This window comes from Pteronotus mesoamericanus, unplaced genomic scaffold (genome assembly GCF_021234165.1).
Source record: "Pteronotus mesoamericanus isolate MK-2021 breed Mesoamerican mustached bat unplaced genomic scaffold, CSHL_Meso_final contig_263, whole genome shotgun sequence".
Classification (NCBI taxonomy): Eukaryota; Metazoa; Chordata; class Mammalia; order Chiroptera; family Mormoopidae; genus Pteronotus; species Pteronotus mesoamericanus.
Genome location: NW_026555112.1, coordinates 826270 through 968880, shown reverse-complemented (window position 1 = coordinate 968880; position 142611 = coordinate 826270). Strand labels below are relative to the sequence as shown.

Below are 142611 nucleotides of genomic sequence, written 5' to 3'. Positions count from 1 at the left end.
GCGCCTTGTTCTGGTTATCTATTGCGTGTAACACATCCCTCCAAAATTTGGCAACTTAAAACAACAACAGTCCTTTTTTTATTATCTCGGTTTCTGTGGGTCAGGAATTTGGGAAGGGCGTGGCTGGGTCATTCTGTCTGTGGGTCTCTCCCCGCATTGACATTTGTAGCTGGATGTGGATGGAGCTGGAGCAGCTGGAGGCTGGCTAGACGCCCCCCCTTCTCTCTCTCTCTGTTTCCCTCTGTCCATTTTGTCTTAGGGCCTCTCTCATGGAGAGATTGGGCTTCCTCACAACATGGTGACCTCAGGGCAGACAGACTACTGATGTAGGAGCTGAAGACTTCCAGAGCAAGTAGGCAGGCTAAGAAGCCGGAAGCTGCATGGCCTTCTACCGTCTGGCCTCAGAAGGTACGCACGTCACTCCTACCCCTCCGGTTGGTTACCGGCAAGTCTCGAGCTGGCCGAGAGTTCAGGCACATGCTCTAGAAGAGCATGCGGAGGGGGAGATGCGGGTGGCCACCTGAGGGGCACTGAATCTGACACAGAGGTCCACTGGCCTTTTCTAGGAGTTAGTTGTCTGCAAATGTGTGACTGAAGAGTTAGGAGCAATCAAACGCCAGAGTTTCTGAGGAAGTCTGGTTGGCAGGAGGCCTGGAATGAGATTGTGCTTTACTGAGGGAAACAGGATCAGAAGGGATGGAGGCGTGAATGGAAATGGAGAAAGGGGACAGTCCCAGAGCCAGAAGCTGGCATTGTCCAGGGAGCTGGTTCTTGGCTGCACTGGCCCGAGCGTCATTCCCATTTCCTGAGCAAGCTCTTCCCTCAAGCCGCCTCTGCTGTGGAATGCCGCTTCAGACGCGCGCTGTTCCTGGTCCTGACTCCCTCCGGCCCTGGCGCCCTGTGGGAGCCCCGTGGGAACACGAATCGGCAGGGAGCTTTCGCTGCAGGGAATTCTGTGCTGGTCAGGCTGACAGAAATGCCCCATCCGGCTGGCAGTTGTATTTCTTGTGCTCTCCTTTAATAAATGGACCTTCTGTTTGTGTGGTTGCCTCACGAGCTTGGTTAAAGAGCGTCTGCCCCTGCCTTGTGTGCAGAGAAACCTCAAACTGTGATGGACCCACCAAGGTCTCCCTCTGGGGACCCCTCCCTGTGGCCAGCACCCCTTCCAGGGCAGCAACCTGCATCTCCTCGAGGCTTCTAAGAACCACCATAGGGATTACACCCTGTTTTATAGATGAGAAAACAGAGGCACAGTGGGCAGGAATGCCATCTTCTTCTTCTTTTTTAAATTTTATCTATTTATTTTTAGATGGAGGGGAAGGGAGGGAGAAAGAGAGGGAGAGAAACAGCAATGTGTGGTTGACTCTCGCACGCCCCCCCCCGCCCCCGCCCCCGCCCCCGCCCCCGCCACTGGGGACCTGGCCTGCAGCCTAGGCATGTGCTCTAACTGGGAATCGAACCGACAACCCTTTGGTTTACAGGCAGGTGCTCAATCCACAGGGCTACACCAACCAGGGTAGGAATGTCTTCTTCAAGGTCAGCCAGCTGGTAAAGGTGCAGTTGGAGTGGAAACCCCGTGCCTGGCACTCACACACAATTCTAAGATTTGATGGCAAACCTGATGTGAATTGAAAGTGAGGTTATTTATAGTCTTTATTTTACCCCACTTAGTGGGACAGTTTATACATTTTGTTGTGGAAGAGTTAACAGGTGTAGGCAGTACTGCCCCAGAGCTCAGTGGGCACATTGCTTCCTGTATGGCAGAACTACCATAAAACCCTCTGAAATCCAAGGTTACCAAACACACTGAGCCCCAAGGTTTCAGGTGAGGAATGGTGGGTGTGTAACAAACTTTTCCTTCTCAGCAATGTGGAGGTCACTGCCCCCATTTTATAGATGAGAAAGACTGAGGGTGGCAGGCGTGGCGCCCCAGGCAGACTGCGGAACCGCAGTCACCCTGTTGGAGGTGTGTCAGTAGGCAGGGAAGCCTTTGAGTCACCGGCCCATCATGGCTCCCCAAGAGCCTTGTCGCCCCAGTAAATTTTTAAAAATAGCAAACCTTTAAGGATTAAAGCCCCAAAGGATGCTTCAGGTGCCCGGAAGAAAGGGAGGCTTGCTGTATATTCCAATGGTCGGCATCCAGATTTATTTTTTATCTCAGCTGGATGTACACTCACCCATCACAGGATTAGTTCTCAGAATAGAGAGGTACCTGTTGAATCATCCACCCCACATCCTGCCTCGTGCGGGCACCTCTCCAAGTGCTGAGCCACCCGCTTCTCCCTGTGGCCTGAGATATATCAGGCTTTGCAGGCCTGGTGACAGGAGACCAAATAGGCTCCCACTTCCTTTGGAACAATTTAGCTAGTTCACAGAGTGCTTGGCTTTTCAATGGGATGAGCAATACCCAGGCCTCTCCTTGGCTTTTTCTTTCTGCTCTCTGCATTTTCTTCTCTTGGAAGGTGGGGTTTAGTGTCCTGGGGGCAGAGGTCAACATGGATTTTGGCTTGATCTGGCAAGGTAGCCATGGCCTGGTGGATGCCCCTCCCCGAACCTCAGGTCCACTTTCTGCAGCATAGATGTTGTTCTCCTCTGTTTGCACCACATGCCCTGGCTCCTGCCGTCTTTAGGGTTGTAAACCATGCCTGGCAGGTGCCTGGAGGTCCTGGTAGGGGCTAAGTGACTGCAGGTGATGTGTAAGGGCATATCTGGGGGAAGAATGACGTTCCAGCAATAAAGCAGACATCTGTGGAGACAGACTGCCTGAGTGAATCCTCAGGCAAGTCATGTGGCTGACTGTGCATTGGCTTCCTTACCTGTCAAATGAGTGAGATCATAGTAGGTATGTAGTGAGAATTAAGTCAGTAATATATAAAGTGCTTAAAGCAGTAAACCTTTAATGAATGCCAGTTGGATTAGAATAGCCATCAGAAGTCTGTGGGGGCTTTGACAGGGACAAGATCTGCAACATTTCAAAAGCAATCACTGGTCCCTTATGGGGATCAAGGCCCTGAGCTGGTCACTGCGGGTTCAGAGAGACCTAGCAACGTGCTCAAGTAGCCTGACATCTAGTGGGAAAGTGGGTGTGGCTAATCCAGGGGCTGCGGTATCTGTGAAGTAAATAGTGAGATATATATTGCTTGTATTTAAAAAGCAGATCTAGCAATGCTGGGCTGGCTTCACTGCACGATGATGAGAAGCCGGAGCTGAATAGGGGCTGCCCCCGAGGCCAGGGGCTCTCTGCTTGCCATAGTCCCCGCTACTCTCAACCGCATCACATCTGACCTTCATGCTCACATGTGTTTGCTGCCTGGCCCTCTGGGAGTCTGCACACAAATTACAATGCGATGCCAGGAGTGCTGTGGGAGCACAATGCGGGGTAGATAATAACTCAGCCTTGGGCAGTCAGGAAAAGCTTCCCAAGGGAGGCAGACTCACAGCTGCTTCTCTGTAAAGCCCATGGATGCTGCTGAACACCCTGGTCTTTATGGCTGAAGGACATGAATAGAGGACAGAGTCAGAGCTGGCAGGGATCTCTTGACATAAAGCAACCAAGGCTCGGTGGCCTGTCTGAGGCCACACAGCCAGCTGCTGGCGCAGCTGGGTCTAGAAGCAGCACTCTCAACCAGGGACAGGCGGGGGCCCTGGGGGTCAGAGACTTTGTACTCTGGAACTTGGAACTTGAGTTCCATCGCTGCCACTTACTGGCACGTGACCTTGGATAAGTTATTTAATCTTCCTGAATCACAGTTTCCTTATCCGTGAAGTAGGGCTAAGGATTCTGCTCTCAAAGGAATAATGAGAAAATGGATAGGGGGACACTCAGAAGCTCAGGAAGACTCTAGACATACTTGAGTCATTATGATTGTTGAAAAATGGCCACCTGCTCCTACCAGATTTCAGTACCATCTGTTCGACAGAGGCCTTGATGGGGTCCTGACCCCCTATCTGGCTTTGCCAGTGCCTTGTGGGAACATGCACGACCCTTTCCAGGTTTGGACCCTGGAAGGGAATGTTTTGGGATTCTCTGACTGTGGCTGTGAGCAGGACCCTGGCTGCAGAGCCCAGAAGCTCCTCTGTTCTAGGAGGATCCAAGGTCAAAGGAGCTGCTGAGAGAGAGATGGGAAGGAAGCATAACTTCCCGAGATAAAGAGGAGAGATGTCAATATGTCTTTTCTTTCTTCCTGATACCTGCCGCTGTGTATCAGGGGCCACCTTTAAATCCCTGTTGGGGGGCTGGAGCTATCGAGAAAGTACAGCAGTGTTGACTGTCCCAGTTTGGGTCCCTCTGTCCTGAGTTCAAAGCTTGGCTTTCTTCCTTATTGGGGGAGTGTCTTTGGGCAAAATCTCACATTTCTCTAGACCTCAAAGTCCACATTTGTGAAATGGGCTTCCTAAAAAGTACTTATTTTATATAGCTTTTGGGGGCTCCAATAAGATTAGATGGTACAGGGTTTAGCACTGTGAGCTCAATAAATGCCAGTTATTACTACTGGAAATACTGTACTAATAACCATTTCTCATGTTTGTACAGCATTTTACCATTTTTGAACTACTTGTGCTTTTCTTATCCCATTTGACCTTCACTACAATTCTTTGAGGTGGCCAATGCAGGGAGTGTAACCTCATTGCGCAAATGAGAAAACTGGAGTCCAGAGAGGGCAGTGGTCTGCTCAATGCCACACAGCTGGTGAGCGGGTGAAGTTCAAGTCTTCAGAGGTGAAGGATGAGCAGCTGCATCCACGTCCACAGGGCCGGGCCATACCACCCGAGCACACAGCGGTTCTGCTCCTTGGGCACTCCCGTTCTCCCGAAGACCTCTGTGTGGAGAAATAATCTGGAGTGCTGCTTCCAACCCTTGTTGAACGTGTTTGTACTCTGAGCCTATACCACCTCTGGGGGTGAAGAAATTTCTCCTCGTTCTGTTGTGTCAAACTGACTTTTCCTGCATTTGTCTTGAAAAGATCTCTAGGGGGTTCCCAGTAGCCTCTTGGCCAGGCCTGGTCGCCATTTACCAGAAGGTCCATGTGTTCTGAACTCTGACCACAGGATGGCGCTGTTCCCCAACTCATGAAAAGTCACGACCAGCATCTGGACTGGATTTCAATGCGTCAGATGTCAATTAAACACCTACTATGTGCAAATCGCTGTGGCAGCTGAGGGGAGGCCTTCAGTTATCCATTATTGCTGTATTAAGATACATAAATAACAACAACAATAACATTGGTACAGATTTTCATAGTTGAGCAAGTTACAGATTATCTGGTTCCTTTTGCCAAACAATCTTGATTTGCGGAGGAGGTGGGTATTTCCACCCCCGTTTGAGGAGGAAGCTGAGGCACAGAGCAGTGGCAGGACTTGTGTAAAGGCACAGAGGAGACTGGCACACCGGCGGGCACTCGGTGCAGGTAGACACTCAGTGAATTGTAGATGGTGGATTGAATGGGGTAGACCAGACATCTGTCTTGCCCGCCCTCGACACCCTGCCTGCCATTCTTTATCCACGAGGGCAGAGATGGTACTATTTGCCCTCCTCTTCCCACTCCTAGCACAGCCCCTGGTTGAGGGCTTCAGCAGACCTCTGCAGCAGGGGGAAGGGAGGCAGGGGGCTCCCTGCAGGCCGCTCCGCCTCCCCGAAGCTGCAGTGCTGAACAGTGCGCCAGATGCAGCTTCCAGGCCGGCCGGGAAGGCTCTGTGTGCACTCAGGCTGAGAGACGCAGCCTCCGGGGTGGTGCTGGTGGAAGAGACTGCAAGGAGAGGTCACTGCTTTCACCATGAGGCTGGGCAGGGCAGGAGTGACTCACCATAATTTGACTCCAAAAGCTGCCAGGTGGCTAAGTGGTCAAGAGTAATTTATTCGTTCCTTCATTCATTTATTCATTTTACAAACATTTCCTAAGTACCTGCTGCATGCTAAAGGCTAGGGATACAGAGTTGAAAAGCACAGCCCCTGTCCCTCTGGGGCATTCAGAGAAGAGGGGGAGACAGAGGGTAATTACTGAACAACACAGGCCTTGCTCAGAAGCCTGTGCTAAGTGCCAGGTGGTGATGGGGTCTACGGGGGCAGGGGACAGGCCACACAGAGAGGGAACTCCTCAGGCTCCTGAAGGATAAGACAAGTTTGCAGATTTCAGGCAAAAAAAGTCGTGTGAAGGTGGAGGGAAGGAGAGTCGGGGGCAGTGGTGTGTGCGTACAGCAGGAGCTGTCAAAGGCCCTTGTGCATTTGAAGACAGGCAAAAGGTACAGCCGGAAGAACAGTGGGGCAGCCAGAGAGGGTGAAAGCCATCCTGAGTCCTGTGAAGTATGTCCCTTAGACGTCAGGGGACATTTCAGGACTTTGGAACTCTGGGATTCAAAGTTGAACGCTGTGGTTCTTGCCCTCAGGGAGTCCAGATTTTCATGGTGAAGACAGACAAAGAGAAGACCACGACCCACATTTACTGAGCCCTGACTACCCGCCATGCGTGGTACAAAGTGCCTCCTGAGCACTGGCTTGCCTCCCTTACAAGGCAGGTACCATTAACGCTCCCATTTTATTGCTGAATACACTGAGGCTTTGTGTGCTTAAGCAAGCTGTCCGAGGTCATAGAAGTAGCAATGTGGAGTAAGGACTTTTTCTTTTTGTTGTTGAATAATAACCTTTACGAAAGCAAATTCAATAATTTCATATAGATTTTTTTCATGCAAATGCTGCAAAACTCAAAAGGTAGCCAGTGAAGATGCTCGTGACATCCCTGCTTTCAGCCCTTCCACCCCAGGCTTGACCATTCTTACTAGTTTCTCATGTTTTCTTCTAGAGATCTGCCATCCAGACTCAAGCACAAAGGTACGAAAAGGCAAGTGCATGCGAATCTCCAGCGTGGGCTTCGGGAACAGCTGGCAGGGGACTGAATCCTGACTTTTTTGTGTGTGAGCTTGAAGAATGTCGCCGCTAAATTATAGTTTGAGCAACGGGCAGAAGGGTTTGGCGGGTGGGAGAGGGGTGCGTGTGTGTGTGAGTGAGAGATGGTGTCGGGCTGGACACAGGGTGGGGTGGTGTCGGGGTGGAGAGGAGGGGCTGGGGACCAGCAGGGCCTGGAGAGGGACAGAGTGGGGCTGAGGAGGGGGAGGGAGGCTGCGGAGTGGTCGCCATGGCAGGCTGGCGTCTGGCAGGGTGGTCGTGCACTAAGAGGGACAGAGGTGGCCCATGGGGCTGGGACAGTCCCAGGCTGAGGCCTCACGCAGGCCCCTGGAGCCCTTCCAGTCCAGCGGGCTGCACACTGGAACCGGGCTGCTGGCACTGGGCTGACAGGGAGGCCATAGACTCAGGAGTTCAGGAGGTGTGGCCGGAGTCGGGGATTCTGGGAAAGTCACTTCTCTCTCCAGGCTGTAGTGCCAGTCAGCGCTCACAGAGGTTCGTTCCCCCAGCTATTCCTGTGGAGGGCAAGGCAGGTGGTGGGGAGTGGGTGGCTTGGGGAGGCCCAGGCAGGAGGTGCCCAGGCTGCTGCATCTGAGTGAGCGTCTGCCGCAGAGCTCGCTGGGCAGGGCGGGGAGCCGATATGGGGCTGTGATATTCCGTGCTCTATCTAACCTATGTATAACATGTGTAATAATATGTAGTATATATTATTTTGTTTGACTGTCACCTCCCCCTGTTTTGAAACCCATTTTCAAAATAATGAGTGGGTCCCCTGGCATCCTTCCATTCTTTCTGATGGTGCCCAGGCGGCTTCCTCTCCAGGCTGTGGGAGCTTCTTTGAGTCGGACTCTGGGCCTTGTGACCTGGCCCTTGTAGTCTTTGGTAACTCCCTGGGTTTCTGAAAGAACATGATGTTCCAGATCCATCTTGTACTTTCCCTTCCCAAGTCCTGGAATCAGCTATTTCTTCAAGGAGCCCTGGTTCACTTCCATGAGAAATGCAATGTGGAGACCACAGTCCTTGGGTTGGGGAGACAGAGCGAAGCAGCAACCTCTGGAGGAAGAGTCCCCGATCTGGGCAGCCCCTTAGCTCTTGTGACCTTGAGCAAGTCTCTCCACTTCCTCTGGGGGTTGAGGATTAGAGGACCAGGGAAGCCCTTTCCAGACTCATCTGAGGCCAAGAACAGGACGTAGGAAATACTCATGCTGTGTGCCCTGGCTGCAGTGGCCTAGTGGGAGCCCACGGACCTGGATCCCAGCCGTAGCTCTGCCACTGAGTGTCTGAGTGACTCTTGGCGATTTACTTAACCTCGCTGAGCCTCAGGGTCCTCATCTGTGAGATGGGGATAATAACACCTGCCTCACAGGACATTCGCAAGGATTGTATGAGATGAGACAATACATGTAGGTATCTGATGTAGCTCACCTCGAGCAGGTGTTCAATGGATGCAAATTCCCTTCTTCTCCCACCTCAGTCATGTGACTTCAGCATCTGAGAAGGCAAGGACTGGATTACTGGTTGGTTTGGGAGAGGGGAAGCAAGGTGGCTAGGAAATAGGGGAGATGATTGAAAAAATTTTTAAAAAGGTTTTATTTATTTACTTTTAGAGAGAGGGGAAGGGAGGGAGAAAGAGAGAGAGAAACATCGATGTGCGAGAGATACATGGACCTGTTGTCTATTGCATGCCCCCAACTGGGGACCTGGCTTGAAACCCAGTCATGTGCCCTGACTGGGAATTGAACTGGCGACCTTTTGTTTTGTAGGTCGACGCTCAATCCACTGAGCCACACCAGCCAGGGCTAAAAATTTTTTAAATTTAAATATTGCTGGTATACAGTATTATATTAGTCTCAGGTGTACAATATAGTGATTTGACACTTGTATATCTTACAATGGGACCACTACACTGTGTCTAGTTTTTATCTGTCACAGTGTAAACTTATTGCAAATTTAATGACTATATTCCCCTTCACCTTTTTCATCCATGCCCCCAAACCCTCCCTTCTGACGACCATCAGTTTGATCTCCATTTCTATGAGTTTATTTCTGTTGTTTTGTCTTTTAGGTTTTACATATAAGTGAAACCAAATGGTATTTGTTTTTCTCTGTCTGACTTATTTCACCTGTCACAATGGGAAGAAAATTTTAATCATCAGATCAAGGAAGGCCCTGTTTGCTTGGGGGAGATGGAGAGCCTCCTGTCGCTGGAGGTATGCAAATGGGGGCTCAGGGACCATATGCCACGGAGGTATTCTTGTGAGGATCCCTGCATGGGCCAGGAGGTTGATGGGTTTGCTCGGCAAAGTTTTGGAGAGGGTTGTCCTCGCCAGGCCCTGTGGTGGGACAGGGGATGCCACGGTGAATGGGATGCCATTCCTGGCCCAAAGAGCTCCCTGTCCGGCGCATGAACTGATCTCTAAGGTCCCTTCTACTCTGCGGTTCTGCGCTTGAACGCGTCCAAGCCTTGGAGGGACTTGGCTGAAGATTTCCAGTGTGCGCCTCTTGGTATTGATCCACTGGAGCTGGAGCTGCCTGGGGAGCGGCGGGAGGAGGACGCCGCAGTGTTATTAGTGCGGAGGACACGCTGTAATCTGTCAGTGTCACCCTGGTCGCAGCTGGCCTGGGAGACATCCTGCAGTTAACTCCTCCCTTCCCAGCAGCCGCCACGCTCACCACTTGCACGGTGCCCTCCCCGGCACCTCCGTCCTAGAGGAGGGCGAATGTGGGTGCTTCCTCTCCATCTCTCCCTGGCGTGAGCCCTCTACCCCAGTCACAGTGACATACGCTGCGTTTCTTTAACACACCTTGGTCATTCCTACTTCTGTGCTTTCAGTTACCAGGCTTTCCTACTAACTAGGTTACCAAATCTATGCCCATCCCTCATCCATCCATGCGTCCATCATCTTAGCATCTAAAAATCCATTCATATTTCCATTTTTCAACCACCTACCCACCTATCCATCCATGTAATCATCTATCCATCCTTTCACCCTCCATCTGTTCAACTTTGCGATTCAGTTCAGTACAGTTCAATTCAACTCAACTCAGTGGAATTCAATTCACTTCACCTTTATTCAATTCATAAGATTATTAGGCCTTGCTGGGTGCCAAGCAAGTGATAAGTGAATGTCTCTGCTGTCAGGAGCCCATGGGAAGGACTCTCCTCCTCCTTTACGGCTGGCCGGCCTCGAGCCTCACTCACTTCTGTTAACCCTTTAGGGCTCCTGGAGGAAAGTTCCGTGTGGTTTTCACACGCTCTACACACAGAGCTAAGACAAGAAAAGGGGCCAAGTGCGGGAAGGAGGTGAGAGTGGGGTGAGCCAAAAGGACAGGAATTTTGGCTCCAAGCGGGGAGGAGCTCCCATTCAGCAGGGAGCACTCAGGGTGGGAGGGTGTGTCCTGGGGGATGGAGGTAAAGAGAAAGGGACAGGAGAACACGGACAGAGAGGTGGGTCAGCGTGGGGCGAGGATGTGAGCTCTGAGCCAGTAGGCTGCCTGGCTGACTGGCCCAGCTCCACCACATTCTTGCCATGTGACCTTGAACATGTATCTTAATCTCCCTGAGCCTCATACCCTCACTTGTAAAACGGGGGTAACAGTAGGATCTTTTCCATCATGTTGCTGTTAGCATTCAAAGATAAAATGTTTAATTAATGCCTGGCACAAGACGAAGCCAATGGACCCTAGCTGTGAGCATCACTGTTCTGCGTTGAGTGCCAGCTCCGAGGAGGCGCTGTGCTGGGAGCTTTCACACCGCCTGTCTCCTCAGCATCCCAGCCGCTACCCCTGTGCAGGGATCATCGAACACGCACTGCAAATGAGGAAACGAGGAAACGCAGGCTCAGGGGGGCGCCCTCCTTCTCATGTTACACGGCTGGTGAAGGGTGAAGCTGGGCCTCAGCTACAGGCCTTTCTAACTCGACCACACGCTCCCGCCTGCCTTGTCCTGCTGCCGCCTTCCAAAGGGCGAGTGCTCTGAGGGGCGAGGATTCTAAGACTTTCATCTCAGTTTCTGTCTGGGGTGCCCTTTTGGCCTTCTCTACGTTTAGCTTTGAGTTGTTCATTATTGTTCCTTGTGTGTTTTCTTTCTTCTCCAGAGAGCATGAGAGCAAGGAAAAATTTTTCTTCTCTCCAGCAACTGAAGTGTCGGCTTTGACAATGCAAGCGGCAGGATTTATGATGTTTCCCTTTATGCCTTGCTTGCCAGGAAGCTTGTATTTTTTGTCATATTACTTCTTCCTTTCCATGGCTGTGGTTTTCTACCTTTAATATTCTTTTTTATTTATGTGTCTTTTACTGTAAGCTGTTCCACTCATAGAAGGAGCTGCATAAATAGAGGTTCACTGAATGGAAAAGGGCAAATTGCAAATCACAAGTAAATAATTCAAATAAAACCATGAGCTTCAGGGAAGAGGCTGCCTTACTTACTTACACCTGTCCTCCCACAGAGCCTAGCCCTGGCGCTGGCCTAGTGGATTTTGCTTGGAAAGCTCAGGGGTGATTTTCCCCATCATTTCTGGGTCAGGGGGCTCTCCTTGCACTTCGAATAAAATGCAAAGGCCTGCCCCATGAGGACCCAGCCCTGCCCACCTTTCCTTCTCATCCTGTGCCATTTGTTCTTTGATGACCAGGGTCATCGTTTAGAGGTACTGAGGCCAGTTTCTTTCCTGCCCCAGGAAGAGAGGCTTTGCACATGCTATTTCCTCTGCCTGGAGCCTTGCCTTCCCTTCCATCTGGTTTTTGTCTGGCTCACCCTCTTTACCCTTCAAATTTTAGCCGGAAGTCCGCACCTCTGCGGGGCCTCCGCTGACCGCTCTATCGCCCTGCCTAAGGGGTTGTGGTGGCCGGCCTGTGAAGATGTCCCCCTGGCATTTCCTCATTTCTCGCACGTGTGCTGCTACTCCCACCTGGGGGTTTCCTCTCTCGGAACTGGCCTTGGGGCTTGCTTTGACCAGCAGGGTATGGTGGAGGTGACCTGCTGAAACTCCCAAGGCCAGGCCTTCCGATGACTGGCAGCTTTCAGTTTGTGCTACTTGGAGCCCCGCTGCCATGCCGTGAGAGGCCTAGACACAGAGAAAGGCCACAGGGGCAGAAATGAAGAGCGCGGGCCAGCAGCCCTCGCGGAGCTCCCAGCCAACAGTGAGCCCCGGCTGCAGCGTCCGAGTGAGCCAGCTTGGTTGCTGCAGCCCGGTCAGGCCCCCGGATGACTGCACCCTCCGTCGTTGCCACATGCAGCGGGAGTGCCCAGCGGAGCAGATAGCAAAATGCTTACTGTTGTTTTAAGCCGCTAAGTTTTCGATAACCAAAGGAGAGGTCAAGTCCTGTTACTTAAAAAAATCAATCCACTTTTTACTTTTTCAAATGAATTTACTTCGTAGCAATCATGACAACTTGTGACAATCATTGGGTTCTTAACTTGCTAATTTCCCCCTTCCCTCTGGAACGTGATGCAGAGGAGGCTGGCGCCGTGTCTGCCTTGATAGCTGCTACCCCAGCACTGAGCACAGAGCGGTAATAGGAGCTAAACAGATGGATGGATGAGTGAATGAGTGAGTGAATGAATGAAAGGCATCAGCGCGGCCCTGGTTCCCGGGAACCAGGCTGGGGCAGCCCCAGGAAGGAGGCCGGTACAGCCTGAGCCTCAGCCCTCAAGGGCTTTTACAACCCAGAAGTATGAAGCCTCTCCTGGCTGCCTTTGCACCCCAAACGACCCAGCCCCTGCCAAGGAGGATTTCCCCTCCCTTCTCCTTGCCCCTGTGTGCCCCGTACAGCCTCCACTGATGCCCTGGTGACCCTGTGTACAGTCATGCAGGTAGAGGACAAAGGCAGGACAGCGTGGAGGGTATGGATGAGGACTCTGGACACAGCTCGGCCACATTTGGAGTGTGTCGTGGTGCCATGGCACATTCTTGAGTGTTCACTTACATAGCAGGTGCTGTGAGCTGTTGTTACATATCAGGCGTAATGCTTTCGTATCATTCACAAACTCCACACAACAACATTTTACGGATGAGGAAGTGGAGGCGTAGTAAGAGGCCAGAGCCAGGGTCAAGCCCTGGCACCGGGACTCCAGAGCCCACTCTTCTAACCCCCATGCCCTTCTGCCTCTCTGAGCCTCAGTTTCCTTGTCCGGAAAGGGGGAAATAATGTCTGTTTAACGGGGGCTGCAGCAGTATATGGTTTGACAGTGTCTGGCGCGTTGTGGGCTCTCAGTAAATCCCAGTTTGCCGTGGTGAGAGACAGCCAGGGCCCCAGCGAGGGGGAGCAGTGAAGACCACGCTGTGAGGCCGCTGGGGAGCCATGGGCAGTGTGAGTGAGAGAACTAGTGCTTCCGCTCAAGTCCCACCCTGTCCCTCCCCTGGCCACCCTCTCCCCGCCTGGAGTCACCCTCTGACAGCCGGCTGCATCCTGCCTGACGTCAGTGTCCGAGCTTCACATCCCACAAGATTTGAATGGTTTAAGGGCCATGACAGGTCACTCCAGACTCCCTGACTTGATGGATGGGAAAGGGTGTTCTCCTCCTCCCCCTCGTGCCAGGCGGTCTCGCTCGGGGGCGCCTCATCGCCGAGGGCTGCCTCAGGGAGTCCTTCATGGCTCTCCGTCCTTCCCTGACTGAGTGCTAGTGGCTGAGAGGTGCCTGGTCTGGTCTCACCGTTTACTTGTTATTCCCCCCAGAATCCTTTGCGTCACAGTGTGGATGAGGTGAGACCAGGACTGGTAACAGGATGGGAGGTGGAGGAGGGAGAGAAAGCAGGGGAGAAAGATGGGAGAAGGAGAGCCAGAGTAAGAGAGGGAGAGGGAGAGGGGGAGACAGAGAGAGGGGGAGGAGAGAGAGAGAGAAAGAGAGAGAGAGAGAGAGAGAGAGAGAGGGAAAGACAGGCAGACAGACACTAGTTTCATTGCTTTAAGCTAAGTATGTCTGGCAACAAAAACGGGCCATCTGCCCTAGCATAGTGTTCCTTTGTTCAGACTAATGTTTCGGGCATATATAGGCACACACATATATGCACACACATGCACATATGGTACATGTGTCCACACAGGTGCATCTGTGACATAATAAACATGCCTGGGTGCTCACCTGTGCATGCAAGAGCACTGATGAGTCCACGAGTGAGTGCGGATTGATTGTGTAGAGAAGTGTGCGTGGCAGGCGTGCCTGCCCTCGCGCAGCCCCGTCCCCTCTGCGTGCCTGGCCTGCGTAGTGCACGCTCCTCCCCGCGCCTTTGTACAGCTTAACCACCTCCCTCAGCAACCTTGTCTCCCTGGCCACAGCTCCATCTCTACTCAGAGCTTCCCAAAGGAAAGTCCATGTGTTCATCGTGTGTGCGCCCTTGGGACCGAGATCAAGGCCTGGTGGAGGGGATGCATGCGGTCAGTAAATGCCGACTGGCTGGATGAAGAGGTTTGTGTCAGTGGGTTGGATTCCAGAGGAGTGTGTGTGTGTGCACATAAGAATGTGTACATGGATGTACACACGTGCACCGTGCTGTAGGGGCTGTGGACGTGTCTTGAAGGTGTGCGTACGTGAACCTACATCACACTCCATATCTACAGATTTATGCGACAGGTGCTGATAAATGTTTGACAATTGGCTCTTCATTTAAAAAAAAAGTCCTGATTTGTAGCATTTGCCCATTTCTATGGCGTAGACACTCCCACTGCGGCCAATTTCAGGGTGCCGGCGTGGCCTCCCTGCACGTGGAGCTTCGAGGAGACCAGGAGACGCTCGGAGCAGGGAACCCCCACGTGCCGCTGGGTTTGCGCCGGTGCTGGCCCGTGGCGGGGCGAGCAGGCGGGGCAGAGCTCTTCCAGCCTGTGAGAAGCCTGCAGGCGGGCTCCGCAACATTTCTTTTCAGAGCCTGGGCCCCCCAGGGGGGTAGGTCGTAGATGGCTACCAGCCAGCTTCCTCAGCCATCGCCGTGGAAGCCAGTCCAAAATGATGCTCCTTGTTAGGCAGGTCTAGACACTTGGGGAGACAGCGCCCTCCTCATCACCCACAGATGCTCTTAGAGCTTTGGAGTTTGGTGAGGTCAGTGTTACTGCAAGGGGAGACTCTTAGCCTGGAATGTGAATGGAGGATGGGGAAGGAAGGCTGCAAACCCCCATCAGAAGGGGTGGCCAGGGACAGTGGAGGGGTCAGGAGGCTGCGGCCTGGACCTGCCAATTCACAGGGCAATTCTGGACACACTTCTTGTCCTCTTTGGGCTCCAATCATGCCTTTTCTGCCCCCACCCCGCCAAAGGTATAGGTCTTCTGAGCTCTGTGGCCCCTTACTTGGCCCTCTGGGAGTCAAGGCCCTTGGGCTGGGCCCTGAGTGTTGAAATCTGCAATCAGAAGCCAGAGAGAGGCTGTGCTGTGGCATGTACTGCAGGAGGGGCCCCTGCCTTGGGCCCTGGGCTTTAGGGACACTTGCTGTGGCCCTCATCTGACGGAGCTCCTCCTCATGGGGGAGAGAGCCCATATGCCAATAGGGCATGGCCACCCCCCTTCTAGACCTGTGTTTTGAATCTCTGTCCGAAGGGACCTGAAGCAGATTCCAGGGCAAGTTACCATCTGTCTTGAGGTTGGACTGGCCTGAGAGGGTGGCCAGGGAGTGGCTGTTTTGGGTAGCTATAGCTGGAACTTGGGTGTGCAGGCTGGGATGGGCACCCTGGGATGGGCACCCCCTTTGTGGGAGAGGCCTGCGCATGCCGAGTGTAGCTAGCGGTGGGAAGGGGAGGCGGGGCTGGGCCGTGTGCCAGGTGCCAGGGTCAAGGGCCCGGGACGGGCTTGCTTCACACTGCCACTTTGGGTACAGGAATCAGGGAAGGTTGCGATTTCTAAATTCAAACCATCAAGACAGAAGGATAGAGCATTATTTTAAAGTTTGATTTTTGATTGTTAAAAATATTTAGATATAGGGTATGGGGGCCTTCATTTGTAGTCATATCCTGGGATTGTAAATGTCAGGGGCCAGCCTGGAAGGTGAGATGCTGGCTGGCCCCTGAGGACTTGAGCAGAATCGAGTGAGAGCCCTGAATATCAGCCTACTCTAGAGCAAGGTTCTCCAGGGTCCCCTAGCACAGGGCTGGCTTTCTTGCAGGCCTGTGTGGTTCAGTACATGCCTTCGCCTCTCTCTCGAACCCCAGGGAGAGCTGCGCAGTGACTAAGCTTCCTTCCCCGCATCTCAGACAGCGTCTGCCCTTCCCGAGACCCCGCCCCCAGAGAGCATGAGGAAGCCCTGGCCTGTGTCAGGGCGTGGGTTGTGATTTTTGGGACTCTCCCCTGTGCCCCTTGCTGTGTGTCTTTATGGCTGTTTCGAAGGTGTCTGGATGGGGTCCATAGATCACCTTCAGTCTCTCCAAATGAAAATATTAAAATACCTAGGCCTTGTGACTCCCAGCCACTGTTGTAAATGAGGCCGCCATGCTATTATTTATGTCTGTGATGAGAGATGTCAGCAGAAGAAAAGGAAGCTTTTTTTCTCTTTTCAGAGCAATGTATCATAATATTTTCATTTTAAACATGCTTCGGTCAGCTCTTCTTTTTTTCCTGCTTGTCATGGCACTGATTGTGGGTTTATACCTGCTCTCTGAGTCAGGGATAGTTCCGTCGGGGTGGTGACAGAAACGTGTGACCCTGGAGGGGGTAGGAAGAGGAGGAGAAACATTTTACCATTTGTCAATAGGTGGGTGCTTTTCTGTTTGCTTTTTAAATCTTAATTTGATTTTGAAGTGCTTTCCTCCCATCCCATCTGGCATGACAGGTTTTTTTTAAAAGTTATAATTAACTAAATTAAATGCATTAACTGTATTTAATGCATTTTTGGAGGCATGCACAACCCTCCTTCAAATAGCTGACCCTGGTAGTTTGTCCAGACACGGGCTGGCCTTTGGGGAGCTAACTCATTAGCTGCCCTGAAATGGGGCTTTTCTTCACTGTCAAGGGTCAGATCCTATTAGCACCCTGTTATAGGCCAAATTTTTGTGTTCCCCCTAAAATACATATGTTGAAGCTCTAACTCCCAGTGTGGTGTTCGGAGGTGGGATCTTTGGGAGGCAGAGCTAAATGACATTGTAAGGGCAGGACTCCCGTGACAGGATTACTGTTCTTCTAAGAAGAGGAAGAACGACCAGAACTCCTTCTCTCCCAGAGAGAAGGCACGCTCTGCAGGCCAGCAAGAGTTCTCACCAGAAACCTGTCTCCTGGCCCCTTGATCTTGGACTTCCCAGCCCCCAGAGCTGCAGAAATAAATGTCTGTTGTCTAAGCCATCCATTCTGTGGTATTTTGTTAAAGCAGCCTGAGATGACTAGGACACATCCCGTCTTGCCTTTGCCATCTCTTCAAGTCAGGAGAGTCCCGGGGCCCCTTTCTGGATCCTCCTCATTCGTCTCCTGATCCACGGTCCCCTCCAAGGAGCAGCCCTGTGCTGGGAGCCCTCTGAGTACCATGTGCATCCCAGGCTGCACGCTTTCCTGGGGAAAACTGAAACCCTGGCCTGCCATGTTGTTGCATGGGGCTGGCTTACTTTAAGGCAGAAAAGGCAAGGACGTCCTGCTCATGAGCTTCTGAGGAACTGCTGAAAAGGGAAGGGGTTCACTCAGTGTTGCTGGATCCAAAGGAAGGGTGGGTTGAAATTCACTGTGCAGAGGAGGCTTCCACCAGTATGGGCTGGGGTGAGGCCTCTGTCACTGGAGGACTGAAGTGTCAGCAGGGAACACTCATGAGAAGACCCATGACCTGACACTCCCGTGGGACGCTGCTGCGTGGCTTCTAAGCCTCCCCGCCCTCAACTCGGAGAAACTGTCGCCTTGAGATTGTTTTAAATGGGACGCCAGGAGTTGGGAAAGCAATTAAAGAAATCCATGGAAGTGAGGACCAAGCTATAAAAAAAATCTTTATTTCATGTACCAGGATTTTTTTTCGTTTTTTCTTTTTTTAGTTTTCTGCTTTTTAAAATTTTTTTCTGTTAACAGTCTGAAAAAAAAAAAAAAGGACCCACCAAGAAAATAAAATGGAAGTTGGTTTCTTGAACTGGTTTGAGCTGGACATGAGCAATCGTCCGCCCTGGCAAGCAGTGCCCTGGCCGCCCCGATCCCAGCTTCTTCCTTCCTGGCCCCCAGCCCTTTCTCAGCCAAGCTGGTTTCTCCCACATCTGATCGCCTTCTTCAAGAGGACCCAGGACCCAGGCCTCGCAGCCTGGAAAGAAGCAGATTTCCATCCCAAACTCTCTGCTGGAACTCAGCGAACTGGGGCTGCTTTTCCTCTTTGGACAGTACCTGCTTGTTTGTTGCTTTCGCGGGGCCTCACCATTCTGCCTAATCCTGGATCCTTTCAGGTTTGGAGTCTGGGGTGGCGGAGGGCCAGGTTGAAGACGGGGAGGGAGAGGAACACTGGGTTGCTACCACACCTGGCGTTAGGCTCCATTGCTCTGCCCTGGGGACCTGTGGCCTCCTGTGAGCGTCCTGGCTGGGCTGCCAGATGCTCGGCCTTGCAGTTCAGGCTGAATTTAGGGTTCCAGCTGCTGCTGACCTGAGAACAGAGCTTTCCTTTCCCAGACAAAAGACGGGAAGGGCAGCTGGGAGTGTGTGAACCCCCAAAACCTTGCAAGCCACTCCCCCTAATTCCCCAGAGCTAAAGAAACTTCAGGCCAGGGCAGTGTCAAGAAGGAGGCGAACCAAGACGTGCAGATGAGGCAGCAAGGGCCCCCTACCTGCAGCAGAGTGACTGGCAGGCTGGGCTGCAGTTCATGCTTTGGAAAGCTGTTGGGTTTCTCTCAGTCTGAGCTGGCCCTTATCCCTCCGGGGAGAAAGGGGAGCAACATGGGATGCCCCAGACCTTAGTCTGTGGAGTAAGTTTACCTTTTGAGGTTCGTCCTCACCCTGGCACCACACTTTGTAAGGCTCTCCTCTCCATCCCCTGGCCTTAGCCACTCCCAGCAAGCCTCGGAGGCTCCTCTTTTTCTCTGACCTCCAAAGACAGTGGGGGAAGTGTGGTGGCTGATCTCTTCTCTCAAGGAAGCCCCCTTTCTTCTTTGTGACTGGGCTATGGCATTTAAGAAAGGGGACACAAAATGCAGAGTGGCTTTGGGGACCACCGGTGCCTTTTCCCTCTGTCTGAACGGCAGGATACGTTTGCTCACATGTGTGTAGTTTTTGCTTTGACGTTGGATGTAGGGGCAGGGGTTTGGGAGCACAGTGAGGAGGCATATGGTGTGTGTGTGTGTGTGTGTGTGTGTGTGTGTGTGTGTCTGAACAGCTGACCAATAATTTGAAAATATTCTCAATGTCTGGGGGCTGGATGGCAGCCATTTTGGTTGTCTCTGGCATCTTTCTCTGGGCAGGTGGCATATCTTAAAAGTCACTGGCATCGAAAATAAGAATGGGCCTTTGGAGCTCTTCTGGGTCAATCCACATGCTTACTCAGGGGGAAACTGAGGCCCAGAGAGGCCACAGCAAGGGATTCCAGAATTCAAAGCTGGATTCTAGACTGGTGCCCTTCCCACGCATGCAAATGGTGAGCGTGTGTGTGGCGGGAGGGCACACATGAGCAGAAAAGCCGGCATGGAGCTGTTGTCGCCCATGGCTTTGTATGAGGATGGAAGTGTTCAGGTGGCACGTGTATCCCCATGAGTGATTCTAGCGCTGGGCTCCGAGGACTCTGTGTGTGTGTGCACACGCGATCTCCTTCACAAAGACCGGATTCTCCACCGTGACTCTCTTTCTCCCCAACGTTAGCAGCACCTTCCTGGTATAAGGAAGAGATCTTTCGCCATAGGAACTCCCTGCAGCTCCCTAGGGCCTTTCATCTCTCCCTCCTGCCTTAAACCCAGCTCTAATCTCTTACAACAGTATTTTAAAAAAATGGATTTGTATATTTGTTTTCTGTTTTCTCTTTACAAGTTCCCTGCTAAATTTTAAGTCCCCCACCCCACCCCATTTTTTGTTTTCACAGTTTAAAGCTGGAAAAGAATTAAAAGAAAAATACTATCTGATTTTCTTGCGAGTAAATCCACTTATTATATATTTACATTTATTTATAGTCTGTGGTTTTTTTTTATTAAAAAAAAATCACCACTTTTTTTCCTTTTTCTTTTGTAAAAAGAAACCTTTTTGCAATGTCATTGTTGGACCCACTGAACCCCGAGGGGGCTTCAATGAGTCCAAGGACCCCCAAAGGGTCAGTGAGCCCCCTTCCCAGGGGGCGGGGGGCCTATGAGTCTGGGGGTCCACCATCGCCTCAGGGTCATCGAGTGGCCCCGAGGTGAGGGGTGAGGAGGGAGAGCTGCTTGATATCCCCCGGGGGGTGGGATCTCCTGCCCCCAAGGACAGGAGCTTGGGGTGGCAACCCCAAGAGGCTCACCCTGAGGATTCCGGGGTTTCTGGGCATCTCGGCAAGCCACAGGCAGCCGTCCCCTCTCCTTCCTTTCCCTCAAGGCCTAGGAAGTCATCACAGTGGGTTAAGGACCATTAAGGACTGGGAACCTGGGGGCTGGGCAAGCCCCAAGCGCACCCCCCTCCAGGCACCTTTCGGACAGGAGGGACCAAGGACTCTTGGGTCACCTGGAGGCCTATAATTGCCCCGTTGATGCTGGGTGGAGCGGGCTTGCAAGCCGGGAGCTGGCCCAGCATTCCTGGGGCACCCATCCAGAGGCTCCAGGGACCTGGCAGTGACCAAGAGGCTCGCCTGGCCCCCGGGGCCTCTGAGTCTCCACCCCCCACTCCCCCAGGGAGGCAGAGCCTGCGTGGGGTTAAAGGGAACAGAAAAGTAACTCTCCCGAGTTTAAAAAAACAAACAAGTAACATAAAGCCCTGATTAAATGCAAAGAACATTCCCCTTCCTTTCTGTTCCTTCTCATTTTTTTGCTTTAATGTTATCTTGGTTCCCTTTTATTTTTTCATTTAAATTGGTTTTTATTAAATGTTAAAATAATGGTACATGGGAAATCATGCATTTTCTTTTAGATTTATTTTCTATTTTTAATTTTTATCCTCTCTTGCTTTTTTTTTTTTAAAGTTTGTTTTTCCTTTCCTCGTTTATGTGTTTGTCACATTTTCTGTTGTTTGGCTTCTTTGTTCCTCTTATATTTTGTTCTTTTTTTTTAAATTTACTTATGTTTTTCTCTTTTTTTGTTTTTTTGCTTTTGGAAGTTTTTCCCCGCGGATGGTTTGGTTTCCCCCACCCTCCCCCCACCCCCCGGCCCACCCCGGGGGCCGCACCCCCACTCCGGGCTCTGCCTGGGACGCGGCAGGCGCAGGCGGCACTGGCGAGGCCCCCGTGGCTTCATACGGGGGTGGTCCGGCGGTTGGCTGTGTTGGAGTGGAGAGAGTCTTTGTTCTCCTTCTGGATACAGTTGTGAACTTGGAGGAAGCTGTTATCCCTGTCGGAGTTGTAGGTGGCGGTGGGCGTGGTGGCGGCCTTCAGGGGGTCCCTGCTGAGGGTGTACATGGAGATCTCCGTGGACGGCAGGGTGTTGAAGCCCTTGAGGCCCACGGGGGAGGCGTCCCTGGAGTGTGAGGGCTCGGTGGAGCGGGAGCTGGAGCGGCTGCGGCGCTGGTAGCGGTAGCGGTAGCTGGGGATGCGGGTGATGGCGGAGGCCTGGAGGTAGTCCGTGGCGCGGGCTGTGGCCCGCAGCTGTTTGTGCCGGTCGATAAACATGTGCACGGCCAGCACACCGACCATCTCGGCAATGATGAAGGACAGGGCCCCGAAGTAGAAGGACCAGCCGTACGAGTAACTATTCTTTTTGGAGTCGCTCTTGGAGGGGTCTCCGGCATTGGCAGATATGTACACTATGATGCCAATGATGTTACTCAGACCTGTGGGGCACAGGACAGGCACAGGGGCAGGGGGTGGGCAGAATCAGAGAGAAGGATGTTAATTTCCCAGCAGAATGCCAGGCACTGGGCAGGGTTAAAGGACGGGGCAGTCGGATGGGCCGCTGTTTCCACAATGCATGGCCAGGTGAGTATAGAGGGATGTTGGTAAGCATCACCTTAATACTCTATCTTTCCATTTGGAGAGAGCCACAAAGGGAAGAACTAATGGAATCAGATATGGAAGAGGGGAGAGAAGAGAGAGGCATTCTACCGCTATTGAGTGACAATAATATTAAAAAATAAGTTGTTTATTGAGCATTTACCACCTGCCTTCACTGCTAAGTGCTTTTCAAGGGGTTTGCAAATGAGGAAATGGACCACAGAGAGGTTAAGCAACTTGCTCAAGGCTGCACAGCGATTTGAAGCCGGTGTAGCAGGGGATTAGGACTGGTTCCTGGAGCCAGACGGCCTGGATTCATGGCCTCTGGCAAGGTAACCTCAGCCTGAGCTTCCAGAGCTGCGGAATGCGGGTAACGGCAGGACTTGCCGCTGTGGGGCCACGGAGCGGACTAAGCTAGTCAACGCATGTGAAAGCCATTGGGGTCTGGGGTTTGGTAAGCACCGCCTGACGTTCGTTAGTCATTCTTATTCAATGGCTCATGCTGTAGCCCATGTTCTTTTTCTGGATTTGGAAGCAAATGTGACATGTCATGTAACTGGGCTGAGAAAGTGGTTTTGGGTAGGGTAGTGAGGGGAGAGGGCCCGGAACACTGAGAGGGCCCTGGGATTTGGGCCCTTTTCTAAGAGGTGGGAGGAAGATAGGCCACTGGGCTAAGGGACAGGGTCTGGGATGTTCCCGGAACAGTGGGTGGACGAGGGCGCTCAGGCGCGAGATGTAGTACAATCTGCCTTCCCCTCAATACAGCCTGTTGCAAGGCCCGAAGGGTCCTCTCCTCCCTTCTCTCCTCTCTCTGCCAGGCCCTCCCAGCCAGTGAGCACCCAAACCTCAGCCTTCTCCCCGTCGGCAGAGCCGGGCTCTGGCCTCCTGGCTTAGTGGCCATTACCTGCAGACACGAAGAAGATGCCGGCACTCAGGATGATGTTGTGTCGAGTCTTGTAGAACTCGCTGGCTGCGATGCAGAGTCCACCCATGAAAAGCAGAATCACGCTCAGGATCGGGAAAATGCTGGAGGCCCTCACGGCCCCTGTGGAACATGGAGGGTCAGGGAGAGAAAGGACATGGCTGTGAGGCTGGGGCGAGCAGGAGGCGGGAAAGGGCAGCACACAGGTTTTATGGACCCAGGACCAGAGTGGAAGTTGCTTAGCAACACCAGGGAGTACGGGGAGGGAGCGAGCCGTTCCCCAGCTCACAGCCCTTCAGGGGCCCATCCCTGCCCGCAGGCCTGAACACCAGTGTCTTGTGAGGCCTACAGGGCCCTGCGTGGCTTGGCTTCCGCAGCTCCAGCCTCATGCCTACATTCCCTCTTGTCCAGCCGCAGCAACCTTCCCCTATCATGTCATCGCACACTTCTGACTTTGACATACTGAGCTTTTTCACTAAAATGCTTTTCCTGCTCTTTTTCACTCAGAAAACTTATATTCGTCCATCAAAACCCCACTCAAAGTTCCCTTGTCCATGAAGGGAACTTCACTGACATCCTTAGACAAAGTTTTTAGCTCCTTCCCCTGCTCTTTGTGGAACTTTAGGAACATTGAGAGGCAGCGTATTATAGAGGTGAGGGAATTACATGGCCTGGATTTGGGGTTTGAATGTGGCTTTAGCATTTATTAGCGCTGTAAGTTTGGGTATATGATCTTAATTCTCTGTGCCTCAATTTCCTCATTTGTAAAATGGGGATGGTAACAGTGCCTGCCTCCTAAGGTTGTCAGGAGGCTTACCTGAGTTGATTCTGACAGTATAGCTCTACAAGTCTTTAAGGGCATACAGTGAGCATTTGATGAATGATAGCATCCAGGTGGGCACGTGTGGGGTGCGCCCTAGCTGGGTGAGAGGAGGAGGGTACGGGGCGGGGTGAGCTGAGCTACTCTGCGTCCCTAGCACTCCTTCGCCTCCAGGCAAGGACGGTGGTGCCTCCTCCCCAACCCGAGTGGATGTTCGCTCCCTGCCAGCCATTGCCAAGATGAGGTGCGGTATCCCCAATCTGCTCCCTTTGCCCCCACACCTGCATACACACACACGCATGCCTGGGTATGCGCACTCAAACCTGTCCGCGTTCCCATCCTTGTAAGCACGCAGTGGTGGTGAGAACTTACCGAAGACCGAGGAGAGAGAGAATGTTTGTTACGCACCCACTCCGTGTCAGGCATTGAGTGGGTACCTAACAAACATTATGTAATTTAATCCTCATAAGAGCCCTTCAGGGTGTGTGTGTGTGTGTGTTTTTTTTTAGCTCCAATTGACAGATGAGAAAACTGAAGTCCAGAGAGGTGAAGGAACTTGCCCAAGGCCATCCAGCTAGTGAGTCATAATGGGGATTTTGCAGTTAGACTCACTTGAGTACAAGTCCTGGCTTTGTCACTTACCATCTATCGGACCTTGGGCAAGAGTCTTGACCTCTCTGGATCTCAGTAAAGTGGGAGGAGCAGTAATACTATCCAGCTCACAGGAACGTTGGGAGGTCCTGCCGCACAAAGGGCAGCCTGAGCACCAGCAGCGCCAGTATCGCGGGGGAGTTGGGTGGAAATGCAGATTCTCAGGCCCCGCCCTGGACCGGCCGACTGAGTCGGAATGTACATGTTAACAAGATCCTCATGATAAGGTTTGTTTGTGCACGAAAGTTTGTAAGGATTCAACTGGATAACATCAGCATTGTTTCTACAAGGAGTCCAGTAAAAGATACAATTTTTATTATTTCTGACGTTCCCCCCCCTTCAGTGCAGACGCAATTTTCCCACCACTTGTCCTGGCTTCCCACTGAGACTGGTGTGGTCTTAGTGCTGAAATCTCTCACAAGAAGCAGAAAATATCTGATTTGTCTCATGAATAATTAATCATTGACCCATGCGTGAGCATGTGGAACTACACAACACCTACTAGCACTCACGGAGCTCTTCCCATGTGCCAGGCCCTCTTCTAAGTGCCTTCCATGGGTTGACCCATTTAACCCTCATACCAGCCCCGTGAAATCATGGGCCTTGGCTTCCGTGAGCTTACACATACCTAAAGCAGGTGTCGGCAAGCCTTTTCTATACAGGGACAGGCAGAAAGTATGTCTGGCCATATGGTCTCAGTTGCAACTACTCAGTTTCACCATGGTAGCGTGACAACAGCCATAGACAATGTGTAAACAAATGAGCATGGCTGTATTCTAATAAAACTTTATTTGTGAAAACAGTTGGTGGGCCAGATTTGGCCTGCTGGCTGCAGTTTGGCCACCCCTGGCTGACAGCATGATACACTGTACTGGGGAAAGGCCACATGGTCTGCAGCAGGGAGGCACATTGCTCCTGATGACTGGGAGTCCAGTGAAGAAACACAGGCTGAGTGCCAACCGCGGTGCCAGCTTGCAGGCTGGGCATGGAAGACAGAAGGAATGCCGAGGCGGGCCTGGTCCATGTCTGTATAAAGTCTCCGTTCTCATGAGGAAGATACATGTCATCAGATAGTAACACAGATAAATAATTGGCAACCAGGAGAGTGTTATGAAAGAAAGATACCCATGTGGCACCATGAAGGAAGGCGTGCGACAGGCTAATGTTCATCGAGTGCTTAGTGTACGCTGGGACTCTTCTAAGCACTGTCCATTATTAGTACTCATTACAACCCTAGGAAGTCCTTTAATTACCACTATTACACGTGGGCTAAAACTGGGGCACACAAAGGTCCAGGCATTTGTCCCTGGCCACCCAGCGAAGAATCGGAGGGGCTCAGATGGTGAACCCAGGCAGTCTGACTCTACGCTCTGTGCGCCTAGCATGTTGCTTCATGTCTCTCAGAAGCTCTTCTGAGCTCTGGGGGCATCAGGGAGGGCTTCCCTGAGGCAGTGCTGCTGGAGCCGACCTCTGATGGACAAGGAGAAGCAAACTGGGCAGAACAGAGGCAGGGTGTGGAGAGTTCCAGGGAGGGGAAGCAGCAGGAGCAAAGGCTGGAGGCGGTAGGGCTTGCTCAGGGGACTGAACGGAGCTGGGTCTCGGGGAGCTGGCGGAGGGGCTGGGGGAATGTGGAGGGAGGTGAGGCAGGCTGTGGCCAGGCCGCGCAGGGGCTGGGGTCACCGAGGACTTGTGGGCCATGCTCCAAGCCTTGTCTTCATCCCCAGAGCAGTGGGAAGCACTAGGGGCTTAAAGAAGGCAGGCAGTCACAATGTGACCTGCATCTTTAAAAGCACATGGGTTAAGAGGGGGCCATGGACGGCTATAGGGAACCAGAGAGAGGCTGGGGATGGTGCTTGCACCGGGGCGGGGGCGTCCAGTGGGTAAGATCAGAGGCAGCTGTGTTTGAGGGATGCTGGGGAGGTGAATGAAGACTTGGTGATGGGCGGATAGGGGCGGAGACGAGGGTGGCTTTGAGGATAACTTCTAGGTCTCAGATGTGCTCGCTGCTTGGATAAAACCACTTGGGAGAAGGAGAGGATCAAGCCTCAGGAGTGAGGGGAGGGAAATCAAGGTCTGGTCTGGGACACGCTGAGTTTGAGGAGCTTTGGGAGTGCGCCTGTGAGGTGGGGAGCAGAGTTGGGTGTGCGGGTTCGGGGCACGGGGGTGGTCTGGGCTGAAGCTGTGAATGGGGAGTCGTGGAGCTGAGCACAGAGGGGCGTCTCCATGGAAGAACAATGTTTACTGACTCGGGAAGGCCTTGGGCAAATCTTGTGGTGTCCCTGGGCCTCTACTTCCTTGCCCATAAAATAGGGATGAAAACTCAGACTCGGTCTGTCTTCCAGGGTTACAGTGATTCAATAGGAAGAAGAACATTGGAAGCTTTTGAAAATGCAGAATGTTGGTAAATTGTAAACAGCCTATTATTTTCTATGCTGGTGACAGAAATGAAAAGTGTTATATGGACCCAGGAGAGAATGACATCTCACCTTCTAGACAGGGTGGCCTAAGCTATAAATTCCATGCTAATTCTCTTTGGCTGAATTCCCCACACCAATCGCTTCACCATCTAGTGCCCCTGTGGGCCCTGGCACCTGTGACCATCCGGCCGCGAAATCCCCCTTCATGGTGGCCACAGCTGGAGGACGGGCCAGATGCCTGACCGTGAAGGTCTGGCGGTTTCCTCACTCAGTCAAGCAGTGGACGAGGGGGTGCGCTGTGGGGGTGGGGTGGTGGGAGGTCAATAGACCCTGACCTGCCTGACTCTCCACAGGACCCGAGCATGTGCTTTCCCTTCTGCGGGTCCAGGTCTGCACTCTGGCGGAGTCAGACTACGTGATCTTCAAGATCCCGTGTCCCCCACTCAGCCAGGCCAGGCTACCGTCATACCTGTTTCCCTGGGCCAGTTGTGGCCTTCACTCAAAATCATCATCATAGGGTTAGGGAGGGCGGGCTCCTGATTTTCAGGGCACGGTGGTAAGCTCTTTATGCCTTTTATTCCATCTGGGATTTGATCCATTCAAAGGGGATGAATCGGAGGCGCACTTGCCTGGGAGGAGCTTCCAGGCTCTGGGGCATCTCTCCCTCTCTCCTCCTTCCATGCTGTGCCCCGCGCAGTGGTAGCCAGTGACTGTGGAGTGGGAGGGGCTGCAGCAAATGCACGCGTGAGTGCACAGCTGTGAGAGCGGGCGCGATTGCGCGAGTGCGGGAGACAGTGTGTGAGAATGTGCGTGTGGCTGAGTGAGCGGGTACGTGAGAGTCTGTGGGAGAGACGAGCCAGAGGGAGAGAGACAAGAAGGGAGAAGGAGAGGAGGGGGGAGGGAGAGAGAGAGGGTGTGGTTGGAGGGGAGAGGAAGACCTTTGAGAGAGCGGAAGAGGGAAAAGAAGGTGGTAGGTGCAGGATGGAGGGAGGAGAGAGAAGTCGAGAGTGGCGGCTGGGCTCCCATCCTGGCCCTCCCGCTGTCTTCGTGGCCTCTGTGCCTCCCCTTTCTCGTCTGTGCCATGGGGACACCAACAGCACCTTTCTCTCAGGGGTTGTGCAGACGGATGGAGATGATGTATAAAGGTGTCAGGCTCGGCACAGACACAGCCGGGTGTCTAGCGAACGTTTGCTACATGTGATGACATAGGAAAGGACCGTGGCGGCCCAGTGAGCATCCTCCGGGAGCACCATCTGTGCAGGTCTTGGGTGCGTTCCCAGGTCCTGTGTCTCTGGGGCTGGGGATCCGCTGCTGGGGCCCAGGAGAGAGGCTGCCTGGCGCACCCCACTCGCTGAGCCACCTGTCCCCAGAGCCTCAGTTTCCTCCGGTGCTGGTGCCTCAGCGAGAGGGTCAGACGCCCAGCCCGGAGGGCTGCTGCGAGGAGTCACGAGTGGACACACTTCAAGCAATTAGAACAGCTCCTGGTACCCGAGAGCACTGGGAAATGTTGCTTCTCCCCACAGCAGAGCACCTTATTGCTGTTTCGCCTGCGGTTACCTGGGTTGGTGCGGGTTAAAGTGTAGGCTGCAACTCATGATCAGCCTGTGAAGTCAGCATGGTGGCTGCAGCCAGCACTCACATGAGTGGGCAAGGACAGGATAGACACTGCCGGCGTGTGCGGAGCTGGTGCACGGTGGGCGCCGTTTTGTGAACGACGGCTCCGCTTGCATGGATGTGAGGGGGCACCAGTCACAGCTCAGGAGGCTCCCTACCCGCGAGGCTTGGCCACGGTGGTTTCAGCCACGCTGACTGCCATGACTTCTGGCGGGACTGTCTCTTAAAACAACTTTGCTAGAAGGGGCTGCAGGGCTGGGACAGTGGACAGGAGCACTCAGCCCTGCATAATGTTCCGGGAGGCAGGTGGCCTCCCAGGAAGTGTCAGGGGCGGGGGTAAGTCATTGTGCCTCTCTGGGCCTCGGGGTTTTCTCACCGGTACAAGGAGAGGGTGGGGCCGTGTGTGTGGAGCGCCAGCATTTCAGGAGCTGGGAGGATGTCCCGCTGCGCTTCTGAGCTCTCACATGAAGGAGGGCGGTAACGGACATCTCATGCGTCCCCTGGAGCAGGTGGGGAGCCCTAACAAAGCACCACCCTAGCCCTGTTGCATGGCATCCTTAGAGTCATCCAGGCTCAGAGAGGTGGTGTAACTTGCCCAAGGCCACAGAACAGACCTCACCTTGAATTCTGGTCTTTTCACTGTAAATCCCAAGCTCAGGCCTTGACACCTGGTGTTCCCCATGCCTCCCACGTTTGGTACCTAGGAAACCCCTCAGTGCCTGGTGGGAATGGCAGAAGGGGGTGAAGAAGGGGGAATAGGGAGGGGGGTGTCCTCTGAGGCTGGGAAGCGTGGCTTTGGCTCAGCTTGCGACCCCGCACCCACCTCTGTCCTCATTCTGGGAAGAGGGTGAATGTGCCAGGGGGCTCTAGGGAGGGTGGGTCCTCGCTTATTCATTCAGCAAACATCTCCTAGGCCTGACCTGGGACAGGCCTTCTGCTGGGTTGGTTGAAGGGTGGGGAGAGCTCTCTGTCTGTGGCCACTCAGAGGATAGCTGGTCAGGGTCCAGGGGAAAGGGAGAAGAGTCCATGACAGAGGTCATGACGCGCAAGTTGGAAAACACAGCGGCCACCCCCCTGCTGCCCGCCCCCTGCAGCGTTCCCGGCCCCGGAGAGGGTCAGCCCTGCTCACTGCCTCCCAGCCGGGGCTCTCAGATGCCTGGAGTCCTCCCTGCTCCCACCTCTTCCCACCCAGGCTGTTAGCAAACACTCTGCCTTCAAATACGTCCAGGATCAGACCCCTTCTCAGCCCTCTCCCCTGCTCCCGCCCTGGTCCCCCCACGTGCATCTCTAGCCTGGACTATGGTCATCATCTCCTTCTGGCTTCCCTGCTCCTGCTCAGCCGCCATGTCAGTCCTCCCGCAGAGCAGAGTGACGCTGACAACACGGATATTAGTCCTCCCCTCCCTTCTGCTCAGAACCTTCCTGAGGTCCCGTGTCCGAGCAAAGCTGAGGCCTGCAAATCCTGGCCTCCCACCTGCCTGCTTACACCTCCTGCCTAACTGCGCGGCCTCCTGGCTGTTTCTGAGCACGCCAGCGTCAGACACTGTACGGCTGTTCCCTCTGCAGGGGATGTTCTTCCCCGGATACCTGCAGGACCAGGCACGCTCCCTCCCCCGCTCACGTCCCCTTCCTCGTGAGGACCTTCCGAACAGCCCACTGAAAGCTGAAGCCCTCTTCTTGGTGCTCTCTCCCTTCCCTGCTCAGGCTAAATCCTTTGTACTTTTCACTGTGTAATATGTGCCATAATAATGGCTAATGCCTACTGAGGGCTCATGTCTACTATGATCCAGGCTGGTGTGAAGTTTTCTTACATTGACTCGCTTATGACTCATCACAACCCTAGGAAGGTACCAATGACCATTGTCCCCATGGCGAGAAGTCTGAGGCCCACGGAGGTTAACCAAGAAGTGGCAAAGGCAGATTTGAACGCAGGCAGTGTGTGCGGAAGCCTGCTGCTATGTTCCCCTGCCTCCTGTGGTAGCTGTGTCCAGTAAATTTACCCTCCAAATAACCCTGGCCCAGTGCTCCCTGCCTGGGCTGCGTTCTGCCTCCCCTTCCCTGCAGGCATCGGTCCTGGTCTAAAGCGGCCCCAGGGACTTTTCTCCGGCTCGGATGGCCAATGACTTGGGTGGTCAGTGAATCTCTGGGAAGGTGCCAACTCCTAGTTCACATGTGATCAAATGAGACCTCTCTTGGTGGGGAGGGAGGGCTCTGGGCAGGGACATCTCCCCTGGTGGGGAGGGACAGGCCCTGCCTGGAACCCTCTCTCTCCTCCCCTTCTGTTCACTTCTGGCTCTGGAAAAAGAGTAAACTCTGTTGTGTGTGTGCACATGTGACCTCTGGGTGTCAGCCCCTCCACTCCCCCTGGACGTGTGTATCAGGGGCAGCAGCTGACCCTCGGCCCATCACCTTGAGTCCCAGGTTCTCCCCCTGTGGAGAGCCCGGCCCCACCCTGCAGTCCTGGGCTCCAATGTGGCTGCAATACAGTGGGTTTTGGGGTCTAGCATACAGTAGCTGCTCAGTACATGACTGGAAGGGAACTCACTTTCTCTGATCTTGTCTCCCTGCTTTAAATCACATTGGGACAGCTGGGATACCCCACTCCCACTTCCTGGACACAACATACATTCGCACAAACACAAACATTTACCACGCAGGGACCCACATGCACACAAGCATATATGTGCAAACACAGAGGCACTTACATATTCAGACAGACAGACACTCAGACTCACGGACATGCAGACACCGGAAGACACAGAACACAGCACAGCTCTTGCCCTCATGCATGGAGACAGACACGCAGACCCATCAACAGTCATAGGAAGTCACACCCCGGTCACTACCGCCTCCGTTCTTCACCACACTCCTCAAGCTTTGGTAAGGAGGGAGGAGGATAGGGAGGCGCCACAGCAGACACATCTGATGGCCCCACAGAGCTGGTTGGGAAAAATAGTTCTGGTCACCATTGGTTCCTGGGTAAGCGGGCAGTTCTGAGGGCCACGCTAGTCACAGCTTTTCAGGCCCAGATGTTGGGAGGCCCAGGGTGGTAACCAGGGGCTGTGAGGGCGGTTCCTCCCTGTCACCAGGGGGCCCGTGGACTCGATGTCCAGGAGAAGCTGTGGAGCTCCTCAAATATTTATGGGGATTGGGGAATAAGAGCATTCATTCATTCATCCACTCATCCATCCCATCACATGCTAAGTGGGCACCTTCCTTCTGCCAGGCCCTTCAAGAGGAGCTGAACAATGCTCGAAGCTCAGCCTGCTGGCTTGAGAGCAAGTGAGCCGTGCCTTCTTTGCTACCCGGGAGGTGAGCCCTGTTCTCTTGCCCAGCCAGGCCCCGCCAGCGTTCTCTCTCCTTCCCCTCCAGAGCCTCACTCCAGCGGCTGGGTCAAGGAGTCTCCAGGCACCCCCTCCTTAGCCTCCTTTCCTGGGGCCTCCTCATCTTCCTGGCCCCTAAACCGCCAAATCCTTTCACCTGAGCACATATTTGGTCTGTTTTGTTCACTCTTTAATCTTTATACCTAGAACAGTGCCTGGCACATAGCATGGACCAATAAATGTGCGTTGAATGAATGAATGAATCAATGCATGTGAATCTCCAGGGAGATAGATGTGTGTGTGTGTGTGTGCGCGTGTGTGTGAGTGTATAGAAATGTGCTTCTAAGTGGTCTTTCAAACTTGATATCATACACAAAAGTAGGGGAGGAGGGGAGGCCTGGGGCAGGAGCAAGGAAAGGTATGTATTTCAGACCCTTGACCAACTGTACCTCCTTTGTTCTCATAATGCTACGATTTGGGAGGTGATTTCCAATTTTTACAAATGGGGAGATGAAGTCCTTGCAGGTGAAAGCGCAAGGCAGAGCCGGGGCTGAGCTGTCGCTGGAGCTCAGGTCTGTTGGGGGCCACGGGGGAGCCTCACCCCTGGGCAGCTAAGGAAAACCACTCAGAGGGCTCCGCCTGGCGAGGGCTGCAGCCCCACGGTTAGCACACACTCAGGCCGCCGTCTGTTTCAGAAGCCCCCTGTGCCGGGCACTGAGGAGTCGGGGAGGGTTCAGAACAGAGCCTGCCCTCAAGGCGAGCAGAGTCCGGTGGACTGCGCTCCCTGACCTTGGTCACAGCAGGAGCTCCGGCCTCCTGTCTTGGAGCCGCTTGGCCTGAGCCCCGCCCCCGCGAGTCTGAGGCAGGCTCAGTGTGAACAGTCGGAGCCAGAGATACCGGTCTGGGCACACAGAGCTCTGGCGTCGCTCTTTGCTGAGGTCCTTTTCACCTCCCTGGATCCCCCGCCCCTGAGACCCCTGTCCCTCCTCACAGTCCTCTGTTGTCCTCTGGAAACCTAGCAGTGTCCTGTCCCACTGGCCCCCTCAATCACGTGGCCACCCCTAATCCTGTCAGCTCTGCCTCGCAAACAGCGTCTTACTACCGCCGCCACAGCCACAGCTGGCCCATCTGCCATGGCCCCCACCGGGGTGACTGCCACAGCCCCCAACGGGCCTCCCGGCCTTCACTGTTGTCCCTTTATGATCCCCCGCCTCCGCTACAGCAGCCAGAACTGACCTTCCAAATTAGTGCCTCTGCTCGTGGTTCCCATCACGGTTGGAGTGGAATCTACTTTCTTTCTTTCTTTCTTTTTTTTTTAGCACGACATCACCCCATCGATTGAAATCTACTTTCTTTCCAAGGGGACTGGGCTCCTTTGCGCGTGGACACCCTCCATTCATGACCTGGGCTCTGATCTGCAAACATACTGCCGTGTTCCTGCCTCCATAAGGCCTTTGCTCTTGCCATTCCCTCCTCACGTCTCTGCTTCCCCAAATTCCTCTTAGCTCCTTCTTCATTTAGAGAAGCCGCCCTAACCACCCACCTGGGTAACACTCTTCCCTGCCGTTTGCCCAGCGCCTTGCTCTCCACTCTTCACCCATCCCTTCGCAGCACTCTGCAACCACACAGGGGGTGTTCGTGCACTTGATCATTGCTTGTTTCTTCCACTGAAATGCAACCTTTACGAAGGCCCCGATCTTCTTTGGATTCCCCACACTGACAGCAGTGCCCTGAACATAGTGAGTGCTTGGTGAATGGGTCATGAGTGAATGAATGGCTGAATGAATCCTTCCAGAGTCCAAGCCTCAGCTTTGGCGCCACCCGCTCTAGGGACCCCTTCTGGAATGACTGCCTCCGGTCTGGGTGAAGAGCCCCGCTCCCTTGCACCCCACCCTTCCTGCTGGCCTACGTCATGGCATGCACCTTATATTCAGGGGCCTGTCTGCAGACAGTGAGCCCCCAGGGACAGGGGCGCTTCCCTGTCTCTCACAGCCTGCCCGGTGACAGAAGCGTCCTGCAGACCGCTGACGCAGGCTCCACCCGCGCTGGTGCAGCCCTGCCCACCTCAGGAGAAGCCTGCAGACTCCCCTGGGCCCCAGCTCTGCTCGCCTTGTGGGGCAGAGCATCCTTCAGGAATGAGCCTTGCCTTCAAGCTTCTCTAGCCAACCAGGTTAGAGCTGACAGAGAACGATAGGAACTCACATCTTTCAGCTTTAAAAAATTACTTTCATTGTCAGTCCAAGATTAGCATATTCTAGACTGGGGTCAGCAAACTAAGCTAAACGCGGCCTGCTGCCTGTTGTTGTGCATGTAGTTAAGTTTCGTTGGAGCACAGCCACACTAATTGGCTTTTGTATTGTCTGTGCCGCTTTTGTATTACAGGGTTAGCTGGGACACACTGTTCAGCTTGCAAAACCTAAAATATTTACTATTTGTCCTTTTACAGAACGAGTGTGCTGACCTCCTATTATAGATGGTAAAAAATATTGTTGGATTAAGTGAACTCAGACCGTTGGATCCTCCCGCACTGCCAATATGTGTTCATGCCTTTTGTCCAGGGATACCAAAATGAACCAAACACTCTAAGCTCCTCTCTTTTTAAGAATAAGTAAATGGAGGTATAAAATAGCAGGAATAGTCACCGAAGAAGCCTATATGTTTTCTTTATTTAACAATAGCATCAATCAAACGTCTCCTGTATTCCAGGAGCGGTTCTAGGCACAGCAAAGAATGAGGCAGTTCCTGCCACAAGGACCTGGCACCTGACCGACACCGTGTTAACACCGTTGCTGTGCTTGGCCAGTGTGGCCCTGGGCATGGGGCTCGGCTCTGCTCCCCTTCCGCCTCTATGTGCAGGCTGCGCCTCTGCCCTGTGGGCCTCCCAGTCCAGCTGTTTCTCTGAGGGTCCGCCCCACCAGGCTCTGCACCTCAGGGTCTCCCTAGGGCCACAGACTGTGTCTCATTCATCCGTCTCTATCTCAGCCCTGAGCACAGGGTCTAGCGTTCAGAAGGCACTCAATCCGCCTTCACACCCTTGCCAAACTCCTTCGGGAGCCCTAGACGTGGTAACAGGGAACACAACCAAACAGCCTTTTAGGAAGCCCATTTAAGAGCAGCGTATTGCAAGAATTGATTTAAAAAAAAAAAAAAAAGATGAGCATTGTAAGATATTTTCTCCCCTTTAAAAAGAAATCTATAAATTACTTTGTGCTCCCTTCCTTTCTCTTCCCAGTTGCCTGGCTGACCTCATGTTTTATAGGCTTTTCAGGCTGACCTGAAATTGGCTTTGATGTGAAGAGTAATTATTGAAAGAGACGGGTGATCCATATAATAAAATGCCTCCTACATTTTTCATAAAAGTGATCTGAGGGTAATGCTAACCACGCTGCCGTGGCGGGGGGAGAGCAGGTCTCCAGAAAAGCCGGCCTGAGAGCCTTGCGCGGAACCTGCGGCCACTTCTGCTGGGGCGGCTGTGTGGTCCCAGGTGTCAAGGACCCTCAGCCCCTCTCTTGGAAATCCTTTTCTCGGGGAGCAGTTCATTGTGTTAGTTTTTGCCAGTTCTTGAGAAATTTTCTTTGGGACTCACATGTTTTCTTTTGATAATATGTCTCCAGTGGGTTGAAGATCACAGCTATTATCTCAGGATTTATCTTTGACTGGGAGGGGCGGGGAAGGAAAATAATTTCATTTGTTGTTTCAGTGGAAGTTCTAATTTGGCACTGCCTGATGAGTTTCTTCATTCAGTTATTCAAGAAATAGTTGCTGAGGGCACGGAGCTGAAAATACAAGGTGACTAAGACAGGAAGAGCCCTTGGCCTGGAGCGTTGGCAGGACTGTGAGGGAAACAAGAATCCCAGAGCACAGTGAAAGTGCTGTGCTCTGGGAATCTGTTCAGGGGCAAGGAGGACTTCCTGGAAGAGGTGATGTTTTGGCTGAGACCTGGAGGATGAGCAGGAGTTTGCCAGACAAAGAAGGGAGGGAAAGGTGTTGCAAGCAGAGCACACAGGACGCATGAAGGTTTGGCCCCCGGATGGGAGGAGAGGACGGAGGCTCGGCTTTTGCCTGCCCTCTGCTGAGACAGGGGGTCTCTGGGCAGCCCTGGTGTTTGGCGCTCTGAGGGTTGGGGGGGCAGGACCATCACCAGGAAGGGGATAAGAAACTGCGTGCACTCACGGAGGAAGTATTCTGCTGTGTCAGCTTCGTAATCTGCATCCTCTGGGAAGTGATCGATCTGCTTGCAGAGACCTTTGAAGTTCCCTGGAAAACAAGGGGAGAAAGGATACATGAGACACCCTCTTTTCTGGGCTTCAGTGCCCGCTGGCCTCTTCCTGAATTCTCACCCTTCTGAGGCTGGCTCAGTCCCCTCCTTCACCCTAGAAGGAAGGTCTCGGCTGTGTCTGTTTGCACATCCTCCTGGTGAATGGAAACACGCCCCCTTGCCCTCAGTGCTGCAGAGATGTCAAAACGCAACCCTTCTCCCCTGCAGGGAGGCTTCTGAGTTGGGGGCTGGCACCACGGCTAGGCTGAGGCCCGAGGCTGATGAACTGTGAACCTGGGGCGTTTGGCCATCTCTGTGCCTCAGCTCAGCGGGGAGCCACTCTGCGATTTGCACACGAGAAAGCAGATAGCTTGCCAAAGAAGGCAGACCCTAGATTGATGCTGACAAACATTCCCGCTGCACTTCAGACAAGCTCGCAAAGCACCATCCCCGTCTGGGGCGGCATGGAATCCACGGCACTCAGCCCCCAACAGCTCTGACATCGGGGGCGGGGGCGCGAGCCCCCACTGGGGCGGGGCCCTCTGCCAGGCTCTTGGACTAGATGCATCCTGACTCAACCACAGGCCTGTGAAGAGGTATCACCTCCATTTTACAAGTGAAGAAACTGAGACTCAGGGAGGCTAAATGACTGAATAAGTACTCATGCCAGGCAATGATGGAATCAGAGCTTTTGGCTCTAAGTATTTGCTCAACGAGAAGGCAAGAGCTGGCGCAGCCCAGGGCCACAGCAGGGCCCCGCCACGGCCACCAAGTGCAGGAGTGAACTGTGCAATGCAACCTCCATAAACAGGTGCGCAGGACAGAAGACATGAGAGCCATGTCTGCATGACAGCAGGGCCTTTTGTGTCCCCAGCACCAACATAGGTACAACAAACGTCGGCTGACTTTCCCAGAACGAAGGAATAATTGGGCCCGTGCTGGGTGGCACGGGGCAGGGGATGACAGGCAGGCTGGAGAGCTGCAGGGCCTCGCGGAGGTGCCTCAGTGCCCTCACCTGAGCGGGGCGGTCGTAGGGATCCTGCTTCGGCAGATTGTCACGGGGGTTAAATGAGTGGAGGTGTATAAAGTGCTCAGAGCAGTGCCGGGTACATGAGCGAACGTGCTGGAGGGCATTGCTGTGGGAGGGAAATGGACTGACTATATTCAGCCACTGACGTTTGGGATTTTTCAGTGACAGTAGCTAATATAACCTAATTAATACCGTCCTCAGTACATGTTAGCAATTTATTTTCCTGTAGAATTCTGAGCCACGTAGCCCATAAAGAAGGTTTTATTATGTACTGTAGAAATTATTTAGGAATTTTAAAGCATTATAACACAAACCTGTGTATATTATATATACCTGCATGCATAGGACACAGGTATGCTTACATGAAGATAACTATTTTAGGTATTTGTAGCTATTATTAAATGCTACATGTTACAGAAAAGATCGTTGATGCCCCTCTCTACCTCCCATTCATGGTCTCTATACCAGATTCATCTTCTTTCCCAGCTTCTGCCAGAAAAATAATTCCCAAGAGCATTTGGTGACTTCTGGGGACTTCATGAAAGCTTTGTAGGGTCCCAAGAGAACAGCGCTTTGCCCAAGATGCTCGCATAGGGTGGGTCTCTTCTCTGAGTATCTGGGCAAGCCCTCCTCTCGCTCCTCACTCCCCGACACTGTCGTCTCCCCACTTCTCTGGCGTCCCGAGCACGTCTCCCCGCTGCCCTCGTTGCATCCAAGTCCATTCACAGGAGGCTACAACCTCCCCCCAGTAACGTCACCCCTTCTCCAGCCACACCCCCCCCTCCTGAGAAGTGTCTTCATACCGGCTGCTAAGAGGATACAATAGCCTCCCTATTGCTAAAATTACAAATTAGTGTGTTTGAAAGCGCTTTGCAAAGCACTTTCATTTTCTCTCTATTCAGTCTGACAAATATTTGGTCAGTGCCAACTGTATACCAGGCATCTTTACAAGGAAGCCCGCAGGTGGGGAGGCGTGGAGAGCAGCCCTGACGTGCCCTAAGTCTCCTGACAAGTCAGCGAAGTGCTCAACCCCACACCAAGGGCTTGCAGGTGGAGCCTCCGCCTCCCTCTCTAAGCGCTGCCCGCGGGGCCTGCCCTCCACAAGGCCTGGCTGCCCCTCTGCACGAGCCTGTGCTTCAGCCATCCTTGGGCTGACCGTTGGCTCCCAGTACGGTGGCTGGCACAGAAGGGCAAAGGGATGCTTGTTGAGAGGCTGTGCAAAATAATCAGCCGCCCAGACCTCTCTCGTGAGGTCTAGGCCTGGGTGTTCACCTGCCTATTTGACATCTCACAGTGGCTATCTTAAAGGCACCACGCACCCAGCAGGCCCACACCCGAACTCATGATCTTTCCCTCAAGACCAGTCTTCTGGAGGCACCACCCAGCTCAGCGAATGCCTCTCCATGGCTTCCCTGTGTGAATCTGGGCCCAGTCATCACCGCCCACATCTGCTCCTCACCGCAGGTCCCACCCCTCACGGCACCCCACTGTATTAGCTTCTCAGTGCCCCTCGAACCCATCGATTTCTTTCCACCGGCAGCTTCACGCGCTGCCAGGCCGCTGGCCTTGCCTCCCTGGAAAACGGCAATAGCTTCCCCACTGGTCATTCTGTACCCGCTCACCCCTCTCTGCAGATTTATCATAGTAGTCCTTTGAAAATGCCAATCTAATTAAGCCATCTCCACCGTAAAATACTCAACAGCTTCCCAGTGCTCTTAGGGAAAAGTTCAACATCTTAGGAGGGCCTGACCCAACATCTGCCTGGCCCATCTCCCGCCCACCTCCCTCGTTATACACATGCCATCGGGACCTCCTTCCTACCACAGGATCTTTGCACATGCTGGTCTGGCTGGCTGAGCCGCTGCCACATCCTGGGTTGTCTCCTTCCTTCTACCTCCCTCTGCCCCCCTGCATTGTGCTAGCCGGATGTCTGCCACCCCGCTGGCTACTCTGTGGTGGCAGGGGAGGCATTAAGGCATGAGTGATGCTGGTGGCATGTTCCAGTAGAGGGGAAATGGACCCAGAGAAAGGAGGGCGCAATGCGGGAGCAGTGTGAGGGGGTGAGGTCCAGGACACAAGTGTGATGGGGTGGGTGATGGTATGTTCACTGCACCGGGCAGGCAGGGGACCCTTGTGGGTCGACATGGCAGGACCTTGTGACACTGCTTTTCTGCTTTTTCTATTTTCTTGATGAAAAGGGAAGCAGAGCCATCAATGGAGAATGAGGAGTGGGAGGCAGGGTTGGATATTCGAGGAAGGAGGAAGGGAGTCAAATTTTTCTCGACAGAGGGAGAGAGAATGGATCAGGCTCAAGACAAGAAGTGTGCGTGTTGGTGGCTTCAAGGTCCCTCTTGAGATTCTCGGTTTTCTCAGGGCACATTTGGTGGGTCGCTGCAGTGTATCGAGCTGGAGGGTTGCCTTTGACCTGGACGGGGGTCTGAGATGAGGGCGAGAAGGCGAGGGAGTGGTTATGAAAACTGACAGACTCCCAGTTGGGGGAAGAGGTCAGTGAAAAGAGGGAGCGTCAGTGCACGAGGAGCCAGGTGGGGGTCAGGGAATTGTCTGAGTCGCGGGTGCACAGGAGCGAGCTGACCGGGTGGGGCACGGGGGCGCCAGAGTGGGTGCAGAAGACAGATTGCGGAGTGTGGTTACTGGTGGTCTCAGGGTCAAGGGTGAGCCCACGAACTGGGTGGAGCAGGTTGCAAGGAGGTGGGGATGGCATTCGAAGTATTTTGCAACTGGAAAGGTCATCCAAATTAATATATAAGACAAAACAAACGTTCGTTTTTATTTTCTATGTACACCAAGTTTGTATTACGAAACTGCTTACTAAGTTGAAAGTTGAAGTGCAAATGATTCATCAAATTATTCTAATAACCCCCAAATTATTGGTTGGTTTTTAGAAATTAGTGGTGTGGTCGTTCAATGATGAGGCTCTTACAAGCTAAATGATGGCCCTGTCTGGGTCACGATTTGACGCAGGGAGCCCCGCCGGCCGCTTCCGGCCCTTCCCTGCTGCAGTACGAGCCATTCCGTCTCCTTGAGCACTGAGTTTTAGTACTGAATTTTCTCCTCATCTGGTTAGTGGGGGACGTCCCTTTGAAAAGGGCCCTCTGTCCTCAACAACCCAGGAGGCGGGGCTTGGCGGTGAAGGGAGCGCTGAGGAAGCCTCTGAGCAGTGCTCCCGGGCCCTGGTAAGAGCACAGGCGGGGCCTGCCCTCAGGGCTGCCAGAAGGATTTGTTCTTCTCAGGCCCTAGAGCCCTGCCCGTAGATGTGCTTGGGCTGAGCCCCAGGCTGGGTGTAGCTGCAGGGCCTGAGGCGCAGCGCTCACCTCTCACCCATCCTTGGGGTGGAGGGAGAGGAGGGGGGCCTCCATCCCAGCCCCTCCCACCTCTGCCTGTCAAACCCGAGGGCCCCCTTCCCTGGACTTACTGGGGGCGATTTGTGTGAGAGGCAGGCAGAGTTTCAGTCTGTAACCACCGTCCAGAGACTGACCACTGAGGTGGGGGTGGGGGGCGGCGCGAGAGGCAGGGCAGTGCTAACTCCTCAAAGAACGAGGCATGCCCGGGAATGAATGGCAGGCAGCTTAGGGTGTGGGGTAGAGGAAAGAAGAATGATTTTCTCAGAGGCAGGGGGTTTGGAGAAGAGACTGAGGAATGGTCTAGAAAAAGCAATGAGGAGCAAGGAGGGTCCCCTCACCTCTCGGGAGTGTGTGGGCCACAAACACCCCCCCGTAAGAGATTGCAGGGAGGAGAGCCGGGCTCCCGTCAGAGTAAGAGGAGAAGTTGAGAATATGGGGGTTTTGCTGACATTGGGTTAAGATTCCAGGGAGCCCAGGGCAAGGACTTGGGGGGCCAGGGGAGACTGGAGACTGGGTCAGATCAGGGGAGGCACGGAGCTCTGAGGGACAGACTGACCGTGAGGAAGGCCCGAGGTAACCGGGGCCCCAGGCCATCACGGGGTCGGTCCCAGCAGTCTCTGAGGCTGGCGGTGGTAGAGTCTCCGTGTCAACAGACACCGCTGCAGCCAGTGAAGAGCGGCACCCTCTCATCCTGGCTGGGGACTCACTTGGTTAGAGCATTGTCCCCATATGCCAGGCTTGTAGGTTCATTCCCGGGCAGGGCACATACAAGATTCAACCAATGAAGGCATCAATAAGCAGAACAACAAAAAATTGATGCCTCTCTCGCTCTCAAAAAATAAAAAAAGAGTATTGTTCTCTTGTTTTCCTGATGCCAGCCTGGAGTCACCCCTGCCCTTCAGGGATACGTGGTCTAGGGGGAAAGACAGAAAGCACAGAACAAAATGTAATTTTCTAGGATGTAATGTCTCGCACACTGTAACTGAGGGATGTATAAGCCTTATGGGAGCAGAGCTGTTCAGCTAGCATTTATGGAGTGCCGACTGTGTGCTCTGCTCTCTGTGCAACCTGCTGAGGGCAGGAAAAAAAATATACTTTCGGTCCCCCACAGAGGCTGCAGGCTCTGTGGGGGACAGAAAGCGGAAGCCGTGGTGCAGCAGGATGTGTGTTGTGACAGAGCAGAGCCTGTCTGGTGCACACAGTAGGTGCACATCGGGGTGTCTGAGTGTGTGAGTGCTGGCACAGGCCTCCTGCGCAGTGCTCCAGAAGGTGGAGGAGGAGTTAGCCAGGCGTTGTGTGTGTGTGTGTGCGCGCGCGTGTGCGCGCGCGCGCGCGCTGGGGTGTGAGGAGGAGGTGGTGGAAGGTGAGAAGGGATTCTAGGAAGAGGGACCCTCAGGAGGCAAGTCAGGGAAGCGCTGGGCATACAGGAGGAGCAGACTGTCCCCAGGGGTCAGAGCAAGCTCCCCAGGTCAGAGCTGGGGGTAACGAAGAAGCCTGAAGGTAGTAGAATGCTGGAGCTGGCTGGCACCAGCTCCTGGGAGCCGGCCGTTAGTGTCTGTCCCTAACTTTCATTGGAAGCTTGAAGTCAGCCACAGTGGGAGTGTTTATCTGCACCACAGAAATTGGCAACTTATACAACTCAAGGTTCCCTTTGCTGCCCAGGGAGCCAGCTGCTACACATTGACCAGCACGTCACTGGATGAAGGCCATCCCACGTGAGGGGTCGGCTGGTGTAAAAACATGACATCCTGGTGGGGCTGGAGATTTGCCAAAATGTTGGTTCTACTTAGAGTACAGGATGGGCGAGGACGAAGGCAGGGGATGGCTGGAGAGGGAGGGGGCGGATCCGGCAGGGGCCTGTGGTCCAGGTTAAGCTGCCCACTCCCCCTGCAGGCTCGAGCTTCGAGCCTTTGGAGGACTAAGAGAGAGTGTAGGGGAGACTCTCTCGCCACGACTGTAAGCGATTATTCTGCCAAGGAGCCCAACCACCACAAAAATCTCTGCTGAGCCCTCGCCCCAGAAAGGCAGTGGTGCCGCAGCAGCCCCCGGGGCCGAGGGACTGCAGGCCAAGTGCCGGCGGAGGGGCCGGGGGCTGCGCCTGAGGCTGCCGCAGCTCTGCCTCCTGGAATTCACCGGCTCAGACTGGAAATTTCAGCTTGCAGGTATTAAGTAGTTTAAGAGGAGGTTTCATCAGCTTTGTAAAAAGCACATTGCTATCTCATAACACCAACTGCTGTCTCCTGTCTTTGAGATACAATAAGTTCTTCATAAACCTGGTCATTAGGGGCTGCACAGACATGCTGTTTTATTTTCCACTTTTCACAAGGAGTCGCAGGAGCAGCGCGGCAGCTGGGAGGGCGCGGACGGAGGGGCTGAGGCACAGGGGGGAGGCTGGCTCCGTGGTTTTTTTTAAGTGAAGCAAATGAACGGTTTGGTGGGAGCTGCTTCCTCTATGTTTTAAACCTTTTCTGCTCCTGGCTCCTTGCTTTGTGGGCAGGGCCCTCCCCAAAGGCAGGGATTCCGGGGCCCCTGATTGGGCGAGCGGTGCTTGGTCCATCTCTCCTGGAACACCAGGGCCTCCCCCACCTCGCCTGCGCCCCCCCAACAGCGCTAGCGCCTGCTGGTGCTGGAGGGTTTGAAATAACAGCCTCTGTGGTTCACTCATTTGCCTGTTCATTTGTTCATTCACTGGATTGTTTTGAATGCCTACAGTGTGCTAGGTCCTGCGCAAGCACCGGGTGGGGCTAGATTGGGGTAAGAGGTCTGTTGTGGCTCCTGTTTTCTCCTCCCTCTTTCCGCCCTCCCACCCCCCACCCCACCGTCTGCCCTTTCTGTTTGCAGTGAGCCCTCCCCGCCCAGAAGCCCTGACCACACAGCGAGCATGTGCCCAAACAATCTCCAGTAGTGTCCTGTCCTCATTCTTGCCATTTTTGCCTTCGCAGCTACTTCTTTAGTTCCTTCCATGGAATGTGGGGGAAGAGACTATACTCCAGACTTAGAAAGATCTGGCTTCTAAGCCTGGCTCCATTAGCTACTAGCTGTGTGTCTGTGAGCAGCTCATGTGACCTGTCTGTGCCTCAGTTTCCTTAGTTGTAAAAAAGAGATATTAATCTCTTTCCTGTGAGGCGTTTCTGAGGACTCAATGAAATGACAGAAGTGAAGGCCTCTAGTGAATTCCTAACCCAGAGGAGGCATTCATTCAATGATTGTCTTTCTTCCTTCTCTTTCTTCTTCAGATGACACCTCTTCCAGGAGGCCTTTCTCGATTGCCCATAGCTGGAAAGACTTTTTCCCTCCCGCAGCTCCCATGTGGTGCTTCTCGATTTTAATGAGCACGGCAATCAGCTGGGAGGCCCGTGAAGCCAGATTCCGACTCGGTGGGTGTGGGGTGGGGCCCGAGGTTCTGCATTTCCCATAGGCCCCCAGGCAGAGCTGACACTGCGGGGTCCCTGATGGGCCATACTTTGGGGTGGGCTGTGAGGTTTTGAAGCACTTTGTGTTTGTTTTGATCGTGTCCTGCGACCTGGCGTAATTGTTTAGGAACAAAGGGCTGCAAGTCTGAAAGCTCCTTAAGGGCAGACTGTCCTCTAGAGAGTTCCCTGAACCTACCACCTTTCCCTTGATACTAAGATGTTCACATGCACATTTTGATGGTTCTAAAGTTGGGATGTGTCTTAAAATTGATGGGTTCATTTACCGTGGCGTGTCTCTTTTCTCCTGAAAAATCGTTACATTGATGGCATGTCTTAAAATTAGTGATAATGGCTACAGGACAGATGTTTATTGAACAAGTGGGCAAATGAATGGATTCGGTATGTACATGCGTGCACACATGCGCACACATGTGTGGACGGGGAGTGCAGTACACATTCTATTCTCCTAAACAGGCGACCATTATGCCAACTATTAATCCCCAGGGCACCAGGAGATTGTTGTGCCTCTGTTATTAAAAGCCCACTTGACAATATCAAAATATGTGTGTACCCCACAATCTAGCAATTTCCTTGGAGGAGATTTGCCTTGGAGGAACCCTCGCACATGTGCACAAGGAGATGAGTACGGGCTGTAACCGACAGGCCCTGGGGACAGCCTGCATTTCTCTTGTCAGAAGAAGGACCGCACCTGGGAGCGCGTTCCCACAGTGGGGTCGGCAGTACCAGTGAAGGGGTCACAGCTGCCCGTGTCAGCATAGGTGAGTCCCACAAACACAGTGTCGAACATGAAAAACCAGGCCACCGAAGACACACGTGGCGTGGCTCCCTTTCACTAAGTTAAAAACTTACACAGCTAGACCACAGATGCTTAGAAATACGTACATTTGTGGCGAAACTCTAAAGTCAAGCACCGTGATGATACGCACAGGATTCAGGAGGGTGTTGGCGCGCCCTGGGGGGCGGGGCTTGTGGCAGGGAGGGTTTCATGCGCTGGGGATGCTCCCTTCCGCAGCAGCTGGATGGCGAAGGCACTGGCGCTCATTTTAGTGTTACTCTCTAGGCCTCGCTATGGCAGAGCCCGCTGGCTCTGTCCTTGTACCCTGTCTTCTCTGTCTTCCCACATTTTGCCTGGACATATGGTCTCCTACAATGTAGACTTTATGTCCCAGGCTCTTTTGAAGTCAGAGGTGGCTCTGTGACTGAGTTCTGACCCGTGGGATGTAGTGGAAGTGGTGGGAGCAACTTCTGAGAAATGTCCTTCATGGGATGTGCCCTTCTCAGCTCTTTCTTCTTGGCACGTGGGCGAGGGAGGCCCGAGGGTGCCATCTTGGGCCACAGCACAGCCTTGAGAGTGGAGAGCTGCGTATGGGAGAGTCTGGCACAGGTCCCTGGGCCACGCCACCGGGGAGCCACACCGGCCCTGGGCGTCTTATCTCTAGAGTTGTGTGATGACAGAGGAACAAAGCATCTTTTTTATTTCAGTTTAAGGAAATCTGGTAGCTGAACCTAATCCTAATGAACACAATCATGCATGTTAAAATAGTTTTTTATATGTATTAAATATCAAACATATTTTTAAGAAGGCAATTTAGTGAGCCCTCAGTGCCGGCATATAGAGGTGCTCATTAAATGTCTATAGACCAACTGAATGAATGAATGAATGAATGAATGAAAAAGTGCTCCTCACAACCTCTTTGTTCAGGATCAACTTTTCTACTGTTCATGCCAGCGGTGGCCGTGAACATGGAAAGACGGAGGTGAGGGCATTGCTGAGAATGAGCATGCAACAGGGTTCCTCAGCCTTGATCCAAGGGGGCGGGGACGCGGGGTAAGATGATGGGTTTCACCCCAGGACAGGAAGGATGTAATAGATCTTAAAGACAACAAACAAGCGCACTACAAATGTTGATTGCCAGTGCTTAGAGATTGTGGAGGAGGCCCCTAGGCGGTGGCTAGGGCCCACTCTGGGGCCTCTGGGCGTCACGGGGCGGGGTGAGCTCACGGGCTGGTGGATTGATATGGGCCTGACCTCACCAAGACCGCGAGGGTGGAAGGATCTGGGTTCTGGACTTCAAGGCACCTTCATCACGGCCCTGAGCGCTGTCCCCTGCTCCCCATCCCACATAGCGCTGGCCCTGGAGCAGGCCCCCTGGGACAGGAAAAGCCCGCTGCACTTCACACCGCAGTGTGATTGAAAGCCTGCTCCCAGGAGGTTAAGGCACAGATAACGCGCTAACCTAATACATACGCCATGAAGTAGGCCATGAAGAAACCTTCCCAAAATACAGATCCATTAACTCAACCCCTCCGACTAGAGGGCAGCGGCCAGCCTCTGAGTCTGGAGGGGGGCCGCCTGGAGTCATGTCCCAGTTATACCACCAAACTGCTCTGACCCTCAGTCTTCTTGTCTGTGAAATGGGAGACAGAAAGACCTATCTCACAGGGTTGTGAGCACTGCATAAAGCACCACATTGAGAGGGCTCAGAGCAGTTCCTGGCCCCTAGTAGGGGCTCGATAAGTGGTAGGTGCTAGTTTCCACTGCTGGACCCCGTGCTGGGGGCCACCGATGGCTCACGAACACAGTCCCTGCCCTCAGGAAGCTCACAGACTAGTCAGAGAATGGTGATTACATTCCAATACGTCAAGAGAGCTCCCTGGTGGAGACATGCCCAGGGAGTACGGGAACCTGATACATTTGGATCCTACAGAACAGGACTCTTCAAATGACTGTGTCAACCCCAGAGCCCCAGGAGCAGGCAGATAATGAATAAATACTGTCATCTGCCAACAGCTCCACATCCATCTTGAGAAGCCTGTGGTAGAGTGGAAAGATGGCCGTGCCACTTCGTGAGAGAGCTCGCCTCTGAGTCCTCCTCCTGCCTTTTATGAGCCGTGTAATCTTGACTCATTCAGTGTTTCAGCTAGTTCTCAAATTCACTGCGTTCCTACTACGTACGGTGGTTGAGCTAGGTGCCACCATGGGGCGGGGATCAATGCAGCAGGGTTCCCTGTCCCCAAGAACTATGAGTTTAGGAGACTCCTGGACAAATAATGAACTTCAATGACCCAGAGTGAAAACAACAGCAAGGGTGGGGTTGGTAACAACTGGCCCCTCGGAGAAGCTGCCTCAAGCCAGGCTCCAGGCCAGGCACTTTTCATCCTCAAAAACCTTTTATTATCTTCTACAAGTTAAAGATGTGGAAATGGAGGCACAGAGAAGTGAAAGAATACATCTAAAGATTCATTGCCTGTGTGAGCGAAAGAGCTGGGATTTGACCCCAAACAACAGGCTTCTAGGTGACCACTATGCTCTGTCGTTACAGCAGAGCTCAGGACACTGAAGGATGGCAGGGAGGTCACATGGCTCAGTCTGGGTGGTGGTGGGTTGCCAGGAGGGCTTCCTGAAAGAAACCCCATCTCAGATGAGCTGCAAAGAACAAGTAGAAGTTGGCAGATGAAGAGAAGGCCCGGAGGTGCTAGGGAGAAGAGCAGGGGTTAACCAGAGAGAGGATGGGATCGTGAGGTCACAAGTGTGGGTCTGTCTGAAAGACAGATGATTGGTCTGGGTATAAGCGTGTGTGTGTGTGCATAACCAGTTGGAAAAGACAGTAGCTGTGGTCTGATTATTCAGGGCCTAGTAAGCCGTTCGAAGTATGAATTTAGGAGCAACAGGGAACCCCTGAGGGGTGTGAAGCAGGGGATTAATGTGACCAGGCTTGTGCTTTAGGCTGATGGCCCTGGTGCCTGACTGGGAATAGACTGGAGGGGAAGACTGGAAGCCACGAGCCTCGTCAAAGCCACCAGGGTCTCTCGCCTGGACCACTGTGACAGGGATAGTGCAGGGGAGAGTTGGAGGTGGGCGTGGCAGGGCGGGCGCGATGCGGGTGGACAGAAGTGGATGGATGTGAAGTCATCTGAGATTATTTATCTGTAAAATGGGGAAGCAGGCCAGTAGGTGAAATGAAAGCTGATAAACCCATTTGGTAAATTACAAAACCCTCTGCAGAAGTGCGGGCTGGTTAGCACAACCACCCTTTAGTGAATGAGCCTGTGCCAGAGAGGCAGCTCTCTCTCCCTCCATATACACACTCTCCATATCCTGGACAAACTGCTGCTCTAACGCTCACTTGTGCGTGACCTCAGGCAGGTCAATTTCCTAAGGATTGACCTTCTCCTTTGTAAAATGGGAGTAAGGTGGCTATAAAAATGAACAAGATAATGTACAAAGAATGCTGGATGGACACCATACCCATCACATAATAAATGCTAGGGAAACAAACATCTCTACAGAGATAGCTTCTCTTTGCTGCTCCGTGCACAGACATCATAAGGCCCGGCTGGTCGGACATGTCCCACGGACACTATCTTCTGAGAGACGCTCCTTCCTCCTAGCATGTCATGAAGGTCTGCAATATGTCCTCAGATTCCTCTATGGGATGGAAAAATGCCAGTGGCCTTTCCTGCTTTGCAAAATCCACCTTAAATTTCTGACCATTGATTTTCCCCAACCCCATTTGGCTCCTTTTTTAAAATCTGCTTGGGCACACTCAATTCCATGGCAGAGATCCAGGCCAAAGTGGTCAAATGCCTCCTAAACCGCTGACCCACAGATGGAAATGCTTCCTGCGACAAGGATCCATAGACCTGGGAATCCCTCTAACCACACTGTTGTTTCCAAGCCAAACTCCCTCGCTCAAGATATCCGCAAGACTCCCGTTGCCTGCAGCACGAAGGGCAGACTAAGGCCCAGACAGCCTCAGCTACGTCCAGTTGGACCCAGAGCCTCCTGCCTTATCTGCTCCGATTCTTCCGTCCCAGCTACGCTGGTCTTAGAAAAGCATTTACCCCTTCCCCGCTCCTTGCCTCTGCTCACACTTTCCCTCCCAGCCAAACCAAGCTGTCCTGTCTTTTCCACCTAAAACTATGCCTGTTTCACTGGCTTAGGAGAGCCAGGAGCCGTGGGCGGGAATTCTACAAGCAGGGCCAAGACAGGTGAGGTGTCTTGGTCCTCATTTAAGGAGGCACTTGCTCTTGGGGTTGCGCAGGTGCGCTGAGCAGCTCTGCCAATTTTGCACCTCACCTTAGCCTGGTCTGTGCAGAGATGAGTAAGGTGTCAGATTGGTACCTGGGCGAGAGTTGTGGTTTTCTGAACTGCCTCTCAAGGCAGTGAGCCTCCTATTGCAGGAGGGGTTCATGCAGAAGGGGGTTGGCTACCTATTAAGGATGCTGAGGAGGGCACTCCTGGGAGGTGGACTAGATGATTCTTTCATCCAGGGAGGCTAGGATTTAAGGAACCCTCCCGGGTGCCTACAGCTCAGAGCTGCTTCTCCTTCCTTTCAACTCTGCGTCTCCCCCCAAGATCATTCATCTCGCAGTGAACCACGAGCTGCCTCGTGACAGCTCTTGCATTGCTGTCCTGTCGCGTTATTTCCAATCTCACCAGTTTATGTGCCATTTTCCTAAGAGCAGTCTGTGTGCACTGAGGACAGGGATTGAACTGTACATTTCCCACTTTCACTCAGGGGATGTGGGACGCTCTCTCATGTTTCTTAACAGTCCTCGTGGTGCCAACACTTTACATCTCACCTGATTCACTTACTGCACCAATCCCTGCTCCCCGCTGCCCCCCCAACCTCCGCCCCGTGAGCTCTATTCATGACCATTCTACAGATGCGGAGCTGCAGGCTCAGAGAACTTGATAAATGTTTAAATGTTAGCTACTCTTTCTAATAGAAACTCAGGACAGCTGCTATCAGAACGCCTGGGTGTACAGCCTTGGGGAAGTTACTTAATCGCTTAGGGCCTCAGTTTCCTTACTGATGGGGTAAAATATTACCTATGTGCCCAGTTCTTATGATGGTTAAGTTAATACATGTGTAAAGAAAGCTCTTAGAACGGTGCATGTCGTGAGCCCTCAGTACAATTGCTATTGTTGCGACTCTCACAAGAGTGGCAGGCCTTGCCATATCTAGAATAAAGAACCGTCCGAGTGAGAGTCTTCTTAGTATTTCAAGATGTTTGAAAAGATCATGCAGGTGGGAAGACAGGCGACTCCCCTCAGGGCCTGTGGTTGCCTCACAATTGCCCTCCTCCCCAGCAGAGAGAGTCCTCCCTCAGAAGCCACTTGGAGAAATGGAAGCGTGGGCCTCCCAGGAGTCTAACTGGCAGGAATCAGTGCCCAAGGGCTTGGTTGCCTGTGGGGGAAGTGCAAAGAGAGTTCTCTATGGTTGCAAAGCCATGAAGCTGAGGACAAGAGTGGGTCTTTAATGACTGATCAATTGATTCATTAAAAACACATTGGCAGCCTTCTGTGTGCTAGGCATTCTGCTAGGGGAACAGATAAGGATGAAAAAGTCAGAATCTTTGCTCTGAAGCCTTCACAGTCTGGGGGCGCAGGGGGGAGGATGGAGGAACGGGTGCAGGGAGCCCTGGCCCCCGCAAAGCCAGCCTGCACTCAGTGGAGCAGATGAGACAGCCAGGCCACCCTCTGCCTCTCCGCCACAATCCCCGGGAGAAAAAGGGTTCTTGAGGGATGAGGAAAATTACTGAGAGAAGTTGCAGCTGATCCAGACAGCTCAGAGAGGACAGAGATCAGGAGGGAGGTGGAGCTGGTTGTTCCAGTTGACGGGTGTGCGTGGAAGAGCTGGAGGCAAGCTCTCAGGGGACCACAAGTCCTCTGCCAGCCATTGAAGACGCGGAGTGGGCGCTGGAAAGACCTGCCTTGCCAGTCTGGAAAGACACAACGGTGCCTCTGGCCCACCGTTGGCTGCTAAGAGCAGTGCTTTGGCTGCTGTTGGGAAGGTGAACACTGTTTGCATTTCTGTCACTTAAAACAGTGTGGTGTTGTGACACTCTGGAATCTGAAGATAAATGTTTAATAAAAGGACTCAGTTTGATATGATGTCAGAACTTAATTAGATCCACAATGCACTGAGGGCTTTGCAGGCCTTCAGTCAGGAGCTGCTTCAGGGTCGTGGAGGGGGTGGGGGTGGGGGGGGTGTGTGTGTGTGTGTGTGTGTGTGTGTGTGTGTGTGTGTGTGTCCAGTCTCCAGGAGGGGCTGCCTGGGCTGGGCTGGCGCCTCCCAGCTTAGAGGCCTGCAGGTTCTGGCTCAAGGGCACTGCTTTTGGCAGCTCTGGCAGAGGCGAGGGAGGATCCCGGCCTATCCTGTGCTTGGAAGTCTGCATTTTCTTTGATTGGGGCTGCAGCCTGTGACTGTAAAATGTTGCACATGAATCTAACCTATTTGAGGCTGAAGGTCATGACCCCAGGTCAGGTGAGGACTCCTCAGAGGAGGCCAACCCTGGACACGGGAACTATCTTTAAGGTCACTTGGTCTTGCATCCAGGGACACTGAAGGTCAAGGCTGCTGGAAACGAGAACAGCCGTGTGTTCAGTCCCAGCCAAGGCTGATATTCCACAGGTCTGTGCCGATACAGCGACACTGGCTGCTAAATACGACCGCCTCTCTGCACAGCCCTGGCCATGTGGAGACTCTTGCGGGATCTCCTCAACACCCCTGTTTCTTCCTTCCCAGCAACTGAAGTGTGGGAGCCTGACAAATGTGTCTCCAGGGGACAGTGCCAGCTCCCCCTCGGCCTGGTCAGGGTCTTGGCCCCAGCAGTTGTGAACTATGCTGGCTATTGTTCAACTTCAGCCTGTGAAAATGACAGCAGCCTCGGGTGACACGAGGTTATAGATTTAGAAGCACAAGCTTTGAAGCCAGACCCACCCACTGCTGAATTCAAGAGCGTGAGCGCAGCCTGCTATGAGCTGCGTTAATACTCTCAGCCTCCACTGTAAATGGGGTTAATAACACCGAAGTCAAACGGCTGTTGTGAAGATAAAAGAACATAAATAATGTGGGTGTTGCAGGGCGTAATGGTTAGCAATTTAGATTCAGACTCCAGAAATCCAAGTTTAAGTATCAGCTGGATGCTTTTAAATGGTAAAGAATGTAGAATTGAAGAGTATAATATCTGGAGCAGACCGCCTAGGTTCAAATCCCAGCTCTGCCACCTAAAAGCCATCTTCTTGGGCAAGATATGTCACTTCTTAGTGTCTCAGTTTCCTTATCTGATGAATGAGGTCATAAATATCTTCTGAGTTAGTTAGAAGGAGAAATAAGCTAATAAACTTATAAGGGAGAGTGTTGGGTGCATAGTAGGAATTCAGTAAAAGTTGACTGTTATTATATTATTATTATTATTATTATTATTATGTAAAGGGTCTGGCACATAACAGGTGCTTAATAAATGGTAGCAACTGCTACCACTTTGAGAACGGGCCTCGGCAGTGTTCTTCATTACCCTCATCAGCCAGCGTTTCCTATACTGTTTTCAGTCCCCCAAACCTCACACTTCTTGGAGGAGAGAGGGCCACCTCATGACCTCCTTTCTGCCTCCCTCCCCACTGACCAGCATCTGCCTGGTTATTTGGCTGGCCACAGCCACCCCAGCACCACACAACGCATGTTCAAAGAGTGCTCTCTCCAGGTCTCCTCAATGTCATTTTCCCAAGCGTACCATGTCTCCCACCTCCCAGGCTATGCTCCACTTAGTGGACGCCCAAGACGTTTTAAATCAATGAGTAAATTAGGGAACCCAGACCAAGGAAATCTTTTGTCTTAAGCTCAGAAGAGGATGCTTTTTACCAGCGGTTTACTAGCTGCAGACATTTCCTCAAACATGCCCCTTTCCATTAATACTGTGATTTTGAGAGTGTGTTTTGCTGATGCTAGCTGGAGGGGTGCTAGGAGGGGACACACCGTAATGGGGCTCCATTGCTGAATAAGTTGGGGAAATGTTGGGTTAACTGAGGTTAAACGGGTTTCCTTCCTGTAGGGTTTTTCAGAGCCTTTACTATGCTAATTGCATTGTTAGACTCTAATGTAGGACAATAGTGCACAACCTTTCCAGAAATTTATTTCCCTATAGACTCTGTGTGTGTGTGTCTTTTATCTCATGGGGCTACCGTCTTATCATCCTTTGGGAAGCATTGTGCTAAATGAATCTTAGATTTCACACCTGTACGTTCAGTAGAGCAGAGGGTAATGAAAAAGTAGCATACCGAGGTTTCAACTCCTTTTTTCCTTTTGAGTGCTAGCTTGGGAAGCTGTGTTAACCACGTCCCTACCATGTTCCCTGGCCTATTGGCATCAGTTGACGCGTGGAACGCTCCAGTCTACTCATGTGCCCTCTTCTCTGAGAGCCTGGGACCCCTCTCCCCACCCCCGTTGCCTGGCTGGCTTCCTGCTCATTTTCAGATTTCTTTGCAAACTCCTCTTCGTGATGATCCTGTAAGCTTGGTGTCCTGGGGGCTCTTCCCTTGGCCTTCTTCTCTTTCCACTCATACAAATTCCTTGTGGCTTAAATTTTTTCATCTACGTAGTGATGATCCATGAGCCTTTGTCTCCAACCCAGGCTGTCTTTTTTCATCTCTCTATGAATGTTCCACAGATACCTGGACCTCAGTCCCAGCTTACTGTCTCCTTCCCCCACCAAGACCCTCTTGCCAGCGAGTCTCTCTTAATAAAACCATGCCTTCATCCAGCCGCTTTCCCAAGCTGCAAATCTGGGAGTCATCCTTGATTTCTACGTCTCCATCCCCACTCTCATCTCATTGCTAATTCTGTAACACTTTTTGAACCATTCCTACCTTAGACAACCACTGAACTTCCATGTGTCATTACAACACCCTCCAACCTCCAGTGATTTCCCTGTTTCCCTCATCCCTTTCAAATCTACTCTCCACGCTGCAGCCACTGCGATTCGCAAAAGGTGAAATCGGGGCTGCCTACAGACGCTCTGCCTAAACACCCCCAGGGCATCCCCATTCCTAAAGGATAGGATCCAAACTCCTTGGCAAGGTCTGCAGGGCCCATCACAATTTGCTGCCTAGACCCCCAGCCTCATCGATCTTCGGAGGCCACATGACGGCTCTCCTGAGCTGCTCTGGCTCCCACGATCCACTGGGCTGGCTCCTCCCTGCAACTCTTTCACCGGCTTCCTGCCTGTACTTCGTTCCCCACTTCCCTACCAGCCCCCTCCCCTCTGTCCACCCCCTGGATGTCCCCTACTGGCATTTCAGCCCTGAGTTTATGCATAATTCCCTTTGGGAAGGCTTCCTTGGAGTCCATTCCTTCCCTCACATCAGCCCAAAGAATGGGCTGGCCCCTCCTCTGTTGCCCATGGCGCTCACCCTCGCCTGTTTTGTAATGCCTCCCACACAACATTGAAATGGCACATGGAGGAAGGGTTTCCTTGCCTGTCTCTTCTGCTGGAGCGTAAGCCTCTTACAGAGCTTCCGTGTTTACCATCGTGTCCTTAGGTAAATGGTACCCTAGCTACCGTGTTGTGCCTCCAGACGTGCCCATGCACCCTCTCAGCCCTTGCCAGAGAGCAGGCGAGGTAGTGGGAGCAACAAGTAGTGGGGACTATGAGGCCACAATCAATTTTGCTGGGTTGGTGTAGCTGGTGAAAGGCTTGTGGAGGGAAACGATTGCAACTATCGACTCTGATGAGGTTGGGGGATTTTCTGTGGCTTGCAGTGATTCATTTGCCCATTACCAGCTGTGATGTGAATCGGCAGCACTGACAGACGGCCTGGACCTCCTGCACAGGAGGGAGGGAGCTTCGGAGCCTGGAGGCAGAATGGAGTTCTCCTTTCCCCGCTACGCTTGTGCCTTCCCTCACCTCCTGCGCAGTGCCAGGCTGGCAGCAAGGGCCTTCATCACCAGGCACTGTGACTCGGTTTACTGCCTGTCTCCCTCACCAGAGGATGCCTGCCGTTGGAGCAGGGGCTATATGTGATTTATTCCCAATGCACCCCCACCACCCAGCAAGGGCTTCGGCTTACATCAGGTGCTCAGCGAATGTCCGGGGAATGAATGAACTCAATGAATGCTTTCCCAGCTCTAATGCCTGCTCCAGCAGGTAAGGCCCCATCGGATTGGTTAGGAGGGAAAGAGTGAGCACAAGGTTTGCGGTGACTGGCTGGAATCTTACACAAAAAAGACCAATGAGCGAACTGCATGAATCGCCACCCACTGTATACATTTTTGTGTATCTCATAGGTACCATGCCTACAGGGCCCTGCCTGGTTAGGATGTGATGTCTGCTACACTCAGCTGTCACTCTCCCCCAGTCACACAGGCTTCCGACACGCAGGCTTTCTAGTTGGTCCTTAAACACGCCAAGCACCCTGCCCCCTCAGAGCTCCCTGTCTGCAGTGCTCTTGCCCTATCCACACAGCTGCGTCTCTCACTTCATTCAGGTCTCTGATCAAAAACTATCTGTCATCCTCTCTTCCCTTAGCTGAATTTCTTTTTCTTCTTATTTAATCACTAGCTAATGCCTAAGCGCATTTTTATTTTCTTATGTATTTACTTGTTGTCTCCCTTGTTAGAAAGGAGGGTCCGCAAGGGCAGGGCTTGGCTCTGTTCACTGCTGCAGCCCCAGCGTTTAAAACAGCATGGCACACAGCTGGTGCTCAATAAATACTTGTGGATCACGTGAATGCATCTTTGCATGTTCAGGGTTAGCCTTCTGCTTTCTAAAGAAATAAGGTCACAATAAGTATCAGTTAGAAAACAGACCTTACTGGCACACTGCATTTAAAGATAAAATGTATTTATGTTCATCCCCTATTTATTCCTCAGAGCAGCCTACGACGACGTGGTAGGTGGAATTTTCACTTCCCATTTTCCTAACCCAGGGCTCAGAAGAATAAAGTCATTGCCCCAAAGACCCCAAATCTGGCATCCCCTGAATGACAATGTCCTTGAATTACTTAACCTCTTGTTGCCTTGGTTTCCTCATCTGTGATATGGAGATAAGAAAAGCTTACACCTCATAGAATTGCTGTGAAGGAGTTAATTGGGTAATGTGCTTAAATAAGTGCCTGGCATATACTAGGAACTCCTTTAAAAAATTTTTTTGTTTAAAGAGGAAGGCTATTTTATTTTTTTTAAAAAAGATTTTACTTATTTATTTTAGACAGAGGAGAACGGAGGGAGAAAGAGAGGGGGAGAAACATCAATGTGTGATTGCCTTTCACACACCCCCGACTGGGGACCCGGCCCGCAATCCAGGCATGTGTCCTGACTGAGAATCGAACTGACGACTCTTTGGTTCGCAGACCAGCACTCAATCCACTGAGCCACAGCAGCCAGGGCCTAGTAACTCTTTAAATGCAAGTTATACTTGTTGAGTCACTTTAATATTGAATTTTTATTGAAATCCTCCCTTATTAGAAGTCCATCCTTGAATTTCTTAAGTGTTTTTCATGCAGTTGCATTGTGGACCTATTATGAAAATAAAAGGGAAATATCTATGAAAATCCCTACCCCTGGCACCTAGTAGGTGTTCAATAAAACATCAGTCTCTTTTCCCCTCTTAAATTCAAGAGGCAATATGGTGGGACAAAAGCGAGCTGGGGAATCAGACAGTCCGAGGATGGAACTTTGTCTTCACCAGCTCTCTGTGCAACCTCTGGGAGCTGTTTGCTCACCTGTGGAACGGGATAACGGCTCCTGCTTTTGAGGATTTCTGAGAAGACAGCGGAGATAATTTACGTTGAACACGTGCCACGTTCTAGGTCTGGTAGCTCAGTCTAAAACTTAGAGACCCTGTGTGTTTCAGCTGCTAGTCAAGAGTACAGGCACGTCCACCTGGCCATAGTGGCTGATCAATAAACATGCGCTGGCTGTCTCTGATTTCATGTGGCTAAATGGCTCCCTAGGTGGAGGTCGAGGGCAGAGGGGGAGGGGCAGGTAGTGAACTCTTGAGTTGTGTCCTGGTGGTACCTGGCAGCTTTTGGACGGTTCCAAGTCTCTGGGTCTGGGGCACTGCCAGCCTCTTCTCTGTGACTTTGCTCCTTTGGGTCTTGGAAGGATTGGTCTACCTTCCCTTCCCACAGAGGAGCCTGCTGCCATATGGCCGGGCCTTCAGCTGGGCTGGAACCTGGGTGGAACCCAGAGGAAAGCAGCCAAGTGTGCCCGCAGGGGCGCCTCGGAGGCAGCTGCTCCTCTGTCACACCCCAGGCTGCAGAGGCTGCCCCCGTTCGCTGCCAGGTCTGCTGACTGGCTTTCCCCTTCCTGGGGAGACAGGTGGCGGCTGCATGTGCTCGGTCTCCCTCCACCTCGCTGCCTTCCTTATGGTCCCCAGGGCTGGTCTGCCCCTGGTCCAAACAAACCAGAAAGAGTAACATGGACGTGGTGAAGCAAGAATTGATTGTCACCGACAGTGGATGAGGCCGCTTTCCCTGGCCTGTCCTCCACGCGTGAAAATAGAAAAACGGCAGAGTGGTGCCCATGGGGATGAGACTTAGCGGAAAGGGCAGGAAATCCGCTCTTAGCGAGTGCCTACTACATGCCTGGTGCTCTCCTCAAAACGTTTCTTAAATTCTCACAGCTGACTTGTGATGCCAGTGTTACGGTTCTCATGCAGATGAGGAAACTGAAGCCCAGAAAGGTCAGCAGGGAATTGCCCACGATCAAGTGCAGCTGCGTGGCAGAGCCAGGATCTAAACTCAGTTCTGTCCAGCCCCGCCATTCCATGCTCATCTCACTGCGTTGGGGCTTCTCAAACCTGCGTCGTGCAGGGGGGTAGCGAGTGTGTGTAACTCTCATGGCTCTGCAGGGTGACAGATTTTAAAACACTTTGATGTGGAAAAGGTAAAAACGGATTGCCAGGTACAGATTTCTTACGCTCACAGCATAAGAGCTTATAGCGCTTATATGACTGTAAAAATATAAACAAAATTACCACGGAAATGCAGAGTTGCAATGCTAATCGAATTTAAATTAACAACATTGATTTCACGTGATGGATGTTTTCTTGCTGGAGCCTGTCTTGAGTTCATTATGCCCTGGCCAATACGTGCCAAGTGATTTCTCTGTCTCGCAGTGTTTTCACATTGAATGATCTCAAGACCCTCAGACATAAAGACCGCCCTTTGGTCATTTGACCTCAGTTCACAGGAGCCCACTGCCCACAGTTACCTCTGTTTTTCTCCTTAGTTTGCACCATTTAAAGCAGTACATTTCCTGCCCACTGATGCTACGTTTGTGATGTAAAATCCAAGTCTCGGTTTACTAAATAATTTAAGAAGTGGAAGTGATATTCTACGAGTCTGACTTTCCATTGCCTCAGACTGCAAGACAGGTTAGTCTTTATAATGTAAAATACTTCACCCCAAGGGCCGATTGTTGTCCCTTGAAAGTTGGACACACCTGCCACTCTAGTGGCAGCCGGACATGTTTGTCAACCTGTTAAAAGTTCAATGTTGTCACTAAGGGTCGCTGCTTTGTGTAAACACAAAGGCAAGTTCCGGCACCTAAATGGTGTCAACAGGATCTGTGTAAGCCAGTGATGCATAAGTGGATTTTAGAGATTATCATCAATGAGAAAACACACAGAGGTATGTGCACACATCCAAACACACAGTGCCTGGACTGTCAGTCTAGGAAGCACTTCACCCTGGGAAATCCTCCCCCGCCTTCGGTGGCTTTGCTCAGATGAGACCAGAAAGGCAAGTAATTGGACATTCACCTTTCAGCACAAATCTTCCCAATCTGTTTGAAGAGGGCAAGTGGCTCAGAGAAGTCTTCCCTTACCGGCGTGAGAACTCAAGGCCGCCGGTCCTCTAGGAGGCGGCTCAATGGCTCTCAACCAAGTGATAGCAAAACCCTCACTGCAGAGCAGGGCTCTCAGCGGAGGGGAGAAATGTATTCACCCAGATGCACTTGGGGGAAAAGGGTTCTAATGTTTTCTCCCTTTCCCACCACACAAACCATCACTACCTAGAAAATCTCTCTGATCCCTCTGTCAGTTCATTTGTTCTATGATGCGGTAGCATGTTTAAGAGCGTAGACTCATGAGCGGGGCTCCCCAGATGCGAATGCCAGCGACACCAATTACTGGCTGTGTGGTCCTGGGCAAGTTATTAACCCCTCTGTGCCTCTCTTTCTGTTCATCTATAAAATGGTACTGGTGGTAGGGTGTGGCCACCTACTGGGTTTGTTATGCGCTCTTGGGAGGCTTGCGTGTTAAATCCTTAGTGTGGGGCCTTGCACCGTTGAGTCCATGAGCTAGTGCAAGGTCACGTTGGCAGTGTTCACCAACTTCTCTTTTGCATCTGGTCAGAGGCCAGTAGGAGCTCCAAAGGAAGGAATATTTACTATTTAAGTATTTTTCCTTGGGTTGCACCTCCTGTGGGAAGCCTTCCCCACTTTCAGAAGCCCAGCTCCCTTGGGAAGAGCTGCCTTCACCAAGCCTTTTCCTGGCTGCTGGATTTGCCACCCAGTCCAAGCCTGTCTGTCTGGTCATATATTTTGTCTTTTTAAGAATTTTACCTCTTGGGCTTCTGGTCAAGATGGTGGCATAAGCAGACATGGCTCACCTTTTCGCACAACCGCATTGAAATTACAACTAAAATATAGAACAACCATCACTCAGAACCATCAGATATCGAGTCAAATGAAAGTCTGACAGCTACAGAATTAAAGAAACTGCAGCCATCCAGACTGGTAGGAGGGGCGCAGACACAGAATGGGCTGGTCCCACACTCATGCGTAGTGGATAAAAACTCAGGAGGGATATCTTAGGAGTGTGGAGTCCCAGCTCTATACCAGGCCCTGCAGTCCAGGGTTCCAGTGCCAGGAAGATAAGTCCCCACAACTCCTGGTTGCAAAAACAGCTGGGGCTGAGTCGGTGGAAGAAACTGCTGGAGCCCCAAGCAGTTCCTCTTAAAGAACCTACACGTGGACTCACCTACTCAGACTCACTACCTCTGAGCTCCAGCACCAGGGTAGTAGCTTGAAAGGTATATAGGAAGAAACTGAAGTATCTGGCATCAAGGTGAGCAGAGACCTTTGTCCTTTTTCTAAACCCTTCCCCCACAGAGCTAGTAAGCTGGTGCCATATCCAAGACTCCATCAACCTGGCTAACACTGTTTGACCCACATTGGAGATCTCCAGAGACTCCACCCCACCCAATTTACTGGCCCACCCAAGCTGCTTTTCCATATGAATAACTAACTGGTCTTGGCTCAGGCTGCATAATTTCCTAAATCCTATCAAAGAAGCAACATCTGGCTTCAGTGAGCCCCAGACCTGGCACTAACAGCAGCCAGATTAGATCACAGCTTGGCTTCACCTGGGAATCTCCAAGCCCTGTACAAGTAGCAGCTATTTCAGAATGCTTTACAGCTCAGGCAGGGTGACCCTGGACAAAACACAGGTGGGGACTGACTTTGGCCTGCACCACCTGGGATCCCTAGGGCCAGAATACCCAGTGGACAGGTAGAAACCATGTTGGAGCACTACCACCCTGCCTCTGCGCAGCTGATCCTCCACAAAGGGTGGAGATTTGTGGTCAGTGGTAACAGCCAGTCCTTACAGCTGACTGGCCTGGGTAAATCCCTCCCATTGACCTGCCAACAGCAACCAAGGCTCAACTACAAGAGGAAGGTGTACTCAGACAACACAAAAGGCATATCTTAAGTATCCAGCTTGGGTGATAAGGGAGGCTGTGCCCCTGGACCCTACAGGACACCTTCTACATTAGGTCATACTACCAAGACACAGAGGCAAAGCAGCTCTAACTCATGCATAGAAACAAATACAGAGAGGCTGCCAAAATGAGGGGACAAAGAAACATGACCCACATCAAGAACACATCAAGACTCCAGAAAAAGAGCTAAAAAAAATGGAGATAAGCAATCTATCAGATACAGAGCTTAAAACACTAGTTATAAGGATGCTCAAGGAACTTAGCGAGGACCTTAGCAGCATAAAAAAGATTCAGTTAGAAATGAAAGATACACTAATTGAGGTAAAGAACAATTTACAGGGAACAACAGTAGTGTGGATGAAGTCGAGAATGAACTCAGTGATTTGGAACATACGGAAGCAAAAGACAACCAACCAGAACAACAAGAAGAAAAGAGAATCCAAAAAAGAGGATAGTATAAGCATCCTCTGGGACAACCTCAAGAAGTCCAGCATTTACATCATAAGAGTGCCAGAAGGAGAAGAGAAAGAACAAGAAATTGGAAATCTACTTGAAAAAACAGTGAAAGAAAACTTCCCTAATTTGGTGAAGGAAATAGACATGCAAGCCCCGAAAGCACGGAGTCCCAAACAAGATGGACGCAAAGAGGCCCACGCCAAGGCACATCATAATTAAAATGCCAAAGATTAAAGATAAAGAGAGAATCTTAAAAGCAGCAAGAGAAAAGCAGTTAGTCACCTGCAGGTGCACCCCCATAAGACTGTCAGCTGATTTCTCAAAAGAAACTTTGCAGGCTAGAAAGGATTGGCAAGAAATATTCAAAGTCATGAAAAGCAGGGGCCTACAGCCAAGATTGTTCTACCCAGCAAAGCTATCATTTAGAATCAAAAGGCAGATAAAGAGCTTCCCAGACAAAAAAAAAAAGACAAAAAACCAAAACCAAAACACACACCCACACACACACACACACACACACACACACACCCCCACACCCACACCCCCTTAAAGGAGTTCATCATCATCAAATCATTATTATTTAAAATTTTAAAGGGACTTATTTAAGAAAAAAAGATCAAAACCGTGAACAATAAAATTGCAAAAAATGCATATCTATCAACAATTGAATCTAATAAACAAACTAAGCAAACAAGGAGAACAGAGACAGAATCATGGATATAGAGAACATTTTGATGGTTGCCAGATGGCAGGGGGGAGAATGGGTGAAGGGGTGAGGGGATTAAAAAGTACAAATAAGTAGTTACCGACTAGCCACGGGGATGGAAAGTGCAGCGTAGGAAAAGGAGTAGCCAAGGAACCTACACGCGTGAGCCATGGACATGAACAATGGTGGGGGGACTGCCTGAGGGAGCGGGGGGTGCTGGGCCGAGGGGGGCAAAAGGGGAAAAATTGGGACAACTATAATAGCAAAATCATTAAAATATAATTTTAAAAAAACCTTGCTATGAATACTTATGTTAAAAATAAAGAATTTTGCATCTTAGGAGATGGGAGAAATTTGGAGGCCAAGGCAACTTGTTCGTGGACTAAGCTTGATGCTTGAATGAATGACTAGTAGTGATATCGCATAGGCATGGAGCTTATTCTTGAAATTGATAAAGAAGTCAGGAAAACAGAATAAATTCCATCCCTAATGCCCACAGGCACTTTTTATTAAAAAGTCAAAGATTAGGTAGAGTCTGTGCGTGCACACACCACACACACACACACACACACACACAGAGAGGCTCCAGGAGCCTTCCCTTTCCAGCCCACGCTCCCACACGTGCTGTGACACACGTCTGCCCCCGCCCCTCCCCTCAGTGTGGTTGCATTTGTCTCCTGGGGCAGTGTCTTATTTATCCTGGCACCACAGAATCGAAAAGGCACTGGCAAACAATAGGTGCTCAGTGACTATTTCTTGAATAGAGCTGAATTAAAAAGACAACTGGAGCTTCAGCCATTCAAGACAGACTTGACAGTTTATAAAGCAGTCCACACTGTTTTGCATCATGTTAAATATGCAGGTTGTTGGTTCATGTATTTGCCAATGACAACAACAATGAAACGGCAGGTGCCATGCACTGAGCGCTCACTATCTGCTGCTTACTCTATTCAATGTTTTATGTCTATGATCTTATTTAACCCACCGAATGCAATTACAAAGCAGGCACTACTATCATTCCCTGTTCATAGATAGGAAACGGGGACTTGGCCAAGTTTGCTTAGCTGGTTGGTGGAGGAGCAGGACTCAGACCTGGGCAGCTGGCTTGACCTTACCTTAGTTCCTTGTACGCACTGGGCACAGACTAACTGTGACACAAATCACTGTGTCAGTAGTTCAGAATTGTCAGTATACCCCAGAATGTCCTGGAGGGCTTGTTGAAATGCAGATGGCTGGATCCCAACCCTAGAGTTTCTGAGTGAGTTTGGGGTGAAGCCTGAGGTTCTGCCTTCCTAACAAGTTCCCCTGATGCCAACAGGCTAGGGGCACACTCTGAGAGCTACTGGTCTAACACATACTGCCTTAGCCTTAGAATAGGAAAAGTGAATTCAGTAATGTGTGCAGACACAGCCATCTATGGGTGGGAGCTGGGGACAAAAAATGCCTAGGGAAAGCAGAAATTCAGCCCTGGAACTCTGGGGGGAGGGCAGGAAGAATGAACAATTTTTAGGTCCCTCCTACATGCAAACCCTGCTCTGATGCTTAAAACGACAAGGTAAGACGTCTTTCCCATTCATGTACAGAATTTGGAGAAGTCACAGACGCGTAACTTTGGAGAAGGCTTTGAAGTGTTAAGGATATGCATTTGGTATTCCTGGGCTGGGGCCCAATGGCTCAGGAAAAGTCACAGCTCTGCTCCTTCCTGCTGGTAAAGTCTCAGGCATGTGACTTAACTGTCTTGTGCTCAGTTTCCCTCTCTGGGAAATGAGTTGCAGGAGCACCTACCTTATAGAGTTCACTGTGAGCGTCAGGTCACTCGGGGGAGCAGTGCTTGGCCTGGAGTTTGTCAATGACTTTGTAAACTGTTGGTTAACACTGTGAGACTGAGTCTGAAAGAATGAGGTTCAAGCCACTGAAAGGGAACTAGATTGAGAGCCTGGGGAATTGCTTGAAAACTGGGGATAATAATGTTGATGGTGATGGTGACAATAGGATGAATTGCTGTTAGTATTATTCACTGAGACATTTGTGGGCCGGTCATTGTGCCAAATGCTCTACTTCAAAGTCTCTCTGACTCCTCTCAGTCATCCCAACTCTCATCTCTCCTGTTGGGAAGAAGAGCCGGAGCCTCTACCTGGTTGTCCCCATTGACACTCTGTGTCCCTGGACAGGTTGCCCGACTTCTCTGGGCCTCCAAGACAGAGTTGGCCTCCATGTTTTTGCAGGGCAGTGCTGCTTCTACCTGGTGGCTCCTCACCCCACATCATTAGGGCGCATTAGTCCCTGAAGTCTGGGTGATCCCCGGAGTGGGAAGTTCCTCGCCCCTGAGCTTCAGGCGTCAAAGCACAGGGCTCCCTGGAATTCGTGGTTGGGAATTCCAGACACCTCACAAATCACTTCCAAGTGACGCAGCGCCTTAGAATGCCGGGCGTCTGTGTGGGAGGTGGCAGGGCCAGCCCGAGGTGAGGCCGTGCAGCAGGCAGGGGTTTCTCGGCACCCTCTCGGCCCGCCCTGGCGGTGGGAGTGACCGCTTTCCTTTACGTAGCACTGACTGCGTGCGGGCACCACACGTCCCCCGCGCTAAGCTCCCCGAGCCCTTGTAGCGAGCCTCTGAGATAGGAGCATGCAGAGTGTCCCTTTACAGAGGAGGAAACAGGCCCCGCTAGGCCAGGCTGCCCGCCCAAAGCCGCCCAGCTCGAGGGTCAGCGCCAGGATCTGAACACAGGCCTGTCTGCCGCCCCAGTCCATGCCAGTAACCACCGCCCCTAACTGTCTCCCTGCGCCTCTTTCTTTCTCTTTCCCCTGATTTCCAGTTATCCCTTCCTCCCTGCTGGCCCCTTTCCGAACCTGCTCCTAGTGTCCCAGGACAGGTCCGATTCGCACCTTTAAGTCTCTCCCGACTCCCCCGGCCCATTCTCAGGCACGCGCTCTCTGGAGCGCCCCTGTGCCTTCTTCCTCTTCCCCCAGGTGTGCTACTTTCACCTTTCTGTCACGTAAGCTCCAAGAGCCCTACTTTGGCCTCTGGAGCTTGTCTCCTGAGCCCACACAGCCCAGTTGGCTCACCTTTTCTACCTCTGCAACTTTCTAAATAAACTTTCTCTTATAATTAAAAAAAAAAAAAAAAAAAAAGGAGAGCAGTAAAGACACTGGCCCTCAGACTCTGATTTGGTAGCCCTGGGGCCATGTGCCCTCTCGACTGTGAATCACAGAGACCCTCTGGATCCAACATTCTTTGAAGCTACAATTCTAAAATGTATTAAAAAGGGCCCTCTGCAGTTCCACTAGGTTTCGCAAAGTTGCAGTTGTGGGATTCAGCATGTTTAAAAAAAAATACACTAAAATCTATTCTTTATACAAGAGAAAGAGCCCCTGGAAACAGAGTTGGAGAGCTCATTCTCGCTCTCCCACTAAGTCACTGTGTGACCTCGGGCAAGTCCCTTCTCCTCTCTGTGCCTCATTTTCAATGAGGGTTGGATGAGATGGTCCTCCAGGCTGTACAAGTTGGAGATCCCTTCTGCCTTCAGTTTGCTTGTGCGCCTGGCCACCCCCTTGCTGAAGGTGAGGGTCCTTCAGGACAGGGCACTGGCGCCCCTCACTTGCCTTGGTTGGTCTCCCCAGGGTTTATACAGCACCTCTCACAAGGTCTGTGCTGAGTAAGTACCGTAGGAGGAATGGATGATGTTTCAAAGTATCTAGGAGGCTGTTCCATTCTGCAAACCGTACTGTATTACATCAGATAATCACCAATGATAGTAGCTAATCTGGGTTCTTAAAAAGAAACTGCATTATGCTTTGTTTTATATTATAAAATAGCACAGCTTTGGAGAAATTGTGTTTATCTTTAACTGTGGTTTTAAAAAATAATTTTTAGCGAAACCTTCCGAAAGTAATTTAACTGTATGGAGTTTTCAATCTCGAGTCATTTTCTTGGAGAAAAGAAAAAAAAAGAAAGAAAGAACAAAAAAAAAAAGTGCTACTCAGTCATAGGCAATGCCTCTTGGGGATTTAAAGGCATCAACATGAAAAATTTAGCAGAATGAGCTAGCTGCCTGAAAACCTGGTTATAGATTGCATTGACATCTTTAAAACTAGTGTCAGTTGCAGACCAACTAAGAGCTCCAAATTCTCACCTTATTTCAGATCCTGACTGGTTTTAGTCTCTGATCAAGTCACTTAAATGCCTGGTCCAAGCTTGCTGTTGTAGCGAAGGATGACAGTATCGCCCTACTTCAGTCTTGCCTATTGTTTCTTTCTTTCTTTTTTTCTTATGTCTTTTTAAAGAAGCTTCTAATCCATATCACTCCTTCCCATTTGTATCCTCTTCTTCCTTCCCCTTTCCCCACCTTTCTCCTTTGCTCCTTCTTATTTTTTTAGTTGGATGAAATGTGGAATTGCAGAATAGAAACTATCAGGGTTCCGTTGGTCTGTTTCCTCCTTTATCAACGAAGACAATACTTACGGGAGATCTTTGTGGATGTCACAGCAAAGGCAAGCTGAGAATCTCAACCAACCAGGAAAGAGTTTCCTGATAGCGGAATAATATTTTAGTTCTTGTCTACTCGGTGGTTTGCTTTTGAAACCAAATTCCCAGCCCTTTGTGAGAGTCCTGCTCTAACATTTAAATGTACCCCTTTGTCCAAGCAGAAAAGTCTCAGCTGATTAAGAGTCTGTAGTGATAGCTAAGGAGATTTTGGCCTCAGCCATGGTGATAGGAAGGGCTGATCATTTCAGAGAAAAACTAAGGCCCTAAGATGGTCAGTGTTGAAGGCATACGGTGAAGGCATTTATTTGGTGCAAGCTTTTGTCAGAGATGATTTCATTTAATCAAAGTATAACCCTGCAAGCTGGTAGCCTTATCCTCATTTTACGGATGAAACTGAGGTTCTGGGAGGTTAAGTGACTTGGCCAGGGTCAACAGATAGGAAGTGACAGAGTCCTTCTGACATCATAAGCCTATTTCCCATCAAAGTTTGTCTCTATTCTGCTGAGCAATGCTGCCTTCTGGCATCAGGCTTGAGATGGGTGGATTGGAGCCAGACCGGAAGAGACTGGGGAGTGAGGTGAAAGCCCCCTATTCTTTCTCATCCCTGCCCACCCAGGAGCAGGCGGGGAGTGGGGGCAGAAGAAAAACAGGATGTGGGAATGGGACCCCTGGCCATGTGTCCATGTGGGTGTGTATACACGGAGACAGAACGAGAATGAGAGAGCCAGGGTAAATATATAATTAGGTATTGTTTGCTTCCAAATGAAAATAGCATTATGCTTTATTTCCAGTTTTAAAAGCAAGACATGTTTGTGGTAACAAATTTAATCGGTATAGAAAGGGGTAATAAAAGAAGTGAAACCAGCCCATAAACCCATAATCTAGAGAGAACCACGGCCCATGGCTGGGCTCTGAGCTCTATGTTCTTAGGTTTGCTACCTTAAACTCACGTGGGTCTTGCCTGTTGGTGAGTTACCATGGAGACCACCAGAAAGCAGTTAAAATGAATAACTCTGATTTTTGAATTTTGGACTCATTAGTCACTAGAGGGTATTAGGGTAGCTGACAACTTTTTTGGGTTTATTTGATCTGAGATGGATGTTAAAGCTGGCAAAGTGTGATTAGCTCATTCAAAGTCATGTTTTCAAAAATAGGGAATATGGGAATGTTTTTGATAGGATGTTTAGACAAAAGAGAACATAAAATTGTATCTAATATGATGAGTCTGGATTAGATATAGATCTATATTCACAGAAAAAAAGACACAGAAATTTAAGAATTTCTCTTTAAATGTTACCAATATTTGTTTCTGGGTGAATTACTTTGTTTTCTTTATATTTTTCTGTATTTACTAATGATTTTAGAATGAGTATGTTTTGCTTATAGAGTCAAAGAATAATATATGCTATTTAAAAAAGGATAGATGTTTGGGGACGAGATGTTTTTGAAATACACAGCGACTAGTACATGAAGAGACAAAATGAAGCAGAGTATTAAGCAATTTCCCGTTGACCTTAATCAACACTCTAGCCTAGATGGATGTTGGCAAGGGGAGTGGAGTGATTGGCTGAGGGAATGTCCATTTGAGCTTCTGAAATATTCATTTCCTGCAAATACCTCAACTCGGCACCATCTCTCATGAGTGGAAACATCAGTCAAAATGAGCAAGAGAAAGTTTCTCCCTGCAGGAGCCCCCGAGAGTCCTCATTTGTAGTTAGGGTTTTGCCTTCCCAGTGGGATTGGTGGTTTTACCAACGGACAGCTGTCAGGAATCAAACAGAAGGGACAGGTAGGAGAAAATGGCCTGTAATTTTGGCTCAAGGATGTGTGTCATATAGTAAATTTCTTCAGCTTGCCATGTTACGGGTATGAAACTGCCAGGAACTCCCTTGAAAGCTCCCACTATCTGGGTCCACTGGCAGGGAGAGGGTGAGCCCGGTAGCCCCGCCCGGGGGAGCTAATAGGCCTCCCCAGCCTCCGACCGCTCTGTCCTTTCCAAATGAGCATAAAGCTCACGATAAAAGCCAAGAATCCTTAAATCTCTGGGGAGAGTTGAAGGGTGAGAGAAGGTCTGTTTTATGGTACACCTTCAATAAAAAAGATTTACAAGTAAGTCATTCTCTCTTCTTTCTAGGTGTTAGATTGAGAGGTTACAGTAAACTAAACCCCAGAGAGAGCTTGGTATAAATAAAAAAAAAACCCCTGACAACTGTCAAAATGAATAGCAACCAATCAGAAATACAATGTTGAAGGACGCTTTCATTCCCAAGTAATTCAGAGAAGTGACAGCTGGTTACAGCAAGGGTAAAGACTTAAGGGGACATTTGGAGGGTATTTAGAATGCCCCCCAAATCTTAAACTTTGTGGCTCACTGAGAAAATGGCCTAGTGTGGGTCTAATTTTCTGTCTTGAGGAATAATCAAGGCCCTAAGGTCAGAGAAGACTACATCCCTTCCTTCATCCACTAGGCAGGCACTGAGTGCCCTCTCTGGGCAGTCTGTGAGCTGGGTGACAGAGATGCAGAGTGGAAGGACCCAGATCTATGCCAGGGAGCCCAGACCATGGCAGGGAGGGGCCATAGCTGTAATGCAGGGTGTTATATACAATGACAGACATAAACGCTGGTGGTGCTTATGTAAGATAGAGTGGAGGCAACTGTGTGTGTGTGTGTGTGTGTGTGTGTGTGTGTGTGTGTGTATGTGTGTGAGAGAGAGAGAGCTGATGACTGGCAGAGCTGATTTTGAAGAACACAAAGGAGTTAGACAGGTAAAGGGAGCCAGGTGATGAGAAGCATATAAAGGAGACAGGTGGATAGTCATTTGTTCATTCATTCATACAACATACACAGGGTGGGAAAAAAGGAAGTTTATAGTTGTGAGTATGCAAAACACAGCATTTATTCTTGTATTTATTATTTATTAATTATTGTATTATTTTCTGTATAAACAACTGTAAACCTACTTTTGCCCAGCCCTGTATATTGAGCTCCCACTGTGTTCCAGTCACTATCCCAAGAGCTGAATGAACGAGAGAGATAATGTCCCTGCCTTCAGAGGCTTATATTCTTGAGGAATAGACAATGAACAAGCAAATGAACACATCAACAAAGTAGAGGGTTTCAAACAGTGATGTGTGTGAAGAATATATGAAAGCATAATGTGATCTGAGGATATGGTGGGCATGAAGGTGGCCAGGGAGGCCATCTCAGAGATAAGACCTTCCCTGTGTGCCCTGAGTCAGCAATGGGAAGTCCCAGGGAAGAATGCTCTAGGTGGCGGGAATAGTAAGTATAAGGGTTTTTAGGTTGGAACAAGCCTGTTATCTTTAAGGATCAGAAGAAGGGGCAGTGAGTGAGGGGGCTGATGTGGTGGAGAGGTAAGCAAGGGCCAGAACACATAGCAGACCTTGTGAGGACTTTAAGAATTGTTTGTAAGGGGCAGGAGTGGGTAGGTAGACCAGTTGGCCAGCTATTGTAATAGACCTGGTGGGAAGGTGTGGTGGCCTGGGTTGAGGTGGTAGATGTGAATGTGGACAGAAGATGACAGTTTGGGGTTATATTCTGGAGGCAGAATCAACCTTATCTATGGAAGGGTTAGATGTGACGGGAGAAGGAAAGAGAGGAACCAAGGGTAACTAACTCCTAGGGTATTTTGCCTGAGCTGCAGGTAGATGGTGGCCATTTGTAGAGGTGAGGAAGAGGAGGTTATTTTTGCTGTTGTTTGTTTGAAGCAGGGGATAGCAAGCATTTGGGGATCTATGGCAGGTTCACTATAGCACACATGCATGTTTAGGAGAAATGCGAGAGATGGCAGAAGAGGCAGGCAGAGATCACAAACGATCCTGTTGGCCCTGTGAGAGAGCCAGACACAATGTTGAAGCCTCAGGCAGTGAATAACGGTTTTTACAAAAAGGAGCAACCCTGTTAGGTTTCATCCTTTGAGAGGTGACCTTCCAGTGTAGCTGTTTATTTGGAAGGATGTGGCAGAAAGCAGAGAGACCAGTATAGATACTGTAATAGTCCAGGTGGAGTTGGCTATAGCCTGACGTAAGGTGGAACGGATAGAAGTGGGCAGATTCTTGAGCTATTTAGTGGGTAGAAGATGCAGAACACAGTGACTCATTACACATGTGAGATGAGGGAGATGGTGAACTCTTATTTTCTAGGTTGCGTACGTTCGTGGAGGGTGTTTACATTGACTGCAATGCAGTGCAGAGCATGGGGAGAGTTGAGGAAGAGAGGTCAGTTATGGACTCCAGTGTCGGGGATGCAATGTGTCACTTCCCTAGTACCCACTTGGCCCTTCTTCCTTCCTCTCTGAACACTGATTTGGTCATAGTTGCCTCCCCTTTCCTCCCTCCCTGTGGTCCATGTCCTTCAGGGGAAGCTGACCTACTCCAGTGCTGGAATGGTCCCCCTGTCTAGGTAGGTAACCCAACCCTGGCTGATGATTAGCATGAGAATCGTCATATGGCCGACATGGGCCAATGAGATGGGAGGAGCAGCTTTCTGGGGGCTTCTGAGAAGCAGCTTTCTTGCTTTTACCTGAGAGAGCACCTGGAAATGACACTTTCTGATTGTCTGGGTGTTGTCTTTTGAAGATGGGTAGCTCTAAATCACTGTTGCTGTCTCGATACCACCATGAGGATAATGAGAAATCCAGGCTAACAGGCTGGGGCTGCCCACTTATGGGAACAACCCCATTTTCATAACATGAAGCCAGTGTGAGTTGCATTTTCTCTTATTTGCAGCTCAAGGCATCTAAACAGATATAAGGGCTGGGGGACATTCAAGTGGAGATTTCCAGTAGGCACATGGGCTTTCTGTCTAGGTCTGGAGCCCGTGCTAGGGTCTGAGATTAAAAAAAAACCCCAAAATCCAAAATGCTAATATTCACACTCTTCTGAAAGCTGGTATTAATAGGATTGTTTTCCTACTCAATTGCGACTTTTTTTTTCTTTAATGAGGAAGGAGGTGGAGTAACAAAAGGAAGAACTTCCTTGGATAACGCACTCTACAGTGTGGTAGTGTACAGGGGTGGGTTATGGAATCTCTTTAAGAATCTGAAGGAGAGATGCATCATTACAATGATTCAGACACTGCTCAAAGAGAAGCCAAATGACCTATTTTCTGAGATTTTTGAAAAGTGGGAACTCATTTTGTATTGGTTGCCCCAGATGACCTCTAAGAGACATGGGCTGGCTCAGAGGACAGAAGATGGGAGCCGTGGGCTCTGGCACACATGAAGGCCCAGTCCAGCTTTCACACTTATGAGCTGCATTATCTCTCGGAGTCTCATTTGTAAAATGGAGAAAACAACTGCCCCCCAAGGTGGTCCTGTGAATTAAATTGGGAAACTCATATCAAGAATCTGCTCTGCGTCTGGAAAATAGCAGGAGGGAGGAAGAGAGAGTGAGAGTGAGAGCAAGAGGGGGGTGGGGAGAGAGCCCTTTTTCTTCTCCCATTGTCTCTCAGTCTCGTCCATCAGGCTCTAATCTCCAGCATCTTCTGCTCATAGTGAGGTTGCCAGTGACCTCTGCTTATCCAACCTGAAGGTTAGTTCTCTGTCCTCATCTTGTTTGACTAACCAGTGGCATTCAATCTGGTCAGTCACTCCCTCCTTAAACTCTCTGCTTGCCTTTAGGCACCCCTCATTTTGTTCTCTTCCTACCTCTTCTCCTTCTCCTTCTCAGTCTCTTTGCTGCCTCCTCCTCATCTTCCCGAACCCTGAATGTGATGTGCTCCAGGACTTGATCCTCAAACCTCATCTATTCTCTAGCTATATTCACCCTTCAAGTCTCCTTATCTCAGCCCAAGTAAAAAGCCCAACATCCTTATCATGGGCCACAAGCTCTACCCAAACCGTGCCCTCTCCCAGTCTTCTCTGCCACGTCTCCTACCACTCTCCCCTCGCTCAACTGATCTCCTCGGTGTTTCTGGAGAATATCAAACATCCTCTACCCTCAAGCCTCTTCATTTACTATCCCCTCTATCTAGAGGCTCTCTGTCTCACTTCTTTCAGATCTTTGTTCAAGTGAATGTCACCGTATCAGAGAAACCTTCCCTAGCACCCTGTGTAACCTAGCAACCCCGCCACCTCATCAGTCTGTTTCTTCTCCTCTTAATCTGCCTTCATAGTCCTGAGCACCACTCAATACATTATATATTTATTTGTCATTAGCTCTTTCTCCTTTTAGAATGTCAGCCTCATGTGGTCAGGGATCTAGTGTTATGCATAGTTCTATCTCCAGCTTTTATAACAGTGCTTGGCACAAAGTGGGCCCGCAGTGAATATTTTTTGGATGATTGCATTCATTGAGGGTTACTGCTACTGTTATTACTAATAGCATTCTTTTCCCCAATTTTAAAATTCTACCATTTATGCCTGCAAGGCAAGAGGTACAGCCAATGACCTCCTGAGATTCCTTTCAATTTTGCAAACCCAAGACCACAGCACAATGAATGCTCTGTAAATTGCTCATATGGGAACAGACCCAAACAGGATCACTGACCCTCAAGGGCCTCAGATCACCACACTCCTGGACACCCAAGGCTTCCTGAAAAGCCATCCTGAGCAATATGGTTAGACAGCTATTTAAGACATGTCTGTTTTGGAGGCAGTTTGACCTATGGTGAGAATGTCAGATGGAACAAAAACATTCTGACATTTTAAAAGCTTTAATTTACTCCGCGTAAAAGCCATAGCATCTGAATATGTCAAGTTTATACGGCGGAGACTGTACAACAGGATTGTGTGCCTACCTAATGCGAGGGCACGTCGGTGAGTCGATTGCCCTGTTGAAGGAGGACACGGGTAATGAAGCTGGAAGAAATGGAAGGTGCATCTGCAAAATACATCTGAACCTTGGCTTCAGGGCGAATCTGTCACTCTCCCTGCATTTTGAAGTTAAGATATATGTGAAACCAAACGATTGCCAAGGTGATTCAAATAGGTGCATCTCAGCGGCCCCAGAAGGACAGCATCCCCATGGTGACTGTCAATGTGTAGGGTGTGGAGGAGAAAGCATGGGCTTTGGAGTCACACAGACTGGGGTATGAACCCTAGCTCTGCTGTGCAGAGAACAAGTATCATTCGGAAAGTCACTTAACCTCTCTGGTCTTTCGTTTCTGCCACCACATGGCAGAGACGGCTGTGAATCACCCAAACCTGTTTGCCCTGTAGCCTAGCACTCAGCCGGATTCTGGTTCCCAGCCTTTCTCATAGTCAGGTGTGACAACATGACTGAGCCCTGGTCAGTGGGATGTCATGCACATGCTGTGTGCCACTTCCAAGCACAGTCCAAAAGGGCCTTTCACGGCCTCCTGTCATGCTCTTTCCCTTCTGGTTTGAAGCGGAGGAGCCCTGCGCATCCCAGAAACTCTGTATTGAAGATGGTGGAATCACAAGATCCAAAGGCCTATCTCCCCCAATCAGTGCTTAGAGCAGAGATGCCTGTTTTGAAATTCCAGTGAGTGAGAAACAAACATGAGTGAGAAATCAACTTCTATGTGTTAAGCCCCTGGGATATGGGGGTTTAGTTGTTATTATCAGTTACTATTATCCTAATATCTTTGTAAAATGGGGATAGAATGGGGTTGTTTTTTTGTTGGAAGGTTGGAATATATGTACTATGTTTAAAGCTCCAAGAACAGGTCTTGGTATGTAGCAGGTGTTTAATTAATGTAGTCCTTAGCATCTTCTTGCCCAGTTATTCTATTTACAATAGTCATTACACATTGACCCTGTGCAGAGTTTTACTGTACTAGGCCCCAAGTGAAGAAGTACAAAATAGTTCCATCTCTCCAGTTCCAAATATATCCTAAAATATCTGATGTATGGAGGACAAGAATGGAGTGTCTCTAAGATTAGCCACTTGAATTCAGAGGAAGAAGGTCCCTTTGGTCGAGTTAGTTAGAGAAGACAATAAATCACCAGATATTGAAAGAGAGCAGTACATAGGCCACCACAAATAATTGTCTATCAAAAAAGAATTTCTGTTTTATTTTGGATCCATGATATAGCCATTCTCTTAGCAGTTATCCATTGCTAACCATGTTAGAGAGTCAAACTATTTAGAAAATTAACCTAGAAATATGGATAAAGCTATAAATTCAGACCAGGATATTTATTACTGGGACATTTATAATGTCAAAAGATCAGAAACAACTCAAATGTCCAATAGTATTAGAATGCTTAAATAAAGCATGGAACAGCCCTTTGATGTCCTTGGGAAATCCCATTGATGTCCACAGCTTATATTACCACCTGGTCATCAGTGACTTCTATATTTATGTCTCTGGCTCTGACTTCTCCAAACTCTACTCCTCTATCTCCAATTGCCAACGGGATGTCTCCATGACATCTCAAACTCAGTGTTCCCAAACTTGAGCTTATGATTCATACTCTTTCCCCATCCTTCCAACATGTCTTTCTTCCAGCATCTTCTCCTCACTACCCCCAGTTATGAGAGTCAGGATTCTGGGAATCTTCCTTGATATTCCCCCTCCCTCATCTCCATGTTCAGTTATGATGTCTAATCCATTAGGTCCTCAATTTTTTTCAAATCCATCCTCTTCTGTTCATCTCTGCAGCTACTGCCTTCATCTAAACCAGCACCTTCTTTCACCTGGACTGTGGCTTGGCTTCCAAATAGGCCTTCCTGCATGCCACCTAGGTTCCTCTCCAAGACCACATCTGATCATCTTATTCCTGTCCTTCCTCACCCTCAGAACTCTTCAATGACTTCTCAATCAAGACTAAAATTCTTAACTTGGCCACTGAGTATGTCATTGTCTCAGCCTTGCCTATCCCTCTATCCTCATCTCTTTCTATTCTTCACCTCTTTCTCTCCAATCCAGCTTTAGGGCATTGCACATCTGTTCTCTCTACTCAGAATGCACTTTCCAAATTCACACCCCCTACTCCAATGCACAATTGCTGGGTTCACATCTGCACATGCCCTGGAGCCCAACTCATTCACCCAAGGATGCCCTGCATGGTCCTGCATCTGTTAGGTTCCTTTGGGACCTGTCTCTGTGACATACACACAGACTGGCCAAAACAAAGAGTGGTTTAGGGGCATTCTGAATAGTGAAGAGCCAGGTATTAAAAAAATTTGTCATTGATAATGCAGAGTGGATTGTCTACTTTTATACTACCGGCTGTCAAACGGTATAGTCCTGATACTGAATTTGAACCAGGGCTAGTCACTCATGCCAAAAATATTTACTAAGTGCCAGACATTGAGCTATTTCCTCTACTCTTGTGGAGCTTGCTGTTTATTTAACACATTTCAAAAAACCTGGGCATCAGGAAAGGAGATTTGTATTCAGGGAGCTCCCACAAAAGTGTTTTATTTCCTGGAGTAAGATATTTAATTTTCTGGGTCTTAGTTGCAACAACAGTCTTTGCTGACTGCCCCGTGGTGACTGGGGCTGCCATTCACACTGCTAAAATACTTGGATACCTTCAGTCCTTGAATGCGATGCAGAGAAGTCAGGCTTTGAATCTGAGCTGTTGAGAGTGTGGCTTTCCCAAGACCCTCCCTTGATCCCCCAGAGGACTTGTGTTATTAAACCAGAGAGCAGAGCAGATCCTGGCTGGCAAGGACCCAGGGATTAATGTCCAGGCGTTAACATCATAATCAGGCCGGCATTGAGGGCAGCCACTTCTGCTGTGTGAGCCTTTGATGCCAGAGCCCATGTAGCACCTTCCTGCTGGCCAGGACCTCAGTCTGGGGAGTCAGCCTGGGTGGCCTTAAGGCTGTACTTAGCACATGCTCAATAGCTGCTGTCAGGTGTTGAAAAGCTCTTATTAGGGCTGAGAAATTGACTTGTGCCCTAGGCTTCTCAGGAAAACAATGGGGACCCATGGGAGAAGCTTTGTGTCTAAAGGTGCCAAGGGACTGGTAATTGAGTTACTGCTAAAGCAATGAGAGGCTGTGGTCAGTGACAAGTGTTGCTGGCATGAGGTTGGCAGGCTGTTGTAAGACCATCCTGCATTTTCTCTTTGCATGGAGTGTATGGGGGTTAATTCTTTCTTTAAAAATGATTACTGGAGGGCCATTCACAAATCAGACTACTGGTGTCTGGAGGTGGTAAAAGAATGTTCACCTGTCAGGAGAAGGTCTCTATGCTGCACACTGTGACATGTATTATCACATTCAATGACAACATTCCTGGAAGGCTGGTTCTATTGTCCTTATTTTTCAGATAAGGAAACCAAAGATTCAAGAGTTTCAAAGACCTTCCTAAAGCTACATAGCCATAAAAGATGGATTATGGATTAGAAGTCTGCTTCCAAGCCTGCATTGACTTTAGTACATCATTATGATGTTAATGTCCAGGTGTTACAGTCCATTTGTGGACAGGACCGAGTTATGTCAATATCGCCTTCTGTGTTCAATATCCTGCTTCCAGAAGGGGTCTTAAATCCATCCATTCCTCTTCACCACCCCTGGCCCGAGTTGCTTTTTTCTACCTGATGACGGTAACCTCCTAACCAGTCTCTCTGCTTCCTTCTCTGCTTCCCATCGCCCATGTAGCACAAACAGATTGAAGGGGGGCACTTCCTTGCTTCACACTCCTCAAAGAATTCCCATTGCCAATAGGCTAGAATCCAAAATATTTAACGAGGCTCATGAGGTCCCGCAGTGTCCCGTGCTCTGCCTCCTATCTCTCCCACCCTTGGCTCTGTCCACACTAATCTTCTTGTACTTTCTGGAAGGCTCTAAGCTCTTCACCCTGCCTCAGGCCTTCACATATGCCACTCCTTCTGCCTGAAACACTTCCCCACTTTTTTCCTGGCTGACTTCTATTCAACCTTAAATATTTCTTACTCAGAGAACGTTCCTGTCTTAGCCACAGCATTCTCCTTACTATCTTGCACCCTCTCTTCATCACTCTTTAATAATTTGCAAATATCTTTTCCTTTGTGACTTTACTGTTTGCTTATTTTTTTCCCCCACTCAACTTTATGAGCTCCTCAAAGTTAGGGGCCGGGATAGTCTGTTCCCATAATTTCCTTAGCATCTTACACACTGCCTGACACTCGGTGGATTTACAATAAGCACTTTAAAAATCTTTTGTCAAATGGATAAATGGTTCTCAAAAACCATTGGCATTGTCCCTGACAATGTGAGTTCATGTGAGCGTATTTATAGAAGCCAGTTCATCATAACTCAATTTCCATCCATTTATTCACCTGTGCATCATTTCCATCAATATTTACTAAGTACCAACGGGCTGCTGAGGATGCAAAAGTGAACGGGTGAAAGTGCCAGCCCTTCAGTCACTCAGTGAGGGTGGGTGGGGTATATGTAGAAACATGTAAGGGAAAAGACCTGCGTTTCCACGTCTGGTTTGGATCCCTGATTTTCTAGTTACCCAACTATGTGACTCTGGGCACTTCTCTGAGCTCTGGGCATTTTGTCTGTAAAATAGAGATAACCATCTGCATCTTGTAGGGCTGTTCTGATGCTAAACTGAAGGAGATAGAGTACGTAAAAGCTAGCTCAGTAAAGAGAAGATGTTTTGTTGTTGTTGTTATTTATTTTTATTACGTGTGTGGGGCATAAAGGGGAGTTTGGTGAATTCTACCTAACAGGAGGGGTTTGGGGAGCTCTTATAAATGAGTAAGTGCCTTTGAAGCAAGGTGGATAAAGAAGAGAAGGCGTTTGGGGAGAGGGTGGGTAAAGGGGGAGGGCAAGAGCAGAGAGGGACTTCTAGGGAGACCGCGGATGGCAGCATTTGAGAAGCAGAACCCCACCTTTTCTCTCTCTCCTTGAGCGGCGCACACCGCCCTCTCTCCTTCCCAGAATGGTTCAGCCTGCCCTTTGGGGCTCTGCCCTCCCCCACGCACTCCTCCTCCCCTGCTCTTATCCCCGTTCCCATTCTTGTCCTCCCCACATAAGCTTATACTTCCAGTTCCCCCTTTCCTCTTCAAACAGGGAAGAAGGAAGGCTTGGAAACATCTCTGTCATCCGTCAAATGAAAGTAGGAGCTGGCAGTCATGGCTTTATTAATGACCACTCAGCTCTTCTGTCCCAACATCTGGAAGACTTGTGCCCCAGGATGGACAAGCCCGTGGTATACAAGGACAGCCTTATCAGCAGCTCAGAGATAGATGGCGACCCGGAGGCCATCTCACCTGGCTTCCATCCTGGGCAGGGTGTCCCTGGCAGAGCCCTTGAGGAGAGGTCATTCATCCCCTGCCTTCCCAGTCTCCAATGTCCCCCCAGTTCACGTCAATGAGAGTCAGTTTACATGTGTATCAGCAGCAAGAACTTCAGTCTCTAAGCCCAAATTTCCGCACAAAAATGCTGAAGAGTAAACATCTCTTCAAGGAAGAAATAGTACGATGTGCAAGAGTTGGACCTCTGCGAACTGGACAGCCAGGATTCTCATCCCGGCTCTATCACCTTGGACCAGTGACGACAGCTGAGCTTCAGTTTCCTCATCCGGGAAATGGGAATGATAACCGTAGTCCCTTCACAGGACCTGTTATGAGGCATAGTCGCCATGACAGGTGGGAAGCACCTAGAAGGCTGCTGAGTCTATAGCAGCACTTTCATGAACTTTCAGTGGAACCCTTTCAATGCAAGGGCTGTAGTGAGATTCCAAGGGCTCAGAAAAGCCAGCAGCCTCCCCCATTCCTCCTGCTCCTGCTCTCTGAGGGGTAAAATTCCTCCCTCAGGAAACAGGGCCTTTCATCATGTGGCAACAGAGAGGCTTGTGGCCAAGCAAAGAGAGCCATTTCTGGCCTTGGTTTTTGCAATCGTCTGCTAATGGGCCTCTTTGTTTCCGCACTCATTCCCGTCCAGGCTGTGCTTGCAGAGCACGCTTCTGAAACCCAGGTCCCTGCAGGCCGCCTCGTTCCTTAGACCCTCCCCTGGATTCGGACGTCCCTCAAGGTAAACTCCTCATCCCAGCTCACAAGCACTTCTGTGTCCTGCTCCCACTTCTTCTGTTCCTCGCTTCTCTATTTCTGCCCCTCATTCACTCTGCTCTTCCCCACTTGCCGCCTCCTAGAACACACTGAGCACTCTCAGGGCCTTAGCACTTGCTGTTCCCTCCACCCAGAATGTGTCTCCCCAGAAATCAACATGACTTGTTCATGTTATTCGACTGTCACCTCCTCGGAGAAGCTTTCCATGGCTGTCCTGTCTTATATGACACCCCCTTCCTGCCATTCCCTATCTCTTTCCCGGCTTTGTCTCTCAGCATAGCACTTATCACTGCCTGACAGATGTTTAGGCATTTGTTAGTTTCTTGCTTCTTTCTTCCCATCAGGCTACAAAGCCCATGAGGGGAGGATCTGTCTTTTTGATCTCTCTTGGATCTTCAGTACCCAGCACAGTGCCTGGCTCAATGTAGATAGTCAGTAAGTATTTTTTGAATGAACAAGTATATAGTATGCAACAAAGATTAACTTTGTTTATGAAAATGTGCCTGGCCCATTGTAAGTGTTTGATAAATGTGAGTTTTTTTAATCCCCTCATTATCAAACTAGAAAGAACATTTGAAAAGCAAATGCCCTGGGGAGGGGTAACATGTTGATTTAAATTCATATGGGATTCCTATAAAAGGGAGGACTGCGTTGGGAGGGCAGAGAAGGCGAGCCAGGGGCCCTGTAGACAAACTTCACACGCTAAGCAATTTTGCCTCTGGCCAGCTCTGTCTGTGTCTCTGTGTATGACGATTCTCCAGGCAATTGAATTGCATTACCCTTTTCATTCTAATAATACGAACGGAATTCAGATGTGGTATTTGATGATGTCTTGTCTATTGAACGACTTCAGGACTGCCTGGCTCGCTGCAGCAAATTACTGTCAACTTGAGGGCTGCCATGCCGCCACTGAAGTGCCAAGATTTCCGTGGAAAATCCTGGTCATTTACAGTTTATGTCTCAAAAATGAATTTTTATTTCATTGGCCTCATCTTTAGAGTTATCAGAAACGTGTGCTTATTCCCAGCGAGACTTGAAATGCAAGACTCTTGCAATGAGACCAGAGCTGGAAGATTTCCTGAAGGGAGGGAAAGAAAAGCGTTCCCTGACTGCTCAGAATTGCTGTGTGTACGCTACCTGCTGAGAGAGAGAAGAGGGTAGACTGGATTCCTTCCAAAACTTGGAAGGGAGGCTGATTCCAGCCTGGGAGGGTGATCAGACCTGAAGACCAAGGCTGACCGAGAGATGGGAGGAACTGGAAGAGAGAGGGAAACGTGTGGCCATCTTTTCCAGCTCTGTTTTCTTAAAGCCAAATACCTGGAAATCTGCTGCTTCCAGCTGTTCCCTGGCCCTGGCATTTAGTAAAAACTCAAGAAACATAAGTTGAATTGAAATTAAATTACCCGGTGAGGGTTTGGAGGCTGTTAGTCGCTGTGATCCGGATGGGGAGTCGGCTGTGCCTTCCCCCGCAGCCCTCCAGTTCATTCATATGGCCTAATAACCTGTCACAAGTGGCAGCAGCAGCGAAGTCTTTGGCTGTGCCACAGGGTCCGGTCCTCCCTAGGGGAATCGCCCATCACAGACACGGCACAGCTTTGCCCACGCACTGGGTCTCTGAGCCAGCAGGGCATGGTTTTGGTGCAACTAATTTTACTACGGTTGTTTTTATCAAGATGGTAAAACCCTGTTAGCTTTTTAGGGAAGGAGCCCATACCAGCTGAGAGCTTGAGATTATCTTGATAAAGAGGAGTTTTCTCAACCAGCCTCCTACCCTACTTCCTTGTTTCCTGTCCTGAGAAAACAGGGGAAAGACAGACCGTACTATGCGCAGTCTTAACACAGAAACTTCTCCCGCAGCTCCTCTGCCTGGCAGGGGCTGGTGGGGTCATGGGTAATTGGCGAAGTTGTGGCAGGTAGCTAACTCAGCCCCAGTGCAAAGCGATTGGATTAGTGATTGTACTGAACCTGTGAAGGGCTTAGTCTGAGCAACAGGCACCGGAAGATGCCATTGCCTTTTTCTGTTCCAGTCTTTTGGGAATATAGCTACAAACACAACAAGTGAAACTTTCTGCTCACTTGGAGCGTGTATTCTAATGATCCACAGCTATTTAGCCATCTCATGCAGTGATTTGAAATGACACAGACAATAAAATCACAGAAAGAATCAGGCTCAAAGAATATGTCGATCAGATGGGAAGATGATCGCCAGAGGAAAAGAAATACCAATGAGCAAGTCTTAGGGCCCTATAAAGCTGACAATGATAAGTGGGAATTTTGGCCCAAAGATCCCTGACAACCGAGGTACAGAGGGAAAGTATATCAGCCACAAGAATCTCGTTGTTCAGAAAGGGTCATTGCTACTCTCTATTTGTTACCACAATCAAATCTGTTATTTCATCATATTACCTTACTTAAGCCTTAGAACAATCTTATGACCATGATCTCAATGGCAATGATCTTGTGATCATGATTAGCCCCATTTTACAGATGGAAAAACTGGGCTTAAAAAAGTGAAGTACGTTGCCCAAGTCGCATCTGGAAAGAGGTGGAGCAAAGATGAATTCTCAGGCAGCCTGAATTCAGAGCCTGTGCTCTTCCCCATAAACTCCTCTGCCTTTCCTGCAGGACCAACTGAAAAAGTACCCTAATGGTCCTTGGGCAGAAGCCTAATTGCCCTGGGAGAAAGTCTCCTGCCAGACACCTGGGAGGGGAAAAAAGAGGGAATTGGATGTTAATTATGACACTCATCAGCTTTTAGGCCCAAGACAGTGCAGTGGGCTAAAGTGGGAAAACCAGAGCTGTTAGGTCCCAGGCTCAAGATGACCTGGGTTAAATTGGTCTGACAAATTGCAGCCATTTTCTGATGTCATAAAGGTATGATCTTAGTAAGAGAAAGGAGTAAACGAATTCCCTTTTAGTGTGGCTCTTGCCTGTACTGGGGCTCACCCTGCTATCATGGAACTTCATCAAGGGCCCCAAGAGCAGCCGTACTGCCAGGAAAAAAAAAAAAAAAGAAGAAAAGAAAAAGGTCAAGGGCGCTCTCCAAGGTGCTGAAGCAAGAGGCGATTAGTTTTCTTCTTTCAGATTAGCTTTTTACCTCTGAGTCATTACTCCTGGTAACCCCATGAATGGGGGAAAAACAGTTTTTGAAAAATGATACAATCTGCACGACCAAGTTGAGAAAACATGCCAATGTGTAAGCATTCAAGTTCATTTACAGGTGATGCCAACCCTAGAATAAAGGGTAAAATAAAAATAAAATTAAGGGTAAAGGATATAGCATGCACTCTGGAACTAGACTGTTTTGGCTAGTAGCTAGTGAGTAGCTACTCACTAGCTGAGTAATCTTGGGCACATTTTTAAGACTTCTTGGACTTCAGTTTTCTCACTTATCAAATGGTAATAATAATAATAATAATAGTAGTAATAATAATAATAATAATAATACTGACTCCAAAAAGAGTTGCTATGAGGCTCAGATGAATTAAAAGTTCCTAAATGCTTACAACAGTGCCTGGCAAGTCCTCTTTATGTGTTTCTCAAGAAAGTTACATTCCTTAAGGCAAAATAGCTTGGTAATGAGGTCATTTCTGGAATGAGGAACCTGGCTGAGTTGCTTCATGCCACAGGGTAGATCTGGCCGTAGGGGATGCAGTAATGGCAGATGACACAGAAAACAATATCTTGTTCTATCACATTTACACAAGACAAAAAGCCTGCACCAAACCCAATTTTTTGTTGTTGCATCTCGGAATACTAAGGCCAATAATTTTCTAAAATGTTGAATTCTGTTTGCTATACAGCTTTTAAACAACAGCTGTTCATCCACCCCAGAGGTACCAGCGAGTCAGTGTTGGGGGTTGTTCATTGCATACCCACATCTCTGGTTTCCCTCATGGGGATGTTAGGGGCTCTAATTAATTACTGTTTGCAAAGTACTGGGAAATTCTCTAGAGAAAGTTGCCATTGAAATGCAAGTTGTTGTATTGTTACATGTGCTTGTCCTTGTTTTCAAAGTTTACATATGTAGAGAGAGATGGAAAAGATTTTTTCCTTTGGTGGCAGTGCATTAATGCTTTGTAAGCTGGTCTTTATGGATGTTAAGTCACTTTATACAGACATTGTATCTCTAGAGCTACAGGAGTCTCATATGGGAAATGCACGTAAAGTATTTCCTCTATTAGTTTTGAATCCTCTCCCTCATTCAACTCCTGTTTCCACCTTTGGACAAATGTGAGTGAAAAGAAACGGTGTAAGAAGTAACTGTGTGTACACATACTTAGAAAGGTCAAATACATATTTCTACATAAAATTTCCTTTAAAGAGTCATTTTTTGTATAGGACACTCCTCCCATTAATATATGATAAACTTTGAGCAACTTTAGGTTGAAATAAAAATTTGAAGTAGAAACAAAAGAAGTTAGGGACAGGCATAACCTCCAACAATTACAATCAGGTGTCGGTTGCCTCCACCTAAAAAACTATCAAAAATTTTGGCTTGGCTTGATTTTATTTTAAAAAATGTGTGAAATTACTAATAGCAAGCTCATTTCTCAGAAATGTCTTTCCATGGTTTTATATGCATTTCTTTTTTTCTTCACTATCTATTTCCCTTATTTTAACAGGGAAATACTTGTTTTATAGGTATGGTTGACCACTCTTGATGAAATTTACCCACTTTCCTTTAATGTTTCTGTTTCCTAACTTGAATGTGAGATAATGACATCAATCCTGGCATACTGAGGGAAAAAAGAACTCAAGTTCACTGGAATTAAAATTTAGCATTACGCAGAGGAAGAACATAAGACCTTGTTTGCAAGCTGCTCAAGTGGTGGTGAAATCTGAATCAGATAAGAATGCCATCCTTGCTACTCTAGCCTCACAAAAATCGATTTGCAATCAGATATATTTGTTTTTAAAAATCTCACAAAATCTAAGAAGTCTATTTTAGTTTGTAAAAAAGAGCAAATAGTTGCCTCTTTTATATGAATAAAAATTTAAAACCAATACCTGGAATAATGGCCATTTTCTTACTCCCCAGCAAGTGCTCTGAGCCCCAGTCATACCACGCACTGCCTTGATTTCCTAGCGTTATGCACTTGTATTCAGTCTGGGATTCTCATCAGCTCTGCCCACCTTTTTCTCCATTGTCCCCAGCTGCGGACATTGATGGCCTCCTCTGGGCTCCCATAATATTTTGTACCTTATGAGATTTCTTACCTACCAATCAATAAAGGAAAGAATGAATGCATGAGGTGGGTCTTACTTCATGAGTGCGGGGACCCTTGTTTTATATTTTCTTATAGCCTTTGGTATGGTGTGCCGATCGCAGGGGGCAGGCAGTGATACTGTTTTTTCCAATCATCCAGTCATTGTCACCGCAGCTCGGGATGGCTTTTGCTCCTCGTGGATTAGCTATAGTGCAAGTGGTCAACAAGTCAAATGATTCTGGCATATCTTCATTTTAAATTCTTGGGGATGCTGTCGCTTAACATATTCAGTCCTATTGATCCACCTATCAAATCCTTCCACTTTTCTCCCTGCCTACTCACCATCCCAGCCCAGGCCACAGTCACCTCTCACCTGGACAGCAGCAGTGGCCTCACAGCTCTGACCTCAGTCACTCTCGCTCATTCCCATCTCTTCCTCTGCACAGAGGGGTGGTTTAAAATGCAAATTTAGAAAAAGACATCAGGGACACTCAGGCATGGTGGGACAACTATGTGAGGGCACAGCAAGAAAGCGACCCTCCGCAAACCAAGGAGAGCGGGCACAGGAAAACCAGACCTGCTGACACCGTGATCTTGGCCTCCGGGCCTCCTGGACTCTGAGGAAATAAATGTCCATTGTTTAAGCCATCCAGGCTGTGGTAGTTTGTGGTGGCAGCCCGAGTCAACTAATACTACAGATGCTCAGTCAGAATTTCTCCAACACCATGAGAACACCCAATCCATAGCATAGCCCTACTTCCTTGAACCTTCTACAAAAAGCACCTAAGAACACAAGCAAAATCCTGCATCAAGTCCTTAGAACACCCTCCTACCGAGATGCTCACAGTTCCCCAAGGAGCAGGGCCTAAGTGCTGCGGCTGTAGGTCCGGCTCGTCCTTTCCCAGAGATACAGCGTGCTGCCAGCACCCCCAGCTGCCGTCTCTCTGCTGCCTGTCTGCGGTGACCCCCAGCTGGCTCCTGAGACCCCACCAGCCTTTGGGATGCTGCCCTGGCATCTATCTGGCAACTGATGCTTTTATGACAGAGGGGAGGCTTTGCCGTGGCTGCTTCTTTCATGCCTTGCCAGAGGTCTGCTGTTTCTCAGGAGAGCAGGTTCTTTTTGCCCCGCAAATGGCCATCAACATGGGGCCCGGCCTCATGTACTGATGCTAGTAGCCTCACTAAGGAAGAATCTCTGCCCAGATTCCCTCCCACCTGCAGGCCATGAGCCGTCCCGGCCAGGGGGATCTGAGATCTGCTTTCCTTCCTCCTAAAGAAGCTGTGGAGCTTCCTTGTGGGCCCAGAATTCTGGCCCAAGCAGCAGCTTCTGTCCAGGTGTACATGGACACACTGACTCCAGGGACAGATCGGTGTCTACAGAGAAAAAGGTGTTTTACAGTCTCCCAGAAATAAGGCAGCAGTAAAAGGATTTTTTCCAGTTGGTTCTTGTACACTTACATGTACAACTTTTTAAAATACATTTTGAACTTCGTCCTTAACATTTTTTCATAAGGTAACTGCCATGGATATGCCAGTCACTCAGTGTCCCCATTTATCAAGAGTCAACCTGCCCTTGTTCAGGGGAGCACAGCTAGCCTACAGAGTTGAAGTCACTTGCCCATCCAGCAGGTGCTAGATTCAAACCCACGCACTCTAGGAGCCGGTCAAGCTGCTGAAGTAGGTGGGCACTGCACTCACTTCCTCCCATGACCACGTGAAAATTATACCTAAATTAAAGAACAATCAACATGCATAACTAGCGGAAGCCTAGCTGAACAGAAGTCCTATAACGAAGATTAGAGAGAAGAAGCCACGTTGAGACTGGATATATATCATTTTTGTTATAAATAACATTAATGAGCATTCTTTAATGTGAAACTGTGCCCTATTTCATTATATCCTTAAGATACATTCCTAGGAATAGTGTTGAGTTAAAGAATATTAAAAACAAAATAAACTGCAAATCTCATCATATTGATTTCTGGTTTCTTAAGATCTGTCAGTGGTTCCTATTGCTTTAAGGACAAAAGTAAACATCTCCCTTGGTTTCACTCCCCACAAGTCTTGCTTCACTTCCTCTCTTCTAGTCACTCTGACTTCCTTCCTGGTCCTTCATTATCTCAATTTGCTCTCCCGCCACAGGGCCTTTGCACATGCCGAGACCGCTCCCTACAACATTCTTCTCTTTCTCACCTTTCACCTAATTACCAGGCTAGCTAAACCTCTGGTTACACACTCTCCTAACTCCTCATGCTTTTTCTTCACACACTTAGCACTGTGTGTGTGTGTGTGTCTCAGTCTGTTTTTTGCTCCGCACTTGATCCCCAGAACCTAGGCTCGCCTTAAAGAAAGTAATAATTTAAAAAAGTTTGTTGACTAAATGAGTGAATGAATAACTCTGGAATAAATTTAAGATATTTTTCTAATAAAGCAGGAGCTAGAGGAGAAATTTACATGCTCAAATATTTATTTTCCAACTACTGGGACGGTGTGTGTCCGCCAGGTGACAGCATTGCCCAGTGCTACTATCATCATGATACCAACCTGAGAAATGATGCAATTTTTCCCCCCGTATAAGTTAAGCTCTGCCCTGACTGGTGTGGCTCAGTTGGTTGAAGCACTGTCCGCAAAGAGAAAAGTTGCTGGTTTGATGTCCAGTCAGGGCACATGCCTGGGTTGCGGGCTCGGTTCCTGGTAAAGGTGCATACAAGAGGCAAAACCGACTGATGTTTCTCTCTCACATGGATGTCATTCTCCTTCTCTTTCTCCCTCCTTTTCCCTCTCTCTAAAAATAGATCATTATAATCTTTAAAAAAAAAGCCCTTCATGAATTGATTCCATCAAGTCATGGAAGGTGTCCAAGAGGCTCATAATGAAATGCAAATAAAAAATGCAAAAAGAGCACATGATTTCCAAATCAAGCAATGGAAAAAATTACCATACAAGTGTTCAATGACAGTTCTTTATCAGTGAAATAAATGACCTAGAATCCATCGATGTGGAATGTCCTAGACACCCATTGCTCTCGGTAACATGAAATAAATAGCCCTTCCTCACAAGGTCCCTGCTGGCCTTTCTACCTTGTCTTGCCATCACTGTTTGTATGTGATATTCCAGAACAACCTTACTCAGAGGGCCCCATGCAAGTTCCCCCTGGGAATGTGAGCTTCCCTTTGACTCAAACTATCTACCCTTGTACCCTTCTCTCTCTTCGCCCTTCTATTTCTAGGAGCCCTGGGAGAACATGGATTATCGTTTCCCTGCCGACGTAACACCTTATTCAACTACATTTCCTAATCCTAAACGGCTCCCTCCACACCTCTATTTCCTCAAGACAGAACCCTGGGGACCCTCTTTGCCTCTTTCTTCTCTCTCTATACCAGTCATACTGCATCCATCGGTGAGTCTTGTCCCAAATCCCTTTTCTCTAACTCCAACACCCTAATCTTAACCATCATGTACTGTGCAAAGGTTCCCAATGGGTCTTCTCCTCTCTGCCCCTTCCCCCTCCCATTCTTCCCTCAGTTGTCAGTATAATCTCCTGGAAGTAAATTAGATTGTACCTCAAAGTCTTCCGTGATTTCCTATTTTACCAAGAAAAATATCCAAGCTCGCTTCCATGACCTACAAAACCCTATGTGAGTGGGTTCTTGCCGTTTTCGTTTTCATGCTGAACCTACCGCGGGGCCTTCTCAATTCAATATTTTCTTTTCAGGCATCTCGAACTTGGCCTGTCTTCAGTTGAGCTCCTGACTGCCCTCAGCCCCCAGTCTGTCCCTTCCTCAGCCTCTGCCTCTCAGGAAATGCCATCCTTTCAGCTGCTCAGGCCAGAAAACTCAGAGTCACCCTTGATGTCTCTCTAATCCACGCCCCCCATGTCCAATTAGCCAGCAAATCTTGTCAGGTTTACTTTCAGAATGTGCCCCAAATCTGGCCACTTCTCACAACTTCTCCTGTGACTGCTCTGGTCCAAGCCACAACCAGCTCCTGCCTGGACCACGGAAAGAGCTTTATAACTTGTCTTTCTGTTTCTGTACTTGAACTCTCTCCCATTGCCACCTTTCTCTCGTCATTAAATTCCCACGGCAGCACCTGGAGTCGTGATGGGTCAGGTTAGGTGACTCTTCCTCTCAAACATTCCTGTGGCTCCCTCCTCACTCAGAGTCAAAGCTGACGTCCTCCCAGTGGCCGGTAGGGCCCCACGCCATCTGCTTCCCATTCACCCCAGTCCCTCTTCGTTCTCATCATCTGCTCCTTTCTGCTTTGCTTGCTTCCTTCCAGCCACCCTGGCCTCCCTGTAGCAGACACTCTCCTCGGAACCTTTGCTTGGGCTGTTCCCTCTACAGAGACACCTTTCCCTAGATAGTTATCATTTCCTAGGGGTCACTTGACCCCTCATCCCCCCAGGTATTTCTTCAAGCATTAAGTTCACACTAAGGCCTTCCCTGTCCACTCTGCATAGAATTGCGACTGGCCTCCCCCAGAAACGTGCTTGCCAGCGCCCTCCCCTGATTTATTTTTCTCCTTAGCACCTGTGTTCCTGCAGTATGAGGGGTGGCTTCATGTGCATACAGCTGGTGCAGTCACACAGCGCTGTGTTTGGAAGGGGCCTGAGCTTGGCTTAATGGTCTGTGTCACTGTTTCAAAAATCTAATATATTTTTTTGACAGGGGACTCTGCAAGTTCATTTTGTTCTTGGTTCCATAAATTACATAGCCGGTCCTAGCAGCATGGTATAAGTCTGACACATTTTGTGGCTTGTGTCTCACCCTGCTAGAAAGTGAGCTCCATGAAGGCAAGGACATTTGTCTGTTTGGTCTATCTCTGTAGCCCCAGAGCCCAGAACAGAGCCTGTTGTATTGCAAGTACTCAGAAATATTTATGACTAAACGAGCCCTCCTACTTAAACTGGCCAAAAATCTGGGAGTCTTCCTTGACCCTTATCATCTTCCCTGGGCTTCTATATTCGAGTCCCATTCATTTTATTTCTTAGATACATTTTTTAATCTAAAGCACGTCCTAACCGGTCTCCAGTACCGATACGTTCCCTCCAGTCATTCCCCATAGTTACTGTCTTCTACCCATAGAGTCCAGAAAGAAGGCCAAAGTTCTTAGCATGACCTCAAGGCCCTGCCTGAGCTGGGCCTGCCCACCTCTCTGTCACGGCCTGTCCTCCCTTGCTGGAATGCAGCCTCCGGCCTTCTCTGGACCTTGCAAAGATGTTTTTGTTTTTCGTCTACAACCCCTCCTATCTCTCTGCTTCCAGAATACCCTTCATCCCCTTTAACTCTTGCTCACTCTCAGACCTCAGCCCTTTCCCTGAGCCCCTCAATGAAATCTCCCTGTTACTCATGTCACGGACCGCCCGCCCTCCAGACCGCGGGCCTCTGCTGCGTCAGACTTACCAGGGCAGTGACTGGGCGGTAATTGGTGTGCCTCCTTGATTGATACCTCTTGCCCACAGGGCTGTAAGGTCAGAAGAGTGGGGACCACACCTCTGAGATCTTTGTATTCTGTTGCCAGCAAGCTGCCACCAACCCCGGAACAGGGGCTCAGTAATGTTGCTGGATGAGTGAATGTGGGGCAGGATACCCTGCTGAGCAATTAATTTAGGTCGGATCGTCACTGGATAGTTAGTTTTCACACTCCATTGCAAGGAGGCCCAGGGGCGTGACAATGACATTGGGCCATGGGGCCAAGAGGCAACCATATCTGCCTCATATAAATGATGTTTCCCGTATTCTCAAAGGAGAGGCAAACGTTCCCTTTGAGGAACTTGCTCTTCATCCCAACTTAGTCTGGATCTTTGTTGTGCAGAATCAGGGAAAGTGTGGAGAGAAGCAGAGGCAGAGAGAAAGGGGACAGGATAGCAGGAAGGGCAGCCCCAGTGCATCCTGGCTGCGGGCAGCTGGGACCAGGGAGGGACGAGAACGCAGTGCTGGGGCCGGGGCCGGGGCTGGGGCCGGGGCTGGGGCCGGGGCCGGGGCCGGGGCTGGAGAATTTCAGCTTTGGTGTAGGAGGCTCCAGAAGTGAGAGGTGCTTCTATGGGTTATGAATTGAGTCCTCTTTATGTTCTTTAGAGGTCATGCGTAGCGATTGGATTGGAATTCCTTTTTAATTACTCCTTGACTATGTGACTCTTTGCTGATCAGAATTCTATTATTTGTCCAGTTATACAAGTTTAGGTTACTGGACTTCCAGCAAAATAGTTCCTTTAAGGAGAGTATCAACTACTCTACCCGAGGTCTTGGTTAAGTGATTAAAATCTGGATCAAGTGAAGCCTTTCTCTGCTCCTCCGTCAAGTGTCTAGGTTTTTGATGTCCCCACACCAGTTTGTTCGTGGTTCTATCTCAGTGCTCACCTCCCTGTATGGCAATTTGTCAGTTCACATGTTTTGTGTCCCTTCCTAGACTATAAGGCTCTGGAGAATAGGAACTGACTATGTTTTATTGGTCTTTATAGATTCAGCCTGTCGCTAAGACCACAGTAGCTGGCACATACGAGGCTCCCAGGAAATGTTATGTTGAACGATGAATGAAGTTACCAAAGGGTGCAATTTACTCGTCTTTCAAACCTCTTTAATAGGTTCATACTAAGGACCATGGAAGATATTTAAGCAGTATACAGTGGAGCAGTCTAATAAATAGACTGTAATTTATTACTTCTGGAAGCTGATTTAAGTTAGGAAATGAATGTTCCCAGGAAATGATGTTGGGCCCTTGTAGTCATCTTTCTTAGAAGTGATTCAGGGAAGGGAAAGACGATGCATTGGTGAGTTTGCAGATGATACTAAATTGGCTCCCAAACTTAGACTCATCCTTCACTCCTGTCTTTCATAACCCACGTTCAGTCCGTAGCAAATCCTGCAGCCTTGACCTTCAGCACACAGCCCGAATCCAACCACCTCTCGCCACTGTCCCCGCTCCTCGCAACCCCAGCCATTTTGTTGCTCGCTGGGACTGTTGTCAAGGCCTCCCAACTAGTCTCCCTACTTCCACCCTGGCCCCTGTGACCTGCTCCTCCCCCACCAACCAGATCCTGACCCTCCTCCACTCAAAGCCCTCCAATGGCTTCCATCACACTCAGAGCGAGAGCCAAAGAACATCCTTTCAATCTGGCCCCGGCTGCCCTCTGACCTCCCCTAGGTCCAGGGACCCTGATGTCCTTGCACCTCCTCAGAGGCACTCGAGCACATTCCTCTGCCTCCTGCTGTGTGAGGCTCCACCTCAAATAGCCTTGTGGCGCTTCCCTTATTTGCGTTAGGTTCTTCCCCGAGGCCTCCTTCACTGCACCCCCCACAGGTTGAACTGCTGCTCCTCCGCCTGCCCCTTCCTGGCCCCCTTCCCTGTTACATCCTTCTCTGTAGCCCTTAACTCCGACCAACCGACATTTTGCTTTTTTATTTGTTTATTGTCTGCCTTCAGAAGACCATGGGGCCCTTCACGAGGGTGCGGCCTTTTGTTGGCTGTGTCCATGGCTGCATCCTGGCGCCCGGCACGGCTCCTGGCACCCAAAGTCAGTGCCCGACAGGCATTGTGGGACAAGTGTCGAGAGCTATTACAGGGAGTAGGAAGGTCGTTTCCATGTGCCATGCGCCTCAACTTCTGATGTTCGCTGTGATCATGCTGAGATGATTGGGTATGTCTGTGGAAAGTCTGTAGCTTCACTGTTAAGAACTGCTGTTTCATTGCTGCCTTTCTGCCTTCTTTACAAGAGATCGGCAGGCTCTGGGCATGAAGGGCAGCCGAGCAGAGGGCAGCCCAGGCTGCACGTCTTCACTGCCACAGCGGATGGACACAGAGATCATGCGTTGTATGGACTTGGGGGCACGCAGGACCCAGCTCAAAGGAAAAGGGCCACTGGCCCCGGAAGATACATGCAACACACGTGTCAAGGACAGAGGAGCTTGGCTTGGGCTGAGGAAGCCTCTGGCTGGGAGGAGGAGGGGTATGAAGGCTGGTCCAGAAGTCAGGCCGGGGGACACGGGGCTGGGGTTGCCTTCGCTTGGATGGGTGTTAAGGAGCTCATCTATGTAAGATTTTACTTCCTAAGTTGGATGGGGCTGGGTACCAGGGCTATATTTTTTTCTTTTTTACCTGCAGAGAGTTTTTATTTTTATAAATCTTTAAACTTTCTTTACTGAACGCCTGAGGTAGGCCTTTGAATGGACAGCGTTGCGCTGAGGAGGACGTGCTGAGGTTTGCGTGTTCCCTCTGCCGTGACATTGAGCAGACACAGAGGGCTCGGGGCCTGGTGCACCTGCAGGTGGTGAAATGGGTGGCATGGTTCTGGTGCCCCCGGGGGAACAAAGCAGCTCAATCCTCGTCCATGTCCGACTGTTCTGAGTGCCCAGGGCCCTAGCGAGGTCTCGTGAGACCGTGGGCTGGCAAGGACTTTGTGTTCTGGGAGATGAGCCTACAGACTTGTCATTTCTAGGGGGCTGTCCAGCATGTCCCTCTGGGTTGTCATAGACATAAGTGTGTCATGACGGAGCATCAGAGCATATGCTGGTCTGCAACAGGGCTGCCAGCAAGGTCCAGGAAAGTCCTTCCAGAACAGACACAGGGACAGCAAACATGAACAAAGGCCTTACGAAGCCACATGAGTGAATGAAAAACGGCCTGTGAACTCAAGTGTGGGCAGGTGTGAAGGGAAGACACTAACCTGGAGGGGGAGAAGGTGGGCCCTGGACTTGGAATCTCCAACCAGGACAAGGACCAAGGTCAGGGCAGATTTTGCCCATGATATCAAGGGAGTAGGCTGCCCTCGCCGCAAAGGGGAAGAGAGCGGCAGGTACCGCTGGACGGGCTGCTGGAGACTAATGGGATCGGGGGAGGGAGGATAAGCAGAGAGTGGCGCTCACTGCACACTGGGTATTTCACATATGAGAGGGCCTTAAAAATTCCTGAAATGGTTATTAGTCTCCCATTTTACAGCTGAGGACAGTGACGCTCAGAAGCTAGGTAATTCACTGCTATCTTACAGCTTCTAAGTGTTGGGCTGGGAGTCAGACCTAAGCTTGGCTTCCTTTCCCAACTCTTCCGTCCCCTCCTTCCATGTATTTGTATCCAGTGCCCGCCACATGCCAGGCCCTGCTCAGATACCGGGTGTCCTGCAGTGGCCCAAATAGGAATGTTCCTGCTCTCGTGGGGCTTCCAGTCCAAGGTAGGGGGGTGATGTCGGCAGCGAACAAAGTAACAAACCAATGGAACAATCACCGGTTCGGCTAGTGCATGGAAGGAAGTAAGCAGGGTGCAGGGCTGGGGGAAGAGTGTGGGGCGGGGCCTCCTTGTGTTAGGTGGCCGGGACCGGCTTTCTACAGGGACTGAGATGGAGCCCAGCATGAGAGGGGCTTGGTGGGGGCGCGTCTGGGGGTGGTGGTGGGAGCAGCCATGAAGGGAGGGGGTCTGTGTGTCGCAGGAGCTGAGGAAACAGCTGCGAGGCCGTGGGGGTGAGGAGAGTGAGTCTCAAGGTGTTTCTCCAGAGTGTCCGCCCTTTTCTCTCTGGCACGTGGCTTCTTCGCAAGTGGGGCATCACAGTCAGAAGAGGAAACACAACCTCATACAGTGGGTAGGAAATTTATGGAAGTCTGAGAAGTCGTGGGGGTGGAAACAATACCAACCGCTTGCCAATAGGTGCAGACCCAGTCCTGTGGAGAGGCTCCTAATGCATTATTAAGGCAAATGGCGAGGGAGGTGACACTGGCCAGACACCCGCTCTGCCACAAGCACTGTGTTAATTGTGTCCCATGCCTCACTTCCCAGAGGCCTCTCCCCTCTGCACCATGCAAACAGGGAAACTGAGGCTCAGAGAGGTGAAGCAACTTGCCCACAGTCACTCAGCGAGTGAGGGTGTGCTGTGTCTTCCCAACTCCAAAGTCCACATTCTTGCCTAGGAGCCAGGCCGAGTGGGGGCAGGTCAGCCGGGAGGCATCAGAGCAGCAGGACGCAGCCAATGCTGGAGGAGGGGGCAGGAGCGGGAGTAGGATGGCGAGGGACAGAAGCGGCTTGTGTCCTGGGGTGGGTTTTGCTTCCTGGACCAGACCTGCTTTCAAATTCCCGCTGTGCCCCCTTCCGGAGTCTAGCAGGTAGAGGGAAGGCCTCAGGTATCCTCACTCCCTGTGCAGCCCCGCCCCCAGCCGCCCACCCCAGGGGAGGCCCCACAGCCCCTCCTGCCTCGGGCTGCCTGCGTGAGCCGTCCCCAGAAGAGCCTGACTCATTCGCCTTGGCTCCCCGCCACCCAAGCCGCAGGGAGGACAGTGGCCTAGTGGCCCCATACCTCCCAGCTTGGTCTGACTGCCCAGCCTCCTCTGGGGGACAGGCTGGGGCAACCCCCTCACGACTCTGCTCCTGGCACCGGCAGTAGCCTCAGCCTCTCAGGGCGGCCCAGCACACGCCCATGCTGTGCTGTTGATGTCGTCGCATGTTCGTGTGTCCCTGTCCCTCCCTAGGCTGTGAGCTCTTGCACAGCAGGGATGCGCCTGAGTCATCTGCAGTCCCCAGTGCCCATGGCAGGACCTGGCCCAACAAATATCTGTGGCTTAGCAAATATTTGTTGAATTCCCTCTGAATCAAACAGGAAACCCCACACCCCAGCCTCGGGACCAGAACCCGCGGAGACAGAGTTTCCTGAAGAAGTAGTCCCCGAGGAAGCAGCCCCCGGAGGCAAAGCGCACGCGGGCAGCTGCCACATTTCGGCATTGTTTTCCTTCTGATGCTTTCGATTGCTGGTTTTATTCCAGCCCATTCTCACTTTCTGTCTTGGAAAATCACAAGGAAACTCCACGCTGCTCCTGAAATTCTTGCCAATGTGACTCAAGCAAGAACTGAGCACATGGCACTGAGTTGCCACACAAACAAAGACGTTGCCACTTTCAGCACGGTGGCCTCCTTCCTTCCGTCAGCCTGGCCCCTCCCCCGAGCCTTGCCCAGGTGAGAGGCGGCAGCGTGCGTGCCCGGTTGGCTCGCCCAGCTCTCACCCAGAAGAGGCGGCAGGGGTTGGGTGCTGTGGGTTATGATAAAAACACGGGGGTGAGGTCGCCCAGCGGGAATAACCCAGGCAACATCTGCACCCTAATGCCCACTCAGTCCCCACTCGCCCACCGTTTTCTAAAACCGGCCTCTCTCCAGGTTCTTACCAGCCGCATGGCTTGGAGTAAATTACTCTTTCTGCACCTCTGTTTCCTCACCTAGAAAATGGAGCAGGCCACAGAGCACAACGGTTATGAGGGTTAAATGAGATGTCGTGGAGCGCGGCACAGGGCGAGGTGCGTGGGGAGCGCGCGACGCCTGTCGGCCATGGAGCCGATGTCTGCGTCAGTACCCACTCACGTCCTCTGAGCTCAGGCCTGGGCGGGGCAGTGTGCTCCTCGGCCACAAGCCCCATGACTGTGAAATCAATGACCTTTGTGCTCGGACCCTCCCAGGTGTGCAATTTGAGGGCCGACTTGGATTAAGTCTCCTGTCCAAACCCAGTGTCTTGTCAAGAAGGGGCTGGGCTGACCAGGCGCTTGGACATATGCCCGCCTATGCGTGGCTCTGTCCAGCCCCCTGCGCAGGGTGGTGAGCAAGATTTAGATGCTGGCTTTCTGAGGACACATTTTAGACAGAATCGCTTTGCCTATAGTTGGAGGCTATATGATGAGGAGGAGAAAGTGTGACGTTGGCATTTGACTCTGCCCCTCCTGAGCAGAGGGACCTGTGACAGTTCACTCATCTCTTCTTGCGCCTGTGTCCTCGTCTGAACGGGGTTGGTAATCGCGCCTGCTCAGAGGGGCGTCAGGGTGATTCTGTGTGGTCTGTTTATGGGGCTTAGCATGGGGCGTAGAGTGGGGGATGTAAAACCGAGTTCTGTTCCTAAGAGCAGCTACCTTAACAGGGACACTGTCATCCTCAAGCCCCTGACACTTGTGCTCCTTTGTGAAGGGCTGTGGCGTCTTTGGGGAAGGCGTGAGTTGATTTTGGAGCCAGCTCCACTGCATGTCAGGACCAAAACGGGTGGTCCCTTAGGTGAGGAACCCAGAGCATGTCACAGGAGGAAACCTCTTGGCCCAAGTGGCCCACTGGGCTTGGGACCATCACTGACTGGACTTGAATAGTGTTTCCACCTTCACTTCCTGTGGGACCTTGGGCAAGTTCCTTAACTTTTCTGAGCCTCCATTTCTTTCTCCAGAAAATGGTCACAGCAACGTCCCTCTTGCAAGTGCCTCTGTGAGACTAGCGCATTGAAAACAGCTTCTGCCTCTTGGGGACCAGGCACTATTCTAAGCCACCGCGTGCTGTAAGTGCAATTACATCCTCGCTTGACTGAGGGGAAACTGAGGCACAGAGGTGAGTAACTTGCCCAGGGTCGCTCAGGCTTCCCATCGCCTGATGTGGGCCCTGCCCCTGTCTCTGCCGACATTGCCCACCCACCTGCAGCCTGGAGCAGGGCTGAGTCGCTTGCTTCCCCCAGTGCTCCCGGCCGACCCACCCCTCCCATGGCCTTCGTGTTCTTTTCTGCCTGGATCGTCTGTCTCCTTGTCTCTGCCTGACTCAGTCATGTGTGTCCTGCAAGGCTCAGTGCTGGTGTCTCCGCCTCCAGGAAGCCTTCCTTCCTGCGCAGACACCAGAGGCAGGCTCCCCTTCGGCCAAGGTTCCCTTCTACCCAGGCATGCAGCCCCTGCACAGAGGACAGTCCATTCAGTTTACTCGGCGCTTTGCGCCTCCAGGGCATTTATGAGGCTCCTTACCCACGCACTCTCGCACTCGTGCGGTGCCCTTGCTCTTCAGCACAGTCACTCTTGTCTCCAGTTCAAGGTTGAGGAGCCAGGACTTGAACTGAGGTTCGTTTGCCACGGGATACCTGGTTACGCTTTCCTTTTTACTCATTTCTTTTACCGGGCCTTTGCTTACTTATTTATCAGGGCCCTGTCCCACATAGGGATTCAATCAATAGTTGTCGAATGGATCCTAGCACTCATAATGTGTTTCTAGAATAATAATAGTTTTTTTTAAAAAAGGACAGCTCTCAATCACATATCCCAGGTTCCCATCCCCCTCACTGGTTTAGGACAAGTGTGGGCGCTGTGAGAGGAGACACCTGCCTGAGTCTGCCAGGGCATGTCTGTCCCGGAACCTGGTGCAGAGGGAGGGCTCAGAAAATACGGAGCCCACAGATAGGTGCGCTTCACCCTCACGCGTTAAATCTTATCTCTGCCTCCTGGGAAGCACCTACTTTGGGGCCCCAGCTCCAAGGCCTTTAGTTTATGCCAAGGGGTTCTTAGAGGAAAGAGTGGTACCTACTCTCCCCGAAATCAGGGAGATTGGATGTCTGATGACTGCTACCCATATAAGCGAGAAACAAAATGACAAAGCGGTATGAACATTCAAGTGTGCAGAACACCCATCTTCTCCAGGCATCCTGAGTCTTTTTAGAGCAAAACCCTGTAATATTAATAAACGACAGAGAGAAGGATGGAAAAATGAGTCTTTCCCTTTGACATGGCGAAGATCACAGGGACTAGAGAGACCTTTAATCTTTATTAATGCATCGCAAGGGGGCCTCTCCCGCAAGCTGTGGGAAGCAGACATCCAAAGAGTTTGCATCGCTCGCGGTCCTCAGCATCCCCGGGCGCCTCAGATGACTGCCTGATACTGTTCAGAGTCTAGCAGGGTCACGTCACGGGGACCCGCTGTGTCCTGGGCAAGAACAAGGCAGTGCTAACCCAGCTCCCATCTGTGGGGGGCTGGAAGACAAGGAAAATTCAGGACACGGGCCTCGGTCACATGGGCTAGCTCTTAACCAAGGGCACTGATGCCCTGAAGAGGCTCAGGAGGAGCCAGGCTGTCGGCTGCAGGGACAGGCACACGCTGTGCCTCGGAGGGGGCGCGCTGAGCTCATCAAGGAGAGCGCCCAGTGACCCGCACCCCCGTTTCCATTTGCCACTCCCTTCCACTGCCTGGCTGGGTACTTCTCCCCACTCCTCCTTCCCTGTGGCGGGGCGTCGCATGAGGGTGGCCGAAAAACCCTGTGACTTGGTGTCATGCAGACCCAATCCCACCAAGTTCGTGAGTCAGGGGTTGCAAGGTAGGTTCAGGGGGTGCAGCAGAACTGTCAAGGATTTCAGAGCCCAGGAAGTTGCAGGGGCACATGCGCGTGGACACATACACACAGGCCAAGAAATGGAGAGGCCTATTTTAACATTCATTCATTCATTCATTCATTCGAAAGTACTTATTGATCACCTGCTTAGTGCTAAGCACTGTTCTAGGTGCTGGGGATCCAGTGGATCACCAAGGTTCCTTCCAGTGTCCTGGTAGGAGAGCTCTTCTGGGAGCCAGGATGCCTGCCACACAGTTAATCTCACTAAAGCCACATTATAATACAAAGCGGATGGACACCTCCTGAACCCCCACCCCCTGGGAGGCCAACCTGTCCAAGGCCACTAGGTTTGGACCCAGGATCTGGTCCTAGATTCCAGACCCTTCTCTTTCTACTTACTGTTCAGGGCTGACTAAGAAACCTGGGCTGGGAGGGATGGCACAACCCAGGGAAGAAGCAGTTGACGTGGGCTCAAGTAAGGCATTGCCTAATTTGATTATGTCTGCTAGACTGCAATGTAATAAAATGGAATTCTCTCATAAGCAGCATCTCTTGGTGTTTACAGAACAACAGAGCAAAATTAAGATAGGAACTTCCAGGGAGAAGAGCATGAGTTTCAGGCTGAAACGTAAAGAGAACAGATGCGGAGAAAGTGGTTCCTGATTTTACAACTCAGCTCTGAGGAGGGGATGCCCGGTGCACAGGGGGCCCGGAAGCCCTGAGAGGTCAGGCTGGAGTCCAGAAGGAGCTGCGGAGAGCGGAGGTCCCACCAGAAGAACACCAGCCTGGGGCAGAGAGGCTGATGGGAAGAGCCTTGTTGGAAGGAAGGAGGGTAACGAAAGCAAGTGACAGTGAAGACTTAGGTGACCTGTCGGGTTTATTTCAAACATCTCCTCGCTCCTCTCCAGTGTCTGCCTTCCTGTGCAGACAGAATGACGTGTAGAAGGTAGAGCCTGACGACTGGGGCGTGGCCCTTCCTGTGCTGTGTGACCCTGGGCAGATTACTTGCCCATTTTGGACATCCATTTCCTCATCTCTAGGTGAGGGTTGAAGTATATCCAGACTCATGGTTGTCATGAAGATTGAGTGACCCAATATGCATGAAGCGCTTGGAACGGCACCTGGCCTGTGAGATTCTGTCATTATTTTAAATATGTGTATACCACGCCCCCTTTTAAACCCTTGAGTGCAGACTCTCTGTCGCTTTCAGAGGAAAGCCATGCCTGGTAGCTAGCATTCGAGGCTTTTGCAATCCAGCCTTTGCTAGTCCTAGTTTTCTGTATTGCCGCTGCCCCATCCATCCCTGCCTTTCCACTGGACCCAGGGACCCACAGCCCTTGCCAGCGCCTTGCTCTTTCATCCTTCTGGGCCTTACTGGTCCTCCTTCCTCTTGAGGACCCACCCCACCCGTATACAACATGGAATCAGCTTCAAGACTCAGCTCCCGCCTTGGACAGAACTTTCTGACCTCTTGTCCACCCTGGAATTCACTACTTCCTCTTCTGTGTCTCTAGAGTGTGGCTCTGTCTTCTCACGATTTCACTGTTCTGAGCTGTTCACCGACAGTCGGCCCCCCTCCACGGTCAGGGCCCATGCTCTGTCGCTTCCGAACCCCCAGTCCTGTCAGCACTTAGCCCCATGCCTCAGTCAGTGGCTGCTGAGCCAACCTGGCCATTAGAAAAGGAGAACGTGCCGGCCAGAAGTGGCGCGTGTGACCTGTTCCTATAAAGTACATCCCTAGAGATGGGGAGATGTTAAGAACCTTGAAAGGCTGTTTAGTTTATTTTCTTGGTTAAAAACCCTTTGAGATGAAAACCCAGGGAGGGAACGCTGCATGTTGCCACCCTGTTGCCTCTGGAACAGGGAGGAATAAAACAAGGGCTCGTGCTTCTCCTTCGAGAAACTGGGTCACTGGGTGTTGTTAAGTGTGCCTTACAGAGCTATGCTAATCAGTTTTCTTCTGGCCTAAATATCTGGTAATTATCTTGGTTTTTTTGCTTTGTGAGACTTGGCTTCCTAAAACAGCTCATCCATGCCATTACTTCTCAAGATCTTCAAGGATAATGGTAACCACCGCCACCTAGCAGCGAGCAGCCCAGCTCCTGCCCCTGCCTGGGGCTGTTCTAACCATCCTAGGTACCCAGCCTCCTCAGACCTCTGCACAGCCCAGGAGGCAGGTGATGCTATTATTCCCAGTCCACAGGGGAGGGGGCCGAGGCTCCCTGTTTCGGGGCTGTTGCCACCTCTGCCGGGCTCTCAGCCCCTCTCTCCCTCCTCACCCTCTTTACCCGCTCCCCACTCTCACCCCTCCCTGTCTTGGTCATGCAGAGCACGTGGCTGTCCAGGCTCAAGCCAGAGCTCCAGGGTGATCCAGGTTCCCTGTCCTCCCTGTGCCCACCTGCCCCAGAACATCTGCCCACCTCAGTTCTGCAGCCCCCATGCACCCTCCAAGGCATGGCTTTGTCTAGACTCTTCCAGAAAGTTCTCTCTGAACTCCTGTTGCAATCAGAGTTCAAACCACCTGCTTTTATGTTTGGTAGTCCAGTGGTTGAGTGTGCGTGCACATATGTGCATGTGTGTGCATGTGTGTGAGTGCTCATGTGATTGTGTTCTTTCCACACTTAGATTATAACTATGTGGATGCAGGGATCAAGTCTTCTTCTCTGTCTCTCAGCTCCCACAGAACACTGATCTAACCATAAAATTCTCCCAACAAGCCTCATCCGTTTAAAAAAGCAACAGCAAACCTTTATTAAACACGTACTGTGTACCAGATACCATGACCAGCACTGGTGTATTGGACTAGACCCTGACTGACAGTAGTTGGGAGGGCAAAAGAGAATTAAGGGGAAAACCTGATAGAGTAGATCTAGTTCATCTTTTGAAACACAAACTCCACAATCCCAGCTCTTGACCTACATACCTAATTATACTGTCAATCACAAATAAAATTCAATGGTAGAGCTTAGCATCTTCTGACTAGTTGGCTTGTTTGGAGGGCTCTATTTTTAAGTTTGTGTCTTCATAACCTGACAGTCTTGCTGAGCTGGTATGAAAAGAATGATTATCATAATGGCCAAGTAACTGAGCTTTTGTAATAGGCTTTGTTTTTAATGTGTTTAATGTCCAGACTATTCTCTCAGAGCAGGACTCCTCATACCTATTTCTCCAAAGGGGAAACTGAGGCCCAGCAAATTTCAATCATTTGCCCAAAGGGCAGGGCAGCCAGAATTTCAGGCCAGCTCAACATTTATGCTCTTTACTCTGCTGTTCTCTAACTCTCTGCTTCTGAAGTTCCAAAATCATAGAGAAAGAGAGAGATGTTTTGACCTTGAGGTAATACATTTTCTATAAGGTCAGAAATAAATAAGTGTAAATTAATCTGACAGTCTCCCAGCAGGCTGCCAAATACCAATCTGTGTTCCCCTTGGATTTGACCCCCATAATTGTTCCCCTCATTGACAACTGATCGGCGTAAATAATTCCTACCCTTTCCTGAGGCCTATCGCTTGGGGTTGGCATTTGCTCGATGAGGACTGTGACTGACGGGCTCTTACAGGCTGACACGTTCCAGAGAGGGGCTCAAACCTGTCACCGCCGCCAGCGTCTGAGGCGAGTCTGGGTGTTAGGATCTCACTCTTTCTCATTTGTAAAGCACTGAGTGGTCCACGTGCAGCTTTTGGGATATTCTGAACCCACGCTCGTATCCAGCCTTTCTGTGGGCCCCAGGCTGAGGGCCGCCGCTGTTTCCCGGGACACCCGGAGGCCCCTGCGCGCTGGAGCTGTGGGCCCCCCGACCCCCGGTCTGCATAGGGCCCCGCCTCCTCGTCAGAACAGAGCTTCTGTCAGTGTCCCAGGCCCAGCAGGGACCTAGACCTTCTGCTCTTAAGCGGGGACTCCAGTTTCTCCCAGCCCATTGCCCCGGAAAGAAACTTCTGCTGGTGGGCAAAGTGGCCAGCTTTTTTGAAGAGAAGTGTGTTCTTGGAGACAAGAAGCTAGGGATGGGTAGCAGGCCGGGAGGGGCTACAATGGCGGTAACCTTGACGAAAGGCAACAAAGAAGGGCAGTAAGGAGTGAGGGGAAGAGAGGAACAGATGAAATTCTTAGAAAGAGTAAAAAACATTTCCTCAGACCCGAGGTAAGAGAGCAAAGGTGAACAGAGACCTTGAAGCTCCACCTGTTGGGAAGTGTGGAAGGGAAGCCAGGGAGGGGCACAGGGCGGGGCGCCCTCTTGAGTAGGGGGTGGGAGGGCAGGTGGGGAGCAGAGGAGATGGAGCAACCACAGCACCCAGGTGTCTCCCGCCAGGCTGGCTTCAGTGCAGAGGCACCTACTCTAGAGAGCTGGGTCTTAGGATGCCACACCCCCCAGCTTGTTGCAGTGACCTTGAACCTGGGAGCACTTTCTCAGTCCTGTCTAGTTTTCAGTTCCTATAGTCAGTCGTCCTTCCTCATGCTCCCAGCAAACCCTCTCACGTCATCGCTGTTCTACTTCATTGGACTCCCTTATACGTGTGGGTGCCCCACAGCAGTGCCCCACCCCAGACCCCCAGAATCCGAACCTGTGTCGTCCGCCCACCCCAGGTGATGTGTGCCCGCCGAGGCCTGAGCAGCAAACTTGAGGACGCACTGACTATGGGCTTCGTGGGCTAAGGGTGGCGCCTACCCTGCTGACTGTTTTGAACCCTGAGGACAGAGCTGGACATATAATGGGATGTTAATAGATGTGTCCTGAAGGAGTGAGCTAATGAGCTCTACAGAAACAAAGGCAGTCGGGGGCAGGGGGCAGGGGGCAGTGAAAGGAAAGACGGGATCCGACCTGAGTGAGCAGCAGGGATGAGAAGATAGAAAAGCTTGGAAACTGAATTCTCAGAACACCAACAATGTCAGAAGCACCGGTAAAACTTTTATGTGGACAGTAGCCTGCCTTTAAAAACCATCCTGCAGAGCACACGCTGGTCTCTTGTACGCATTCTTAAATGCTGTCGGAAGGCCATCCCCTCGGAAGGCCCATTCCAGGGCCAGGGCCCTTGTGAGTGCTGTGAGCGGTCGGAGAGCAGGAGAGAAGACAGGGAGGAGGTCCGGGCCCCAGGTGCTGGGCGAATGCAAAGCGCTGGTCACCCCTCCTTGCACCATTGCTGAGACAACAGGAGTCAGGAGAGCGCAGGCGGGGAGGAAGGGCTCTGGACCCTGTGCAGAGGCTCCAGCCTCCGTACCAAGTCCTCGCTTTACAGCTCATGGAGGACTAGAGGTTTTGCTATGTTGTGTCCACTGGCCATTCCCTGGAAATGAAAATACTCAGGCAAGCGGAAGAGGTGGCAGCATGCATCTGGAAGGGGGCGTGCCTGTCCCTCAGTGAGGGGACAGGGTGATCTGGTAACGGGGCCCCGCGTGAATCTCTCGCGATGGTACTTGATTGCTGGTGGCCCATGGGACTTGGGGCAGCTGGTGGCTGTCACTCCCTCATGATCAAATAAGAAAGCGGCCTGGTGGTACCCATGCTTGGCCAAGTCAGCCCTGGTGAGTGAAGAGATGGCCTGGTTGGGCTCCGCGCTGCTGCTGACAGCTGCGGGCTCATGTTGGTCCTGGCTGATGGTGCCATATGGTGGGCTCCGACCAGGCTGCCACCTTGGCTCTGCCATCTCTGAGCAGGGGCACAGCCAACCATGGGAAAGCTACCTCGCCTCTTCCTCGCCATGGACCCATACAAACGCACCTCATTCTCACTGGATTCTTAAACTATGTCTGTGATAGGAGCCCTTCTCATCCTCTGTTTTACAGATGAGGAGAGCAAGGCCTAGTGAAGGCCACTGAGAGGGCTGGGGTGAACACAAGCAGCTCTGGCCGGGTCCCTGCTCTGACCCCCCAGCAGTGCTGCCAGGGACAGAGGCCTGGCCTTGAGCCTCAGCTTCCTCATCTGTAGAACAAGCTTAATTATAATAAGTCTCTTAAAGAGTTTGTGAGGATTAAAATGAGAACATACAAGTAAATCATTTAGAGCCTGGCATATAGGAAGTGTTCAGTAAGTTCTCACTCTTATTATTCACAGAGTTGGTGGGAGGTTGGACAAGGTAATTTATGAGACGAGCAATCGAAAAATAGCAGTCCTTTCCTCCTTCTCCTCCCTAACCCCACAGGTAAGCTCAGATCAGTTCCCAAAGCCAGGTGGGAGTGAATTCCATTCTAAGACATGCATTCTTTTTTATGTTGACTTTTTTCAAAGAGTTGGGAGTACTTCCAAGGGGGTGAGTTTCATCGTAAGGAAAACAGTCCTTGGGGTAAGTCCCATCAAACAACCACGGGGCCTGCTGGGCTCTGTTAAAGTTCTGCTGTCACCCTGCCAGCTGGAGGCGTGGCTGTCGCAGCAGAGTCAGGCGCCAAAGTGCCCGGCTCACAGCTCCCGCACCGCTCTGCCTCTCTCTTGCCTTCAGCCTGCTCCTTTGTTGTCCTATTCTCCTGTCCCCGCTCTTCACTCTCCTTAGAGAGATATGTGAGAAAGAGAGAGAGGGAGGGAAAGAAAGGCAAGTTTTAATTTCTGTTACTCCCTGAATCCTCTTGAACTGAATCCTCACAAGGACCTGAGGAGGCTAGTGAGGCCTCATCTCTAACATTAGGAGGCCCAAAGAGGTGAAGCAGATTTGTGTCCACGTGGCTGGGAAGTGGTGGATGCTTACTGCTCACACCTGGCCTGTGGGATACCACTCTGTGATTCCTCCCCAACCCCTGTGGAGTGGGCTTCCCAGCGCAATCTCTTGGGAAGGCCAGACACAGACTACTTGCTGTCTCACATGAATTTTCACAGACACAGTTGACCTTGCGCTCCATGTGGCTGTAACCTCGCACTAGCAGTCTGCACTTTGACCTTTCTTTAATGTCTTGGAAATCCCTCCAAACCTGAATCTTTCTTGGCAGAGCCTTCTGTGGTTGGGACCATGGCCCTCTCTTTAGGAGAATAGTATCTATCCCCCGTACCTAATGCAAATTGCTGCCATTTATGTCTCACCTAGCATGTGTCATACATATATCCCAGTTCCGGAGCTCACCAAAACAGCAATATCACTCACTTTGCAGATGAGAAATGTGAGGCTCAGAGAGGCTAAGCCGCAGCCATAAGGTCACCAGCTGACTCACTCTCTTTTTCAGTCACTTGATTCTCAGATCCCAGCCCTCTGTGAAGCCCACGCTTTAGAGCTTGATGTGAGGCGCTGTGGAGAAGGGCACTTGGAAACTGTGGCTGGCTACTGAATTGTTAAGTGTTATCTGCCCTCTCTGATTTACAGAGGAGGAAATGGGGGCTTGCTGAGGTGAAGGGCCTTGATCAAGGTCACGGTGCTCAGAAGTGGGAGACGCAGACTGCTGTTAGCCCAGATTCTCTGTCTCTACAGCTGATCCCGCTTCCTCTGCCCCGCTCCCTGGGAACATCTGCTGGGCCGGCCCCAGCGAGTGCCCTGGAAAAATGGCAGGGACCTCATTTCCCTCCGTTGCCTGTGGAAGACTTGTCTCTCTTTCTGCTTCTTGTCATCTGAAGTGTGTGTGAGTGTGCGCGTGCATGTGTGGGTGTGTATTTAAAAAAAAATCTTTTGTCAGCACCAAATTCATCTGAAATTGCAGCAGGAATAATACTTCAGTGTCCTCTTCACTCTCTTTGGTTCTAACAATCTTACAGCCTCAGCCTCCGCTTCAGAGGAAAATCATAATGAATGACTTAAAATAACTCTGCGGGAGAAAATAAGGTTTGATTTGAATTGCAGAGAGAATGACTCCCTTTTAGTCTCTATCGCTCTTCATTTCCTGGCGAAAGCTTTCAGAATCTACAAGATCCTTCGACATTCACAGATTCCGAGAGTCAAGAAAAACCAGTCAAGTCGTTCGATATAAAAGTACATTTGTCAGGTATCTCTACCCATAATTCCAAAATTCCACCAAATGCCACCTTAAGAATAGGAAGCTCTGACGTCCTGGCCAGTCTCTCCTTTCTTAAACGTTTTTGGGTCCACACGAACTATTAGTTACGTGGTTCTCCCACCACGGTACTGCCTGCACGAGCATCTTCCTCTGGAGGCTCAGAGTGGTGCGCACACCGCAGAGCCCATTACAAGCCGGTCTCATCAATCACGGTGATCCACATCAATAGAAAGGAATTTTCAGAAGAGGCCGAAAGGAGATTTAACCCATGTGGCCCTATCTGAGCAGGTTCATTATAACTCCAACCCAGGACCCAAGAGGACACGGCAGGTCATGGATGTTCTGCACGTCTCAAAGGGAGCCCTGGTCAACCCACGTGGGCATAAATGAAGCTGGAATTAGCAGAGAAATATACACTGATTGTGTGGCCCTGTTCAATCATAATGAAGGTCTGTGGGTTTAATGTATTTTCTCGGTAGAGAGTCTGTCACAACGGACAGAGTTTTGAATTGCACATTCTGTTTCTGCCTTGAGAATAGTTGTATTCAGCCAAGTAGCCAATAGGAGCTGAGTAAATTAATAAAAATAAATTCCTTTTAGCTACAGTTCTGAGAACTGTTGTGGTTTGCCCCACGATTGCATGGATATGAATAAAGCCAGTTTGGAGGCTGCTAAAATGAACTTATTGCTCAGCTTTTATTTACAAAGTGCATGCCGAGGCTCCAAGTCATGCGGTGGCCACGCAGCGATGCTGGTGGTTGGGCAGGAGAGAGAGCGGGTGTGGAATCTGTTGACATGCTGAAACCCCAAGGCAGGGCGGCCGCTCACCAGGCTTCTGTCCTGGGTCAAATGAGGCCACGTCAAGTTACGGAATTTTTACCTCTCCAAATGCCAGTTTGGGTTGGCTTGCAAAGTGCTGAAGAATGAATTACACCCTGTCCTGGTGGAGATTTATGACACACAATTTGGGGCAGGAAAAAGAACCTTATTGGTCGAACGTGTACCTGAGGGGAGCCAGCAAGCCAATGGAATTGAGAAGAAATGACCACAACGCAGAAGCTCAACTTTTAACCCCTGTGCGGATCAAAGCAGCTTCCTCCTTCCCTTTCCCCTCTGATCTTAGAGAATCAGCCCACTCTCTCTATCACCTTCTACTACCCTCCTTCCACACACATTCACATTTGACCCAATTCCCCCTTCTATCCAAAGACTCGACCCAATTCTTGAGCCTTCTCCCCCACAGTTGTGACCCAATTCTCTCATCTTTTCCACAAAGACGTGACCCAATTTACCTCCATCCTTCCCCATGCACATGCGATAACATTCCCCCTCCACCTCCCCGCACTACCGATCTGATCTAATTTTCACCTCCATGCTAGTCATTCACACCTGTGCCCCCCCGCCACTCGCCACTCGGATGGACCAGAGCCAGAACAAGTTACCTCTTCTTCCTGCAGCCAGGACACCAGCCCCTTCTCTAAAAATCCTGAAGACACAGCTTCACTTGCACACCGTCCCCCTTCCTAGGTACATTCACAGGAATCTGACCCACTTGCCTCACCCTCAGACCCTACTGGGGTCATCGGTCTCATTGCAACCCGCCCTTCCCAAGGACAGGCAGTTTGTGTCGCTACTGGGAGGCCCAGCCCTCTGAGGCGGCCACGGCTCCCCGTTCAAGTTCGCGGTGAACTCAGAGCAGGCGATTACCGCAGCACCTGCACAGCCGCTCCTGCCTTGATCTGATATGAGGTTATTAGGTTGTTTCTAAAAAATCATTTTGTAGGCAGCATATCTGTCGGCATTTTGAATTTTCTTTTAAAAAATGACGTGTGAATAGTTCTGGTGAAGTGTGGCAGATTGACAGAGGATAAAGTTCCTTGTTAACAAAGGGAGAAAGGAGCCAATGCTCCAGCCACGGAACACGCCCTGGCTATGGCGGTAGGGCTCTTTAAGAGGTTACAGGAGATTACTCTCCACGGACGCTCATTCTGGGCTGCTACCTAATTAAAAAGTAAATATGTTTCCATTAGCACAAATGATTCTTATTTATCACTAAGAGCCAGACTCCAATCACTTATACATTTTATGAAAGTTACTAATCAGCTATCAGGTGAACAGGGCATTATATACTATCAATTTTGGGGACTGATTTGCGTGAGTAACCTGGGGCGGGGCGAACGGTGGCGGGGAGACCGGAGAGGGCTTCTGTGGCCCTTCCCGAGTCCCCTGAGCGGCCATTCCTCCCTTTCTAACTGTCCCTCCGCGTTTGACGGAGAAAGGGCCCGTGCAGCCGGCCCTCCCTTTCCTCTGAAGTTGCCTGAGTTGGGGTGACACTCAGCAGGCAGCTAGGATTAGAAATAGTTGTTGTGTGGAAAAATCCAGCATATTGCTGGGAACAGAGTTTTTCTTCTAAAAGGAAGTAATGCAAGTTCAAAGGCTGCGGGCACTGTGAGGAATGTTCCACATGTTAGTTATTATGGTGACTGCCCCTGTTATCCTCACAGCCATCGCTCTCTCCACCACCTCACCTTCATCCCCACGTCCTCCTCACCAACACGGTCAACATCGTCACGGCAGCCTCATCGCAGTCACAACCACCCTCATTGTCACCTCCACCCCCACGGCCCCCACCTTCACCGCGGCCATCACACGACTGCGGCACCTGAACAACCCTGACCCTGACCTTCCCCTCCTCAAATCTCCTGACCCTGTCAGTCTCTTTACTAACAAATGAATTTATCCTTTATAAAGGATAACAGTGAGAAATAGAAAAATCTTTTCCCATTTTTTAATTTTATTTTAAGAGCTTTCCTGTTTTCTTCGTAAGTTAGAAGTTCAAGATCTCTATTTCTATCGATCTATCTTATCTTTATGCCTCTATCATTTTCTTTCTACTTTTAGTTGTTTCTGTGACTCTTCCCACATTCTGTCCCTTCGCCCTCCGCCCTCCCTTGCAGCTGGTTTAGAGCTCAGAGCCTAAAGCTAACTGACGGCACCTTCGAATGCAGAGGACGCTTCCCAACCGCCGACAGAGAGACCACACCTTTCCCATTTGGGAACCTCGTGGTGAAGAGCAACTACATGTTTTTCCTCTTTTGTGGGAAAAAGAGGACATCTCTTTATTCAGAGTCCAAAATTTCTAAAATGGAAGAAAAGCAGTAAATCAGAACCCTTGGTCAGCACCTGGCACTTCAGCCCCATGATGCGCACACGGTCACCGTCCGTGAGTGCTTATCGAATGTGAGTGTCAGCTTCGGGGCAGGGAAGGAATGAAATCCATAGCCCTTGGGCAGCCGCACGTATTTGCAATCTCTTTTTGGATCACATCCCTAATTTCTCCCACTGCTTTCTTTTGTCTCTTATCAATATTTATGACTCTGACGCTGACATAAAATTGACAGATGAATGTTTGGAGTCCGCTGGGTGGATGAGGGTTTAAATCCAACTCTACCAGTGACTAACCTGAAAAAAAGTTAGTTTCTCTTGGCCTTAGCTCTCTCAACTGTGCAATGGGCGTTGCTGCTGTCCAGGGAGGGCTATGGAAATGGAATAAAATAAGGTGTCTATAGCGGCTCCCAGAGCATCAGGCCGTGGAAGGTGTGGCCCGGTACGTGTGTGTTCCCTGTTCACTATCACTTCCTCCTCTCTCTACCCTGTCGATTTCTGATACAGGCAAAGGATGCCTGGGCTGCATGCTCCTGGGGATCAACTCTTGCCCTACCATTCATTAGCTTTTATATACAACGTTCAGCCACTAGGAGAATCTGATCATTGAATGAGGGAAGTATGAGTTAGGCAGACCAGGAGGCAGAATTCCCGTGTGAATTTGCTAGCCCTTGTCTGCAGCTGGAACGCTCTGAGGCAGCTCATCTCCACAGATGGAGACGGTTCCCACAGCTTGGCGATGCTCGGAGGAGGCATTGCAGGGCTGGAAGCCCCGTGCTGGAGGGAAGGGGGAGTCTTAAGCCTGACTCCCACCTTTGCAGCTGTTAGCTGTGTGACTTTGGGCCAGTCACATAATCTCTCAGCTCCTCACTTTGCTCACCTGCAGCATAGGGACCCTAAAACAAGTCTGCATATTGTTCTGAGGTAACAGTAAAAATGATTGGCACGTAAGAGGGTGTGCAATACATGTTGTTTTTCTTCTCTTCCTTCCCTCTCTGTCATCTTTCTTTTTGAAAGCCTCCTTTTCCTTGCATTCCCTCTTCTTCCCAGGTTTTGTGACAGAGATTCTGAGAAATGCTGGCTGCTCATGGCTGCCTTGTATGGAACCTGCATTTGTTAGGAGGACGGCCACTAGAACACCCAATAAGTGATAAATGTTTGATTCCATAGATAAGAACCCCCACCACAATTATTTGGGATTATTATTAAATTGTGGAACCAAACGAAGCCAAAATAATAATGATTGCACTGAAAGTTAGTGGATAGCTACACCCTCTAATTTATCTGAAAATACTACCCTCGTTTACTATGGATGCTCAATTATGCAATTATTAAAAAGAAGACCTCCAAACTGACAATACTAATAATGGTGATAAATCTTCCTGACACGGAGGGTTCTCACTTTGTTTTAATTGAAGGGAAGCTATGGAAGTGTTTTCCCTCATTTGAAAAAAAATCTTCCTTTTTTCTCAGGCCATCTGTCTGGCTATTAAAATCCCATCAGCTTCATTGCGAGATCGCTTACTTCTCCCGTGCCTGCCGCGCCAACGGGGGCTCTGAGAGCCAACTAGTTGGTGAGAGCCCGGCCCCTCCGAAGGGGCAGCCTGCCGCTCTCCCTTCCTCCTTTGGGCACCCTCTCTTCCTCTCCTGGCCTCTCCGTTCCCAGCTGTGATTTATTTCCAGGCTCCCACATTAATGCCCAGAAATTAGTTTATATCTTCAATAATGCGTTGATTTGTTTAACTGTTTAAGAAATAACTGTTTCTTCTTGGTGGTGGAGGTTCTAAAGAGACAGCACTGGATCTTTAGGAGAAACACACCTGGAGTGAAGTTCAGCACTTCAATCAAGTTCAATGTGTGCTTTATAGACAAGGTTGGGGGTGGGGGGCGGCTGTGTAGGGGCAGGTGGTGAAACCCATGAAACAAAGTGGTTGAGTCAGGAAGTCAGGGCCGAACCTGCAGGAGGAAATACTTGTGCTCCTCTGCTCTGACCAACCCCCGGGTTCCCAACCCTCTAGACTCCTGGGCTGTGTGTCGCATCGTTCCAAATCCTTGCTGTGTTCCCTGAATCCTCCCTCTCATTGATGCCACGGGAGACAGTCATTGCTACTGTAACAAGGCTGCCTTTCCCGCACCTCCCCGCGCCCTCCCTGAGACACTCATCACTGAGAAACCTCATAGCTTCTTCCAGGTGGTATCATTTCATACCAGGGCAAATTCCTCTATGTGTGGAAGACTGTAGGGCGGAGAAAGAAAGCCCTTAACGTCTGGTAAGTGCAGAGGAGATTCCTCTCATCTGGTGGTGCTGGGAGTGGGGCATCTGAAGACCCCGCAGGAAAACAAAGGGAAAATTCTCTGGCTCACGCCACGTGTCAGCAACGGCGGCCGGCTCACGACCTCCCCCTCCCTGGGCTGCTATCCGCGCCACCCTTCTCTCTGGCGGGAAGAACGGTTCAAACCGCAACTAGGAGCCTGGTGCTCCCGACACCACAGAAAGTCTCTTGGAGTCCGAGGGATTTCTGTAGCTTGGCCTCTGACCTTCCCTTCAGTTTCCATCCCGGGGCCCCTTTATCACCTGAAGAAGAAAGCTGGGGAGTAACAGGCATGGAGGGGCGCCGTCTCTCCATCCCTTTCAAACCGGAGGGATGGTTTATTAGTCAGAACGGTGCTTTTGCAACGTGAGTGGTGGACCATGTGGTCTCTGAGATGAGTCTAGTTGGCGTAGGGATGAACATTTAAAGAGGTCTAAGCTGAGTATTTTTAATGTGTGTTAAAAATTTAACTAATAGATTAAACTTGAAAATAGATTCCTTGAATATTATTGCTTAGGATGAGGCCAAAATGGGATCGGTTTTAAGATACATTTGATTAATAGCAATATAGGTGGTACCTGGATGGGACCAAAATAATGAAGGTGGCAGCCGAACGACTGAGGGCTGAGGAATCGCCATTTCATTTAAAACAACATCAACCATCTTTCGAGTTCCTACTCTGGGTGCATATCCTTTATACAGATTATTTTAAGTTCTATAACACACTGCTTAATAAGCATTGTCGTTCCTGTTTCTGTGGCAGACAAGGAATGGCAGTTCAGAGAGATTACCTGCCTGCGGTTGCAGAGCTGGTTGGGATTTGAACCCAGGCCTGTCTGATGCTCAAACAGGGCTCTTTCTGCTGGATCGTGCTGCCCAATCAACCCGGGAAGAAACTGGGGCAGGAAGCAGTCGGGTCCCAGGGAAAAATCTATGGTCCCGGCTGCTGGGCTGTGCGGTCCTGTCACCTAGCCTGTAATTTTAGCCCGAGTCCTGGCCACAGGCTTCGTGGCCTCCTCGCTCAGCCTACAATAGCTCCTCCCCTGCCTGGCAGGCCTCAGCGAGTTCTCCTTCGGCAGTTTCGTGGCTGGACGGGGGTGTCATCCCCTCTCCACATTCTGCTGTGGCTTCTCCTTGCTCTGACCAACTGTCACGAACCCTCAGGCTCCCGTGTTCCATCTGCTTCGAGAGGGGATGGCTCCCGTGCCCAGGCATCTGCCCTCTCTCCCGGCAGCCTCTGCCCATCCTCTCTGTGCTCTTGTCCCTCCCCCACCCCAGCCTCCTTAGGCCGAGCGTCTGCCTCCTGTCGTCCTTGCCCACCCCTGTCGCCTGCTCCCCACAGCTCCAACGGCCAACGACTGAGACAGGCATTACTCTTTCTCTCCCATCAGCCACCCCACCCACTCTGCCTCTGGCCACGTCCTTGTACCGGGCACTGTGGCCGCTGCGGCCCCTTGGGGACCTGGGAAGGCGCAGCGTTCTCAAGCTGGAGGGGAGGCCCTTCGAAGTGGGTCTCCCCTGCCAGTGCCCTGTCCTCCTGCGAACTCGGTCGTCGGGGGAGGGGCTCCGCTACTCCTTGTCTGAGCTGCTGCTTCCAGGCAGTCTGACACAAACCAATTTTCCCTCCCTTCCTCCGTCCGTCCTTTCATCTTTTCTCCCTTCTTCCATGAAAAGATTTCCCTGAGAGCCTACTATGTGCCAGACATTGACGTAGATATTTCATTCTGACAAAAGGGCTAATCCCGTATTTATTCACTGAGTACCCATCGTGTGTGGGGCAGTTGGGCACAGAGGCAAAGCTCCCACTGTCCTGTCTCGGGGGCCTTGGCTGTCTGGCTGAGGAGACAAAGACCGGACAGCCGAGGAGTACAAGAGGGTACACGTCTTTGTGCGCACCTGCACCGTCAGGGCCGTGGGTCCCCCGGGCGCAGCTCTTTGCCTTTTGCAGCCTGGGGGGCAGAGCGAGTTGCCACACGGCTTCTGGCTTTCACCAGCCCCCATCCTTCCCTTCACCACATCAGAATGAACGCTGTGAATGCCAAGACAATAGGTACCATTTCCTGCCACAACCACCTCGGAGAGGAGGCCCCATCTCTAAAACAGACGCCTCTGGCACAGAGCAAATCGGAAGAGGGCAAAAGCCCTGTTTCTCAGTGCCCTTTGTGGTTCCCTTTCACCAAATGCTGCTCCTTCTCAGGGGACTTTGTGGGACAGCTAGAGAAGCACGGCGCTCACCCAGGGCATCGGCAGAGATGTGAGCCAGGAGCAGCGGACAGAAGGAGACCCAGGAGGGCGGTCGGCCCTGCCCAAAGCGGGGGACCTCGCCCACCCGAAGAGGCAGCCGCAGAGCATGTGGTCCAGAGAGAAATGTGATGCTCTGGGATGGCAGAGCCCCCTGAGTTCCTCAGGCCCCTACTGTGTGAGCTCCTACTGTGAGCCAGGCACTGTGCTGGCGGCTGGACTGGGACGGGCATGGGGTCCTAGACCAGCACTGTAGCCAGCTGGCTCCATGGCACCTGCCAGTCCCTTCCCTTCCTGGGTCTCAGGTTCTTCAGTCCTAAGAGGAGGGCCCGGAGCAGCTGAGCTCCCTGGATACAGCAAGTCCTCACTTAAAGTCATTGACAGGTTCTTGGAAGCCGCAACTCTCTGTGAAACGATATATAACGAAACCAGTTTGACCATAGGCTAATTAATAAAAACAAGAGTTACATCCCTATGGCATATTTCTGGTCACAAAAATATCACCAAACCTAAATAAAGACCCAAAACACTTCTAATATTAAACATTGAAATCCATGTAAACCATACATATACATCTAAGAAAGATGAATAAAAACAAGTAAGATAATTTTCCAACCCACTTATTCCAGTTCAGGCTCATGGGCGGCGGGAGCATCGCTCAGCTCGCGGCGCAAGGCAGGAGCCTACCCTGCAGGATGCCCTTCCAGCGCTGGACCACTCCCAGCCACGCCCACGCTCGCTCAGACGGGGGCGATGTGGACACGCCGTCACCCAACGTTCACATCTTTGGGATGTGGGAGGAAACCAGAGTGCCCGGAGGGAAACCACGCAAACGGGGAGAACATGCTACTCCTGGGTTTCAGTGAGTTCTCCCCACAGATAGTGGCCCCTGTGGAGAACCAGTTTTTTTCCTCCTCAATGTTGTAGTGAAACAGCTTTGAATGAAATAACGTTATTTGAGGACTCTCTTGTAAACAACTAGTTGCCTTCTCTCTTCCCTTTTCCTGTGGCAACCCCACCTCTGATTTTCTGATGGGCATGTGGCCATCTGGAACAAAGATTATACTTTTCGGATTTTCTTATAGTTAATGCGTGATCACATGACAAACTTCTGGCCAATAAGACCAAAGCAAAACTGTGCAATATCTTTCAGAAAACCTCCTTAGGAGCCAGGTGAGAGGTGACATTTGCCTTTTGTCTCTTTGTGCTGTTTCCACCTTAATGCCTGGGATGTGAAGGCAGTAGCTGGAGCCCTGGCAGCCATACTGGGCTACGAGGTCAACGGCCACTCTGCAAAGATGGTGGAGCCGGGAACCGGTAGGAGCCTGCACTGCTACCAAGTCTGTGGGGCCTCCACACCAGACTTGTACTTCATGTCTCCAGATTGGTTTACTTGAGGGAAAAACTTTTTGTCTTATTTAAGCCACTTTTAATTTTCTGTTTCTGTTACTTGCAGTCAAATCTAATCCCTCCTGATATGAGCTCTAAGTTCCCTTCCAGGTGACCCATTCTGAGGTTGCCATGTTTGGGGGAGTTCTTTAAGCACTCACTTCCTGTGCTAGGCAGAATAATGCCTGCCAAAGACGTCCCCATCCCAACCCCTGTAGCCTGCACGGCGGAGGGCAGCTAAGGTTGTGGGTGGAATTAAGGCTGCTAATCAGCTGACCTCGGATGGGAGATTGGCCTGGGTTATCTGACGGGCCCACTGTACTCACAAGCATCCTTCAGTATGGAGGAGGGAGGAAGAAGGGTGAGCGTCAGAGCGTTGCAGCATACTGCTGGCTTTGTAGATGGAGGAGGGGGCTCCTGGCCAAGGAATGTATACAAGCCATTTCTAGAAGCTAGAAAAGGCAAGGAAACAAATCCTCCCCTAGGGCCTCTGGGAGGAACACAGCCCTGCCAACACCTCCATTTTAGCCCAGTGAGACCCACTCAGACTTTTGCCCAACAGAGCTGTAAGATAATACGATTGTGTTGCTTCAAGCCATTAAGTTTGTGGTAGTTTGTTACAGCAGCAACAGGAGACTAATACACTCCCGCTGTTTCTTTCCTACTGGTTAAATGAGAAACATGGTCCTACTCATGTCATAGAGCACTGTGTGGCTTAAGCAAGGTGACATATAGGTGGGCCCTAAGACAGGGTCCAATACACAGGAGACTCTCGCACAACATTAGCTCTCGGGGAAAACCACCTCTTCCTCATAGCTCTGGTCACCGCTTTTAGTCATAAATAACAATATCAGCTGAAACATGCTCTGCAAAGCGCTCAGGACTGAACTAATGGCTCTACCAAATTCACGTGCTCTGAACTTGTTCAGTACCTTGGAGGAAGGTCGTCATCCTTAGAGGCGGGGATACAGGCCCAGAGGTCGGATTAAATGCACATTCGCCAGCGCCCCCTGGCCACGCTCCAAAGCCCTGTTTCTCCAGATGTGGCCCACAGACCTGGGACATCAGCCTCACCCGGGAGCTAGAGACAGCCTTAGCCTCAACCTGGACCTCGGCGTGAGCCCCAGGCGACTAGCGTACACGTTCAAGCTGAGAAGTGCTGCTCCAGACCTGCAGTGCTCTGCTCTCTCCGTGACCCCTCCCTTTTGGGGCAGCCTCAGGTGATTTCATCTCCTTCATCTGCTTTTCACCTTTCTCTTCTGTTCTACTTGGCAAACTCCTGTTCTCCAAAACCCAGTACAGAAGGCCCCCATTCCTGACCTCCCCAAATGGGGTTGCTCTTTAGTCTGGCCCTGGCACATGCCTTCATCAGAGCCTGAACTCACTGGTAATGGTCTCAGTCCAAGCTTGTCCCCTCTTCTGGGCCTTGATCTCCCTCAGAGCAGGACCATGCTGTCTGCCACCCAACATACATTTACTAAGCATCTATACCACGTGCCGGGTGCTGGTCTCATCCCGGGACTGTGGCGGTAAATAGGACAGACAAGGACCCTGGTCTCACAGAGCTCACGTTCTGGTTGGGAGAGAAATAACACACACTGTAGACAAAGTCACAGGGGCATGGAGAGTGACGAAGAAAATAACCAGGGAAGAGGATGCGTGACGTCAGGTGCGGAGATCGGGGCAGCCCTGACTCCCTTCTGTGCCCCATGAATTAGCACAGAGGCTGACATATCAAACATCCAAAAATTGTCAGATTGGATCAGATTCAACCGTTCTCCCTGATCAAATTGCACGTTTTTGTAAGTTCGTATCCTTTCTGAACAATTGCCAGGTAATTGTTTCCCTACCAAGAAAGCAAATTTCCTTCTTCTCTATGAGCTCTTCCGAGGTGAAAATTCAAAGTAGAGAAACCCCCATTTTCCAGCGATACCTCCACCCCTCTTCTCTTCCGTCGGCACTGGCAGCGTGGACCGTGTCCCTGGGCCTGCCATTTAGTTATCGAATAAAGAGCACCACGTGGTCTGCACCACAGGGTGCAATTCCCAAACTGGGGTCAAGGTCAGAAAATGTCAGCCTCTGAAAGAGAAGCTGGAGGGCAGCATCCAATAGGTGAGAGGCTCTCCCTTCAAAAGCCACCACTGACCCCCGAGATGCTCAGTAAAAGGGAGTGGATGCAGCCAGCCCTCCACCGGATTCTTATCAGCAAGCACTGCTCAGGAACGGGAATGTGGGCTGTTTCTGCATTTATTTACAGATGCACAGATTGAGTCACTCTTAGCTGCTACACCCCGCCTGGGCTGGTGTTGTTTTGCTAACGTTTTCAGCCCTGGGAAGACAAAGACTCCGTCTGTAATTTGTCATTGGCAGACAGGAGCTTTGCAAACTCAGACGCTTACAGAGGCCAGAGGGAGGCCAAAGGAGAAAAGCAGCCACGTGAGACACTCGGGAGCGGCGGGGACTTTGGGGAACCGCAGAGCACCTGCCACACCTGAAGGGACATCTGCTGCCCAGCTCCTGCTGATTATTGCCAAGCAGGAATGGGGCTCAGGCTGATGAGAATCTGAGTTTTGGGGTTTTTTTTTTCCAAGGAAAGCCCAAAATAGGGATCTAAAATACAAATATAAATATATATGAAAGTTTTTGATTTGTAGAATATTTTCGGGCTGAACACAACAACTCATTTGCAGGTCACCATTTGCAGCTGGTAGTATAATCAGTAATAAGCACACCGCTGGTCCTAACAGCACCTGGCGTGTCTCGAGTGCTTACTGTGGACCGGCATCTTACTAAGCACTTTTCATGGAGCATCTTACTGAGACCTCACAGCCAATTCATGAGTGAGGTATAATTTTCCTCATTTACACATGAGAAAATCAACTTGGAGCCGCGAAATTCCTTGTCCAAGGTCACACAGCCGGTAACTGATAAGGTTGGGGTTTGAACCCAGGCTGTCAGATACCAAAGTGGCCATGAGCTCCGTACCTGGCTACAGCATGATGCATACTTCCAGAATGTCGCTGAGAAAAATCTGAGGTTGAATATGCATCCTAATCTTAGATGCAAAGCTTTTTTTCTATACTCGTTCATTCATTCAGCAAACACTGAGCACTGACTACATGCCGGGCACTGGGTGAGGCGCTGGGAACTCCGGTGTGGAATCCCGCTATCCAAGACTAAATTTCCCCTCTTTGCCCTGTCTCTGTGAAGGTCACTTGCTGTCACAACTTGCTCAACACAAGCGGCAGTCCCCAGGTCCTGCGGGTCCCCTGATGTCAGCCCCTTGCCCTGGGTCCACTGCCTCCTCCTTCCCTGGGCAGAGTAATGGACTCCTTATCAAACTCCCTGCCCTGCCCCCCTCTCCCTCCCATCTCTGCCTGCTTCACTCGGCTTCCTGAGCCATCTTTCTAAAATGCGAGTCTGACCACACCATCTCCTTCACCGCCTTCTCCCCTCTGGCCTCTCACAGTATGACTGCCTCCACGATGTGGTCCCCACGTGCGTCCGACTTTTGTCTGCCTAATCTCAACCTTCAGCACTAATGCCTTCCTCTACCTTCCCTCCACCCCCGCCCCCGCTCCCCCAGCAACACTGGACGCCTCCTGTGGTTTCCCTGACACCCCACACTTTCTCACACCTCCTCCTGGAACGGTCTCTGCGCCCTGTGTGTGCTTGCTGTGCCCCTTCCCCCCATCCCCCGCCAGAGCGTCAGCTCCCTGAGGGCAGAGGCCGTGTCTTCTCATCCTTGTAAACCCAGAGCCCAGGGTGTAGCTGGGACACAGCAGTAACAGTGCATTTTGTTGAAGCAATGGACGAGAGAACTCATGGTCTCGAGGTGGAGAGAGGGAGATGAGAACAAGCAACAGGCAAGATGGGAGACGCTGTTGGAGGCACGTGTGGACGCTGGGGAAGGAAAGAGCGAGGGGACGTGACCCAGGTGGGCACAGGGTGGGAGGTGGCATAGGTGCAGGGAGAAGCGACAACTTTGCTGAGTCCTGGAGACAAGCAGAATGTGGTGGGAACGGGCCTGCCAGGCAGAGGGCAGGGGAGAGGGAGTATGTGTACTCGCTCCCTCCCCACCAGCTCCAGGGGGGAGATGTCCATACATTTGAGGCCTCTTTTGTTTTCACAGCAATGAGAAAGCCCAGCAGCCCCTCTGCTTTTCCCGACTCTGCCCTGGGTAAGGAGCACATCCTAATTCAGGCTTCAACTTTTGAAGACTTCATCATGTGGAGGGTATACTTCCTGCTTAGCTTGCCCCTTCAACTTCTACAAGAAATGCATTTATAGATTTGGGGGACATGGGGAAATTGTAAATATAATTAGTGTAACAGAAGGCTGTGCATAGATTTTAGGGTTGGATAGGCTTTGGTTGGAATCCCAGCTCTACCACTTGCTGTGTGACGTTGGGCAAGTGACTTACTTCTCTGAGCTCTTAAGATGGAGATAATGGTTATCATGGCACAAACCACCAGGACTGTGAAGATTGAGTAAGAGTTAACTTCTGGAAAGCATCTGAAAGAGTGCTTAGCCCAAAGAAAGCACTCTACAAATGATTTAGTAGTAGTAGTAGTAGTAACTTAGTTTGAATATAGGTTTTTGGTCGAAATATATCTAGTCAGGGCTAAAAGGAGCCATGGAATTTTGAAAGAAAATTTAAAATCTCCTGCATTATCAGTGTGGATGTATATCTTCTCCTTCCCCCTGACCTGAAAGTGAACACTCATGGGGAGCTGTCCCCGAGGATTCCGGTGACAGACGCTCTAGATGATGTAGAGGTAGGAAAACATGGCCAGGATCCATTTAGTATTGAAATGATGTCAGAATGGTCATTTTTCAGGGTTTCCTTATTTGTAAAATACACTGGAGGAAAGTTGGAGAGGAGACCCAATTTTTTTCAACCTTAAGGAAAATTCAAGAAGGATAAAAGATATGTGCAGACAGATCCAGGTGGGGGGAAAATGTGACAGAAAAAATATGAATGATCCTTTAGGCAGAGAGAGTGAGAAAAGAAGGTAATGGGGTAAAATTGGAATAAAGAAAGGCCTCGGGCCAGCCACAGCCAGTGGCCAGTGAGTTTTGCCGGAAGGCGAGGCCAGGGTGAGGCTGGCGCCAGGGCAATTTAAATTGCCGAGTGCTGATTCCCTGTACGATGCGGCCACAGCCACTGCGTGCTTGAGATCTTGTGCCTAATCCTTGACATTCTTGTTAGCAGCCGGAAGACTACCCACGGTCTGGGAAGTTCGGGGAAGAGTGAATAAATATAGTGTCAATAAGGAAAAGGCGTGGCGGCGCCTCAGCGGCAGACCCAAGACTGCTAAGTCAGTCCCCATTCCCCCCCCCCCCCCCCCCGCCCCGGGCCAGGCGGTAACTAATAAGGGTTTGGACTGAGAGGAAAGGTGAGTGCTGCCCAGGAGGGAGCAGGCTTGCAGTGCATGACTGGCTTCCCACAGCGCTATGGCACAGAGGGGGGCCCCTCTCCGCGCCACCCCCCTCCCCCGCTCCCTGCCTCTACAGAGAGCCTCCCAGGTTGGGAGTGCAAGGGAAACTCCTGCCCCAGCCATGCCTAGGAGAAAAGACTGGGCAATAGGATGCTTGCAGTTTCTGTGTAAAAGCCCATCTCCCTCACCCTGGCCAGTGGTTCAGTTGGTTGGGGCATCACCCCATAGCCAAAGGGTTGCGGGTTCAATTCCCAATCAGGGCACATGCCTGGGCTATGGGTTCGATCCCCAGTCTAGGGGCATACAGGAGGCAGCCAATCGATGCTTCTCTCTCGCATCAACATTTCTCTCTCCCTTCCTCTCTAAAAAAAGCAAGGAAAGAAAAATGCTCTTGGGTGAGGATCCAAAATAAATAAAAGCTCATCTCCCTCCTTAGATGGGAGCTCCTGGAGGGCAGGTGCCACTTTTTTAAGACATCCATTCAGCCTGCAGCTCCTAAGCCTCCTCTGTGCCAAGGCAGACAGGGACCCTGCCCTCACGGAGCTTGCAGTCTTATAGGGGAGCACAGACCATAAAAGAGTAAATGCCAAAAAGAAAAAAAAGTCAATGTTAGAGTGTGAAAGAAGGAAATGAAACAGGGCGACAGGACTGGGGGCTACTTTAGATTAGGGTGGTCAGGAGGGCTCCTGGGAAGGGACATGTGAGCAGAGACGTGTGTGTATCTCTGTACCTTTGACCGCCAGCACCGAGCACTGAGCGCTGAGGCTGTGTTTCAGTGGAGGGGTGTTGCACTGGGCAGGGAGGGGAGAAGGGAGGGTCTCGATGCACCTCTACTGTGCATCGCTTGCAAGCGTCTCCCTTCTTCCCTTTACTCTCCATTTCCTGCAGCTCACTTAGCGGAAGTCACCTGGTCACAGCAACACCCACCTCGTTGTGCCTCGCCCCATCGCGGTAGCCTCACCAGCCCTGACCCCGATCCCCTCCATTAGGGTTTCATATCCCATGATCTCACTGATGGGCAAAACCTGTTGTGACCCTCCCTTGCCTACCAGCTCTCTGGGTCTCCCTCCCAAGCTGAAACACATACTGCTCCGTGAGCTGCTTATGTCCCTTTGGGATCCCGTCTCTGCCACCTCCCAGCCTTGCTTCTCCTTGCCTCCAGTCATACGGGACTTCTTGGGAATCTGTGTTTTGCACATGCCAGTCCTTCTGTCTGAAGTGCCCTTCCTCTCCTTGGCTGGCTCGCCACTGTGACGCATCCTTCAAAACTCCATCTTCCCTGATGTCCCTCCCCTCCCAGCCTTGGTCCTCCCAGAATCCCCTGTGCTTAGACTTCACGCTGTGCCATCATCATCGTCTGTTCACTGGCATGTCTTCTCTACCAGACCAAGAGTTCCTCGAGGGCAGAGACGAAGTCTCTGACTCTGTCCTAGACTCTTGCAGAGTAACCTGGCAAGTGCTCAGGGAACAGCTGCTCAACAAAAATCGACTACTGCCTTTTTCCTTGTCAAGCAAGGTGCTGGTAAGACCAATTCTTCCCTCCTCTGCTGCCTCCTGAGTCACAGGACGGGCACCCGCTGCACACCGAAGGAATCCTTTGGGCTCTCTTAGCACCCTGCCTGCATCTCTCTCTGCCAGCGGGAAAGCTTACCATCTCCCTTTGATTCTAAGGCACATCGTCTAAGTTTCAAAGTTCCTGAAATTAGAGTGCATTTTACAGTTAAATTAAATTAAAGTTCTTTCCCTCTTTCCTGAAAGCTTTTTAAGCAGGTAGTTCATTTTGTAATTGATGGTGTCTTAGAACCGAGAGAAGACGGAACTGGATGAATAAAGGCCTTTACATACCCAGGAGAAAGGACCAGGATGCTAGTCCACGCTAGCTTAGCGATAATCCTACAAAAATGGATATGCAATTTTTGGCGTAGGGAAACACAGTTAACATCTCTTCACTCTCATCTCGCTTTCAAAAAGTCTGGTGATATAACTGAGCCTCATTCAAATTCCATCCCAAATCCTCAGTGATCCTAACCGATTGTAAAAGATGCCAGGAATCCCTCTGAATTTGTGGGAGGGTGAGGGGGGTGTGGCAGCAGCTATGTCAGATGTCTTGTATGAAGAAGAGCTGTTTTGTGAGATGCCTGTGCTTTGGGATCCCCTGCTGGCAGGGTGGGGGCTTGTACACCACTTCCTCCTTATTTTTTTTTAATCCTCACCAGAGGATATGTTTATTGATTTTAGAGAGAGAGGAAGAAAGAGAGAAAGAGAGAAATATCAGTGTGGAGAGAAACATTGACTGACTGACTGCCGTACACGCCCTGACCGGGAATCGAACCTGCAAACTTTTGGTGTACGAAACGATGCTCCAACCAACTGAGCCACCAGCCCAGGGTACCACTGCCTCCCTATGTTTATCACAGTGTTGTCTAAACAGTGGAGACTGAGTACATTTTGAATTTTGTTGATTGGAGTTGAATCGATCTATTTCCTCCCTTTTCTGCGCTGTCATGGGAAGCTTTGAGGCCAAAGAGACCACCATAATCAGGCTGGGGTGGAAGGACAAGGGAGAGAAGGGAACGGTGCTCTAAGCCTCACAACAACCTTGGATGTCATCATCTTCATTAAGTAGATGTTGTAAACGAGGTGCATAGATAGAATGAACTAGCTCAAGGTCATACAGCTTTTAAGCAAGAAGCCAGAAGTCAAAGGCAAAACTCTTTAACAAGACTATCAAGTCCCCACTCTTGGGTCCTGACTACTCCACATTCTCCTTCTCACACCCACTGTTCAATATCGAAGCCCCGCTCCTCCTGGCCTCCTCCCTTACTTGTCTCGTTCTCTTCCTCATTCGCCTCTGCCCCCGCTGCCCTCCCACCTGCAGTGTCCTTTCCTGCTCTCTTCTGCACCCAGGTAACTCCTACTCATCCTGCAGGAATCTGTTCACATTCAGATATTCAGGGACACCTTCTCTGATTAGATACCATTTTAAGATTATAGACACACAGTGCCATGTGACTCCCATGGGAGGGCACTTCTCATGGTTGTCATTTGTGTATACATTGGGGAGTTGACTTGAAGGAGGGTCTGTCTCTCCCATTAGGCTCTCGGGATTCTGAGGACAGTGACCCTGAAGGGCGATACTTCCCATTATGACCCCAAGCTCTGGCCCAGCACCTGACACTTGACAGGTGTTCATCAAAGATCTAATAAATAAAACAAATGAGTGAAGAAATTCATCTGTGGATGTAAATTAACCTGGAAACTCAAAGTGCCTATTTCATTTGAATGTAGGTTTTTGGTCGAAATACATCTAGTCAGGGCTAAAAGGAGCCATGGAATTTTGAAAGAAAATTAAAAATCTCCTGCATTATCAGTGTGGATGTATATCTTCTCCTTCCCCCTGACCTGAAAGCGAACACTCATGGGGAGCTGTCCCCAAGGATTCCGGTGACAGACGCTCTAGATGATGTAGAGGCAGGAAAACATGGCCAGGATCCATTTAGAGGATGTGCGCCCCCCAGCACTTCCTTCTCAGGCACGAATCTCCTCCCCACTTTCTTTTATTATTATTCCTGTGGAGCGAACCTCCCTCTCTGTCCCTCTCACTCCTTCTTCCTTCTTTCCCCCCTTTCTCTGTGTTGGGCTCATTATTTTTTAGAATGTCAAGAAAAATGATGCTTTTGCCCCCACTGCTGACTGTATGTAATTTAAAGAGCAATCCTTTGACAGCATGAAGGGACCACCATTTCTGAATGTCCACCCTGTAGTAGGCAGTGGTCACTTGTTCATTCAGCAGCAAAGGGGGGTTGATGTCTCGCACTGTTGCTGTGGCCACAGCCATGAATAGGACAGGCAAAAATCCCTGCCCTTGCGGAGCTGACGGCTTAGTGGTGCAGGTGGGCACAAGCGTCATGAGTTCATGTGTCGTGTGTCTCCGGGTGGGACGTACTCTGCGCAGAAATAAACCAGAGTGAGGAGGATGTATGAGGGGAAAGGGCTGGGGCTGGCTGACTGCACTTTCCAACAAGGTGGTCAGCAGGAAGCAGGTGACAGGCATCCGTTTGTTTAGTTCCTAAACTACCAACCCCCCTGTGAGAAGGCTGTTACACTCCATTTTTACAGAAAGGGAAACTGAGGCCGGGGGGCGGTGAAATGACTTGCCCCTAATCACGCGGCTCAGAGGGCTGCAGGGCTTGAGGCAAGCCCGGGCCTGGGTGGCTGCGGGATTCTTCCAACCGCACCACAAAGCTGCATCTGAACACTTCCATGAGTGACAGGGGACATAAATTTGCCATTTTCTGAAAAACGCTTGCAAACATAAAACCAACGGATGGTTTGCATTGAGGACATTTCTGAAATGAGAGGATGAAACTAAGGAGGGACATGGTGGGTCTGACCTGAAGTTCAGTGTTGCGTTCTCTCAGCCTCACGGGAGTGAGGGGATGGGGGACAGAGCTGTCCCCCTGCACGGTGCAGGACTGCTGGGTGGCCGGTGGGTCAGAACTCAGGTGTCCTGCCACGCTCGGGCTGGCACTCAGTGGGGCGCAGACCAGAGTCCCGTGCCAGCCATGAGGATGAGAACAGCTAGGCCAGGGGCTGTGCATGGAGCCCGCTGGGGGCTTGCAGGGTGGGCGTGAGAGGCCTGGATTCAAGTTCTGGCCCTGCCACTCGCTGCCCGTGTGCCTGGTGTGCTTGTCACATGTGTGCCTCATTCTGGTCGCCTGTAAAAGGAGGCAGGGTTGGAGGGACAGTGTGAGCCCTGGGACTCGCAGATCTCATGCTTCATTCCACGGCGGGAGCGGCTGGGAGGCTGGGCCTGGTTCTGCAGGAGACTGCCGAGCAGGACCCGGGGCCTTGGGAGTGTTCTCAGGGTCCAGGGAACTGGCGGGCAAGTCTGGCAAAGGACAGAAGGTTCTGGGGAAGCTAAATAGGGATGGTCCAGAAACCCTGCTCTCTGCCCAAAGTGTCTATTCTGGTGAGTAGTAAGATCAAACTGGCCTTTGATATACTTTAAAAGTAGAAAAGGGAAGAAAATCAATGGGTTATTTTTTCCTTCCCCATAGAGGCCAAATGTACTGATAATTTTTCTTTAGCCAATTAGGAGCTGTGCAGCCCCCATGACTGACTCCTTTTGAATGCTCTTATTTTATAACAATGAATTTATGACTCATTATTCTCCTTTTTTAAATCAAGTTCCAGGAAGAACAAATAAACCAGCCTGATTTTCCCATTCTTCCCCCTCCTCCTTGATCTCGACTGTCACAGTCACATGTCCTTATGAGATCTGAATTAATTTCAACAATTTAAAGAACTTCTGAGTCAATCTAGTGATACATATTTTTTATGCACCTACTGCGTGCTAAGTACCAAAAAGCAGTCAAATTATCTTGGGAACTATGGAGCCACATGTACACAGTATGAAGGCCCATGAATAACTTCCATGCTCAGCTCATCTGCACTTAAAGGCAAGAGTATCTGGGGAAGGCAGTGGTTGGCTTTCCTAAAATATAAGACATATCCTTTCCTTCTTCAGACGAGAGAGATGCAGCTGAACCCAGGGTGGAGCACTCGCCTCCTCACAGGCCTCGCAAAGGCCATGCAATTGCAAGCTTGGAAAAAGACAACTTAGGAAAAGCCAGACGCAACTGGCTCAGAGAGAGCCAGGGATGTAGAAGGACAGCAGAGCCTCCGAGAGAAGCAGCATGGGGAGGGACAGACAGAAGCCACAGAAGGAAGAAGAGCTCAGAAATGCAGCTGAGGGAATTTAACAGTCTGAACAGAGAGAGCGATTTTGGCTGTGCCTTGCAGCAAGGAAAGGGGGAAGGGAGGGAGAAAGCGAGAGAGCAGGGTGCATTTCTGCTACGGACCACGTAGTACCCTGGGCCTCCTGCTCTGCAGCTGGGGCAGAGGTGCAGCAGGGACAGGGTGGGAAGGGGAAGGAGAGAGTAAACACAAGGAGTGAATTTCTTGCTGCTCCTGGAGACAATGATTCCTTTCGGTGACAACACAGGCTAATGTCTTAGGCGGCAAGCCACCACGCGGCCCACAGACACCTCGCTTGGAACAAGCTGTTTTAGCGTCCCATTGTAGATTCTATCGAAACGGCCAATTCATCTCTCCATTTGGAGGCCCTTTACGCAGCCTTTGGGAAAAGTTCAAGAACTTCTATGACCCTCCACCTACCTGTATCCATGATGCAGACTGCCCCCAAACCCCTCAGACCCAATAAGGACACCACCCGCTAGGGGTTTCAATTTCACACGCAGAGATGCTGCTATTATTGACTGGGGGCGGGGGGGGGGAGGGGAATGTTGTAGTTTCTTCTTCATTCCTCTCCCTTCCTGCTGTGTCTACCCCTAACAGGTGGTCCTGTCCCTTCTCATTCTTCAGCACATTCATTCATTTCAAAAGCGGCAAGGAAATATTTTCTGATTCTTATTTCCATCAAGAAGTGAACAACAACAAAAAAACCACCTCAAGAGAAAAAGGCCTGGTGAGAGGCAGAGAGTGGGAGAGATGGGAAGCAGACAGGGTCGTTTTCCGTCTGGAGTCATTAGCAGCCTCTCGGGGAGATTTGAAATCTGTCCACAACTTCTCAGGGGTGGGCAGGAAGCACAATAAAGAGGTGATGGGGATCTTTTTGTAAATCCAACTTCTCACAAAAGACATAGGATGGGGGAAGCCGGAGAAGCACTGATAACTGGATTTCCGAAAAGGACGACCCTATTATAAACGCTCAAAAAAGCAAGAGCACGAAAGCCCGACAACAACCGTCTGTGCCACCCTTCAGCAATAAGTGCACTTATGATCTTTGGGGATCGGCACACTCCTGGAAAATAAGCGGCTTTACAATCTCCAAACCACTGCCTAAGTGGCCTAGGCCCAAGTTCCTAAGTGGGTCCTGAGCCTTCAAAGCCCCGGATGGACAGGGGCTTTGGAAATTAAAAGCCAGGTTGAATGGGGGCCCTGAACATTCACCCTTCCAACCCCGGGCCTTGGCTACAAGTGAAAACCAAATTCTGATCCTGAAGGGAGCCCGTTGCCGCGGCTCCCTCTTTGCCTGGGGGCCAGGGCCTGGGGAGGGGAGCCGCCCACAGCCCCTGTGGGCATCTCATGGTCCTTGGGAAGAGTTTCAATTCTAACCTTTTCGGGGGGTGATTCAGGGAGAGAGAGGCTGTGTGGCTTGCAAAGAGAATTCAAGGGGTTGGGCCGCACATTTGGGGACGTGGACACCAAACAGATGGAATTTTAATGAAAATACTTAAGACTTTTAATGCACAAATGATCCAAATATCCCTCCAGCCCTCTTGCCTTCTGGGAATTATTAAATATTTAAGAGATCATAGTATTAAGAATCTGCGAATATAACCCTCATAAGAAAGTATATGTATACCAAGTCACCAGTTTCTGGGTATCTTTCTCCTGAGAGAATGTCCTGCCCTTCCTGTAATCTCTCGGCCGCACATCTCCATCCATCTAACTAAAAATCCAAGGGAAGCAAATTGCTACTATGATCATTTCCCCAAAGCAGCTCTCATTCACTTTGCCTTTCTTCTCTTTTGGAATAAAAGTCTGCCATAAATGTTTAATTAAATGGAAGTCTTTCTGCTGTTAATGACTAGCTGCGTGAAAAGCTGTTCATTTTTTTTTAAAGGAGGGGTGTGTTTAAAACAGTCCCTATTAATTTCCCGATATTGATTCCCTGGCTGGGGAAGAGCATATAGTATTCAGCATAGAGCTGCTATGCAGACTATGTTTGAGGCAGCAGTTTGGATTGAGAAAGGGCACCAAATGCAGTATGCGTCAAATAGACCATCGCTCAATGAAGTCACTTAGCTATTCAAAACATGTTCAGCCATCACTCACCCGTTTGCATCGAGAATGTTAGGAGGGGGGCACAGAACTGATGCGCTTTCCCAGACACAACCATTTCCCAAAGAGCGGCTTTTGCTCAGTTTGGGTCAGACCCTGGGGGTCACATCAGTTTCTCCCTCTCCTGTCCGTTCCCCTGTTTTCTCCCCCATCTCCTGGCTTCCACTCCCTGCATCACCATCCCATGTTGAGCTTAACAAACAATCCTGCAGTCCCTGCTTCCCGACGCTGCCTCCAACAGCCTCCGGTATTGGTTCAAATCAGAAGCAAAGCACATAAACCTTCTCTTCACACGGAAACATGCATCTCTCTGTGCACGTCTTTCTATGGATGGCTGTGGCTTGTACACACAGACATATGTGACCATTCCAATGCAGCCCTTCCCATTAAAGTCTGTTGCTAAATGCAGGTTGTATGACCTGCAGGAGTTTTTTTTTTTTCAGTGCTTATTAGTGTGTCTCAGAAACACATGCCTTCATCTGCATCCTCATCACGCAGGCTTTACACGGTGGGGACTCCTTTGCCCACAGCACATGCATCGGCACACATGTCCCAATGACCCTGCAAGATCAAGGCGAACAGCTGACACCCCTGCCCCACTGCTCTCCTGTCCGCCCCCCTCAGCCTCCCCACGCCCTCGCCTCCCTCCTGGCCTCCCTGCACAACGCCTGATTCTCCAGCTGGCTGCAATGCTGACTCTACTCACTTCTGGGTAACAGACATGTCACTCTGCACGGAAGCGAATTGGTTCTCAGCCTGACCTGCAAGCGAATTGCTGTTTATTAGAACTTGGGCTTGTTTCCTGTGAGAGACGTACGTATTTTTAGACTTTGTAAATGTTAAAACACACATACACGCACAGCCAGTCACCTCCAACGATACGTGTGGCTCATAGACATTACGAAATGCTCTTGAACTCAGCTTGAGATCCTGGAATAATTAGGATTTACCAAATAAGGATTCTTAGAAACAACAGTTAAAAAATAAAGATTTGCAGATGAAGATATGTTTGGGACTTTAGGGGAGTAAGGGGAGGAGGAAGGGGGGAGGAAAAACATTTTGAATTCCTCATTATGAAAAGAGGAGCCGTGTTGAGGGAGGCAACTATCCCCCCGGCCCATGGAGGGCAAGGCGGCATCAGATGGCAAATCCTAAGGATTCCGAAGTAGGCTGAGCACAGTTGACTTTTAAAAACAATCTCTCGTTGTTTCCATCACATCATAGATTATTCCAATGAAGAGGTTTGGGGAAAGGGAGAGGGTGGAGGTTTGAGAGTTGAGGAGGGTTTTTGCTGATTGATTTCCTTTCCTCTGAAACTAACCCAAGCAACCCTGATCCGTGGTGGAGGGAGTGAAGTAAGAAAATGGTGGAATGTAAAGGGGACTTATGTGGAGGAGGGTGGGGAGGGGGAGCGGGGAGGGGAGGGGTGGAGAGGGGGAGGAGATGGGAAATCAAATACCTTCTAGGCAGCAGGTTCTCCATAATCCAGAGTGGGTCATAACTTCCTCGTTCTTTTTGCTGGTTTCATTCTCACTGACACTTTTGGTCTTGCAAACCCCTCTGGAGTAGAGCCAATAGTCGGTTCCCACAGCTATGGTCATCAGACTGAAGGCAGCGAAAGCACCAACGGTGGTTAAAAGCATTTGAACACCTCGATCAAACAGCCCCATAATTCTTCATTATATAAACACCCAACCGACTTCTGGTTCTCGGGAGAGTGTGTGTGAGGGTGCAAGTACTAAAGCAAAAACAAAAAACAAAATAAAAATAATTCCACTACTAATATAATGGATATATGTGTGAATAGAGAATGTGGAGAGATATAAAAAAAGGGAGGTAAGAAAGCTCACGGAAAAGAGTATAAATTATAAAGATCACACGGGAAGAGAGGCTTGCCTTTTGAGATCAGAAACTGTTCCAGTTGCAGTGATTTCTTTTTTAAAAAAGGAAAAAAATAAAAATAAAAAGACACCCCCCACCCCCCCAAGTGAGATGCCTTAATCTCTTTTCCTAAAATTCTGGTCTCCAGTTTCCATATGTGATAGCTAATTTGGAGATGGCTTCCACAGTGAACCAGGGAACCGCCGCATTCTCAACACAATCTCTCATGGTCGGGACCTAGACAGTTAGAGATTGTAAAAGCCGAGATGCAACCTTCCGTCTCTGCGGCCTGCGCCATGAAAATCCTTGGCTTCGCCAGTTCTCTTCCTTGGGGGGGTCTCGGGCGCTTTCGTTTCAGACCAGACTTCCCAGTATTCTGTAAGCCCTTGATCTCAGCTGAACAGGTGCGGGGGTCTCGCCTTCCATGGTTTTGCCCCGGCAGCGGCAGCGGCGGCGGCGGCGGCAGCAGGGCGGGCAGGCGCAGCGGCGGCAGGACGAGCAGCGGCGGCGGTTATTGTTGTTGGTGGCGGGGTAGTGTTGGCGAAGTGGGGGAGGGAAGGGGTTTCTCCCGGAGAATCGAGGCGGGTTTCCCTCCCCCTATCTGCAAAGCTCCTGGAAACAAGGGAGCCGGCGTCTTGCTGCAGGATGGGCCGCCCGCCTGCCCCCCCACACGCCCTGCCGGCCCGGCCCCCGGCAGAGGCGCTCCCACCTACTGCATTACCGGGTGGTGCTGAACTGGACAGCTCCCCGCGCCTCCCGCTCCGCGCGCGCCCGGGCTGGCGGGGCGGCCCGCCAGGAGGGGGGCGCGGGCCGGAGTCTTCCCTCCCCTCGCGGGCGGCGAGGCCAGGGCAGAGCGGAGGCTGCCTTTCCTCCTTTTACCCCTCTCCCAGATCCTAAAATTGCGCTCTCCTGGGCTCCCAGAGCTCAGAGGAAGGCGTAGCTAGAGATAGCGCGCTCCCTTTCCCTCCCGCCCCCCCTCACTCTCTCTTCCCCTCCCTCCCTTCCCCCTTGGTGTTTCTTCCAGCTCAGCCTCTTTCTCATTCCATCTCTACGTGCCCAGAGCTTCAAATACAACCCTCCCATTGCAATCAGATGGGCACAAAACTTCAACCAGCCGTTTCTCTGCTTGGAAGCAGTGAAAATGTAACGTGGATGGGTAATTACAAACACGGCCTTTATGTGTTTTTTGAAGCATCGTTTTCACTTCGCTGTTCTGAGGTTTTCATTTTGTTGGCACGTTAGCCGCGTCTCTTTTTTGGTTGTTCCTCTCTCGTCTCTTTGTCTCTCTTCGGCGAACGGGGGGTGTGCAGTGTGCACTGTGTGTGTGTCTCTGTAGTTTTCCGTGAAATCCCGAATCTTGCTCCTACAAGCAGACATTTTGGAAAGATTATTCATGGCAAAGGTGTGGAAGGGTGACTGGTGGCTGGGGCTTGGGCAATGATTTTCGTCTTAAGGATAAACATGTTGGCAGGGGAAGTGGGTGAAATGTGAATCCTTCTTAAGTTTCCCATGCCATTCATAAACTGGATTGGAAAGGATTAAAATCTCCCTGCTGTGAGCACAGAAACACATCATAACACATCTCCTCTGCAGAATCCTTATCCTGGGTTAATTCCAGTGTCACTTCTTGCTTCTATAAGGGCAGCTTTCCCTTCATGTGAACCCTGGAAACAGAAGCACGTCAAATTCCTGCTGCTACTGAGTCCATTTTTCTCTGATCAGCTTCAGAGTGAAGTGAGTGAGAACAAGCACATGAGGCATGATGGACGGTGCACTGGTTTTAATTTTTTGTGTGTGTGGGAGGAGCCTTGAGAGAGCTGTGAGTTGGATGGGTCATTTGGGGGTTAGAGATGTTGTAATTTCAAATTCAATTATTCCATACTTTCTTCTCCCTCTCCTTTTTTGTCTTACTTGACAATTTCTCAGTGATCTGATGATTTTCAAAGAGTATGTAATAGATGACTGAATTAAAATGAGACTTGCCTTGGTATTGCCTAACTTCTTCTCCTCAGCTCAGAGCTGGCAGGAATGGTCAATGCATCCTTTTGCGTGTGTGTTAAAAAACTACCTGTTTCTCCACTTGCATAAAACTTTCTTCCCTCACCTCCAGTCTCTTCTCAGAAGGGAAGGACTGCTGTGAGGGGCAACTGCTGTGCTTCCGGCACCTGGACAAGGTCCTGGTGTCTGGAGAACAAACCAAGATTTCAGCAGTCCCTGCTGAGTTACCTTTTGGGCATGGAAAGAGTTACATTTGCAGACAGAGGATTCTCCAGGGGGGTTTCCTGTCCTGTGAGGATGGGGATAGCAGAGGGGCAGGTCTATGGATCCCACTCAATAGGGAACCTAGCAAATTCAGCCTGTGGTTCAGGTGGCTCCTGTCCTTGAAGAAAAAGTGAGGGGTGAGCAGGAAGCTCTCCTGGATTGGCTGGGCCTTTTGGGGCCAGAGGTAAGAGGCTTGGGTAGAGTCACATAAGCCTCAGAAGCTTGCCTTCACTTACTCTTGTCCCCTTGGTTGCCTTTGACCTGTCCCAGAAGTCCCCTCAGATTGGAGACGGAGACCTCCTTCTCATCTCTCCTCCTCTTCCGCACCAACCCCTGAATCTTCTGCTCCAATGAAATCGGTAACAGAGGCCCAGAAGCTTCCATTTCTCCCCCAAAGCTGCTAACATCTTAGCCACTGACAGCAGCCCCAGCTTTAGCAAGCATTTGATTGATTTTCTGGCCAGGTAATCATTGAAAAAAGGAAATGGGGTTGGGGAGGAAAGCAAAAGCTTTTAGGCTGCCAGCACAGAGAGAAAGAGACTTCTGGAGACAGAACAGACCTGAGGGCATAGCTTGACTCTGCTGCTTGGTAACTGCATCACTCCAAACAAGTCCACTTCCTGGCACCTCAGTTTCACAATATGTAAAATGGGCACATTAGTACCTGCCTTCTTTTTTTTCCCCCCTGAAGTTATTCCCAGCTACTCTTTGCTTTTCACCGCTGCCGTCCTGCTCAGGCCTCTACCCTCCCATTTGCAGCACGCGCGCGTGCGTGTGTGTGTGTGTGTGTGTGTGTGTGTGATCTCTCCTGCTGACCTTTGAGTCCTTTGAAATCAATAGCTTTGTCTTATTTGCTATCATATCTTTGGGACCCAGTCCAGGGCTTGATACATAGTAGATGCTTGATAAACAATGTCTGAGTGGTCATCGTGAGGTTAGGTGGTATGAGATATGCGAAGTTCCTGGTACATAGTAGGCACTCAATAAATGTGGGTTTCCTCTTATTTCTCCTCCCCCCATTTACATCCAGACTGGCCTCCAGCTTCTTCTTCCACCTGACTCACGTCCCACCCCTCCTCCCCTTCCCAGCCTAGCTCCACTCCTTAGGTCCCTTCAGCAGACGAGGCAAGGCTCCCCGGGAAGGGCTGGCTTGGAGCAAGTCCCATTAGATGGTTTGGATCCACCAGGCACACATCGTTAGCAGCGCTGAATGGATGCTCTTAGGGGAGAAGCTTTGTGTGCCCGCAGTTGGCTACTTGGTAAGGGCTTAGAGGAAATTAGCTGAAATGCCACAGGCCTATTTTGAGCTCCTTTTCTGATGGAGTGAAAATAACATGGGATTTGGGAGCAGCAGACCTGGCCTTAAAGCACAGGGCTGACATTTCCTCATTGTTTGACCTTGAGCAGTCACTTAACTTCTCTGAAAGTTTCTCTTCATTGGTCAAGGAGGACCACTGGTAAGAGTCTTGTACAGTGCGGTTTGTCTGTCTTATATGTTAAAAGCAATGACAACAGCTAGTGTGCCAGGCATTGATCTAAGCTGAATCCCATCATTATTCCCATTTTACAGATAAGGAAGCCGAGTCACATAATGGTTTTCAAGTATCTGGCCTCAGGTTGTTCAGTTAGCCAGTGGCAGAGCTGGGAGTCCAATCGGGCTGCCCAGCTTAAGGGCCCATGTCCTTACCACTGTGTCCTGATCCAAGATATGAGCTTCTTGAATAAGGGTGTTACATCAAGTCTATTTCCTTCTTATCCACATATCTGGCGAGCATTTAGGGAGTGGCTTCCAGGTGCCAGGAGTTTTCACACAGATTCTCACACTTAACCGTTCCAAGAACCCTGCAAATGCCTATTACTATCTTATCCTAGAGGTGAATGAACAGAGGCTTAGCGAGGTCTTGTATCTAGCCTCAAGGTCATATATCAAGTTACATGAGACAGCAGTGATCTGAACATTTTGCACAACTTCAAATTCTACAAGCTCCAAGTCCCATTGTTTACTTATTTGGTCATTCGTTCATTCAACAAAATGAGCGTATGTGTCAGGTGCCACCCGGATTCCTGGGGATGTGGAGCAGAACAGACATGGTTGCTTCCTCTGTGGACCTGAAGACAAGCAGGATGAACAGACAAGTAAGGAATAGTCACAGTTAGGTGAGGGGTGCTGTGGGGCCCCGGAGCAGGGAGGCCAAACCCAACCTAGGGAGCGAGGAACATCTAGAGAACAGAACATGCAACTGAGATGCAAGAATGAGAAAGTCAGCTGGGCCAAGATGGAGCGAGTGAGTGGAGGGGAGCTGAGGGGAGGAAGAGTATTCCTGGCTGAGGGAACAGCATGTGCAAAGGTTCAGAGGTGTGCACAGAGGTGGGAAGGATGATTGGCCAATTTAGCAAAATATGCTAAGTATGGTTGATACAAAGCTAGTGGTGGCAGATGCTTTAAGTTAAGAGCCCAGAGACCCTGGAAAGGACATCAAAGCAGCAGAAACAACCGGGAGGAGGCCGCTGGCACATGCAAAACCCGAACCTGGAGGCAGGCAGACTGTGTAACGGATGTCACTGGGCTCCAGGCAAGAGATAGTGGAGGCCTGGACCAGCGTGTGGCAGCGGGGTTGGAGGTGTCTGGGGAGATGGGGAGGAAATAGAACATTGGTGTCCATTACTGAGATGGGCCACTCTGAGGGAGAAGCAGGTTGGAGCATGTCGGGACAGGGGGGAGTGGGGGGATCGCGAATTCTGCTCGCGTCAAATCCCGAGTGCGCTGCACACTGTCTCTGCGCTCCCTGCTCCTGTTCGGGCTCTTTGCAGCATGGTAATAATAACTGAGATTTATAAGTAATTTACTCAATTACATTCTAGCCCCACTAGAATGTAAGCCTCATGAAGGGGACTTTGGTCTGCTTTCTTCCCACTGTATTTCCAGCACTGAGAACAGGGCTGAACATATAGTAGGGGCTCTATGAAAAAGAATGACTTTATTGATATAAAAATCCAAATGCATGTCTGCTGCTTGCCTGACATGGTGCTGAGGCACTAGGGATGGAGAGGAAATTAAAATACCTGAATCAGGGCGATGGGCGAGCAGACAGCTGGTCTCGAGCAGTGAGACCAGCCTGGGAGGAGCTGGGGCGCCTGACAGGCCCCCGCCCTCCTTCTCTCCATGTTTTGGAATTGCCGTTTAATGCCTGGCACATAGCGTCCCCCTATGGCACATATTTGATGAATGAATGAAATAAAGACGTGTGCTGTGGAAGTCCGGGGCAGGGAGCATTTATTTCTGTCATGGGTGCTTCAGAAGGCTTTGCTTTGGCGACAAGCTCACCCTCAAAGGCCAGGAGAAAAAGTCACTGCTGGTCAAGGAAGGGACGAGGGCACTGCAAGAAGAGGAACAGCACATGCAAAAGCCAAGGGGCCTCACGCAACAGGAGGGCACTCAAGGAGGCTGGTATGACTCATGGGGGGCAGACAGGAAGGCCGAGGCTAAACCTGGAAAGACCGCTGTGCCCAGGGCGATGGGTCGCCTGTTGGCACCAGGGTCCCTGTGTTCCTTTCCCAGGCAGGGGCCATGGAGAGGGAAGAGAACAGGCTGCGGAGTCCGAGGGCCTGGGCTTGGGCCTGGGCTTGGACCCCCACTCTGCTGCTTCCTCTCTGGGTGACCTTGGGCTGTGACTTAACTCCCCTGAGTCTCAGCTTCCCCTTCCACAAACAGGAGTGATAGGTGCCCAGTTTGTTCCTACTGTAAGTCCTTGCACTTGCTCTTCCCTCTGTGGGGACGCTTTCCTCCCTTGGCGCTGGACCCCTAGCTCGTCACTCGGGTCTTTGCTGAGATGTCACCTCCGGTGAAGCATTGCTGGCCACGCAGCTTAATATGTCACTCTATATGACATTAGACTGTTTTGTCGCCATCATAGTGCTTGTTTCAACTTGACGCGCTTCTGTGTATTGTCTGAAATCTCTCCGCACCCGCCCGCCTCCCCCAGGGTGTCAGACCGCATCGGTCTCGTCCACTGCAGCGTCTCCAGTGCCTAGAAAGTGCCTGGAATATTGTAGGTGCTCAGTGAAAAAAAATTTTTTTTCAGTCAGTGAATAAGGTTATGGTCATGGGGATTAAGCAAGGGCAACCAGATATGAGGATTTGGGAACTAGTAGGAGCAGGTCCCTAGAAGCCCCTGGAGCTTGGCAGGTGGAGGGTTGGGGAGAGGAAGGTGAAGGGGGCCCCGAGGTGCTGCAGGAGGGCTGGCCGCCAGCAGCGGGGGAGGCAGTGCGGGGGCAGACATGGGGGGGCCAGCGCTGGCCTAGCTTCCCATGCTGCTTCTCCTGCGCCTGCTCTGCTCTCTGGACCCCGCGCCTGGCCCACCATGGGCGACCACAGGCTCCCAGACCACACGGCTATTCAGCTTCATGCTGGGGCATCCCCTCCCGAGAGGCCCTGGGGCTGGGAGAAATGGCAGGTTTTGCTCCTTGCTGAGAGTTACTGAAGAAGAAGCCTCGGGGAATCCCAAGCGTCTACGGCTGGAGGGGGCTGGGGTGTGAGGCGGGGCTGGCCAGCTTCTGAAACGGGTGTGTGGTTAGTTCTGAGTCTGGTGAGAACTGGGAGCCACGTATTCACGTGCAGAGGTGTCCACGACAAGACTTCCCACAGGGATGTCCTTTCCCACCCGGACTCCCACCCCCAGGCTGCGCTCTGCAACACCAAAAAGATACGCTATCCCTCTCCTTCCACCCCTGCGCTGGTGTGGAATTTCACCAGGAACTAAGCTGTAGCCAAGACAATTATGATATAAAATTATTAATAAAGTTAGAGAGTACAACAAAAAAGTAAAGAAGACACACAGAAGTGCAGAGGAGGAGCAAGGAACAGAATGTGAAAGGGCAGAAGAGCAGGAAGAAAAGGCGCTTTCCAGTGGCTTTTACGGCCGAAGGGATCCAGTGGATGGAGGAAGTGAGACGGAGGCGCGTGCGTGGCCTGCAAGCCTGGGAGAAGGCAGGGCACGGCCCCGAATGTCCCACAGGACCTGGCTCGGCTGCAGCTGCCTCACAGCCCCTCCTCCTCCAGGGTGGGCCTCTCTACCTCCTTCTCCTCCGTACAAACCAGAGTCCTATTCCTAGACTCCACGGACCCACACCTGCCTAAGGGTCTCTGCATCACAGTCCCTCTGTCTGGGATGCTCACCTTCAGCCTCCTTTTCAATCTGTTGTTCCCACATCTCAGAAGAGCCAACTGAGCCAGTATGAGAGCCCACCCATTCCTTCTTCGTCATCCCTCATCCTGCTTAATTTTTCTCCGTAACGCTTACCAGCACCTCTCACCTCCCATGTGTGTTTATTTTCTGATTTATAGCAGAAGAGTAGAGGCCCGGTCATGTTACTATCGGATTCCCCGTCTGGCACATGGTGGGTGCTCACAAACATGCATAGTAAAAGCCTTGGGTCAGCAGGGAGGGAAGCAGAAGCTCAAGGGGACACGAGGAGGAAGGAAATGGCTGGAATATCATCCCATGAGAGCTGGCCTGGAACGCTGTGTGGGGAAGCCAACAGCATCTTGTGGGGTTCCGAGAGGAACGGGGGTGGGGGACTTCCGCGGTTCCGGGGCCACGTGTAAATTGGACAGATGACACGTAGGGAAGAAAAGGGAGGACACTCTTTTTCATGTGGACTTCAGGTGGATCAAGAAGGAGGGATTGCTGAGGTGGTGGGGCTGGACCACACGCAGGGACCCAGGGGTCGGGTCCCTGTTCTGATGCCTCCCAGCAGTGTGGCCTTGGGCAATGAGCAAATATTCCCAAGTCCCAGCTGGCCTATTTGGAAGACGGGGCAGCATTGTCTGCCTCGAGGTGTTGTTCTGATAATTAAATAAAATGTAAAAAGTACTCCCAGTGTCTCCTCCTTAGCCAGCCCTAAATAAATATTAGCTGCATATTGAGTTCCTATTAGGTGTTATGTGCTTTGAATAAAACACAAAAATGAAAGAGATGCGGTCCCTACTCAGGAGTGATAAGTGGGATCAAGAGAGACATGTACGTGAAGCTCAATACAGTGGACAGAGGGCTGAGGGAGGCACACGGGGCGCCAGGCAGAGAGGGCAGGTACCAACACCTGGGTGTTCAGCAAAGGGCTAGCGGGAGATCATGACAGCTGAGCTGGGTCTGGAAGGATGGATGGGAGATAAGGGTCGGAGGAGGCCAGAGGGAACAGTAGGTCCAAAGATAGGGGATGTGGAACATTCGCTCAACAAATGTTTCTTGAGCACCTACTATGTGTTCAAGACGCATTAGTGAACAAGGCTGGGATTATACATGCCCAGGAGGCAGACACCGAGTAACTGATCACACAATTGGCCATTTAATTGCAATCAGGGTGAGTCTGTGGAGGCTACGGGTAATCCGGTTGGCCAACATGCCAGGGGGAACTGGCGGAGGTCAGTCTGAAAGGCGGGTGGGCCAGGTCGGGGAGGACTTGAATCAAGCACAGTGCCTACTGTGTGCCAAGCTCTGTGTGATGGATGTGGAGGTGAACAAAATAGTCTGTCACTGGCAGGAACCAATGATTGTGGCTGCAACCCACAGAGGGAGGTCTGTGCTGTGGCTGGAGTGCAGCTTGGAAAGTCACAGGCAGGGAAGGCCTCATGGCGGAGGTGACCTTTGCTTTTTCCTCCAGTTGAATAACAGTCCCAAAGCCCATGGTCCCGCCTTTCAGGAGCGGGGCTTTCTCTTGGTAAATTTTCATTCCAAGTGATTTGTTATTATGTTCTGCATGTGTGCCCCCGATTCTGTAAGTGCAGCTGCCCTGGCTCTTACAGAAACGGTCAGAATGGCCAAGGCGCTCCTTGGTGGGGCGGGCAGGGTAGCCCGGTTCTGGGGGCCCTGGGAGGTGTGGCCAGCACCACTCCCCGCTGTGACCAGGCTGGATTAGGGATAAACCATGGGTGGGTGAGGACCCCATTTCCTGACCCCGATGGGTTTTGAAGTTCCTCCTTCCCTAGAAAACCTTGCTCTTCAACCGCCCTCGTGTACCTGAACCCCCGTCAGCATGAGTGGAGACTCCTGTGCGTTGTGCGCAGCCTGCTCTCCGAGCCTGTGATTCACTGTGCACTAACATGTCAACCCCACCCAAGGCCTGCTTGGAATTCAGAACCCACTGTTTCCCAGAGGAAAAATGGGGGTTCCGCAGGCTGGTGTCGAGCCACCCCCCAAGACCGGATGAGGCTTGGTGCCTTGCCTGGGCTCCCCCCGGCCTCCTTCCTATGGGCCTCACCTCCTTGTGCTGCAGATGCTGTTTCATGGTCTTCCCCGCTAAGCCCTGGGTTCTGAGAGGCTGGGTCCTCCTTGTCCCTAGTGCTCACTGTCATCATGGCCTTTGCATCCTGCACAGAGTTCGGCACAGAACAGGCCTTCAGTACATGTTTGCTCATAAGTGGAGTGGGAGTGGGTGGAGGAGGAGAGAAGAAGAGCATTCTGCCTTTAATGACTGGGGAGTCCTGCTGACCATCCAGTTCCAGCAACTTTTGCTGAGCATGGCCTGTATACCAGGTACACATCACATCGTACAAGCTCATTTAATCCTCACAGCAAGCCTGCCTCTCCTTTTACAGAGGTGGACCTGAGGCACAGAGAGGTTGAGCGATTTGCCCAAGGTTGCATAGCTAATACACAATTAAATCAAAATTGCAGAGCCTCACATTCACGAATGGCCTGCATCACGCCAGGCACCTGCTCTGATCATGCTGCTGAAACCTTGGGGAACTGGGGCTCAGGGCCGTGAGCATGCCAAGGCAGACAGCGAGCTGATGGCAGACTCACCGTGTGCACACAGCTCTGCCTGCCTGCAGAGTCCCACCAGCACACAGCCAGAGTGGGGAGAGGCTCTGCTGGTCCCTCCTGCTTGACTCTGCGACAGGTAGGTATCTACTGAGCCCTTTTCTTCTTTCCCACACCAAGGGGCTCCGGGGCCTGAGCCTGGGACTGCCCCTGCCGCCACTGGGACCGCTGTAGCTGTGGAGGCCTGACTGAATGGGGTAGTGGGAAGAACTTCGAGCCCGGAGTTAGAAGACTAGGTTCGAGTCCCAAGGGCCTTGGGGATGGTCTTTCCTCCTCTGAGCGCTCGTTTCTTTGACTGGGAAATGGGACAAATGATAATGATTCCCTCAGATTAATTTATACCACGTACCTAGGACTATGTGGTCCACACAGAGTGCCCAGGAAAAGTGTGAGGTGGTAGCATCACTACCCCCATTTATAAGACTGGGCCCATCTCCTCCAATCTCATTCATCCTTTCACGCTCTCCCCTAGCTCCGCCCCCTGCCCCCCGCACCCCCCCCCTCCGCCACCAAAACCACCGCATACACAGTGAGCTCCAGCCGCACTTTCTTTCCTTTGCAGGCTCCTCTGTGCTCTCCAATCTCCCACACCTCCCTTTGTCTTTCTACATGGATCCCGTGGAGATAATCTGCAAAAGGACATGCTAACAACCTGTGTATTTCTGCATGTCTGTACAATCGTAAACAAAATAGCCATACAGACAACATTCACACACGAACATACTCCTGCACCTATCTGCACACGCATTCACATGTCGAGGGTTGGTCACTGTTTCCCAAGATGGGATTATAGGAGGCACCCTTTTTGCATCTTGCTTTGTCATTCAAACAACAACACTCACGGGATGTTTTCCAAGGCAGCTGCAATAACTCTAATTCATTCTTTTAATGGCAGCATAATATTTCATAGTGAGAGATACCATCAATTCTTCATCTCCTCTTTTATTGACAGGCATTTACTTTAATTCCTGTCCCCGCTCCCTCCCACTACAAACAGGGCTGTATTAAACATCTCTGTATACACGTCCTTGTAGCTGGAGCTTTTACTTCAGTGGAGTAGATCCCTGGGAGTGGAATTGCTCAGTTGGAGGATATATGCATTTTTTAAAAAATTTCAGTCGATGTTGCCAGATTGCTTTCCAAAAATGCTGTGATACATCACATTTTCTCCAACAATTCATGAGCCTACTATTTGCTCACATCCATTCCACCAATAGGTGTTAGCATTATTTTTATTTTTATTACTTGCCAGTCTGATGGGGACGAAATGAAGTCTCAGAACTGCAAGTTCCTGTAAACCAGGGAGCCTGCGCATCTTTCTGTGTGTTTGCCGGCTGTTGGGATTTGCGCAGTGTCTCTTCTAGTCTTATTCTTTGCCTAACTCCAATCCTTCTCATTCATTTCCCATCAGTTTGTGGGAGCTCTTTGTATTCTGTAGCATTAATCTTTTATTTGACATCTCTGTTGCAGATAGTTTTGTACTCAAATTTCTTGTTTTTTATGTTGACTTTATGAATGCTATCTGTTGCCACAAAAAGTAATACTGTGGAGTCAAATGTCTGTCTTTTCAAATGTGACTTGCTTATTTTTATTGTGCCCTGAGACTGCCCTTGTCATTTTTTTTGCATTTTATTTCAAGATATTTATTATTTTATTTTTTTTGGCTCTTAACTCCTTCATCTACCTGGGGTTTATTTATGTATATGATATAAAATGAAGTTTCAACTTTCTTACAAAAGACAGCTGGTTGTGCAAGTTTAATTAATTAAAAATTACTCTTTTTCCAACTGAATACCACCTCTGCCATGTACTGGATTCTCCTTAAGATGTTGACTGTGTTCTGATCTCTGTGTTCTGTTCCTCTGATCTATGTATTGCTTTCTTACCAGCACCATTTGGATTTGATTATAGGGGCCTTACTATGTTCTGAGCTCTAATAAGTCAAGTCCTTCGCCATAGTCCTCTCTGTCATAGGATCTGGCTATTGCTGCCTTCATTCTCCTACACGAACTTTGAAACTATTTAACTCAGTGATGTCTCACTCACCACAATCCCAGAGACACCCATGGGGCCAAGCATGCAACAGGGGAGCAGGAAGTGCTTGTTGAATATTGTTGATTCTCTTCTCTTTCCCCAGTGGGTACTACCCCTCCAGCTCCAGGACTGTGAAAGGTATCAGATACCAATATTCAACCCAGAAGTATTTACCATGAAAATGTATACAGAGTACAAATCTAACTGAA

At 50.5% G+C, this 142611-nt stretch overlaps 1 protein-coding gene across 1 annotated transcript; it reads right to left on the bottom strand.

Annotated features, from left to right (window-relative positions):
• Nucleotides 1-21119: 21119 nt before the first annotated feature.
• Nucleotides 21120-130736, bottom strand: CACNG2 (calcium voltage-gated channel auxiliary subunit gamma 2). The gene is made up of 4 exons (XM_054574523.1): nt 129865-130736; nt 35781-35864; nt 22765-22905; nt 21120-21700 (listed from the first exon to the last, which is right to left on the bottom strand). Exons 1-4 carry the CDS (start codon nt 130073-130075, stop codon nt 21165-21167), a joined length of 972 nt encoding a protein of 323 aa, XP_054430498.1. The 5' UTR covers nt 130076-130736; the 3' UTR covers nt 21120-21164.
• Nucleotides 130737-142611: the final 11875 nt, after the last annotated feature.

Coding starts and splice junctions, on each gene's coding strand:
- CACNG2 (XM_054574523.1), bottom strand. CDS start 130,075: ATGGGGCTGTTTGATCGAGGTGTTCAAATGCTTTTAACCACCGTTGGT. Junction 35,865..129,864: donor GAGAACCTGCTGCCTAGAAG/GTATTTGATTTC, acceptor CTTGTTTTCCAG/GGAACTTCAAAGGTCTCTGC. Junction 22,906..35,780: donor CACAGCAGAATACTTCCTCC/GTGAGTGCACGC, acceptor CATGTTCCACAG/GGGCCGTGAGGGCCTCCAGC.